Below are 139,051 nucleotides of genomic sequence, written 5' to 3'. Positions count from 1 at the left end.
GTTTCTTTGTTATTCACTGCCTGGTTTAGAGTCATACACTACAACGTTTCATTGTGATATACTCCCCTGTTTCATTGTTTTCCTCTGTCATGTTTCATTGCTATATACACTACCATGTTTCATTGTTTAACTCGGCAATATTTAATTGTTTTTCACTGTCATGTTTCCTTTTTATAAAATGTAATGATTATTTTTTTCCATGGCTATTTCTCGTTATTATTCATGACAATGTTTCATTTATATTCACGGCCATGTTTCATAGATATAGACTGTGATATTTAATTGTTATACACGGTCTAGTTTGATTGCTATACTCTGCCATGTTTAATTTTTATACTCAGTTATGTTTCATTGTCATATACCCTAATATATCATTGTTTAAGTCAGTAACGTTTCATTGTTATACACAGCACGGCCATGTTTCATTGTTATACACAGCACGGCCATGTTTCATTGTTATACATTGCTATGTTTCATTATTATGCACCGTTGTTTTTCATTGTTTTATTGTTTTACACAATAAAACATGTTTTACACGGTAATATTTATTTGTTTTATACTGCCATATTTAATTTTTTATACACGGAAATTTTTCTCTGATATACGCGGTCATATTTCATTGTTATACACGGTGATATTTCATTGAAATACATTACCATGTTTTTTGTTATACATGGTCATGTTTCATTGTTATACACTGCCATGTTTTATTGGTATACACTGCTATGTTTCATTGTTATACACTGCTATATTTCATTAGTATGCAAGACCATGTTTGTTTGTTATACAGAGACAATGTTTCACCGTTATACACTGCCATATATATTTGTTATAAACGGGCATTTTTCACTGTTATTCACAATCATTTTTCTTTGTTCACTGGCATATTTCATTTGGTATTCATTGCAGTGTTTCATTTGGTATTCATTGCAGTGTTTCATTGTTATTCACTGCTAAGTGTCATTGTCAAACACAGCCATGTTTCATTGTTATACACTGTTATGTTTCATTCTTATACATAGCGATGATTCATTGATATACACGGCCATGTTTCATTGTTATACATTGCTATGTTACATTATTATGCACCGTTATTTTTCATTGTTATACAATGCAATGATTCCTTGATATACACTGCCAAGTTTCATTTTTTTTCATTTTTTCATAGTTATACAGTTCCTGGTTTCATTATTATACACTGAGATGTTTCATTGCTTTGAACGGCTATATTTCATTGTTATACACAGTCATGTTTCATTGTTATACAGGGGTCATGTTTCGTTTTATACTTTGCCCTTTTTATTGTTATGCACTGTCATGTTTTATTGGTATACATCTCAATGTTTCATTATTATACAAGGCCATGTTTCATTATTATACAGTTTTTCATTGTTACACGTGGCCTTGTTTTCAATATTATACACTGCCATGTTTCTTTTTTATATATGGCTATGTTTCATTGTTATGCACGGCCATATTTCATTGATGAACATTGCCATGTTTCATTGATATACACTGCCCTTTTTTTTGTTATATATGTCAATTTTTCATTACTCTATACTGCTATGTTTCATAGTTATTCACTTCCTAGTTCATTGTTATTCACTGCAATTATTTTATACATGACTATTTTTCTTTATAATTCACGGCTATGTGTCATTGCTATACACGGTCCTTGTTTCATTGTTATACACGGCTATGTTTCATTGTTATATACGGCAATGTTTCTTTGTTATGGACAGCCATGTTCCATTGTTTTACACGGCCATGTTACATTGGTATATACTAACATGTTTCATTGTTATACATGGCTATGTATCAATTTGTATTCACTTTCATGTTGCATTGGTATAAACGTCCATGTTTCATTGTTGTAAATGTCCATATTTCGTTGTCATACAAGGCCATTTTTTATTGTTATACACGGCCGGATATATTTCACTGATATACACTACCAGGCTTTATAGTTGTACACGGTCATGTTTTTTTTTAAATACACAGCCCTATTTCAATGTTATACACGGAAATGTTTCATTGTTTTACACAATCTATGTTTCGTTGTTATACTCGGTCATGTTTGATTGGTTTTTACGGTCATAAGTCAGTGTTATACACTTTCTTGTTTCATTCTTATAGGTGGTAATATTTAATTACTATACCCTGTAATGTTTCATGGTTTTTCACAGTGATATATTATTGTTATACACGGCCATGTTTCCTTGTTGTACACGACTGTTTCATTGGTATTTACGGTCATGCTTGACTGTTATACTCCGCCATGTTTCATTGACACATGCTTTTCATTGTCACACACTGTGATGTTTCATAGTTATATATGTCCATGTTTCATTGTTATGCTCTGCAATGTTTCATTGTTATACACCACTCTGTTTAATTAAAATAAACGGCCAAGTTTCATTGTTCCCGAGTTCAAAGTTGCATATACACTGCCATGTTTCATCAATATACACCACAATGTTTCATTGTTATACGTAACCAGGCTTCATACACGCTAAATATTACACACTTTATATTAAAAAAAACGAAAGTTTGGTTTACACTGCTGTACACCTATATAGTCCAGCCATTACTGAAATGATTGTCACAAATACGTTGTTCCGAAATAAGTTTCCGTTTTGAAATAAATTTATATGACGTGAGTGTTGATCATTAATGCCTATGTGCTTAGAGGGAGGCGGGGAAACCTCTGCCAAGTTACATTGCTATACACGACCATGTTTCATTGTTAAACATGGCCATGTTTCATTTTTATACAGTGTTATGTTTCATTGTTATTCCAAATCATGTTTCTTTGTTATACAAAGCAATGTTTTGTTGTCATATACTGATACTTGTCAGTGTTATACATTGCATGTTTCATTGTTATACAGTGACATGTTTTCTTTTATACACTGCCACGTTTCGTTGCTATAAACGGCTATGTCTCATTATTATGTACGGCCATGTTTCATTGTTATATACTGCCATGTTTTATTGTTATGAATGTTCATGTTTCTCTGCATTGTTTCGTAGTTATATACGGCCAAGTTCCATTGTTATTCACTGCACTGTTTCATTATTATTCACGGCCTTTTTCCTTTCTTATGTACAGCTATATTTCATTGTTATACTGTCCGGTTTCATTGTTATACACGGCAATGTTTCATTGTTATTCATGGTTAAGCTTCATTGTTAAACACTACAATGTTTCATTCTTGTACTCAGCCATGTTGAATTAAAAAACACGGCCATTTGGTCGTTGTTATACACAGCTATGCTTCATTGTTACACACTACCGTGTTTAATAGTTTTATTTGGTTATGTTTCATTTCTATACACTACCATGTTTAATAGTTTTATTCGGTCATGTTTCATTACTATACACTTCTATGTTTCATTGCTATACACTTCTATGTTTCATTGTTATACACTGGCAATGTTACATTGTTACACACAGCCATGTTCCGTTGCTATACACGACTATGTTTAATTTTTTCAGGACCATGTTTCAATGTTATACACAGTATTGTTTCACTGTTATACACAATCATGTTTCATTGTTATACACAATCATGTAAATTTTTTCAGGACCATGTTTCATTGTTATACATGGTATTGTGTGATTGTTATACACAGTATTGTTTCATTGCTATACACAATCATGTTTCCTTGTTATACACAATCATGTGTCATTGTTATACACGGCCATGATTCATAGTCATACATAACCATGTTTCATAGTTATACACGTTCATGATCCATTGGTATACTCTGTTGTTCCGTTGTTCAGTTCTTATTCACGATCATGTTTCATTGTTATACACGTCCATGTTTCATTGATATATACTTCCATGTTTCATTTTTATACACGGCCATATTTAATTCTTATTCACGTCCATGTTTCATTGTCATACAATGTCATGTTTCATTGTTTTACACGTCCATATTTCATTGTTATACACGTCCATATTTCAATGATATACACTTCCATGTTTAATTTTTATACAAGGTCATTTTTAATTTTTATGCACGTCCATGTTTCAGTGTCATATAGTGTCATGTTTCGTAGTCATACAAGTCCATGTTTCATTGTTATTTACCGCCATGTTTCATTGGTATAGACGGCTATGTTTTATTGTTAAACACGGTCATGTTTCATTGTTATACTCCCTCATATTTCATTGTTATACACTTATATGTTTCATTCTTAAATAAGACAATCTTTCACTGGTATAAACGACCATGTTTCAATGTTTTACACGATCATATTTCATTGTTATACATGGCCATGGTTATTAATTAATAGACACACGACCATGTTTCATTGTTATCCAATGTCATGTTTCCTTCATACAAATTTCCAGGTGTCTTTGTAATACACAGCCATTTTTCATTGGTATGCAATGACATTTTTCACTGACATTTTCAGTTATACAAGTCCATGTTTCATTGTTATACAATGCCATGGTTCATTATTATATATGTCCATGTTGAATTGTTTTATACTGCAATGTTTCATTGTTATACATGTTCGTGTTTTTTAATACTTTGCATTGTTTCATAGTTATTCACGGCCAAGTTCCATTGTTATAAAGGGAAATATTTCATTGTTTTACAGGGAAATGTTTCATTGTTATACATGGCTCTGTTTCATTGTTATACACATCCATCTTTAATTGTTAAATAAGGTCATGTTTCATTGTTGTACACTTCCACGTTTCATTGTTAAATAAGGTCATGTTTCATTGTTATACACTTCCATGTTTCATTGATATATACGGCAATGTTTCATTGTTATATATGGTCATGTGTAATTATTATACCCTGTCAAGTGACATTGTTAAACACGGATATGTTTCATTGTTATACACTTCTATGTTTCATAGTTATAAACGGCCACGTTCCATAACTATACATTGGTATGTTTCTTTGTTATTCACGACAATATTTAATTGTTATACTTGTTTCACTGTCATTTTCTCTTATTTTCCATTGTTTCATGGAGATTTTTCATTGTTACACGGCAATATTTCATTGTTTTTCACTATCTTCTTATATTGTTTACTCAATAGTTTGTCATTATTATTCACTCTCATATGCAGGCGATGAGTCACAATAACGTGGCTGAAGTATGATGACCAGACCACACACTAGAAATTGAAGAGACGACGACGTTTCGGTCCGTCCTGGACCATTCTCAAGTCGATTGTGAAATATATTTTACACAATCGACTTGAGAATGGTCCAGGACGGACCGAAACGTCGTCGTCTCTTCAATTTCTAGTGTGTGGTCTGGTCATTCACTCTCATGTTTCATTTTTATACAATTCAATATTCCATTGACATACACTGCCCTGTTTCATTAGTAATACACGTCAATATTTCATTCTTATACACTGCCTTGTTTCATTGTTACACACGGCTATGTTTCATTGTTATTCACGGTCATGATTATTGTTATACACCGTCATGTTTCTTTGTTATACATGGGCATGTTTCATTGTTATACACAATCATGTTTCATTGTTATACTTAGCCATATTTTATTGTTATGCACGCTCATGTTTCATTGTTATTGACGGCCACGTTTCATTGTTATACACAACAATGTTTGTTTGTTATACACAATGTTTGTTCATTTGTATACAAAATCAATTTTCAGTAACATACACGGACATATTTCATTGTTATACAGTGTCATGCTACGTTCTTATACACTGCCATATTTCGTTGTTAAACACGGCAATGTCTCATTGTTATTCATGACCATATTTCATTGTTATTCACTGCTATGTATGATATTTATACACGTCCATGTTTCATTGTTATACACAGTCATGTTTCATGGTTATGGACGTCAATATTTCATTGTCATACACAGTAACGTCTCACAGTTTTACACGTCCATGTTTCCTTGTTATACACCTCATTGTTTCAGTGATATACAAGGCCATGTTAAATTATTATACACAGTCATGTTTCATTGTTATACAGTGTCATGTTTCATTGTTATACAGTGTCATGTTTCATTGATATAGTCTGAAATGCTTCATTTTATTATACTGTCATGTTTCTTTGTTGAACATGGCAATGTTTCATTGTTATACACTGCAATGTTTTATTTATATACAGTGCCGTTTTTCATTGTAATACACTACCATTTTTCATAATTATACATGCATATGTTTCAGGGTTATATTTGGCCATGTTCCATTTTTGTATATGGCCTTGTTTCATTGTTATACATGGCCTAGTTTCATTGTAATACAGTGTCTTGTTTCCTTGTTATTCACTGCCATTTTTCATTGTTATACACAGCCATTTTTCATTGTTATGCATGGTCATTTTTCATTGTTATATACGTCCAAGTTTCATTGATGTACACTTCCATGTTTCATTATTATACACGGCCATGTTTATTTGTTATATAAGGACATGTTTATTTGTATACTTGTCCATGTTTCTTGGTATACATTTCCATGTTTCACTGCTGTACAGTGCAATATTTCAATGTTATACTCTGCAATGTTTCATTGTTATACACTGCCAATTTTAATTGGTATATGAAGACATGTTTCATTGTTATACATGTTCATGTTTCACTGTTTTACAGTGTCATATTTAATATTTGTATTTGTGTTATACAAGGCCATATTTCAATGTTATACACAGTCAAAATTCATTGTATTCACGGTAATATTCATTGTAATACACGGTAAAATTTTATTGTTATACAACCACATGTTTCATTGTTCTATAATGACATGTTTCATTGTTATACACGATCTTGTTTAATTGTTATTCACTGCCGTATATCATTGTTATACACACCATGTTTCACTGCTATACGACGTCATCTTTCCTTTTTAAACAATGCCATGTTTCATTGTTATACAAGGCCATGTTTCATTATTATGCAAGGCAATATTTAAATGTTATACACTGCAATGTTTCATTGTCATGCACGGTAATGTTGCATTGTTATACACAGCCGTTTTAATTTTTAAATAATGACATGTTTTTTTTGTTAAATAATGACATGTTTTTTTGGTTAAATAATGACATGTTTTATATTTATTAATGTTCATATGTTATTGTTTTACAGTGCCATGTATAATTTTTAAACAAAATCATGTTTCATTGTTATACATGGTCATGTTTCGTTGTTATACACTTCCATGTTTCATTGTTATACACTGCAGTGTTTCTATGGTTTACATTGTCATGTTTAATATTTATACTCGGCTAATTTTTATTGTTGTACACTGCAATGTTTAATTGTTATTATGACCATGTTACTTTGCATACACTGCCATGTTTCGTTGTTATACACAGCTATGTTTCATTGGTATACAGGGCAATATTTTTGTTTTGTTTTACAGTATCATGTTTAATTGTTATACACGGTAATGTTTCTTTGTTATTCGAGCCCAATGTTTCGTTATTATACTCTGCCATATTCCATTGTTATAAAAGACCATGTTTCATTCTAATACACTGTAATGTTTCCTAATAATATACGGCCATGTTTCATTGTTATACACCGCTATGTTTCATTGTTATAAACGTCTTTGTTTCATTGTTATAAACGTCTTTGTTTCATTGTTATAAACGTCTATGTTTCATTGTTATTCCAGGTAATATTTCATTGCTTTGTTTTACACTGCATTGTTTCATTGTTTTACACTGAAGTTTCATTGTTATACATGGCAATATTTCGTTGTTATACACGGCAATATTTCGTTGTTATACACGGCAATATTTCGTTGTTTTACACGGGCACGTTTCGTTGTTATGCACTGCCAGACTTGAATGTTATACACAGTAAGGTTTCATTGTTATAATCGGTCATGTTTCATTGTTAAACACTGCCAACTTTCATTGTTATATACGGAATATTTTATTGTTTTACACTGCCATATTTCACCGTTATACACTGCCATGTTTCATTGATATACACAGGTATGTTTCTGTTACGAACCCGGATCCAGCGTCCGAGCCTGGAGCAGTGACAACCACGCCATCTGTGGGTCAGCTCCCGAAACCCCCGCCAAACGGACGACGACACCTGGTGAGGACAGCGTGTACTGGCCTCGAGGACCAGTTTCCAGTCTGGTTCCGCGCTCAACACCGCCGCTCCTGACCTCTGGTGAGGTGGTGCTCCGACGACAGCGCCATCTATGGGCTGGATACGTCAGGTGTTTGTGCCCGAGCCCGTAAGTGAGGTGTATTAGTGTCCCGTTTATTGATGACGTGTCTGCTTACAGAGCCGACCTGGGACCACTGTGATGGAAGTGGAGTCAGTCTACCCGAGGCAGCCAGTCTCCATACCTTGAACCTTGCTGCAGCTGTTGTGACGTCGTCCCCCCCGGAAGAACACTGTGGTGTGTTAGCCTGCCAGTGGAGTGGCAGTGAAAGGATTTACCCGGGACCGACTGTTGGAGACGATCATCCACTGGGGTATTGAAGACAGGAGAGTGACTGGTGTTGTCACACGAGGCTCCTGTCTAGGGCGTTCCCCTTTTATCTTTCGTGGGGTGGCCGTACCAGCCTTGTTGGCTCAGAACCTGCCAGCATACCAGCTGGACGTGTGGTTGACGGCCTCCACGGCGGTGCCCCCAGTGGACCTGTGTTTTGGCTGACCTGTGGCCCGGGTAGGCTCGGCATTCTCAGAGGACACGTCGTGAGGCCACGAAGAAAGCACCAAGGACTCAGCACCAAGAGTTGTAGCACCAGCGTCTTCAGCAGAAGACAACGATAATGGATTAATCCCCTTGTATAGTGTTAATACCCCCCCCCCCCTTGTGTAACCGTTTTATATATTATTTATTGGTGACGGACATTATATTATATTAAGTTTTTGCCTTTATTTCCCTTCCCCTTTAAGTTACTTGCGTCACGGATCGCATCCCTTGAAAGCCTCTGCTGGCTTGGGGTCGGATATAACTTCCTCTAACAACATCAGAGTAAGGACCCCGTTGCGTCCCGAGAGGGCCGTAACAGTTTCATTGTTGTGCACTGCCATTTTTTATTTTTTTTCATGGGTTTGCTTCATTGTTATACACGTCATTATTTCATTGTCATACAGTGCCATTTTTCCATAGTTATTCACGTCGTTGTTTCACTGTCCTACACCGCTATGTTTATTTGTTACACTCGGTCATTTTTCAATGTTATACAGATCCTATTTCATTGTTATACACGGTATTATGTCACTGTTGTATACTGCCATTTTAAATTATTATTCACAGCAATGTTTCATTGTTATTCTGAGCCATGTTTCATTGTTATACAGTGTATTTTCATTGTTATTCACTGACTTGTATCATTGGTATAAAAGACCTTTTTTCACTGTTATGCATGGCCATGCTTCATTGTTATACATGGCCCTATTTCATTATTATACACGGCCATATTTCATTGTTAATCAGTGCGATGTATCATTGTTATACACTTCGATATTTCATTGTTATACACTGCTGTGTTTCATAGTTATACACGTCCATCTTTCATTGTTATACACCGCCATGTTTCTTCCTTATACACGCCCATGTTTCATTGGAATTCACAGTCATTTTTGATTGTTATACACGGTCACGTTTCATTGTTATACTCTGTCATATTTCATTGTTATACCCCTGTCATGTTTCATTAGTATACTGACAATTGCTTATTTGTTATTCACGGTAATGTAATGTTTGTTATACCCGGTAATGTTTCATTGTTATACACTGTAAAGTTTCATTTTCATTCACGATGATGTTTCATTGCAATGCAAGACTGTTAAACACGACGATATTTCATTGTTGTACACAGCAATTTTTTCGTTGTTATATACGGATATATTTCTTTGTTAATCACTGTCAGTTTTCATTGGTATACATGACCGTAATTCATTGGTATACATGACCATAATTCATTGTTATATACGATCATTTTTCATTGGTAAACATGATAATGTTTTCGTATTATTAAAAGCCATGCTTCATTGTTACACTGTGTCATGTTCATTGTTACACCGTGTCATGTTCCTTGTTATACTGTGTCATGTTCCTTGTTATACTGTGTCATGTTCCTTGTTATACTGTGTCATGTTCCTTGTTATACTGTGTCATGTTCCTTGTTATACTGTGTCATGTTCCTTGTTATACTGTGTCATGTTCCTTGTTATACTGTGTCATGTTCCTTGTTATACTGTGTCATGTTCCTTGTTATACTGTGTCATGTTGCTTGTTATACTGTGTCATGTTGCTTGTTATACTGTGTCATGTTCCTTGTTATACTGTGTCATGTTCCTTGTTATACGCTGCTACGTTTCCTTGTTTTACACGGTTATGTGTCATGGTTATGTACGGCCATGATTCATTGTTATACACGACAATATTTCATTGTTGTACACTGCTATGTTTCATTTTTATACTCGGCAATGTTTAATTGTTATACTCTGTTTCTTTGTTATTCACTGCAATGTTTCATTGTTATACACGGCCATGTTTCTTTGGTATGTTCAGCCAGGTTTATTGGTATACATTTCCATTTTTCATTGATATATACTGCCATGTTTCGTTGTTTTACTCAGTCATGTTTCATTGTTATACAGTTACAAATTTAATTGTTATACAATGCAACGTTTCGTTCACGGCCCTTGTGGATTTTTTCATTGTTAAACATTTTGATGTTTCATTGTTATACACGGCCATGTTTCGTTGTTGTTCATGGCAATGTTGCATTGTTATTCAAGGCCATGTTTCATAATTTTTCACTGAGAGGTTTGATTGTTATTTACTGTCAGGTCTCATTGTTATACACGGTTGTGTTTCATTGGTACGCACTGTCATATTGTGTGGTTGAAATACATGCCAATGTTTCATTGTTATGTACGGCTATGTTTTTTGTTATACTCGGCCATGTTTCATTGTTAAAAACTACCCTGTTTCGTTGTTATTCACGACCATTGCACACAGAAATCACAATAGCGTGATGCATCAAATGAACAAATCCACAAGGGCCGTGACGAGGATTCGAACCTGTGTCCGAGAGCATCCCAGACGCTGTCTTAAGCTACTGCCTTAATCGACTGAGCTACTGTCGTAGCTCAGTCAATTAAGGCAGCGTCTGGGATGCTTTCGGAGATGCTCTCGGACGCAGGTTCGAATCCTCGTCACGGTCCTTGTGGATTTGTTCATTCACGACCATGTTCAATTGGTATATACTGACAAATTTCATTGTTATACACTGCCATGTTTCATTGTTATACACGGCTATGTTTAATTTTTATACATAACAATGTTTAATTTTTATACATAACAATGTTTCATTCTTATTCACTGCCATTATAATGTTTATACATGCCAAGGTTTCATTGTAATAAATGTTCATGTTTATTTGTTTTACACTGTCACTTTTAATATTTATTCACGGTCATGTTTCATTGTTGTAAATAGCTATGTTTCATTGCTATTTACTCCCATGTTTATTTGTTATACACTGTCATATTTCTTCGTTATTCGCGGGAATATTTCAATGTTTTACACAGCTATGTTTCATTGATATGCACGGCAATATTTCATTGTTTTACACTCCTACGTGTCATTGTTATACACTGTAATGTTTCATTGTTAAATACTGCCATGTTCGTTATTATGCACGGCAATGTTTCGTTTTTATACACGGCCATGTTTTATTGTTATACACTCTCAGGTTTCATTGTTATACTCTGTCATGTTTTATTGTTATAATCGGCCACGTTTCATTGATATACACTGAAATATTTCATTGTTTTACACTGACATGTTTCATTGTTATTCACTGCCATGTTTCATTGTTATTCACTGCCATGTTTCCTTGTTATACACTGCCAAGTTCCATATTGTACACGGTTATATTTACTTGTTATACGTCATTATTACATTGTCATTCACTACCATGTTTCATAGTTATACACCTCCATATTTCATTGTCATACACTGCTATATTTCTTGGTTATACACGGCAATATGTAAATGTTATACACGCTCCTATTTCATTGTTATTCACGATAATATTTCATTGTTATAAACTGTCATGTCTCATTGTTATGCACAGCAATGTTTCATTGTTATACTGAGCCATGTTTCATTGTCATATATGGACTTATTGTGATTTACGGTCATGTATCATTGTTATACACGACCTTGTTTCATTGTTATTCTTGGCCATGTTTCATTGTTATACATGGCTAGGTTTCATTATAAACGGACATGTTTCATTGATATACAGTGTCATGTTTCCTTATTATACACTGCCATGTTTCACTGTTATAAAATGCCCTGTTTCATAATTATTCACGGTCAAGTTTCATTTTTATACACGACTATGTTTCATTGTTACACACTGAAGTGTTTCATTATTATACACCGCCGTTTTTAATTGTTAAATAATGACATGTTTTATTGTTATACATATATTCATGTTTTACCGAGGTAAGTTTAATTATTGAACAGGGCCATGTTTCGTTGTTATACAAGGCCATGTTTCATTGTTATACAAGGCCATGTTTCATTGTTATCCACTGCACTATGTCATTGTTGAACACAGCAATGTTTTATAGTTATACTCGGCTAAGTTTCATTGGTATACACTGCAATGTTTTTAGTTTTTTTTACATTGTTTAAATTGTTTAATTGTTATACAGGGTACTGTAATGCTGTTATGTTTAATTGTTATACAGGGTAATTTTTCATTGTTATACCACTCTCATGTTTCGTTGTTATACATTGCCATGTTTCATAATTATACACGTCCGTCCATCTTTCATTGTTATACTCCGCTATGTTTCATTGTTATACACGGTTATTTTTCCATGTTATTCACGGTGTTCATTGTTATTCATGGACGTGATTCATTATTATAAAGGGCAATGTTTAATTGTTATAAAGTGTCATGTTTCCTTTTTATACACTGCCATGTTTCGTTGTTATACACGTCTATATTTCATTGTTATGCACAGCCAAATTGTATTGTCATACATAGCCATGTTTCATTGTTACACACTGCCATGTTTTTCTCGGCATTGTTTAATTAGAATACACTGCCATGTTTCATTGTTATTCATGGTAATGTTTTTTTATATACTGCCATGTTTTCTTGTTATATTGAGCCATGTTTCAATGTTTCATATGGTCATTGTTATACAGTGTCACGTTTTCTTGTTATACACCACCATATTCACGGAAGTGTTTGTTTGTTATATACTACAATGTTTCTTTGTTATACTCTGCAATATTTCATTCCTATACACGGCCTTGTTTAATTGTTATACACGACCATGTTTCATTGATATTCACTGTCAAGTTTCATTGTTATACACAGTCCTCTTTCATTGTTATACACGGCCATGTTTCATTGATATTCACGTTATCAATATGAAACTTATATATCAATATAACAATTTGTAATTGTTAAATAATGTTTTACTGTTATACATTTTCATGTTTTGTTGTTTAACAGTCCCACGTTTATTTACTAAACAGTTCCATGATTCATTATTATACAATGCTATGTTTCATTGTTATACACTGCCATGTTTTATTGTTATTCGTGGTCCTTTTTCATTATTATTCACGGCCATGTTTCACTGTCACACAGTGTCATGTTTATTACTAGTCATATTTTATACACGACCATATTTTTTAGTTATAAACGTCAATGCTTCATTGCTATACACTGTTGTGTTTCATTGGTATACAAAACCTTGTTTCATTGTTATTCAAGGTAATTTTTCACCGTTATACATGCCCATGGTTTCATTATTTTACTTTAACAAGTTTCATTGTTAAACACTGACATGCTTCTTTGTTATACACATGTTATATGTTTCATAAATGTTTCATTTATACATAGCTAAGTTTTATTTTTACTCATCTCATGTTTCATTGTTATACATAACAATGTTTCATTGTTATATTCTGTTATGTTTCATTGTTATTCACTGCTATTACATTTTTTTCTCTGACATGTTTCATTGTTATACACAGATAAGTTTCATTGATATATACGACCATATTTCATTGTAATCATGGCTAAGTTTCATTATTATTCATGGTCATGTTTCATTGTTAAACAGTGCCATGTTTTAATGTTATTCACTGCCATGTTTCATTGTTTTTCACGGCCATTATTTTATTGATAAGCACGGCAATAGTTTTATTGTTATATAAGACAATGTTTCATTGCTAAACACGATCATGTTTCATTTTTATACACCAACATGTTTAATTGTTATATAATGAATTTTTTTAATTTTTTTAATTGCCATGTTTCATAATTATACACGTCCATGTTTCATTGTTATTTTTGGCCATATTTCATTGTTATTTTTGGCCATATTTCATTGTTATTTTTGGCCATATTTCATTGTTATTTTTGGCCATGTGTTATTGTTATACACTGCTATGTTTCATTTTTATACAGTGATATGTTTCATTATTGTACTCTGCCATGTTTCATTGTTATAAACTGACATGTTTCATTGCTGTGCAATGCCGTGTGTCATTGTTGTACACTGCTATTTTTCATTGATATAACCCTGCCATTTTTCATGGTTTTATACTGTCACGTTTCATTGTTATACACGGCCATGTTTTATTGTGACACATTGATTTATAATTGAATTCAAAGCCCTCGTCCTATTTATACACGGTAATTTTGGTATGGTGATTCATATTCATATATCTTTTTTATACTTGACAGATATCATTGTCATATTCGGCCATAAATCACTATGAAACCTGTGAAATAAATCCTGAACTAATTTTAATCGTTACTTTGTGTTTTGACATTTACAGACTTTTCTGTGTTTACGTTATATCTTGCACATATGTCATTTACGGCCTTGTGTGTATGATAACATAATAACCTGTATCAGTTTTGCAAAGCGAAATTAGAACGATTATTCTTCCAATTGCCTTATTAAAATTTACAGTCAGCAAAAGTCCAGATATAATTATTGTTATTCATTCATATACTGATTGTATATGTTAACGTGTATATATATTTATGTCCTTGTGTGTGTGTGTGTGTGTGTGTGTGTGTGTGTGTGTGTGTGTGTACATAGCACAGTGAATGTGATTTTTTTTTTTTTAATAATATGAGTTCATATTTGTCCCAGCTTTTCTGAACTTATACTTCTCAGTATATTTCAACTACTTTTCTTCGGCAGCACGACTTGTTCTTGAGGGAGGAAGTAACGATTCATTAGCAGAATTGATCTCCAGTAAATTGTACAGAGATCACGGAAAATAACTGCACTCTTAATCTATTACGCACGCCAACATAATTTTTCGTGAGTTATATCTGAGACTTGTTTCTGATGAATTTAGGGTCGCTGAACTCAAGTAGTACATTGTTTTTTGCCTAGTACATAAAGTTTTTTATATTCATTATGACCTCCCTTTTCGTCCAATCGCCTTAAAAAAAAAAAAAGAGACCTGATTACAATGATTTTCACTGTCACCTTAATCCTTTTCTTGTCATCTTACATAGCATACCGTTCCAACAAACAATACCATGAATTAATTTTTAGATTATTAAATATATTGGTTAACTATAACATATCAGGATAAAAATAAAGATAAAAATACAAATTGAAGCAAAAATTAAAATAATTTTATTCAAAGATTGGCTCAAAGTACTCGAGAATAATCTTTTCATTTCATTTACAGCACATTAGGCACAAAACAATACCAAACATCGGTTTACTTACATTTTCTGATATAAGTAAATGACATATTCTTCCTTTATGGGTTAAATATTCGTTTGTAGGCTTTTCGGGAGAACTTCATTTCCACAGTCTGGATTAATACTCCAACAGCAGTCAGCCTTCACGTGAGTGCTCCGGTATCTTGGTGTCGCTCCTCCATATATTTTATATAATGATGGATCCTTTTACCTTGAACAAAACTTTCCTCACCTAAATTTTCAGGAAATTGATCAAGATGATTGTCGAGAAATGAAATTCTCATTTTACTCAGATTGCTCAAAATGCTAAGGTTGCAACCCAGACCATAAACATTCTTAAGCAAAGTTTGAATAAGATCTTTGAAATTTTCTGCCTTTTAATTTCTCATTAAATTATTATAACAACAATGAAAGGGTTCCATATTATTTTCTCCATATCATTCATTGAGATTGTGAAATGTTTGGCCTCTTATCTGCTTTTGATTTATGTTTCGTGAAGCACACCAGGTTTTGTTTGTTCATAACTGAGTCTAGGATATTTTGTGTATCTTGACTTAATGATCAGAGTTTAGTTTTAACATACTGCTTCATTGGACCAAGTTTGATGTGGAGAGGAGGAAAGATGATTTTTTTCCAGATCTACTTATGGTTCGGTTTTATATTTGATTCGACGAAATTTAAACATTTTCTAATCTATTAGCTCTTCCGAGTCAAATGATTTTTTCCCTAGCTCTATTTTTGCCCATTTTACCCTTTTTTGGCACAAAAATGTGGATATTACTTTAATCCTTCTTGTTGAGCAAATACAAAAATAGCCTTTTTTAAGATTCACTTATTTTCATCATATATGAATAACTCGATAACTTTTTTTTTGAGGTTTCCATATTCTTCTTTGAGATATAAAGAATGACCAATGGGAACTGAAATCTATAAATTTTCATTAAGGAGTAGAACACACTTTACGCATCTCTTTGACTTATCTAAAAACTCTCGCAACTAATTTGGGTCACATAGTTTAGCACCCGAAACATTTGACAACTCTGACCCAATGACTGTAAACTAAATCACTGTCACCTCAAAGGTATTTCTAAGATTTTTGTCACTAGTACTATAAAAGTTACCTTTGCACCATGCTGGAGTAAATTCTTTGCATTCTTTCTCAAAGTTAGCAGTTCTGATGCTTCCTTTAAAGGGCTATAATATCTTACTGTCATCCAATTCAGCCTGATTAAAGCATTGAGGCCACCAGTTCAGAAACTTGTTCGACCTTTTCACCGACCATATCCTCTTCGTCTTCAAGTGAAGGAATTTCTATGAAAACTGGCACAGGTACTTTACATTAAAAGGGCACTACGAAATCCGAACATGGTACTTTTTTTTCGATGGTAACCCAAAATCTTGACCAAGTAAAAATAACGAACAGTTTTTCGGCCTCTCCATAGCACCGGTAGGTAAAATTTCAGTTGTAACGCTTTCCCTTGGTCCTCTGTCGATAATGTTCACCACAGGGCTTGCCTACTTGATGTCCAACCCAAAACTTGTCCTGTCTTGAATGCTAATTTGAAATGATGCCAAGTACACATTCTTCACAAAATCACTAATATTCTTCCTTTGACTGAGTACAGTGAAACTTCCATACATAACAAAATGGACTTTCAGGTCTTTTCTGAACTTTCCAAACACTTTATTCTTGCAGCAGGAAATTTATGAAGTGACTATCAGGAAATTTATTTGGTGAAAGTTATTTTGTGTTTAAATTAATTATAACCTCTCTTTTTCATATTCAGATATGAGATATGAAACATGAAAAAGAGAGGTTATAATTAATTTAAACACAAAATAACTTTCACCAAATAGATTTCCTGATAGTCACTTCATAAATTTCCTGCGTGCATATTCATGCGATTGTTCAACTGCATACCTACCAGAATTGACTATACAGTAGAACAAATGCAACATGTTCTTGTGCCGCAGAACACATGCAATATGCTCTTGTGCATTAGAACAAATGCAACAGGCTCCTGATCAAAAACTTGAAAAATGCAAAATGCCATAAAACCAAAGCTTGACATGATAGGCAAAAAACAATATATATTTGTTTATATCAGTGATCCAAAATATGTTAAAAACAAGTGTCAGATCTTAGCAGAAAGTGAAAATATTTTGCCTAGTGTTATATATATTTATTTATGCTAAGTGCAGCTTAAGGGTTAAGTATATGAAGAAAATACTATTCTCTTTATTAGCACGACATGAAGGACTGCCTAGCGGGAATCTGGGTCCTCCGGCTCACTCTCCTGGTCTCACTTTTGGAGGCAGAGGTAGAATATCGTGCGGGAGGCGTTGACCTGGTGGGCAGGATGGTGGAGCAGGTATTGGGACAACACATGCTCCACTGCCACCTAGTGCTGATGGAGCAAACTCAGAAGAATTCTCTGTTACCTCAGATCGTCAGGTGAGACACTTAGTATTGTTATATACATGGAAAAAGTCTGTTAGATAGCGAAGATACTCGTAAATTGTTAATGAACATTCGCTAGCTATTGTGGATAGTTATCGTGATTCTGTGGTGGAGTTGACAGTGGTACTTGCCTAACGTTGACTACGGGAAAAAGAGATCAAGTTTTTTTTGTACCCGCCTTCCAGGCTTGTGTTATCTGTTGCGTTATAATTTATTATTCTACATGTTGAAATTCGTCGTCGAGTCTGGCCATCGTTATTTGGATGGAAATGGCTTCCAAACGTCTGCTGTCACTTTATTCTTCTTTTTGACCAATCGATCAAAGTGCAGCAGTGCATATCTTATATGTGCAGTGCTGAGACTCATAGTTTACACATACCACCTTCATCTTCTCCTACTTTCTCTCTATTTAATGATGCTGTCCTTATCTACATTATCTATTTATGTTTGTATCATGTATGTTGTGATTATATCCCTTTTGTTCTCCTCTCTAGGGTGACGATATTTAGCACTCTTAACCTGTTATCTTTCAATAATATTATTACAAACCTATTCACTTTTAACAAATAAATTGTGCTTCTCGAAGTGCGTATTGCAGGCTGTCGCTCTATATTCCAATATTTGTCTAATGTATTCTATAAAGATTGCTTTGAAAAAATTGTCATTTAAGTTATTAAATTACCTAAGGTTTTCCAGCCTCTCGCATATTGCCAAGTTTACCCTGTTTATTTGTGTCTCCGGAATTACTGATGGAATTAAATCAACTAGAAAATAGTTTTCTTGTTCTGAATCCTGTAGTTGTTTATCTCCTATCATAATGATATCTTTTGGTTTCTTTTACCCTTTCCCATTTAATTAGATTACATTTATTGTGAATGAATTCTAGCAACAATATGTTTACCCACTCTTGTATTAATATAACTTTCTGCAGTACACACAGAAATTACAAAAGCGTGATGCATCATATGAACAAATCCACAAGGGCCGTGATGAGGGTCCGAACCTACGTCCAGGATGATCCCAGATGCGCCTTAGTCGACTGCGCCACGACATGGTAAAAGAATTGCGATCTGGAGTGCTACTGCCCTACAGTATTCCAGGTTGCAATTATTTTACCATGTCGTGGAGCAGTCGACAAGGCATGTCTTGGATCATCCAGGACGTAGGTTCGAGCCCTCATCACTACCCTTGTTGATTTGTTCGTAACTTTCTGCAGTATTCTTTGGCTTATGCATTTCTCATTAGATTTCCATTGATGTCTACATTGTCATGCATGAGCTCACTCACTCGGATAGATAATGCATCGCGTTTATTTATGGTCTGACGCCTAGCTCACTCATTCGGTGTGAGTTTTTTTTCTTTGACAATTCAAAAGAATTAAGTCCTGTCGATGTTACGTTAATCGTAACTACCTCGCAAGAGAGGCAGACCTTAAACAGCAAGAGCTGTCAGTGGCAGATATTTAATCTTAAAGCCTAAGATCATAGGACCGCGGGAGCAAACCGCCAGGCGAAACCACACGGGTAACACCTGTCACTTAGGTCGCTGGCTCCTCCTAGTTGACAACTAATAAAGGGTAGCCGACGGATTCTCACTTCTTATTTATAGAAGTGTGGTGCTGTGCAATGGACTCGAGCTTTAGATACCGACTTAATATGAACATAAGCAGGCAAAGCGTTGCAGAACATGAAATGTGGGGCAGTAATATTGGAAGGTTTGACGTAAACGACCGTTTCTATAACAAAACAATTTATTCACAAAACAAGAACTAAAACTACTACACAGTGAATTTACGTTACTTTACTGTCACTCCAGTGGCACATTAAAGAGCAGCTAATCAACAGCCTGATGGACCCACGGTATCCTTATCCTGTCGTCGCTGACTGAACAATGACACTAACTGAACAAAGTGGTGCCCACTGGTGACGCAAGTTTGCAATCAATATTGTCACGGCTTCACGGTGACCAATACTATAATCACAAAACTTGACTGGCGCTCGCTGCCCACAACGAGGTACCAAGTAACAAGGCGGTTAATCCAAGAATGATAACCCCTTATAAAAATCTTACGTTAACACTTGTCTCTCAGGACAATCAACAACAAAAGTTACTCTAATTGAATTTAAACAATTACGTTAATACACACGTGTCACAACGACACTTAAATGGCAGCAATAACTCGTAAATCAATTAATTACATCAACTTGAAAGTCAAGTATTCGGTGAGTAATTCCCAATTAATTACTGAATACAACAGCCTATTAATTCAGACGAGTATTGACAAAGCCTACTGTCCCTCAACTGACAGTTCACTTCCGGTCTTACGACAAGATTACCTTAACGAGGGTAGACTACTCTACCACACACTATGTTCCAATACTCCGTGTAAACAACAACATCAACACCTGGTGAATTCACTAAGTGGCGGTTACTAATTATCTTTAATTAGCTACGAGTGCTTAATCACTCTGTCCGCCGAGAGAGCTGATCAGTCCAACGAATTACAGCAGCTTAATTACAGCGCAATTGACTCCGATCATAACAGACCGTCAACCCCTTACGTTAATCAATCAATTAACGACAGCTCGTTAAATCGTTAACACTATGTTAGTCTTCACTTGACAATTCCTCCACTGCGTGAACTTCACTGTGACTGTTGCCTTTACACGTCTCTACGTTAATCACAACAATGTTCAACGAACAAGTGACCTCGTTAAGTAAATCGTAACCCCCGGTGACGTTAACTGACTTTAATTCTCACGGAATCCTTCACAGTACACAACGCCTTCCACCAAGGACAAACTTGTCTACGGTTTACACACAATACAACACAGTACATCACAGTACATCCTTGCCACTCACGGCAAAACTTGTAAATGACTTTCCCCAGTAAATTATCCACCAATAATTCACACTTTACCACAACACAACAGTAAAATTTATAACCAAGGGAAACCTCCCTGTTACCACTTTCACTGCTGAAAAAGGAAATCAATTACAGCGAATTACATACACGGCACATAGAGAAAATAGCAGCAAATAACTCACTTTACTCTACCGTGTCTCTAGGTGTCCTCACACACGTCAAAAATCACAGTTGGGCCCAACCTCAACTTGATGACGGCAAACAGGGTAGACTCACACGTCTCCAATTCCCATTCACCTCACCAGGTGGTCCCAGGGACAGAGGACAGACGGAACACTGGGGGCGAACCCAGCTTCAGAGTTTTATTACCCAAAACGGAAACAGTGTACTTACATCAATCTCGCGGGCCCGCCACACACACACACACTCACATACACGTCAACCTCACACTCCCACTGCTGCTGCTGGATGATGACGTAGGCGTCCTCACTTCCTACACGTGGTCAGGTGGAGCACAGGTCCTAGACCACGGGGTTAGCTCCACACACAGAGACCAGGTGGCGCGGACACGCCGGCTTAGGCAGACCAGGGTGCGCGCACAACAGCAGGGATGCGGTACCACGCCCTTCCACTTGACACGGTACCCCATGATACGACGGTACACGGTGTTACACGGTACACGAGACCCGAGACGGAGTCCTCCACTGTTCTCTTGGTTTCCTCAGAATTAGGAACTTTAAGGTTTCTCTCATAACACTGAAACCTTCTCTAGCACGTCTCACTGCAGTACATTCAAGCACAGATACGAAAGACGGAGGATGTCACTTTCGTAGCCCGATAACTAACCGCCTCACTCAGTCCAGTTGCTCTAAGATGGCGTCCCACAATTATGCAGCTAGATGACAAGTTCACACTGTTCGGTACAAGCAACTTTCCGAACTACCAGATTCTTACGGACGGCACACGGAAAGATAGCAAGATGATAGGCGTGACTTTAGTAACGTTGCAGGCGGTATTTCCCGATGCTTGGCCTAGCTCGGAAAATTACGTCCTCTCATAGCAACGTTCTAGGTAAGAATGTTTTTTTCCCGCCAAGACTACGCCTGGGGTACCATGCGGTACCCCTCAGCGTCTTGACCAATCACGGTTCAGCATTCCTGAGGCCCAGGGGCCCTGGCCAATGGCGCACCTGCCCCATGACGCTACCCCCTCTCTCACGAGGTGGACACGTGATAGGGGGGGTGGTCTACAGCCGTTAACCCCCCATACCTCCCTCTCTACACTTGACTTGTACAAAAATTTCCCTGAAATCAACTCCCTGCTGTAATTTCCTTCACAGACCTGATACAGCGATCAGAATGACATCAATGGCTAGCAAATGTCATGGGCTGTCCAACGACACCCACCACGACTGTGGAAAAGTTATATTCAGAAAGTTGAATCACGGTGCACATCACTGGTGCACTATGCAATTTCGTACTTCATTCAGTGCACGAGAGAGCAGGAAAAATATGTCTCCTGACATTCGGAAAGATAATTTATATAAATTAGTAAATGATGTACTAGTCATAGGACCAATCCTTGAGTGACCCACCATTTATAATGCTTTCTTTCCTGCTAGAGCTCAGTTTATCAGTTCATTGTCTGTACAGGCATCCCAACATTCATGATGATGGTGAAGGCTGACCAGATGTGTGTTCCAGGGGCTTGTCTGGCGGTGTGGTGGTGGCGGACGCGCAGCAAGTGTTGTCTCAGGATCTGGCAGCAAGGGAGCAACTTCTACAGAGACTCTGGGGAGATTCAACCCGCAATTGTCGTGGCCTCCTCGTTTTTATTGACAGTTCTTTCAACCATACCAATATTGACAACTCTGCCAACCACACGCTTATTAATACCAGCATCAGTATGGCATTAAGGTATATTGTTTTCCTTTTGTTTTGATCATCAAGCATTTCAAAATATACATAATACAGTTATTAAAGAGTTTCAGGAAGATCTCTAATTATTAGTAAGTCTTCAAAAATACCTGTAGGAATGATTTATATTGACCATGTTTTTTCTGCAAAATTGCTATATACGCATTTTATATAATTATGGACATATATATAAATATATTGTTGAATATGATCGAAAGGGATTCTGAATCTGATCCTTGATTCTAATACAAAACTTGTCAATATTTCCTATTTTTTCCTTTAATGTCACGGGATGTTGAAAAATTTAATCTTTAAAGTTCATTTTCACACTTTATTACAGTCTGATGCCTAGGGATGCGTTTCGCATGGCACTCCTTACATTTTCAAAGACAAACTGACCTTGCTGTTTCTTTTTTGCTGTTTTAGATGTAGCAACTAATAACAAAAAGTTCCAAGTAGCATAGACAAGTAGCGTGAGCCAGTAATTGGAGGCTCTTTGCAGCAATTACCTGTATCAATAGCTGATACTACAGATCTGAGGAGGATGTGATGATGTGAAGAGATTATATATATAAATAAATATATATATATATATATATATATATATATATATATATATATATATATATATATATATATATAAATATATATATATATATATATATATATATATATATATATATATAAATATATATATATATATTAACCTATAAAGATAGGTTAAGTTAGGTTAGGTAGGGTTGGTTAGGTTCGGTCATATATCTACGTTAATTTTAACTCCAATAAAAAAAATGACCTCATACATAATGAAATGGGTAGATTTATAATTTCATAAGGATATATATATATATATATATATATATATATATATATATATATATATATATATATATATATATATATATATATATATAATCTTATAATTATAGGGAAGGGAGTACCACCTCTGGCTGGAAGAAGGGGGGCCCATAGCCTCGGAGGAAACCACACATAACGCATTGGAGGGAATGTAGGTCCCCTCCAATACAGTTTCTGTGTGCTTTTCTCCTACCACTTCCTTCCCTTTTTTTTTCCTTTACTGTGTATTTAAAGGTTACAAAACATACAAGACAAATGCCTAAAGGTTATGGATCTCTTGAAGCTCCTCCGCTTCTGGACAGGAACCGAGGACGCAGCAAGCATTTCCCCTCTGGATCGCTACTCTGAGACGCTGAAACAAAAAACTGGAAGCCCTTGGGTCTCTGGTGACGTCAATGAGCTTGGAACCCAATTCCTTGAGAAATCCCAAGGCACTCTTGCCCCAGGGGCCATGCGTCTCAGACGCTATGGGAACAAAGAGGTATTGACCTTCCAGTCGCCTGTACTTGAGTGATTTTGCTGTTTCCCTGTGGTTGGCCGCCCCACCTGCTTGATCAGCTCCGAAGTGTACATAGGTGTCAGCCAGGGTGGATACACATGTGTAGTCCCACACCGACTGTCTACCCTCCTTCCATGAGTATATGGTGATGCCATCAGGGCGAAGTGCGGGGAAATCCGGGTTTTGGACCCCTAGGATGCGAGGTTCTCTCTCCGCTGGGCACCTAGCTGAGACGAGGCTTCTCTTGATGATGTCATTGACCTCGTTGTGTCTTGCATGCCAGCCCTTTGTGCTTCCGCAATGCAACCCATGCAGTCCATATTGGTCTGCTTCCACCCTGTTGCAAATACACTTGTATTCAGTGTGAATTGGGGCACCAAGGCGGAGGGCCACTGCTACACGAAGGGATTCTGGATCTAGGCGCATGCCCATTGCAGACATGGGTACTGCCAGGAGGAAGTCTCCTGCATGGGAGGCACCCACTGCTCTGAGGCGGGCTTTCTCCTTGTCTGATGTTGCGACGCTGAGCATGGCATCAGCTACTTTTTCCACTAGAGGGTGGTCCCAGCCGGACTGTTTGTGTTGTTTTGTTGGCTCTATAATGGTTGCTGGGGCTGCAAGAACATTCCACTGATTTGAACATTCAGTGAAAGCAGGATCGTGTATTCCTGCTGAATCTCTCAGGGTTGCAGGTAAAATTTCTCTCTCTCTCTCTCTCTCTCTCTCTCTCTCTCTCTCTCTCTCTCTCTCTCTCTCTCTCTCTCTCTCTCTCTCTCTCTCTCTCTCTCTCTCTCTCTCTATCTATATATATATATATATATATATATATATATATATATATATATATATATATATATATATATATATATATATATATATATATATACATATATATATATATATATATATATATATATATATATATATATATATATATATATATATATATATATGTCGTACCTAGTAGCCAGAACGCACTTCTCAGCCTACTATGCAAGGCCCGATTTGCCTAATAAGCCAAGTTTTCATGAATTAAAGTTTTTTCGACTACCTAACCTACCTAACCTAACCTAACCTAACTGTTTTGGCTACCTAACCTAACCTATAAAGATAGGTTACGTTAGGTTAGGTAGGGTTGGTTAGGTTCGGTCATATATCTACGTTAATTTTAACTCCAATAAAAAAAAATTGACCTCATACATAATGAAATGGGTAGCTTTATCATTTCATAAGAAAAAAATTAGAGAAAATATAATAATTCAGGAAAACTTGGCTTATTAGGCAAATCGGGCCTTGCATAGTAGGCTGAGAAGTGCGTTCTGGCTACTAGGTACGACATATATATATATATATATATATATATATATATATATATATATATATATATATATATATATATATATATTAAATATGACCGAAAAAGTAAGATTAATAATTCAAACACGAATTTTCTCAATATTTCTTATGTTTCTTTTCACTGTCAATGGTAATTGAAAAATAAATTCTCCAAAATTCATTTTTTATTTCTAGTCTGACACGACACTTGAACGCGTTTCGTAATAACTTATTACATTTTCAAAGACTTTAGTTTACACACACACAACTATAACCTGAAAACACTAGGCAGAGTTCTACTATGCTATAATTTAAACGGCTTTCATTTTATATACCTGCATTTGGGTGAAGTAATATGTTACAACAGTTTTGGATGAGGTGAAAGCAAACTTTCAACACAAGACAGAACATGAAACAATGGGTATAACATTGGGTAAGTTAAAGGGAAGAATGGAAGTAACTGCAAAGGGCCTATTGGCAAATATTTCTTGATGCTTCTATATTGGTGCGAAGTCTTGAAGTGGGTAGAATATAGTTGTGCATTAATTGGCTGTTGATTGCTGGTGTTGACTTCTTGATGTGTAGTGCCTCGCAGATATCAAGCCGCCTGCTATCGCTGTATCTATCGATGATTTCTGGGTTTTTTGTTAAGACTTCTCTGGTGATGGTTTGGTTGTGGGAAAAGATTATATGTTCCTTAATGGAGCCCTGTTGCTTATGCATCGTTAATCGCCTGGAAGGAGATGTTGTTGTCTTATCTATATACTGAGTTCTTTGAGGCTTACAGTCCCCAAGTGGGCATTTGAAGGCATAGACGACATTGATCTCTTTTAAAGCGTTCTGCTTTGTGTCTGGAGAGTTTCTCATGAGTAGGTTGGCCGTTTTTTTGGTTTTATAGTAAATCGTCAATTGTATCTTCTGATTTTTGTCTGTAGGGATAACGTTCCTATTAACAATATCTTTCAGGACCCTTTCCTCCGTTTTATGAGCTGTGGAAAAGAAGTTCCTGTAAAATAGTCTAATAGGGGGGTATAAGTGTTGTGTTAGTTGTCTCTTCAGAGGTTGCATGGCGTTTCACCTTCCTTCTTATGATGTATTCAACGAAACCATTGGAGAAGCCGTTGTTGACTAGGACCTGCCTTACCCTACAGAGTTCTTCATCGACTTGCTTCCATCCTGAGCTGATGGAAGCATCCGAAATAATTGATAAATACAATGACAATAGATGATTAGACATCATTGAAGCAAGGCATATCATGAAATCTAGACCAGAAATTAATAACCAGCTAATACACAGTTACACTACCCACTTCAAGACCCCGGGCCAATGCAGAAACAGAACCGAATGACCCTGCAACAGGAACGGAAGCAACCAGAAAAACATGTCATGAATATCTAAATTGGGTTTTGAAATTGTCAAAAGATTGGCAGATGCAGTTTAATGCTGACCTATGTAAAGTTTTGAGGCTAGGTAATGATTATAGATCACAAGATACGAGCTAGATGGTGTTGAGATTGCGAAGTCGAATTGCAAAAAGGATCTGGGAGTTATCATTTGTAAGAATTTAAAACCAAAGGATCAATGCATGAATGCTCGTAATAAGGCAAATAGGACGCTGGGATTTATTAATCGAAGCGTTAGTAACAAGACACCTGGTGTGGTTCTTCAGATATATCTTGCTCTGATTAGTCCCCATTTAGATTACGCAATTGTTCTTGACAGTCAAATCTTGGTAGTCTCACGACTACCAAGATATTTGTACAGTCGTATGGTCCAGTGGTTAAGGCACCAGGTACGCCAAGGTGCATTGTGCTCCTGGCTGTCTGGGTTTGAATCCTTCCAGGGTGTGGAGCTTTCAGTTGCATATTTCCTTGGGAACCATCCAAAGTTGTTCACATTTGTGTTGCTCTCGTGGCCCCAAAAAGTGAGGTGATTCCATGAAATATCTATGCCCGAGTTGACTATCGAGTGCTGTCGGATCTTGAATGAAATAGTCTCAAGACTACCAAGATTTTTGTACAGTGATATTGTTTGGTGGTTAAGGTGCCGGGAATGCCAAGGTGCATAGCGCTCCTTGCTGTACGAGTTCGAATCCTTCTGGGGTATAGAGTTTTCAGTTGCATCTTGGTTTGGGGACCATTCAAGCTTTATCGCATATGTGTTGCTCACGTGGCCCCAAAAAATGAGGTTATTAGAGAAATATCTGTGCCCAAGCTTGCCACCAAGTGTTGTCGAAATGTTGGGGAAAATAGCCACGGTTACCAATGTCTTGTGAACAGTCACGGTGGTCGACTGGTTACTGCACCAAGTACGCCATTTGCATTGTGTTCCTGGCTGTCTGGGTTTGAATCCTTCTGGGGTGTGGAGTTTTCAGTTGCATATATGCTTGGGGACTATTCAAGCTTGTTTGCATCTATCTATCTATCTATCTATATATATATATATACATATATATATATATATATATATATATATATATATGTCGTACCTAATAGCCAGAACGCACTTCTCAGCCTACTATTCAAGGCCCGATTTGCCTAATAAGCCAAGTTTTCATGAATTAATGTTTTTTCGTCTACCTAACCTACCTAACCTAACCTAACCTAGCTTTTTTTTGGCTACCTAACCTAACCTTACCTATAAATATAGGTTAGGTTAGGTTTGGTTAGGTTCGGTCATATATCTACGTTAATTTTAACTCCAATAAAAAAAAATTTACCTCATACATAATGAAATGGGTAGCTTTATCATTTCATAAGAAAAAAATTAGAGAAAATATATTAATTCAGGAAAACTTGGCTTATTAGGCAAATCGGGCCTTGCATAGTAGGCTGAGAAGTACGTTCTGGCTATTAGGTACGACATATATATATATATATATATATATATATATATATATATATATATATATATATATATATATATATATGTATATATATATATATATATATATTGGTGTATACTGGCAGCAGGTTTTCTTTCAAACATGTTTCATTGAATATGACCGCATATTCTGTATTTATTATTTTCTGGTTTAGGGCTTCTATCCCTCTAACTATTTTCTTAGCATCAGGGCTTAATTGAAATAGGAGTTCTCCAAAACTCATTTTCGTACTTTTAAGGTGAAGAAAAGAAGTGATTTACTATAGAGTGTATTACACTTATTTGTATAATTTGCACGACGTTTCGAACCTCCATGGTTCATTCTCAAGTGAACAGATCTTACAATACTAGTTGATTTTATACCCGCATTAGGTCAGGTGATAATACAATGAAGGTGAAAACATGGGGGGATACATAAGGGATAAACATAGGGGCTGCAGAAGGCTTATTGGCCCATACGAGGCATCTCCTATCTAAACACAAAGATTAATCCAGTGTAATTGGCCTGTTATGTTGGACATTGTCTTCTGTGTTGGCATCGATATGTTCTTGTCTTGTCCTTACTCTCATGGTGGGTAGAGTAAATAGTTCCGTGATTTGGGTGTTCATGGTAGGTCGCTCTATTCTTATGTGAATTGCCTCAAGAATCAAAAATTTGTAATCTTCTTGAATCTTGGGTTTTGTCTATTTTGTCTAAAAGCACTACTCCTAACCAAAACATAAACCTGATAATATTCTACAAAACCAAGAAGACTTCCGAACTCCTTATCAAAAACAGCCCGAAGCCGACGGAGAACCCTCTACAGCAGTCAAGCGTTGTATACATGTACACTTGCCCCCACGAAGGATGTAACCTTCAATGTAAGTACATAGGTATGACGTCGACCAAGCTGACGAGGCGTTTGACATGCCATCTTCAATCTGGTGCCCCTAGGAATCACATGAGACAAGCCCATGACATTACTCTAACAAGAGAAATGTTGAACAAGAATACTTGCATAATAGACAAAACCCAAAATTCAAGAAGATTACAAATTCTTGAGGCAATTCACATAAGAATAGAGCGACCTACCATGAACACCCAAATCACGGAACTATTTACTCTACCCACCATGAGAGTAAGGACAAGACAAGAACATATCGATGCCAACACAGAAGACAATGTCCAACATAACAGGCCAATTACACTGGATTAATCTTTGTGTTTAGATAGGAGATGCCTCGTATGGGCCAATAAGCCTTCTGCAGCCCCTATGTTTATCCCTTATGTATCCCCCCATGTTTTCACCTTCATTGTATTATCACCTGACCTAATGCGGGTATAAAATCAACTAGTATTGTAAGATCTGTTCACTTGAGAATGAACCATGGAGGTTCGAAACGTCGTGCAAATTATACAAATAAGTGTAATACACTCTATAGTAAATCACTTCTTTTCTTCACCTTAAAAGTACGAAAATGAGTTTTGGAGAACTCCTATTTCAATTAAGCCCTGATGCTAAGAAAATAGTTAGAGGGATAGAAGCCCTAAACCAGAAAATAATAAATACAGAATATGCGGTCATATTCAATGAAACATATATATATATATATATATATATATATATATATATATATATATATATATATATATATATATATATATATATATATATGTATATATATACATTGTGATGGTAAAATGGCTAAGAGCAGTGGCTTAGGGCAGATAGAATGTAAGGCACATATAAAAAAGTAAAAACTAATTAAAATATCGCTGCTAAGTTGACTTCTTCACAGTGTGGTAAATACTGGAAATGAACAAATTTAAATACATTAGTATGAAAAATTAAAACTAAAATAGTTCTAAAAACTAAATTCTATAACTAAAAATAGTTCCAACAAGACTTGGCTTACTTACAAGGAGCAAAATATAAAAAAAAAAACAATCAAACAGACAAGTTAACGTTACGTTAGAGAACAGAAAATAAAAAGTGCTGAAAATACTTTAGTACAAAGGTTTAGATCTACCACCACACAGAGTAGTTTGAGCGCAGAGAACATTCTGACTGGAGGCAGGTGGCTGGCTTTTATATATACAGGATAGTGAACGTCCAGGTGGCGCTGTTGTAACGATAACTGGGAGCAGGCAACTAGAAACGAGCAAGGTGTTTGTTCACCAGCCACTTGCGTGATCGTGGTGACGCCAGGTATGCTGGGGGAAAGGGGAGGAAGAGGACTAGGGTTTAGAGAGTGATAGAATCTAGTCTAGATACACAATTGTTGTTGCCGTTGCTTGTTAATTCTCTATTCATGAACATGCAGACGTTCCATGGTTGAACAGGCGATGATGGAATAGGCTCAATATCCTTCTCAAGGGAGATCTCGTGACAACTCACCCCCGAAGCCTGTTCCTATTGCCTGTTCGAATGCAGTGGAGAGTTGAGTTGAAGTGGAAGAGTCCACCTCGTGGACTCGGGAAAGCGCGTCGGCGACGACGTTGTCTGAGTCCTTGATAAAAAATATGTTGATGTTGTAGTTCTGCAGATACAAGGCCCAGCGTAGTAGACGCTGGTTGGAGAACTGGGCCTGCTGCAGAAACCGGAGAGGATTATGGACCGTATAGATGTTGATGGGATTGTACATAGGGTTCATAATGTTTTATGCATAAGATGAATGCCAGTAACTCCTCAATGGTGCTGTAGTTCCTTTGATGAGGTTTCAGCTTGTAGCTGTAGTATCTGACAGGAAGGATTTCTTTGCCACACTGTTGCATGAGAACACCCTCAGTGCTGCTGGCGTCGACATTGAGGACGAAGGACTTCGTAACATCTGGCGAGGTGAGAATGGGATTAGTACATAGAGTCTTCAGTTGTTCAAAAACAATTGCCTGTGAAGTTGTCCAATGATATCATTGTTTAGGGCTGGTCAGCTTAATCAAAGATGTCGTTACTGTACTGAAGTTTTTGCAGAATCAACGATAGTATGACGCTAGACCTAGGAAGCGGATGAGCTGCTTCCTGGTGGCAGATTGAGGGTAATGCTGAATGACTTGTAGATGGACATTTAGTGGAGCTAGGCTCCCACTTCCTATAACATGACCAAGGTAGCGTACTTTACTTTTGGAGAAGGTGGACTTGCCCAAGTTAATGGTGAGGCCGGCTTTGAGGAGCTTGTTGAACAACCGTTGCAGCTGGAGCAGGTGATCGTTCCAGTTGTGGGTTGCCACAACGATGTCATCCAAGTAGGCGTAGGTGTTGTCAAGGCCCTGGATGACGGTGTTGACAGCTCTCTGAAAAGTGGCTGGGGCATTACACAGTCCAAAAAGAAATCGCTCATACCTAAACAGACCAAAGGGAGTGATAAAGGCAGAAATCTGCTTACCCTGCTCCGTTAGACTAATTTGGTAGTAGCCCTTCAACAAGTCAATCTGTGAAAGATAAGTGGCATTACCGATGGCGTCAAGGATATCATCAATTCGTGGCAGGGGAGAAGGAGTCCTTGATGGTGACAGCATTTAATTTGCGAAAATCAGTACACAACCTTACCTTGCCATGTGGCTTTGGTACCAAGATACAAGGTGAAGCCCGAGGGGACTCGCAAGGTGTCGCCAGCTCATGGTCGAGGAGGTACTGTACTTCAGCAAACATAGCTTCCTTCTTCTGCTGGCTAATGCGGTAAGATGGTTGGCGTATAGGCATCGTACTAGGAAGTAGCTTGATGTCTTGTTGTACTATCGTACACTCCTTTGGAACACCTTTGAACATCTCCAGGTGTTGGTCGAAGGCTTTGATGAGAGGAGCACTGTGTGGATCCTTAAAATAATGTGGAAGATCTTTTAGGATTTCCGAGTTAGAGGGCACGGAATCAATGTCCGTATTTTCGGGAGGACACGCAGGGTAGGTCTCACTGTGAAGATAAGTTTCCTTGAAGGTGGAGAGGGACATTAACACAGTGGGAGGTTTACCTTGGTACTGCTTCAAGAGGTTGATGTGGCACAGCTGGGTCTTCCACCGCCTATCTGGAGTCTCTAGAACATAGTTGTAATTATTCCGGCATTATTGACGCGGTAAGGCTCTGAGAATTTGCTTTGAAAAGGAGAAGCTGGGATAGGAAAATATGCTAGGATGAAGTCTCTTACATTAAACTTTCTTATTCTATTCATCAAAATGGGTCTTCATTTTAATCTGAGAATTGATTAAATTGCTACTGGCAAACTTGTGCACTCTTTCAAGAATGTGCCTCAAGTTTTGAAGAAACTGGGACACATTAAGTGAATCACTGAAGGTGTTAGAGAGAAGCGAGTCTTTAAAGGCTTTGAGGGGGGTACAACACTTACGGCCGTAGAGCATCTCATAAGGAGACACTCCTAGGGAGTGTCAATTGGAAGACTTCTGAAAATTCACATTATAAGATCAAGTTGTTTATCCCAGTCTTTCTCGGTGTCAATACAAAATCTCTTCAGGAGTGACTTTATAGTCTGATGACTACGTTCTAGGGATCCCTGTGAAGCAGGATGATAGGGGCTGGACAGTACCTGATTTATGTGAAATTCCTCCAACGTTTTCTTGAAGAAGTCACTGGTGAAGTTGGTGCCGCAATCACTATATTATCTTTGGAAATCCGTACTGGGTGAAGATCTTCAGGAGCTGTTTTACAACTGTAGCAGCCGTAATGTTCTTAACAGGAACTGCTATGGGGAACCTGGTAGTTGGACGTACGGTAGTGATGATATACATATTGCTGGAACGGGTCCTGGGTAAAGGACGAACAAAGTCAAATATAAGTTTACTGAAGGGTTCCGAAGGCACTGGGATAGGAATCAGAGGTGCCTTGGGAATAGGAATGTTCGGTTTTCCTGCCATCTGACACGTGTGGCAAGCATGCACAAAGGATTTAACATCTTGAACCATATCTGGCCAGTAGTAGTTCTGTTTTAAGGCGTTGCAGGTCTTGTTAAAGCCGTAGTGTGAAAGTGAGCCATGGGCCAGACGCAATATATCTGGTAGTAGGCTGGTGGGAACCACCAGTTGGTTGACATTAGCCCAATCGTCGTCCTCCTTCAATTTGCTGGGTCTGTATCTGCGGTAGAGTATTTTGTTCTCTACAAAGAACCCAGGGATACAGTCTGATTTTGTCTCTGTCTGAAGAATAAAGATTTTAAGGAGGGATTCTCTCTGTGCAACTTACGGAACTCCAGCATGGTGAGATTCGGTGGAAGGCTCTGAGAATCTTGAGGGACAGCTGCAGCAGCTGGTTCCGGGAGTGTGGCTTGTACGCGTGTCATCACCAGGACAGGATGGGAGACGTCCTCGGAATCATTAGTTGATGGGACCTCCTCTACGAAAAATTTCATGATCGTATTTTCCACAGATGAGTCACATAACTGGAGTTCTTCGGTGATGATGACGTTTGAAGGTTGTTGATCTTCTGCCAAGTCGTTGCCCAGGAGAAGTTGAACTCCTGGCACGGGGAAAGGCTTTTCCCCGGATAGCGACTTGGACTTCACCTTGAATGAACGAACAATCCAGGGGGACTTTTGCAAGGGGATAAGGGGTAGGTGCAGTGAGGTCGGTGATGAGGACGGTCTCTCCGGTGGTGACTTAAGAGGTATCGATTGTGGAGCAGCTGTTTCCCTTAAGATGTTCACTTTGAACCTTCCATCCGAAGCTTCACCGCTGGCAGAGACAGTTCCGGAGTACAGATGTGTTGAAGAGAGAGAGATCAGTGGTTGAAACATGAATATTCATAATAGGCTTACTGGTTCTCGGAGGCGTCTTGGGTTTAGGGGTTTCACTGGTGCCCTTGTTCTGGGACTTAGCACACTTTTCTATGGTATGTTCATAGATTCTGCAGTATTTGCAATACAACGAGTTCACATTGCTGATACTCACTTTTGCAGGACAAGACCAAGATGTCTTACTAGAAGGTGTGTCGGATGATACTTTGTGAATGAGACTTTAAGAGTCAGCCCAACTGAACACATCTAGTAAGGTCGGTTTCTTCCTTGTCCGCAAGGTAGAGACATACAGGAGTAGGTACACGACGAAGGAATCCTCCACCAAGATGAGGTTGAATTGTTCTATAAATGAGGAGACTTGTGCTGCTTCCAGCCACTTCATGAAATACCTTTTCTTATTATTAGCGAACTCTAGGCAAGTATTAGCACTGGTTTTAATGTAGTCTCTAAACTTACGTCTGTACTTCTCTATGGAGAGGAGATAGGCGTCAAGTACTGCCTATTTCAACATTTTGTAGTTGGTTTCTGAAGGAATAGTACTGAGGGTTAAGGTGAGATATCTGTCTCACAGATACCTATCTTACTCCTACCTGTCAAATGAGACTTTATAAGTACAGACCACTGGTCTTCAGGCCAGCTGAACTGGTTAGCAAAACCCTCAAATGAAGTAAAGAACGCATCTATCTCTGTCTCGTCAAAAGACGGCATCAGCTTTATTGCATGAGAAAGATTGAAATGTACCAGGAGGTTAGCTTCTGTTTCCTTGCGCCGATTGATGTGTGTGGTTTCCATGTCAAGCTCTTTACATCGTTGTTCTAGAGCGATGGCTGCTTGTTTTTCCGCAGCTTGTTTTTGAATTTCGGCTTGTTTCTTCTCATGTTCACGCTGGATTTCAAGTTCCCGTTCTCTTACCTGGAGAGATTCCTGTTCACGCTCACATTGGAGTTCAACTTGTTCCTTTTGGAGAGCAGCTTGCTCCCTCTCATGTTCACGCTGGAGTTTCATTTCACTTTCTCTCCTTTGGAGGGCTTCCTTCTCAAGGGCAGCTTGCTCCTTCAGACGTTCTAGAGTGGCGAGCTCTATCTTCATCTTCATGGCTGCCAAGGCGCTCTTATCTGCAATTAAGTGTTGTTCATGAGTCTCAGATGTAATATGATCATTGTCTAATAGATAGTCCAAAAAAAGATTATGAAGATCAGTTTTAGTGGCTTCATGTGGGGCAGTGATGCTGTACGTATTTACAAGAGCTAATAACTCCGCCTTGGTGGCACGAACTAGTGTGCCCACTTCATCTTCTGGAGTACGCCGGAACGCGGCTAGGCGAAACATGGTAAATGAAATGATAGCAAATAATATGCAAAGAAAATACCTCAGATGATGTACCAAAACTTGAGATGTCAGACTGACAGGATGACGTGGCAGCTGTAAACTATCTGGTTTAAACTTAATAGTCAAGATTACATCAATTAACTTTTAGTAATTGAATTGATTACTTAGATCAAAAGGTGAAACGAAGTGTTTCGAGGACGTAGGGAATCTTTTACCTGGTAAACTATATGGCGAGGAAAAGGGCAAGAGGGATTATACTTGAATTGTGAAACAAAATTGTTTCAAAAAGTAGTCCAAAAAATGTAGGGATTTCTTACCTGGTCTCTAAATGACGAGAAGAAAGGTTAGAGGTGTCCTACTAAAACTAGATAGTACTTACAGATTTATCTCGCTTTGTGTTCTGGAAAAGAATGGTAACTCCCTTCCTGTGCAAGTACCATATTCTCTGACCGACACGTAGGGGGTGCGGAAAGTGTCAATTAATGATGAGAACTACTTGTATGGGTCCCAACCGTACAGCGTAGTCCTGAATGCTAGAGGAACTATGGTCCCCGTGTCCTACGTTAGGGTTGCAAAGAAATAGGCGTATTAGCCCGGAGACAGACCAAAGTACCAGGGTACCAAAGGGAATGATCTGCCGTAGTGAGAAATTCTCCTGTAGGGACGAGAATAAGGTGGAAATCACAGGATATAACAAAGATTATTAGACAACCAATTAAGAGTATGAATGTGGCCACAAGACACCCACATAATCCAAAGTCAATCCAACAGTCATAAATTGTTACACTGCTTGTAAACAGCATTAGGCACCATTAAAAATACTCAAAATAGGAGTTCTGAAAAGTCAAAGACAAACCTGTATTAAAGTCAAATACAATTAACGACAACGTTAAGTAAAGAGTTTAGGAGCATACTTGGACACGACTCCTAGGACAGGCCCCCAAATTATATGTGATGGTAAAATGACTAAAAGCAGTGGCTTAGGGCAGATGGAAGGCATGGCACATAAAAAAACGTAAAGAAAATTAAAATAAAACTGCTAGGCTGACTTTTTTACAGTGTGATAAAAGGCAGGATAAAATACAGGAAATGGAAAAATTTAAATACTTTAATATGAAAAAAATAACTTTAACAAATAACAATATTAAAAATAGTTCCATCAAGACTTGGCTTACTTACAAGGTGCAAAATATAAAAAACAATCAAACAGACAAGTTGACGTTACGTTAGAGAACAAAAAATAAATGGTGCTGAAAATAACTCAAAGGCTTAGATCCACCACCACACAGGGTAGTGTGAGAGTAGAGGTAGCCGTATGAGCACAGAAAATATTTTGACTGGAGGTGGCTGGCTGGCTTCTATATATACAGGACTGCCCTCCCTGCTGTTCCTGGTGGTGTGGACGTAGCGCTTTTGTGATGGGCGGCCATCTTCCCCCTGTAGTGAGGGTCAACTCCACAGGTTTGAAGTTTACTGGCCGTGTAGGGTACCCTCTCGTGGAGTTGGTCATGAGTGACATGCTCAAGGTCCCGGTCATGGACGTCTACGGTGTTGAGCTGGTCACTGCTCGCCGTGTGATCATCAAGTTTGTGGGAGAGGCAGTGTACCGTGACTTTCTCTGACGGTACGAGGGGCGTACTTTGCAGCTGCAGGATGCAACGGGTCTGTTGCCATTTCGGACTGCAGCGGTGCAGTGACGTATGTGAGTGTCCATGGTGCCCCCATGGAATTTCCTGAGACCCTCCTCCGGCACTTCTTCCAGAGATATGGCCCCGTCGTCAGTGTCCGGATGCACTCACTATCTTCTGGGAAATATTCGGGTGTGAAGACCAACATTCGTACCCTCGGGGTGTGACTGAGGTCGGACATTCCATCCTTTTTTCGGATTTTTTGGGTACTATGTGCGGGTGTATGTACTCGATGCTCCCGTGGGCCTTCCCGGTGCTCCTTGTGGGGCGTCGCTGTCTTCTTCGTCTTCGGCTGATGCACCTGGCTCTGTGTCCTCGCCTCAGGTCCCAGATGTGCTTGGTGTTGGGGTGGCTGCGGAGCCTCCTGCTGTGTGTGGCCCGGTTCCCCCTGTGGTAGAGGCTGCTGCAGGTCTGCGTCGGGCGTCGGTTCGTCCAGCTGGTGGTGCCCGTGTTTCTGGATCAGCTTCCCGCTCTGACAATATCCGGCCGGAGCCCAAACATTCCCGGCTTTCGTCTTCTGCCTGGGCCGATGTTGGGGACTTCAGTGACTATGGAGTGTTGACGGTGTGGATCCGGATGCGTCGTTGTCTCCGCGGTTGGTGGTGGCGGAGGTCCATGTGCCTGCTGGTGCTGGTGCCCGTGTCTCGGGACTACCATCTGTTCCTTCACCGCCAGGGGTCTCTCCTCATTGGAGTGTGGTGTCTTCCGCTACCGGAGATAGTGTGGATGCTGGTGCTGGGCGTGGCCTGGTAGTGGCTTTGAGAAAGGATACACGCCGCCCTGGTTCCCTGCAGTCGTCTGGTGGTGTGCCCGTGGCCGCTGGTGCCCCTGTGGTGGTGCCCTATGTCCGGCCCCCTCCTGTGAGGATGCGAGTTGGGGACCTGGAGGATAAGTTGCCGGCATCTGTGATGCCGCCGGGTCACTGGGCATTGATTGCCGAGTTCATGCTGGCTGAAAGGCCGGAGAGCTTTCATGGTGGGCAGGTTCCATGCGTGTGGGATAGAGTGGCGGTTACTCGCCTCCGGAGTGATACCATCTGGGTCCCCTGTTTGCGGGTGTTGGCTGCCAGGATTCCGGATGAAATGGCGTCCCTGGTGGGTGGTCTTGACCCATGGAGGTGGCTGAGTTGGGTGGCGTTCAATATGCGGTTCCCCCGGGTCATGTTCCCTGGCAAATATGTCAGCTGATTTTCTGTTTTTTTGCTAAATGTAGTGTTGTGTGCCCCTATGGCGTTTTGTTTGCCCTAATGTATTATGTGCCCGTGCCTCTCCCTTATTTGTTGTGAGGCCGGTGTTTTGGTGGGAGTGTTTTTATTCCTGTATTTGCTTTTGTGTTGTTACTTTGCCCTGTGTGTTCCGAAACATTCATGCTTTGAGTGTTGGGATTGTTTGTTGTATGCTGTGCTTTCTTGTTGTATTTCGTGTTGTTCATATTGATGTACTTTGTTTATCGGTCCTTCAAGCCGGTGATTTTGTTTGTTTTATTCTATACTGGTATAATGTTTTATAACGTTATTATGTTTTATTGTTTTGTTTGCTTTGCTTGCATGTTTGTAATTGTTTTCTGTTTTGTGTCTTGATGTGTGTTTCTCATGTTTACTTTGTGCCCTTCTCATGTTTTGTTAATTGTTGTACTGGGCTGTCAGTCCTTCTGGCCGGCGGTTTCTTGTTCTGTTTTGTTATATTTCACTTGTTGTTTATTGTATTTATTGTCTTTCCTTTTCATGCTTGCACGTAAAATTAAAAAAAAATAAAAAATATATACAGGACAGTGAAGTTCCAGGTGGTGCTGTTGTAGCGATAACTGGGAGCTGCGAAGTAGATAAGAGCAAGGTGCTTGCTCACCAGCCACTTGCGTGATCGTGGCGACGCCAGGTGTGTTTGGAAGGGGTGGACCATAGATAACCATAGCCTGTGCTACTTGGAACTTGTTCAGAGTAGCTGCATATATAAAAACAACAACGTTAAATGTTTCATACACAGTGTATCAGGAGAACCATAAGTGTAGTTCATAAGTGTAAAGAAGTCTTTGAGAATGTAAGAAGCCCTAACGAAACGCTTCTAGGCGTCAGACCTTCAATCAAAATGAATTTTGGAGAATTGATATTTTCCTTACCACCGACAGTGAAGAAAAACATAAGAAATATTGAATAAATTTGTGTTAGATTTATTAATCTTACTTTTTCGCTCATAATCAACAACATATGCTTACAAGACTATATATATTATATATAGTCTTTATATATATATATATATGTCGTACCTAGTAGCCAGAACGCACTTCTCAGCCTACTATGCAAGGCCCGATTTGCCTAATAAGCCAAGTTTTCATGAATTAATTGTTTTTCGACTACCTAACCTACCTAACCTAACCTAACCTAACTTTTTCGGCTACCTAACCTAACCTAACCTACAAAGGTAGGTTAGGTTAGGTAGGGTTGGTTAGGTTCGGTCATATATCTACGTTAATTTTAACTCCAATAAAAAAAATGACCTCATACATAATGAACTGGGTAGCTTTATCATTTCATTAAAAAAAAATTAGAGAAAATATATTAATTCAGGAAAACTTGGCTTATTAGGCAAATCGGGCTTTGCATATCAGGCCGAGTACGACGTTCTGGCTACTAGGTACGACATATATATATATATATATATATATATATATATATATATATATATATATATATATATATATATATATATATACATATATATATATATATATATATATATATATATATATATATATATATATATATATATATATACATATATATATATATATATATGTCGTACCTAGTAGCCAGAACGCACTTCTCAGCCTACTATGCCAGGCCCGATTTGCCTAAAAAGCCAAGTTTTCATGAATTAATATATTTTCTCTATTTTTTTGTCATGAAATGATGAAGCTACCCATTTCATTATGTGTGAGGTCAATTTTTTTTATTGGAGTTAAAATTAACGTAGATATATGACCGAACCTAACCAACCCTACCTAACCTAACCAATCTTTATAGGTTATGTTAGGTTAGGTAGCCGGAAAAGTTAGGTTAGGTTAGGTTAGGTAGGTTAGGTAGTCGAAAAACAATTAATTCATGAAAACTTGGCTTATTAGGCAAATCGGGCCATGCATAGAAGGCTGAGAAGTGCGTTCTGGCTACTAGGTACGACATATAAATATATATATATATATATATATATATATATATATATATATATATGTCGTACCTAGTAGCCAGAACGCACTTCTCAGCCTACTATGCAAGGCCCGATTTGCCAAATAAGCCAAGTTTTCCTGAATTAATGTTTTTTCGACTACCTAACCTACCTAACCTAACCTAACCTAACGTTTTCGGCTACCTAACCTAACCTAACCTATAAAGATAGGTTAGGTTAGGTTAGGTAGGGTTGGTTAGGTTCGGTCATATATCTACGTTAATTTTAACTCCAATAAAAAAAAATTGACCTCATACGTAATGAAATGGGTAGCTTATCATTTCAAAAGAAAAAAATTTGAGAAAATATATATATTCAGTAAATCTTGGCTTATTAGGCAAATCGGGCCTTGCATAGTAGGCTGAGAAGTGAGTTCTGGCTATTAGGTACGACATATATATATATATATATATATATATATATATATATATATATATATATATATATATATATATATATATATATATTATTAAATATGACCGAAAAAGTTAGATTAATAATTCTAACACGAATTTTCTCGATCTTTCGAACATTTCTTTTCACTGTTGGTGGTAATTCAAAAATCAATTCTCCAAAATTCATTTTTATTTCTAGTCTGACGCGACACTTGAGCGCGTTTCGTAAAACTTATTACATTTTCAAAGACTTTAGTTTACACATACACAACTGAATAGAATTTACACATCTCCAATTTGTTTATATCTACATTTGAGTGAGGTGGATGGGGTGAGGTGCTATTAATAGGGTATTAATTTCATCAACACAAGACAGAACACGAAACAATGGGTATTGAATGGAAGTGATTGTAGAAAGCCTATTGGTCCATATTTCTTGATGCTTCTATATTGGAGCAGAGTCTTGAGGTGGGTAGAATATAGTTGTGCATTAATTGGCTGTTGATTGCTGGTGTTGACTTTTTAATGTGTAGTGCCTCGCAAACGTCAAGCCGCCTGCTATCGCTGTATCTATCGATGATTTCTGTGTTGTTTACTAGGATTTCTCTGGCGATGGTTTGGTTGTGGGAAGAGATTATATGTTCCTTAATGGAGCCCTGTTGCTTATGCATCGTTAAACGCCTAGAAAGAGATGTTGTTGTCTTGCCTATATACTGGGTTTTTTGGAGCTTACAGTCCCCTAGAGGGCATTTGAAGGCATAGACGACGTTGGTCTCTTTTAAAGCGTTCTGCTCTGTGTCTGGAGAGTTTCTCATGAGTAGGCTGGCCGTTTTTCTGGTTTTATAGTAAATCGTCAGTTGTATCCTCTGATTTTTGTCTGTAGGGATAACGTTTCTATTAACAATATCTTTCAGGACCCTTTCCTCCGTTTTATGAGCTGTGGAAAATAAGTTCCTCGAAAATAGTCTAATAGGGGGTATAGGTGTTGTGTTAGTTGTCTCTTCAGAGGTTGCATGGCGTTTCACTTTCCTTCTTATGATGTCTATTTCCTTCATATCATCATAACATCATAAGAAGGAAAGTGAAACGCCATGCAACCTCTGAAGAGACAACTAACACAACACCTATACCCCCTATTAGACTATTTTACAGGAACTTCTTTTCCACAGCTCATAAAACGGAGGAAAGGGTCCTGAAAGATATTGTTAATAGAAACGTTATCCCTACTGTCGGGGTTTATCGGTGAGTGACAGTATACTCAAGGTCACTCGCCGTAGCCCTGGGGGTCTTCACTCTATCCTCGCGGCGCCACTGTACGCCAGGAGAGTATCCCAGTCAATCCCAACCGGCCTCTGATCGAGAAGGAGTGGGAACACAACTTGTTCTCTTAACTGTTGTATTCCCGCCCCAGCATAGGGCTCTACTACTAACCACAAGGTCGCCAACTGGTGTTTTCGGTGTCCAGTAACACGTCAGTGGTTTTGTTGAATTGTGGTAACACTGGCAAGAGCACACTCAATATGTCTGATATCAGGCAGGTATTTACTTCTATCGCTCTCTGCTTTCAGGTATTATATAGCCACAAGAAATATGGAAGGAATGATATAAACACCAATGTACTTTGTATTTTACTTAAAACTCATTCAAAGACATCACAAGATTATATCAATAAGCAAACAGCTGTTTCAGGCAGAAGTCGCTCGTTCCCACATATAATCATGAACTCGCCAAGCCGGCAACGCTCCCCCTCACGTCACTGTCAAAATCAGCTGGGCGACTACCACCGCGCGAATGTTATTTTATCTGTTTGCTTGTGGCGTGACGCGCCAGTTTCTTTAAGTTCTCAAAGATCACTAGAAGTTCGAACACACAATATTTGTGACAATAGCACGTAAACACTTCGCTTCACTGATCTTGAGCTCAATCAAACATCTCTATATTAATAGACACAATAACTCACTATCATAGTATAACATACTGCCCTTCATTTAATGATAACGTATGCAAGTATATATCACTGGAGTTCTCAGTAATTCCTTCCGTGGGCGATAACACAATTAATCACTGCACACAGGAATGATTATTCAATACACAAGCATAGACATATATATATATATGGATGAGTCATAGACACCAATAATGGTAATAACATAGTTACTGGGCACATAGCCTAACTCCAAATACTGGCATATTTATATATATATACTCTCTCACTAACTGATCATATTAAAGTCTCAAGAAAGACATTATCAACACAGTAAATTCATCAATTACTCCGGATGCCTGCACACACCAATAATAATCATAAACTCCGTGGGTACTCTATGTAGTCCCACTCTGCACACTGGTGCCTTACTGTGACATAGGTGAGCCTTGCTCACGACATACAAAATACTCTGGCTAAATAATATAGCTGACTAAAGGGGAATTGGGAGGGAAACTAGAATCACCTACTTCCACCTATCCTCCGGCGAGAGTTGAGTTGTAGCTCCTGGTCCTGGCTCCTGCCTCGTGTAGGGAACACCCCCACACACACACTGTCGTGTCCTCCAGGAACTCAATCAACGTCCCACCGTAAGCGCGTCGTCTCTGTGCCTTTTCACTGCAGGTCCGTGCTCCTCCTCGACTTCTTGTAGGGTTGGAGTCGGTCTCCCGGCCGTCGACTTCTCCTCCCAGCTACGGCTGCCCGCCTACGTCTCGGCTGCAGTCGTTCGGATTCCCGAATAGTTTTCTTCTTCCACTGCTTCCCGGTGGCTCGGTCCAGCCACTACGCCATCACAAACGGGTGAACTGCCTCAGACGTCGCATACGTCACTGCACAGACTTCACTTCTTCTTGCACAGTACCTGTCCTGGAGCACTTGTTGCTCAATATCCCGTCGATTCCCTCTCTGGTCCAACACATGAACGAAGGAAGACCTCACAGAGTACTTGCAGACTTCGGGTGACGCGTAAAATCCACGGGAGCGGGAAACAACTGTCAAACTGACAGGACCAATCTTCGCACGTCCAACCACCTTGACGTGTCGTGTCAGTCTAATGGCGCCACCGTGGCGCTCTGACTGGACCCCCCTTCCTTCGTGACGTCACATTCGCCATGGGAGGTTTTCATTGGCTCCCTGTGCCACATCGCTGTCGATGACCAATCTGGTGTCACTGACATCACAGTTTTGACGGCAAAACAGAAGAGCCAGCGCCATATTGGCTTCCTAAAGGGCCTAAACCACAGGCCAAAATACTCTTCTTATACAAATTTCTCGCCACTTCGAGAACACTACATTCTCCTACACATATCAAACTGATGCCTGCGACGTAGAGAACGCTCGGGTAAAGTGGACATGACTTTTACTGCAGGCGTGGGAGAAATATAAGGGGGAGAACACCGTCACACACCCCTCCCCTTAAAATAAGAGTCATGTCGGGTTAGTGTATACAGGACAGGGCATCTGCTACTACGTTGTCTTTCCCTTGGATGAGTTTAATTTCCAACCAGTACTCCTGCCGCCAATGCGAAACGCTCCTTACGTATCCGTCGACCATTCCCACGGTCACTCCTGGTGTCCATTGTTCCTTCAGCATGGACAGAGGACTTTGCACCCCTTGTCCATACACCAGCTGGAAAGGTGAGAAACCTAACGATCCTACCACTGCGTTACGCATGGCAAACAACGCAAGACATACTGCTTCATCCCACTCAGTTCCCTGCTCTGTGCAGAACACTCTCATCAGCATGCCGTCCTGTACGTAACAATGAGTGGCCCTCTCAGGACCAACACGTCCTCCTTTGGCCTCATGAATCAATTTGGGGAACTCCATCTGCTGCAGCTCCCCAAGACGTGTGCAGTCCACTCCGAGAGAACTGGTGATGTTCACCTGTAACTCACCATCCGGGCTGCCTTCGCCCTCCATTCGTTCTCTGGGCCCCATGAAGAGGTGATCGATTTCCAGACTGTCGGACGTCTCCTCGTCAGCCCCATCAGATTCACACCCTCCGTGTCCGTTGCACTGCCTCGGAATCACAGCACAAACCGGGAACGCCGCCGTGGCGATTCCTTTCTCGTCCCCACAGGCGTCTAACACTCCGCCTGTCTCCTCATAGTGCTCTATGCACTCCTCGCCCTTCGCGAGATTCGGGAGGACATATCCTCCACATGCGTCATTTCCCAAGATGACTTGTGCCTCCATCTTGGGCATCGATGCACAGACCCCCACCACTAGGGTCTGGCAGCCACAATCAGAATTCAGAGTCACCTGGTGTAGGGGCATCCTCACTGGGCCTCCCACAGTGGTCACACTTGCCACCCCCACACTGGTACTCTCGTAACCCTCGGGGAACAGGGTTTCGCTCACCAGGGTAAAATCTGCCCCAGTGTCTCTTAATATCTTCACCGGGATGGGGTCTGCGTCCCCCATCCTTACGGTTCCCTCACACACGAATGGGTGAACTCTTTTCTTGCCACTCAGTACGGGTTCATCCCGCACCCACTCGGCCATCTGGTCCTCGACCCTCATGAAAGCAACGTTCCCCCGCTGTTTAGGGCGTTTGCATTCCCGCACGACGTGTCCGAATAATCTACAGTTGTAGCAGCGGATCTTCCTCGTCGGAGACCATCCACCACTGATCGCCCTGGCACCGCCTCCAGAGGCCGTCGCTCCGTGTGTCTTCCTCGCACCATCCATCGACTCCTTCGTCGCAGCAACAGCTCCTGAGCTCTCAGCTTGGGACTTCTTTACCGTCTCCACAGCACTCTTCGAGCCTCTGTTGTCGCCCCTCGAGAGGTGGGACTTGGGAGAACTCGCTCCTGTCCTCCATCCGTCCGTCCTCCTATAATTTCTACCATTTCCGGAGTATACGGGCGGTCGGTGCTGTCCCTCTCTGCGTGGGCGTAAGGCTTCTTCCAGCATGTCGGCTCTGTCGGCTGCGGCCCTCAGGTCCTTTATGTCTGCCTCCTTTACTCTCACCCTGATCTCAGGAGAGAGCACGGACATAAACTTCTCCATGACCATAAGCCTCTTGACCTCCTCAGCCGACCTCGCTCCTTCAGAGTCCAGCCACTTAAGGAACTTCCTCTCCATGTCCCTCGCCGTCTCCGCATAAGATTTTCCTGGCGAACGGGTACATTCCCTGAATCTCTTCCTGTAACATTCCGGCGTGAGCTTGAAAGAATGGAGCACAGCTCTCTTTACAGCATCGTAGTTGGTGCACTCTTGGAGGTCGAGCATATTGTAGGCTTCACGAGCTTCACCGGTGAGCCTACCCTGAACCAGCTCCGCCCACTCCGCCCTCGGCCACTTCTTCAGAGTAGCGACCCTTTCGAAATGGTCGAAGAAACCTTCAGCTTCATTTGGTACAAAGACCGGCAAATCTCGCTCCCTCACTCGGCGGTCCTCCTGCTGTGGCGGAGCAGGGGGAGCTAGCCCTAGCTCAGCTCGCTTCAGCTCCACATCCTTGTTAGCCTCTATCTCCTGCTGTTTCAGTCTAGCTTCTAGCTCGTCTTTGCGCTGCTGTGCCTCTCGCTCTTCCTTGCGCTGCTGTGCTTCTGCTTCTCGCTCTTCTTTGCGCTGCTGTGCTTCTGCTTCTCGCTCTTCTTTGCGCTGCTGTGCTTCCGCTTCTCGCTCTTCTTTGCGCTGCTGTGCTTCCGCTTCTCGCTCTTCTCTGCGCTGCTGTGCTTCTGCTTCTCGCTCTTCTCTGCGCTGCTGTGCTTCCGCTTCTCGCTCTTCTCTGCGCTGCTGTGCCTCTCGCTCCTCACGCTTCAGCTGTGCTTCTCGCTCCTCACGCATCAGCTGTGCTTCCAGCTGCAGCTTCATTATCTCCAGCTTAACGCTGCGCCTGCTGCCGCTGGATCCCCTGCTGCTTCCACCAATGCTCAGGTGTTCTCCCATACTGGCAGGTGTTTGTGGCCGTTCCTCCCCTAAAGCTTCGTTTCGTGCTCTGAGCTGTACCATGATCTCCAGTCTTCTCTCTCCCACTCTGGAAGATCTCAGCTTTATCCCAAAATGGTCTGCTATTGACTGTAACTGTGCCTTGGTGCACTCCTCCAGCACCTGCTCATCTCTAGTGTCAATGAACCTTGTTACTAAATCATCCTCCATCTTGTGCTATGAGTGATAACCTGCACCTGATACCTAATACCACTGCCAAGTACTATAACTGTAACCTTTATCTTGATCGTGATCCTGGCAAGGTCGCCAATGTCGGGGTTTATCGGTGAGCAACAGTATACTCAAGGTCACTCACCGTAGCCCTGCAGGTCTTCACTCTATCCTCGCGGCGCCACTGTACGCCAGGAGTGTATCCCAGTCAATCCCAACCAGCCTCTGATCGAGAAGGAGTGGGAACACGACTTGTTCTCTTAACTGTTGTATGCCCGCCCCAGCATAGGGCTCTACTACTAACCACAAGGTCACCAACTGGTGTTTTCGGTGTCCAGTAACACGTCAGTGGTTTTGTTGAATTGTGGTAACAGTGGCAAGAGCACACTCAATATGTCTGATATCAGGCAGGTATTTACTTCTATCGCTCTCTGCTTTCAGGTATTATATAGCCACAAGAAATATGGAGGGGATGATATAAACACCAATGTACTTTGTATTTTACTTAAAACTCATTCAAAGACATCACAAGATTATATCAATAAGCAAACAACTGTTTCAGGCAGAAGTTGCTCGTTCCCACATATAATCATGAACTCGCCAAGCCGGCAACGCTCCCCCTCACGTCAATGTCAAAATCAGCTGGGCGACTACCACCGCGCAAATGTTATTTTATCTGTTTGCTTGTGGCGTGACGCGCCAGTTTTTTTAAGTTCTCAAAGATCACTAGAAGTTCGAACACACAATATTTGCGACAATAGCACGTAAACACTTCGCTGCACTGATCTTGAGCTCAATCAAACATCTCTATATTAATAGACACAATAACTCACTATCATAGTATAACATACTGCCCTTCATTTAATGATAACGTATGCAAGTATATATCACTGGAGTTCTCAGAAATTCCTTCCGTGGGCGATAACACAATTAATCACTGCACACAGGAATGATTATTCAATACACAGGCATAGACATATATATATATATGGATGAGTCATAGACACCAATAAAGGTAATAACATAGTTACTGGGCACATAGCCTAACTCCAAATACTGGCATATTTATATATATATACTCTCTCACTAACTGATCATATTAAAGTCTCATGAAAGACATTATCAACACAGTAAATTCATCAATTACTCCGGGTGCCTGCACACACCAATAATAATCATAAACTCCGTGGGTACTCTTTATAGTCCCACTCTTCACACTGGTGCCTTACTGTGACATAGGTGAGCCTTGCTCACGACATACGAAATACTCTGGCTAAATAATATAGCTGACTAAAGGGGAATTGGGAGGGAAACTAGAATCACCTACTTCCACCTATCCTCCGGCGAGAGTTGAGTTGTAGCTCCTGGTCCTGGCTCCTGCCTCGTGTAGGGAACACCCCCACACACACACTGTCGTGTCCTCCAGGAACTCAATCAACGTCCCACCGTAAGCGCGTCGTCTCCGTGCCTTTTCACTGCAGGTCCGTGCTCCTCCTCGACTTCTTGTAGGGTTGGAGTCGATCTCCCGGCCGTCGACTTCTCCTCCCAGCTACGGCTGCCTGCCTACGTCTCGGCAGCAGTCATTCAGATTCCCAAATAGTTTTCTTCTTCCACTGCTTCCCGGTGGCTCGGTCCAGCCACTACGCCGTCACAAACGGGTGAACTGCTTCAGACGTCGCATACGTCACTGCACAGACTTCACTTCTTCTTGCACAGTACCTGTCCTGGAGCACTTGTTGCTCAATATCCTGTCGATTCCCTCTCTGGTCCAACACATGAACGAAGGAAGACCTCACAGAGTACATGCAGACTTCGGGTGACGCGTAAAATCCACGGGAGCCGGAAACAACTGTCAAACTGACAGGACCAATCTTCGCACGTCCAACCACCTTGACGTGTCGTGTCAGACTGATGGCGCCGCCGTGGCGCTCTGACTGGACCCCCCTTCCTTCGTGACTTCACATTCGCCATGAGAGGTTTTCATTGGCTCCCTGTGCCACATCGCTGTCGGTGACCAATCTGGTGTCACTGACGTCACACAGTTTTGGCGGCAAAACAGAAGAGCCAATGACTCTTACTGCAGGCGTGGGAGAAATATAAGGGGGGGAACACCGTCACACTACAGACAAAAATCAGAGGATACAACTGACGATTTACTATAAAACCAGAAAAACGGCCAGCCTACTCATGAGAAACTCTCCAGACACAAAGCAGAACGCTTTAAAAGAGACCAACGTCGTCTATGCCTTCAAATGCCCTCTTGAGGACTGTAAGCTCCAAAAATCCCAGTATATAGGCAAGACAACAACATCTCTTTCTAGGCGTTTAACGATGCATAAGCAACAGGGCTCCATTAAGGAACATATAATCTCTTCCCACAACCAAACATCGCCAGAGAAATCCTAGTAAACAACACAGAAATCATCGATAGATACAGCGATAGCAGGCGGCTTGACGTTTGCGAGGCACTACACATTAAAAAGTCAACACCAGCAATCAACAGCCAATTAATGCACAACTATATTCTACCCACCACAAGACTCCGCTCCAATATAGAAGCATCAAGAAATATGGACCAATAGGCTTTCTACAATCACTTCCATTCAATACCCATTGTTTCGTGTTCTGTCTTGTGTTGATGAAATTAATACCCTATTAATACCACCTCACCCCATTCACCTCACTCAAATGTAGATATAAACAAATTGGAGATGTGTAAGTTCTATTTAGTTGTGTATGTGTAAACTAAAGTGTTTGAAAATGTAATAAGTTTTACGAAACGCGCTCAAGTGTCGCGTCAGACTAGAAATAAAAATGAATTTTGGAGAATTGATTTTTGAATTACCACCAACAGTGAAAAGAAATGTTCGAAAGATCGAGAAAATTCGTGTTAGAATTATTAATCTTACTTTTTCGGTCATATTTAATAATATATGTCTACAGGAAAGACTGCTACCAAAATATACTAATATATATATATATACATGTCTCATTGAATATGATAGCATATTCTGTAATTACTATTTTCTGGTTTAGGGCTTCTATCCCTCTAACTATTTTCTTAGCATCAGGGCTTAGCTGAAATAGGAGTTCTCCAAAACTCATTTTCGTAATTTTAAGGTGAAGAAAAGAAGTGAATTACTATAGAATGTATTACACTTATTTATACAATTTGCACAACGTTTCGAACCCTCCATGGTTCATTCTCAAGTGAAAAGAAATTTCAGGTTTGGTTGATTTTATACCCTCACTGGGTCAGGTGATAAGACAATAAAGGTGAAAACATGGGGGGATACATAAGAACATAAGAGTAGAGGTAACTGCGGAAGGCCTATTGGCCCATACGAGGCAGCTACTATCTATATACAAAGATTAATCAAGTGTAATTGGCCTGTTATGTTGAACGGTGTCTTCTGTGTTGGCATCGTTATGTTCTGGTCTTGTCCTTACTCTCATGGTGGGTAGAGTTAATAGTTCCGTTATTTGGGTGTTCATGGTAGGTTGTTCTATTCTTATGTGAATTGCTTCAAGAATTTGTAATCTTCTTGCATCTTGGGTTTTGTCTATTATACAGGTATTTTTGTTCAACATTTCTCTTGTTAGGGTGATGTCATGGGCTTGTCTCATGTGATTCCTGGGGGCACCGGATTGAAGATGGCATGTCAAACGCCTCGTCAGCTTGGTCGACGTCATACCTATGTACTTAGATTGAAGGTTATCACCAAACATTAGTTGTGGGAGATTCCCAGATAAGGTATTTGGATAGAACGTTTTGTGCTAGAGATAGGGGGAACAGGTTAAGGGTTTGCTATCCCGGAGCTGGCATTGGTGATATTATAAACAACATGAATGATATTATGGCTGGTAATGGGAACAATCCCATTATTTGCATTAGCGTGGGAGGAAATGATGTTGGTCGAGTCAGGAGTGAGGAACTGATTCAGAGGTATAAAACAGCCATAGAGTTAGTTAGGAGCAAGGGAGGAATCCCGATCATATGTGGCATTCTTCCAAGAAAGGGAGTGGGAAATGAATGGATATCGAGGGCACTTGGTGTCAATTGCCGGCTGGAAAGATATTGCAAATCAAATGCAATATATTTCATAGACAACTGGAAACACTTCTATGGAAGAAATGAAATGTATGCTCGTGATGGGGTGCATCTATCGAGAGCTGGGGTTGTTGCTGTTGCGAACTCGCTAGAAGAAGTGGTTAGAGGTGTTTGTTTGGGTTTAAACTGTTAGTAGATAGAGGTATGGGAATTGATTTGGAGGAAGGAGGTAATAAAAGTATGTGTTTGTGGGAGAAAGGAATTGGCAAAACGATCAGGGAAAGAGAAGGTCCGCAAAATAACAATTCACTTAGGGTATATTACACTAACAGTAGAAGTCTAAGAAATAAAATTAACGAATTAAATGCTCTTGTCTGCACAGAAAAAATAGATATTATTGCACTTACCGAAACGTGGATGAATGTAGAAAATAGAGAACTATTAGCTGAATATCAAATATATGGATTTAAACTATTTCACACAGATAGATATATTAGACGAGGAGGTGGAGTAGCCATATATGTTAGGGACAATTTGAAATGTAGTCTCAAAGAGGGAATCAAAACAGAGCCACACACAGAAACTATTTGGATTGAATTAAACGAAAAAGCTAATAATATTATAATAGGAGTAATATATAGGCCACCAAATTTAGACAGAATGGAAGCAAAGCATCTATGGGATGAAATATCTAGAGCATCTAGATCTAACAGTATTTATGTCATGGGTGACTTTAATTTTAGCGGAATAAACTGGTTGAACAAAACAGGGAATAGTGAAGCAGAAGATTTTCTAGAATTAATTGACGATTGCTTTCTTACGCAACACATTAAGGAACCAACACGGGAAAATAATATTTTAGATTTAGTGTTAACTAACAGGGAAACGCAAATTAATGACATCGAAATAGGGAGTGAGCTAGGGAGCAGTGATCACAAAGAAATCAGATTTAGCATAGAATGGAATAGACCAGTAGGAGAAAATTCTGTTAAAGTGCCAGATTTTCGAAAAGCTGATTTTAATAGCCTAAGAAATTTTTTGGGTCAAATTGATTGGAAAGGCTTGGGTATGGGGTGTGGGCCGGTCTTGGAGCGAGACATGAACCCAGCGTTAGGTGACTTAAATGGGGATTTCGATGTGGATTCAATATATAACTTATTTAAGAATATTCTAAACAAAGCACAGGAACGTAGTATACCATACAAATTGAATAGATCGTATACTAATGACCCAAAGTGGATAACAAAGAATTTGAAGAACCTTATAGGTAAAAAGAGAGCTTGGTACAAAAGGATTAAAAATGGGGAGGTCACTTTAGAACAGGAATTCGTACAACTGGTTAGAAATGTTAAAAAAGAGATAAGGAAAGCAAAAAGGAACTATGAAGTTCGCATAGCAGGGCAAGCAAAGACAAATCCTAAAGGGTTTTTTCAGTTATATCGTACTAAGACTAGGGAAAGGATAGGTCCATTAAAAACTGAGACAGGTCAAATAACAGATAGTGATGAAGAGATGAGTAGTATTTTTAATAAATATTTTGTATCTGTATTTACTAAAGAGGAACTTAACAATATGCCTTCAGCCGAACAAGTCTATGTGGGTGGGGACGAGGACAGGTTGAAGAGTTTAGCAGTTACCAGGGAGGATGTTCTTAAACAAATAGTAAAACTCAAACCAAACAAATCCCCAGGGCCGGATGAAGTGTTTGCTAGGGTGCTTAAAGAATGCAAAGAGGAGCTTTGTGACCCACTGTCAACCATATTTAATAAATCAATAGAGTCAGGCAGAGTGCCAGAGTTTTGGAAAGTTGCTAATGTGATACCAGTTTTTAAGAAAGGAGATAGATCACTTGCGTCTAACTATCGACCAATTAGCCTAACGTCTATTGTGGGAAAGTTACTCGAATCTATAATAGCAAATAAAATTCGTCTTCATCTTGAAAAACATAAATTAATAATTGAGTCGCAACATGGTTTTATAAATGGCCGTTCATGTTTAACAAATTTGTTATCTTTTTATTCTAGCATTGTTGAGGCAGTTGATAGTGGTAAGGATTGCGATGTTGTATACCTTGACTTTAGCAAAGCTTTTGATACAGTGCCACATGAAAGACTGATTAAAAAAATAGAGTCTCATGGTATTGGGGGTGCTATATTAAGCTGGATTAGGGCATGGCTATACCAAAGGAAACAGAGAGTTAGTATAAATGGAATCAAGTCAGAGTGGGAAAATGTTGTAAGTGGAGTGCCTCAAGGCTCTGTCCTGGGACCTCTGTTGTTTATAATATATATAAATGATTTAGATTCAGGTTTGAGTAGCAACATTTGCAAATTTGCCGATGATACGAAAATCGGTAGGGAAATTAATTCGGAGGAGGACTCACTATCACTTCAAGTTGATCTAGATAGGGTTTTGAAATGGTCAAAGGATTGGCAGATGCAGTTTAATGCTGATAAATGTAAAGTTCTGAGGTTAGGTAATGATGATAGAGTTACAAGATACGAGCTAGATGGTGTTGTGATTGCGAAGTCGGATTGCGAAAGGGATCTGGGAGTTATGATTAGTAAGAATTTAAAACAAAAGGATCAATGCATAAATGTTCGTAATAAGGCAAATCGGACACTTGGATTTATTAATCGCAGCGTTAGTAACAAGACACCTGGTGTGGTTCTCAAGCTATATCTTGCTCTAGTTAGGCCCCATTTAGATTATGCAGTTCAGTTTTGGTCGCCATATTATAGAATGGATATAAATTCACTTGAACGTGTCCAGCGTAGGATGACTAAGTTAATTCCCCAAATTAGAAATCTTTCATATGAAGAAAGATTAACAAAGCTTAAGTTGCATTCACTGGAAAGGCGAAGAGTTAGGGGTGACATGATAGAGGTTTACAAGTGGATGAATGGACATAACCGGGGGGATATTAATAGGGTATTAAAAGTATCAACACAGGACAGAACACGAAACAATGGATATAAATTGGATAAGTTTAGATTTAGGAAAGACTTGGGTAAATACTGGTTCAGTAACAGGGTTGTTGATTTGTGGAACCAATTGCCGCGTAACATTGTGGAGGTGGGGTCCCTCGATTGTTTCAAGCACGGGTTGGACAAGTATATGAGTGGGATTGGGTGGTTATAGAATAGGAGCTGCCTCGTATGGGCCAATAGGCCTTCTGCAGTTACCTTTGTTCTTATGTTCTTATGTTCTTATGTTACATCCTTCGTGGGGGCAAGTGTACATGTATACAACGCTTGACTGCTGTAGAGGGTTCTCCGTCGGCTTCGGGCGGTTTTTGATAAGGAGTTCGGAAGTCTTCTTGGTTTTGTAGAATATTATCAGGTTTGTGTTTTGGTTAGGAGTAATACTTTTTACTCCTTTACGGATTATTTCTCTCATTATTCTTTCCTCTTTTATATGTTCACTGTGAATGGTTGATTTGTAATATAATTTTATTGGGGGTATTGTGGTTTCTGTTCTAGGTTCAGGATTATACCAACAGTCCAAGTGTCTTCTTATAGCAGCGTTTATTTCCGCGTTGCTATATCCGTTGTTCACCAATACCTGAGTTACTCTTTCAAACTCTCTACTCACGTTGCTCCATTCAGAGCAGTGGGTAAGCGCTCGACGAATATAAGCATTGAGAACACTGGCTTTGTATCATTGGGGGCACTCACTTCTACCGTTCAGGCATAATCCTATGTTGGTGGGCTTAGTATATACGTTGGTGCTTAAAGAGGTTCCTGTTTTTGTTAATAGTACATCCAAGAATGGCAGACTGTTATTTTCACTATTTTCATGCGTAAATCGGAGTACTGACTCTTTAGAGAGAGAGTCATCGATAGATACATCGCTGTATCTATCGATGATTTCCGTGTTTTTTGTTAAGACTTCTCTGGTGATGATCTGGTTGTGGGAAGAGATTATATGTTCCTTAATGGAGCCCTGTTGCTTCCATTCTTCCCTTTAACTTATATATATATATATATATATATATATATATATATATATATATATATAATGTCGTACCTAGTAGCCAGAACGCACTTCTCGGCCAACTATGCAAGACCCGATTTGCCTAATAGGCCGAGTGATATTCTTTATTTTAAATAAATTGTTTCCATTTATTTTATATGAATTATTATTATTGTATTATATTAAGAACATAATTTATTGACTTAGTTGTGGTTGTTTAGGTTGGGTTAAGATAGGTTAGGTTAGGTTAGGTTTGGTTGGTTAGGTCCGGTCATATATCTATGTTAGTTTTAACTCAAATTTAAACAAAATAACTAATACATAATGAAATGGACAGATTTATCATTTAATAAGAAAAAAATTAGAAAATTATATAAATTCAGGAAAACTTGGCTTATTAGGCAAATCGGGTCTTGCATAAGTGTGTGTACTCACCTAGTTGTGTTTGCGGGGGTTGAGCTCTGGCTCTTTGTTCGGCTTTGTGTGTTTGTGTGTGTACTCACCTAATTGTGCTTGCGGGGGTTGAGCTTTGGCTCTTTGGTCCCGCCTCTCAACTGTCAATCAACTGGTGTACAGATTCCTGAGCTTATTGGGCTCTGTCATATCTACATTTGAAACTGTGTATGGAGTCAGCCTCCACCACATCACTTAATAGTGCATTTCATTTACTAATTACTCTGACACTGAAAAAGTTTTTTCTAATGTCTCTGTGGCTCATTTGGGTACTCAGCTTCCACCTATGTCCCCTTGTTCGCGTCCCTCCAGTGTTGAATAATTCATCCTTGTTTACCCGGTCGATTCCCCTGAGGATTTTGTAGGTTGTGATCATGTTCCCCCTTACTCTTCTGTCTTCCAGTGTCGTAAGGTGCATTTCCCGCAGCTTTTCCTCATAACTTAGGCCTCTTGGTTCTGGGACTAGTCTAGTAGCATACCTTTGGACCTTTTCCAGCTTCGTCTTGTGTGTGTGTGTGTGTGTGTGTGTGTGTGTGTGTGTGTGTGTGTGTGTGTGTGTGTGTGTGTGTGTGTGTGTGTGTACTCACCTAATTGTGCTTGCGGGGGTTGAGCTCTGGCTCTTTGGTCCCGCCTCTCAACCGTCAATCAACGGGTGTACAGATTCCTGAGCCTATCGGGCTCTATCATATCTACACTTGAAACTGTGTATGGAGTCAGCCTCCACCACATCTCTTCCTAATGCATTCCATTTGTCCACCACTCTGACACTAAAAAAGTTCTTTCTAATATCTCTGTGGCTCATTTGGGCACTCAGTTTCCACCTGTGTCCCCTTGTACGTGTTCCCCTTGTGTTAAATAGACTGTATTTATCTACCTTATCAATTCCCTTCAGAATCTTGAATGTGGTGATCATGTCCCCCCTAAGTCTTCTGTCTTCCAGCGAAGTGAGGTTTAATTCCCGTAGTCTCTCCTCGTAGCTCATATCTCTCAGCTCGGGTACTAGTCTGGTGGCAAACCTTTGAACCTTTTCCAGTTTAGTCTTATCCTTGACTAGATATGGACTCCATGCTGGGGCTGCATACTCCAGGATTGGCCTGACATATGTGGTATACAAAGTTCTGAATGATTCTTTACACAAGTTTCTAAATGCCATTCGTATGTTGGCCAGCCTGGCATATGCCGCTGATGTTATCCGCTTGATATGTGCTGCAGGAGACAGGTCTGGCGTGATATCAACCCCCAAGTCTTTTTCCTTCTCCTGGCTCCTGTGTGTGTGTGTGTGTGTCTGTGTGTGTGTGTGTGTCTGTGTGTGTGTGTGTGTGTGTGTGTGTGTGTGTGTGTGTGTGTGTGTGTGTGTGTGTGTGTGTGTGTGTGTTTACTAGTTGTGTTTTTGCGGGGGTTGAGCTTTGCTCTTTCGGCCAGCCTCTCAACTGTCAATCAACTGTTTACTAACTACTTTTTTTTTTTTTTTTTTTTTTCCCACACCACACACACACACCCCAGGAAGCAGCCTGAGTGTGTGTGTGTATGTCTGTGTCTGTGTTAATCACGAAAAATTAACACGTGATGAAAAATGTGACTAAGATTAGACTAATGATTAATGATTCTAACACGAATTTTCTCAATATTTCTTACATTTTCTTCACTGACAAAGGGTTATTAAAAAATTAACTCTCCAAAGCTCATTTTCACATTTTTATTTCTGGTCTGACATCTAGAAATGTTTCGTAAGAGACTTCTCACATTCTCAAAGACAAATTTTTATGAACTCCGTTTCATGTTTATATTTGTTTTTGGGTGAGGTGATATGACAAAAATGTTTTTGGGTGAGGTGATAAAACAGGAACCAATGGGTAATCATGGGGTAAATATAATTTTACGCAGTCAGAACACAAATTAATGCATATTTTGCTTCTTCTTGCTTCTGTATTGGTTCGGGGTCCTAAAGTGGGTAGAATGTAATCATGAGTTAATTGGCTGGTGTTGACTTTTTGGTGTGTTAGGCCTTGTTGATGTCGAGCCTCCCGCTGTCGCTGTATTTATCGATAAATTCTGTGTTGCTTGTTAAGATTTCTCTGGTGATGGTCTAGCTGTGTGGGGAGATTACATACTCCTTGATGGAGCCCTGTTGTTTGTACAAACATAAGCTCTCTCTCTGGCAAGTGCTCGAACTTAAAGAAAAATAACTGTGAGACACGGCGATAGTGTTCTCACTACTCAATCAGGACTTTCTTATTCACGAAATTCTTCTCTAATTCATTTCCACATTGTCCTTTTCATGATACTTTTACGTTTCAAAGATAGTCATGAACCAGGAGATATCCCATACAGGTTCTTGGAGTGGTGTGGGTTGTGGCAGTACCCGGAGACACGTGTAGTGGTGGTTGGTGGGAGAGCAGACGTGGGAACTGTGCTCCTCCACCATAGTCTTCGTAACACCCTTCATGCACTATATATCGCTCTTGAAGACGACATACTCCACGAGATTCGCCAGGGGTCGTTACCAAACACCTGGCTCAAGGACGGTTCAAGTAGAGGTGAGATGGAAACAGATAGTGCACTCTTGTGATACCTTAATGTTCCTCAGGGTTTTTCAAATATATTTTCCGTGATGTATGTAAGATAAAATCTTGGAACAGGACGGGGATCGAACCTGCGTCCTGAGTAGCCTAAGACACCCAGGGACCACGACATGTTGAAGATTGTGTAAATTATGTAAACTGAGATTCGTCCGGATTCGCTAGGAGTCTGGACTCCGAGATGGAAGCCAATCCAAGTTTTACATATAATTTGTATACACTCTGGAGGGCGTATTAGAGTTCTCTCCCAAACGTGTCCTTCAGGTACTCAAGGAAATCGCAGTAATGTGATATATCTATTTTAACATTGATTTAGGAAAGACTCCTGTTTTCCTGATTATAATTGCACTGTCACCAATCTGCACATGGTCATCGGATCCCGCAAGACATCACGATCTATAACTTCCAGAACACGGTATAAGACCTGAGGTACACAAGCTGGACAAGACGTACCAACCACAATGCCACGTACCACCAGACGAGGGCATTCACAGGCTCGAGATTCACTTTGAACGTGGGAATCCCTAAGTACTCATTAGTAAGAGGATTCCCTAGGTTTCTGCACCCAGCCTATCCTCCTGCTTTAGTATTACTTACAGTAACGCTGAAGGGGAGGGAAATATCAGGGCAAAACTCTAAGCCATTATGACTATATAGCACCTGGAAGGGGTCAGGATAAGGATTTCGAATAGGATGGATAGTATAGTATAGTATATACACTATATCAGTATATATTTATTATATCATGATAGTAAATATACTATATCAGGATAGTATATATACTATATTAGGATAGTACATATACCACAGAATATATTCTATGGTATACTATGGTACAATAACCATAGTATATTTACCGACGTTCAACGAAATTAGAAAGTAGAAATTTTAACTATGGAGTTGGACAAACCGGAAAACTATTTTTTACTTGTGTTGCTTTGACAAAATAACGTAACCTAACCTTCCTAGGCCTAATACACAATATCTGAGGCCTAATATAGTACATATGTGTGCTATAATATTCCTAGGTATATTTAGGTTTGTTTTTTTAGCTTCATTTATTTTAAACGAATTCTTTACTAGTCAGTATACTACTTTCTAAAAGCCAAGTACGTACGAATTCGTGACTTTTGACGACCGTTACACTAGGTATTATCTAAGCAGGAGGATGGCTTGCTGCACCACATTTATATCCACTGGTAATAATAGTTTTTATTATGTTGAAGACACAAGGAGGCGAGTGGGACGACGCTTATACAAGTTGGGTTTCAGGAAATCACACAGGTAACAATTTATGTCCGGTGTATTCATTAACTTACTCGTTAATACAGTGGCGGAATTACGTTTGACCGGGGTGGCACAAAGGTCATACTGCATCAGAGACAAGTTGGCTAGGTTCCCCTGGAACAAACCATGTTTTAACACTTTCCTTGAATCACTACATGGTATTCAAAATGGGACATAGTAGCTTATGAAGATGCTTGGGTTCATCACAGTGTCATGCAAATAATCTATGCAACATGCACAATAATCCACAATAATCAATAACACATATGATGGTCACTGAATGTGTGATGTATCACATCCACTAAACGCTATAATGAGCGATACTCGGGGTCAGGTGGAACGCAGTTCTGCCACTCAGGACAGATGCATGTCTACCAATGGTCCTTGTATCTTTGCTTTCACCTGTTGCAGGTTATTGCTAGATACCACCACTCCTGGTTCACTCAGAATGAATGTGCTGAAATACAATAACACCAACGGGACCTGCAATTCTTAATCAAAATGTTTGTACTTACTCAGGTGTGCCCTCGTACATTCACATATAGCATACACAACAGTATACTTGCATAAGGTGTGGGAGGAACTTCACATGCGGTCAACTCATACCACTATGTGTGGAGTTACTGGAGTGTGTTGTTTCGCGACAATTACCTCATGAGGCAACATCCGAGAACTTCTCTAGTGTGGTAATGGTTTCCTGCACTTTCCACACAAGGAAATCAAGTGACAGAAATTTAAGCATTCTTGGAACTATACGAGGCATACGCAAGTTTATGAATGACGGATGACGTCATGCAATGGCAGGTCGCACGGATTGGCGGCCACATGTTGTGCCGTCAACACAATGAGCGCAGGTCGGCCACATGTTGTGGCGTCAACACAATGAGCGCAGGGCGGCCACATGTTGTGCCGTCAACACAATGAGCGCAGGTCGGCCACATGTTGTGGCGTCAACACAATGAGCGCAGGTCGGCCACATGTTGTGGCGTCAACACAATGAGCGCAGGTCGGCCACATGTTGTGGCGTCAACACAATAAGCGCAGGTCGGCCACATGTTGTGGCGTCAACACAATGAGCGCAGGTCGGCCACATGTTGTGCCGTCAACACAATAAGCGCAGGTCGGCCACATGTTGTGCCGTCAACACAATGAGCGCAAAATGAAGTCAATGGGAATAACCGGTAAAGTAGGACGCTGGATACTCAGTTTTCTGTCAAACAGGACTCAGCGAGTAACTGTCAACCATATAAAATCTAGTCCAAGTGCAGTGAAAAGCTCTGTACCTCAGGGTACAGTCCTTGCACCGCTGCTTTTCCTAATTCTCATATCAGATATAGACAAAAATACAAGTCACAGCTTCGTATCATCCTTTGCAGATGACACAAAAATCAGTATGAAAATTACCTCGGCTGAGGACATTGAAAAACTTCAAGCTGATATTAATAAAGTTTTCGACTGGGCATCAGAAAATAACATGATGTTTAACAGTGATAAATTCCAGGTACTCAGGTACGGTAAAAATGAGGACCTTAAACATAATACAGAGTACAAAACACAATCAAATGGGCCCATAGTAGGAAAACAGCATGTAAAGGATTTGGGAATAATAATGTCTGACGACCTAACGTTTAAGGAGCATAACCATGCAAATATTGCGACAGCCAGAAAAATGATAGGATGCATTACGAGAACTTTCAAATCCAGGGATCCCATCAAAATGGTTGTACTCTTCAAGTCACTTGTGTTGTCCCGTCTTGAGTACTGCTCAGTACTCACTTCCCCCTTCAGAGCAGGAGAGATTGCTGAAATAGAGGGAATACAGAGAACATATACAGCACGCATAGACGCAATAAAGCACCTAAATTATTGGGATCGTCTCAAAGCCCTCCAAATGTACTCACTAGAAAGAAGACGAGAGAGATATCAAATAATATACACCTGGAAGATACTGGAGGGCCAAGTACCAAATCTACACAGTAAAATAACAACGTACTGGAGTAAACGATATGGAAGAAAATGTAGAATAGAACCAGTGAAGAGCAGAGGTGCCATAGGCACAATCAGAGAACACTGTATAAACATCAGAGGTCCGCGGTTGTTCAACGTCCTCCCAGCAAGCATAAGAAATATTGCCGGAACAACAGTGGACATTTTCAAGAGGAAACTAGATTTATTCCTCCAAGGAGTACCGGACCAACCGGGCTGTGGTGGGTATGTGGGCCTGCGGGCCGCTCCAAGCAACAGCCTGGTGGACCAAACTCTCACAAGTCAAGCCTGGCCTCGGGCCGGGCTTGGGGAGTAGAAGAACTCCCAGAACCCCATCAACCAGGTATCAACCAGGTTAGCGCTGGTCGACCACATGTTGTGCCGTCAACACAATGAGCTCAGGTCGACCACATGTTGTGGCGTCAAAACAATAAGCGTAGGTCGGCCACATGTTGTGTCGTCAACACAATCAGCGCAGGTTGAAACAGAGTTCAGTTTGCCAAGAAACTTGGCATCGCGTGGAAACTTAACTGATACATTACACGCAGTATTTCCTGGTATGATTCAAATGTTCTCTGAATCTATTCCTAACAATTAAGGACACTGATGACAAGATTGTATTGGGATAACTTTCACACTTAATTTGCATTATTTCCTGGTGTGTATGATTCTGCTCTAACTTCACTTAGTAACAATATAACTTCTCACACTGATTCTTGGGGTGCAGTCAATTACGGCAGAACGTATCTCGTTATTTTAACTTAAAGGTGTTTTTGACCTTGTCAATATTTATCATCTGTTGACTGGGCAGATGTAAATTAACAAATCTATCTGCGTCTGTTCTTACGACAAAAATGATTACTGGCTTACATGGACACAAACATCTTTAAAGCTTAATTGGCCAATCAAGTACAGCCTGTACCGCTGGCGTCTAGACTGTCTAAGCTGTTAGGCTCATCAAAGGTGACGTGAATCGTGACGTCATTGAGCACTGGTAGACGATTGGCGAAGAACTGAACAGCTAATTTCTCGCTATTGCCTGATGCAGAATTTACCAGTCTTTAGCGTCATAAGATGGCTACAAAACTCCCTCACTTTTCTACCATGTAATTTTACATGATAAGACTGTCCTTCTTAATCGACTAATGGACGCACGATGACCTTCGTGTTATAATCCCTTTCTACTCAATCAGGGCTCCTCATGGAGACTAAACTTGAAAAGTCTTTCCACATTACTAACGAAACTAATCTTTATATGCACTGGTGGACGAAGTTTGTTTCACGTGATCAATTTGTTTGTACCCCAGGTCGGCGATCCCGACCTGGGGTACTGCCATGTACGCGACCAGTCAACCGGGAAAAAGCCAATCTCTCATGCCAAATTTATCAAACTTAACTTTAACTTAACAACTAAACCTCTCCTAACTAAACATAACCAGTACCAAGCATCACATAATTTAAACTTTACCTAACCAGTCATTGCCTATTTTTACGTAAACCGAATCTCACCTAACCTAACTTAACCATAAATCAAACAAACATTCAGACTTTAACGTCTGAATATGTTTGTTTAGTTTATATATTATATCTGTTCTCACCTAACAATATCATAGTACACTATACACAAAGAGTTTATGTTCAGGGAAGATATATAACATACTTGTGAAATATTGTTTAAATAATCAATAAAGCTTCCTTTCCACTGTAAATAGGGCACTTTTGCCTAAGAACGACCTGTAGAGTACAGACACCTATAGAGCGCTAAAGGTTGTGGAGCAGATGTGGCTGTGAAACACTGTGACCTATAGAACCAGGGAAGGGGGCCAGCCCTTCAGGCCACGTTTCAAAGGAATCTTGCAGAGGAATCTTACATCAAAGGAATCTTGCAGAGATGTAGCCCCTGTGAACATACGCCTATATACCTTGGTGGCCCTGTAGAGCATGCGGGCCTGTTAAGCACGCAGGAATGTAGAGCACACGAGCCTTTAGAGCACGCGGCCAGTAGAGCACGCAGGCCTATAGAGCACGCGGGCCTGTAAAGCACACGAGCCTTTAGAGCACGCGGGCCTGTAGAGTACCTCAATGGGCAGATGGTTCCACTCAGCATGTTTTGCTTGGGTGGCATGAAGAGTATGTGGTCCTGTAAATCAAGCGGCATTTGCATGTACGTGATCCTTTAAGTTACGGTAACATGTACGGGACATGGTCTTGTAAAGCACAGCGGGGAGTAGAGCCAGCGTATAGTAGAGCAGCGGGCAAGTAGAACCCGCGGCCGTGTTGGGCACGCGGGCATGTAGAGCACTGGAGCGTGTAGGTCATGGGGACATGTGGCGCACGTTGTCCTGTAGGGCACGGGTGACTGTAGAGCACGGTGTCATATAGGGCACGGGAGACTGTAGAGCACGGTGTCATATAGGGCACGGGAGACTGTAGAGCACGGTGGCATATAGGGCACGGGTGACTGTAGAGCACGGTGTCATATAGGGCACGGGTGACTGTAGAGCACGGTGTCATATATGGCACGGGAGACTGTAGAGCACGGTGTCATATAGGGCACGGGTGACTGTAGAGCACGGTGTCATATAGGGCACGGGAGACTGTAGAGCACGGTGTCATATAGGGCACGGGAGACTGTAGAGCACGGTGTCATATACGGCACGGGTGACTGTAGAGCACGGTGTCATATAGGGCACGGGAGACTGTAGAGCACGGTGTCATATACGGCACGGGTGACTGTAGAGCACGGTGTCATATAGGGCACGGGTGACTGTAGAGCACGGTGTCATATACGGCACGGGTGACTGTAGAGCACGGTGTCATATATGGCACGGGAGACTGTAGAGCACGGTGTCATATATGGCACGGGAGACTGTACAGCACGGTGTCATATAGGGCACGGGAGACTGTAGAGCACGGTGGCATATAGGGCACGGGAGACTGTAGAGCACGGTGGCATATATGGCACGGGAGACTGTACAGCACGGGAGACTGTAGAGCACGGTGGCATATAGGGCACGGGAGACTGTAGAGCACGGTGGCATATAGGGCACGGGAGACTGTAGAGCACGGTGGCATATAGGGCACGGGAGACTGTAGAGCACGGTGTCATACAGAACACGGGAGACTGTAGAGCACGGTGTCATATAGGGCACGGGAGACTGTAGAGCACGGTGGCATACAGAACACGGGAGACTGTAGAGCACGGTGGCATATAGGGCACGGGAGACTGTAGAGCACGGTGTCATACAGAACACGGGAGACTGTAGAGCACGGTGTCATATAGGGCACGGGAGACTGTAGAGCACGGTGGCATACAGAACACGGGAGACTGTAGAGCACGGTGTCATATAGGGCACGGGAGACTGTAGAGCACGGTGGCATATAGGGCACGGGTGACTGTAGAGCACGGTGGCATACAGAACACGGGTGACTGTAGAGCACGGTGGCATGTAGGGCACGGGAGACTGTAGAGCACGGTGTCATATAGGGCACGGGTGACTGTAGAGCACGGTGGCATACAGAACACGGGTGACTGTAGAGCACGGTGGCATACAGAACACGGGAGACTGTAGAGCACGGTGTCATATAGGGCACGGGAGACTGTAGAGCACGGTGTCATATAGGGCACGGGTGACTGTAGAGCACGGTGGCATACAGAACACGGGTGACTGTAGAGCACGGTGGCATGTAGGGCACGGGAGACTGTACAGCACGGTGTCATATAGGGCACGGGTGACTGTAGAGCACGGTGTCATATAGGGCACGGGTGACTGTAGAGCACGGTGTCATATAGGGCACGGGAGACTGTAGAGCACGGTGTCATATAGGGCACGGGTGACTGTAGAGCACGGTGGCATATAGGGCACGTGAACATGAAGGGCACTGTAGCCTATAGAGTAATTGGTCCTGTACGGCATTGGATCCATTGGAATATATGGTCCTGCACGGCACGGTAACTGTACAGCACGGTAAATGTAGAGTATCGTTAATGTAGAGCACGGGTACTGTAGAGAACGGGAACTGTAGAGAACGGCAACTGTTGAGCACGGGAATTGTAGAGCCCGGGGACAGTAGAGCACAGAGACTGTTAAGCATGGAGACTGTAGAGCACGGGAACTGTAAGGCACGGGAACTGTTGAGCACGAGGACTGCAGAGCACGGGAACTGTAGAGCACGGGAACTGTAGAGCACGGGAACTGTAGAGCACGGGAACTGTAGAGCACGGGGACTGTAGAGCACGGGGACTGTAGAGCAAAGGAATTGCAGAGCACGAGAACTGTAAAGCACGGGGATTGTAGAGCACGGGAACAGTAGAGCACTGGGACTGTAGAGCACGGGGACTGTAGAACACGGGAACTGTAGAGCACGGGGACTGTAGAGTACGGGAACTGTAGAGCACCGGGGACTGTAGAGCACTGTTTTAGCACATGTGTTCAGTTGAGCACGGGAACTGTAGAGCACGAGAACTGTAGAGCATGGGGACTGTAGAGTACGGGGACTGTACAACACGAGTACTGTGGAACACGTGGACTGTAGAGCACGGGGACTGTAGATCACGGAAACTGTAGAGCACGGGGACTGTAGAGCATGGGAACTGTACAGCAAGGGGACTCTATAGCATGGGGACTGTAGAGCATGGAAACTGTAGAACACGAAGACTGTAGAGCACGGGCACTGTAGAAGTCGTGGGCTGTAGAGCACGGGGACTGTAGAACACTGGGTCTGTAGGGCATGTGTACAGTTGAGCACGGGAACTGTAGAGCACATGAACTGTACAGCAAGGGGACTGTAGAGCACGGGAACTGTAGAGCACGGGAACTGTACAGCACATGGGCTGTAGAGTACGGGAACTGTAGAGCATGGGGACTGTAGAGCACGGGAACTGTATGTGGGAACCGACCTGTGAGATTTATATTTATTTAATTTATATGAATTTATATTTACGTTAATTTATATACTTCGATAGCAATTTGTATAATGATAAGTGGACTGTATTTCTGCAATAATCTCATAATCTCACAAATCGATCCTCTACACATTAGGGGGGGGTTATATTAATTTAATTTATATATATGCAGCCAATCAAACTACAGTATTAGACTACATACATTGAAAAGGTTCCTTATCTTATAGTACAGCAGGTCTTAGTCCACCAGGTATAACTAGGGTGTAGACACCACATTTTCCCTCTTTGAGGTAGCTTCCATCACCCTGGTAACTGATGCACAAAGCATGCTTCCTCGTCTTAACCTGTTAAAAGGGCGCTAGCTGTAAAGCCAGAATCCTATATATGACAAGTATATCAGAGAAACACTGTACATGGAACAATGAAGACCTGGCTTAATTACCTTTAGTATGAGGCTATGTCGTGCTCTAACCGGGTCACCCTATATAATGACATTAATGGCCATAAATGAAAGTTAAACGGGTTTCGGAAAGAACACTTAACTTGATTTGTTGACAGCGTGTTGATAATGGTACACCTTTGGTTTCCATAACACTACGTCCAAGTAAAATTAACAGGAGCCGTATTTGCTCCCGTGAGCCTCTCTGGTCTTAGTATAAACAATGGCTGCCCCTCCTTCCTCACTCCTGACGCCTGGCTTACATTTTCCAGATGACAGAAAGTGATAGAAGGGTCACATTTACTCTACTTTAATATTGATAATTAAGTTAATTTATATGAGATGTTTTTATGATGGTAAAGTCCAAAGACTAATGTATTTAAGAATAATTCCCACCATAATAGGTGGAGAATTTATAATAGTATGTGGTGATGATATCCTGTTTTCTATAGACGGTAATTCCACTACAAGTTACGTTTTCTATGGGTTAACTTGTTTATACAATACAGCAATTATTATCTGTCTGTATGTTATATTAAATGGTGTCGGATTTTCCGACATAATTCCCCAGGGGCTGCTCACGGGTCGAAGTCCTAATTAGAACAGACGAACACCGATACTCCTCCTTCGAATTATTAGATTATTTTGATGTTAGTAGTTAGTAATCACACATTTGTGCGTCTGTTCGTACAGGACGGATGTCCCGTACTAGAGTTGCAGGGGTTAGAAGTCATTTCCCTGTCAACTCTTGAAAGGCTAATATTCAAGCCTAATTACATATTATTTAACCCAGAAGACTGGATGTGATCAAGTACTACAGTCAAGTATGATTCAGGGACTGCAGTGAGATCAGTGACATTAGATATAACTTGAAGTTTGTTCAGGTAACTGGTCACTGATATATAAACACTGAGGCCCATGGAATACATCTTGATTAAATAATAAATGTATCAAATCAGTCATCAGATTTATTGGGGTTTAATTTAGTTAATTGATTCAGAAGATTGAATAGCTCATCATTAAAGTAAAGTATGGTTCTGAGACTGCAGTGGGTTCAGTGACATTGGTCGCAGTGACTTGTAGCTGTTTTAGGCTACTGTTCACTGATTTGCCACTGAGGCCTCATGAACTCGTCTTCAGCTTCAAATGATGATACTAACATCAACCTCTGTTGGTATAGTCAGCTGTAATCACCTTAGTATAATGCTACTGGAGAAATATAATCAGCTGACAAATTTAGATTTCTATTGGTATTGTTTATCTGCAGGCATAGGTCTCCTCAGGCTTGATACTGGGCCTGAGAGTAATTTACCTCCTGCAGAGTTTAACATGGTTATGCCCTGATATTTAGTAGGGCTACCGATGAATCGATGACAATAGTCTGTCCCTACAAGGAGACCGAAGTCGGTGAGGTGATCAGACTTAATATTATCTGCCAATTTTATTCCTCTATTTCTCAGGAATTTGGCTGTTGCTCTCAGACCTTGAACTTGTAGGTCTACTGGTATTTTGTCCACCACAATGGCTTGTACTCGACAGACGTACCTGCCTAAACGTACTGATGGTTGTACCACCTGGTAGACTTGAGGTCCTGCATCTGTTACAAACCCTGAGATATTGAATGACATCTGGGCTACAGGCCTTAATTGTAATTCATCTGCCAACTTTTTAGTGACATATGTTCTCTGGGATCCTTGGTCAAACAACCCACGGGTATGGACCTTGGCCCTCTTATTCAGGATGGTAATTTGGGCAGTAGACAAAGTCGTATTACCTTTAGACTTTGCCGATTGGGCACTCTTTGTTGGTTGTACCTTGCAATACTGTACTGAGGTGGGAATGCTATCTTCCACCTTGGGTCTTGAATACGTTAATTTCGTATATTTGCACAGTGCTGCATGGTGTCTACCTCTTCTACACCTGTTGCAGGTGTTGAATTGGGTATCACAATAGTCTATGTTGTGTGACTTGAGACACCTTGCACATCTCCCTAATTCCTGGAGTCGCTCAATACGAGTGTCTCTGGTTGGATAATTAGCACAACAGTATGTTGAATGTTTCTTTTTGCAGAACATACATGTCCCCCAGCCTACTGCACGTTTGGAAGTTACCGGTTTGGGTGAACTAGTAAGAGTAGGCTTGGAGGATTCTGCTGCATTGTCAGATTTTCTGCAACTTGATGTTTGAGTAATTGTTTGATGTTTATTTGGGGTAGTTGTTTTACCCTTTAATTGACTCTTATTTTCTATTTCTGAAGGCTTGTAAGAGGCTTTAACTTCCTCATTTGCTCGTCGTTTGTTTATGATGGAATGTAAATCTTCAGTGATGTCCTGTACTGTCAGGATGGTGTTATGTTGATGTGTGTATAATTCATCTAGTATAACGCTGGACAATTTTCGTTGAAGGACTACTTTGGTCATCCATTCACTAGTAGTTATATCAACCTTAAGACTGAATGTTCTTAGTAGTGACTCAAACTCCATGCTGAAGGATTGTAATGAGTCAGCAGTCTGATCAGGTTGAGGTAAATCCAGCAATTGTAGTACTAGATGTATGACAGTTTTCTCATTGCCAGCATTATTCCTAGGAAGCTGGACTGGGAAATTAGTGCTGTCGCTATTTTCATTTACATTTTCTACTACTGGTTCAGCTTCACCTCTAGTTTGGAGGCATGTTAACTTAGTAGCCTCAGGTATTGGGTTTTCAGAATCCACAGAGACTGTGGATAAATTGTCTGAGAACTGCTTAATTTCTGGTGGTATAATATTGGGTGAAGCTGTAGTGGGTGAAGCTTTACTGGGTGAAGCTTTATCCTTGTTGATTAAAGGATCTAATCTAGCTTGACATTTATTCTCAAAAAGATCCAGATCATCCATAACATTATCTACTTTATTTGATGTACTTGCTATTTGTTCTGATTCAATTATCCTGTGTAAATGTTCCAACCTGCCTTGAGTTTCTTCTTCATATTGTGCTAGGTCAGACAGGAATGGTTCCACGTCTTCAACTACTACGTCGTCGTGGACTTGATTTTGGTAAGATTTCCTATTTGCTTTCAATATATGCAATTGGGTTTGAATCTGTAACAGTGGTATTTTCAACCGATGATAATTAATTACAGGCTCATATAACAACTGTTCATATTGGTCGAGATCTCTTGTCAGTTGACGTTTGCTTGCTACTAAAGCACGCTTTGCTTTCTGTGGATTAGTCATGGTGACTTGTTAATTGGGCACCACTGGCTCATAAATTGTGAGCAAGTACTAATGGTAGCCTAGGGTAAAATTCTGCACTCACTAGGCAATAATCCTACCTCTACTAGAGGTTAGCACTTAAAATTAATACACATTATATATATATACAATCATACACACTAATGATTTGAGTGATAAACCAGTGTCACTGGAAGTACCTTTAGGTTAGCTCTTCTATATCACCCTAGGATGGTAGAGACACTAATTAATCACTCAAAGGTGTAATGATCATAAGTAAATTATTATATATACACAACTCAACTCGAGTTGATAAAAATTACACCCAAAATAGGGTCTGGACCATTCATTAATGGTGTGTTAATATCCTACCCTGTTGTGGGTTGGCAATTAGTAAATATTATACTGTGATCACTAGTGCAATATATATTAAATGATTCTCTATTTTGGAGAAATAATATACACAATTATTGATAATAGCCTCTTAATTAGCCTCTATGAAACTTCTAATATTATCAAGAAGTATTAAGTATTATTAGTGACCTCGCGAAATAAAGTCCACAAAATCGTAGATAATCTCTTGCGAAATTTAACACCACGAAATCCGTGAACAATCTTGCGAAACCACAGCCACTACTTTGGCTGGCTTCAATATTAGCGCTGTCATTTCACAGAATAACACGCCACCAAATATCTGTGGGTGTGCATGAAACCGCTGACTAAGGCTGATCTGAACTGAGCGGGGCTCGTGAACTGGCTTGAGACAACACTGCTGTCTTTGACTGGCTGGCCTTGTTTAAATCACACTGCACTAGTATATTTAATGAATCCACTGGTTAACTAGTTCATCCGGTACTAAGATGACCAAATGTGGGTTCAAAGGACCGAATAATCCGGTTCCGAAGGTCCAAATAATGTGGGAACCGACCTGTGAGATTTATATTTATTTAATTTATATGAATTTATACTTACGTTAATTTATATACTTCGATAGCAATTTGTATAATGATAAGTGGACTGTATTTCTGCAATAATCTCATAATCTCACAAATCGATCCTCTACACATTAGGGGGGTTTATATTAATTTAATTTATATATATGCAGCCAATCAAACTACAGTATTAGGCTACATACATTGAAAAGGTTCCTTATCTTATAGTACAGCAGGTCTTAGTCCACCAGGTATAACTAGGGTGTAGACACCACATTTTCCCTCTTTGAGGTAGCTTCCATCACCCTGGTAACTGATGCACAAAGCATGCTTCCTCGTCTTGACCTGTTAAAAGGGCGCTAGCTGTAAAGCCAGAATCCTATATATGACAAGTATATCAGAGAAACACTGTACATGGAACAATGAAGACCTGGCTTAATTACCTTTAGTATGAGGCTATGTCGTGCTCTAACCGGGTCACCCTATATAATGACATTAATGGCCATAAATGAAAGTTAAACGGATTTCGGAAAGAACACTTAACTTGATTTGTTGACAGCGTGTTGATAATGGTACACCTTTGGTTTCCATAACACTACGTCCAAGTAAAATTAACAGGAGCCGTATTTGCTCCCGTGAGCCTCTCTGGTCTTAGTATAAACAATGGCTGCCCCTCCTTCCTCACTCCTGACGCCTGGCTTACATTGTCCAGATGACAGAAAGTGATAGAAGGGTCACATTTACTCTACTTTAATATTGATAATTAAGTTAATTTATATGAGATGTTTTTATGATGGTAAAGTCCAAAGACTAATGTATTTAAGAATAATTCCCACCATAATAGGTGGAGAATTTATAATAGTATGTGGTGATGATATCCCGTTTTCTATAGACGGTAATTCCACTACAAGTTACGTTTTCTATGGGTTAACTTGTTTATACAATACAGCAATTATTATCTGTCTGTATGTTATATTAAATGGTGTCGGATTTTCCGACACTGTACAGCACGGGGGTTAGAGCATGGGGACTGTAGAGCATGGGGACTGTAGAGCACGGGAACTGTAGAGCACGGGGACTGTAGAACACGGGGACTGTAGAGCACGGGGACTGTAGAGCATGAGGACTGTAGAGTACAAGAACTGTAGAGCATGGGCACTTTAGAACACGGAGACTGTAGAGCACGAGAACTGTAGAGCACGGGGACCGTAGAACACGGGGACTGTAGAGAACGGGGACTGTAGAACACGGGGACTGTAGAGCATTGGAACTGTAGAGCATGGGGACTGTAGAGCATTGGAACTGTAGAGCATGGGAACTGTAGAACACGTGGGCTGTAGAGCACGGGGACTGTAGAACACTGGGTCTGCAGAGCATGTGTACAGTTTAGCACGGGAACTGTAGAGCACGGGAACTGTACAGCAAGGGGACTGTAGAGTATGGGGACTGTAGAGTACGGGAACTCTACAGCACGAGGACCGTAGAGCATGGGGACTGTAGAGCACGATGACTGTAGAGCACGGGGACTGTAGAGCACGGGGACGGTAGAGCACGGGGACTGTAGAGCATGGGGACTGTAGAGCAAGGGGACTGTAGAGCACGGGGACTGTAAAACACGGGGACTGTAGAGCACGGGAACTGTAGAGCACGGGGACTGTAGAGCACGGGGACTGTAAAACACGGGTACTGTAAAGCATGGGAACTGTAGAGGACGTGAACTGTAGATCACGGGAACTGTAGAGGACGGGGATTTTGGAGCGCGGAGACAGTAGAGCACGGGCACTTTAGAGCACGGGGACTGTAGAACACAAGAACTGTAGAGCACGGGAACCGTAGAACACGGGGACTGTATAGAACGGGGACTGTTGAACACGGGGATTGTAGAGCACGGGGACTGTAGAACACGGTTACTGTAGAGCACAGGTACTTTAGAACTTGGGGACTGTAGAGCGTGGCGACTAGAGCACAGGCACTATAGAACACGGAAACTATTGAGCACGGGGACTGTAGAGCGAGGGGACTGTAAAGCACAGGAACTGTAGAGCATAGAAACTGTAGAGCACTGAGACTGTAGAACACGGGTACTGTAGAACACGGGGACTGTAGAACACGGGGACTGTAGAGCACTGGGACTGTAGAGCACGGGGACATGTTTAAGAATGTGGTTCAGTAAGGCACGGATAGGCATCTAGGGCATGTGCTGATGGGCACGAGGTCCAGTAGAACTTGTGGTTCTATAGAGCATTGGGACCTGTAGAGTGTTACCTATCGTACGTTACGGCTCGTGATCCTACAGCAGCCAACTTTAATTACGTCTAGGGATACGACACAACTGCTGTTCTCAATAGCGAATCACCAGTATAACCCCTTGATAAGTAATGAGCACAAAAATAAAATCTTCCTTAGGACTGAAGAATAGAGACAATATCATATCTATATATATTAAATCTCAATAGCAAACAGATGATTATATGGTCACAATATATCACATTAAAAATATCACTGTATCTTCCAGACATTAAATTAAAATTATAATATGTATGGCTATGACAGAACAAAAATGTATAACTTAACTCCAACTAGATGTTATCTCCCTGGTTCCCGATCAGCTACTGAATAACATAACGCGGGAATCAAAACAGATTGCCTTGCCCCGCGAATAAATTGCCAAAGTTACAATATTTATTATTTCAACAATGGAGCAATACATTGTGACAAGAGTAATCTTAAACTAACTTAATGAATAATTAATACATATTGATATACAAACATAAGGTAATAACTTCTTTACATAGTAATTAAAATATGCATACAGAAAGGAATAATGGCATGCACACCCAGCAACGGACGATCCCACGACAATTTGCCAGATACAGTTCACTCAATTATTATTCACCTCTGTTACCCACTTATGATCACATATAAATCATTAGTTCCCGTGGGAAAACTGAGCACACAAAGAAATAAAACAATCATTCCCACGATACGTTGGGCCTAACGCCAACACTGTAACATGAATGTACGTTTGCATAGAACATATAAGTATATCAATATACATGCTTGTAATTTACACACAATTATAAATGTACATAGTAATTTATTTTCTTACGTATCTTATAGGAGTACGTAACACTTCCACCTCCAAGAAAAAAAATGCAATGGATTGAAGATCAATGGCATTTTTTCCGAAGTAAAAATGTTAAGGGAAAAGAAACATTTCATTTATGGTACATCAAAACTTCTTGACAAAGCATCAGCAATAACATTTTGCCTGCCTGGAATATGTTTGATTTCTACATTAAATTCCTGCAAAAACAATGACCAGCGCAGAATTCGTTGGTTCTTGACTTTCATCATATTTATAAAGATAAGGGGGTTGTGGTCTGTAAATACTAACACTTTATTTCCTGATAAGTAAATCTCAAACTTCTTAATTGACAATATAAGACCCAACGCCTCCTTTTCTACCACGGAATAATTTCTCTGAGCTGCATTAAATTTCCTAGAGTAATAATACACAGGATGCTCAATCTGGTCTAAACCAACTTGAATAAGCACAGCACCTATTCCAACATCTGACGCATCAATGTGTAATATAAATGGTTTATCAAATTGGGGACTAGCAAGAATAGGTGAGGTGGACAATATGCCCTTTAGGTTCTGAAAAGCATTCTGACAATCTTGTGTCCACTGAAACTTTACTTGCATGTGTAACAAATTAGTCTAAGGAGCAGCTACTGTTGAAAAATTTCTACAATAACGCCTATAGTATGCACACATACCAATAAACCGTTGGACTCCTTTCTTATTGGTTAACACTGGGTAGTCCACAATGGCTTGAATCTTATCTTGTAAGGGGATAATCTTACCTTGTCCTACCTCGTGTCCAAGATAAGTTATCGTACCTTTTGCCCAACTACACTTATTCATGTTTATGGTTAACTTTGCGTTTTTCAACACTGTAAACAAGTTCTTAAGGCCTAAGAGATGATCTGCCCAATTCTTACTGTACAAAACAATGTCATCAAGGTAGGCCCTACAATCTGGCACATCCTTGAGTAAGAAATTCATGAATCTTTGAAAAGTAGCCGGTGCATTTCTCAAACCGAATGGCATGACATTAAATTCATACGCACCATCAGGTGTAACAAAAGCAGTAACCTCTCTAGCATACTCTGTTAATGGAATTTGGTAATACCCTTTTGACAAATCAAGCTTACTTACATATTCGGCATGACCTATGGACTCTATACATTCTTCCAACAAGGGTAAAGGAAAAACGTCCACTGTAGTGTTCTTGTTCAGTTTCCTGTAATCCACGCACAATCTCCAGGTTCCATCTGGTTTTGGCACTAACAAACACGGAGAGCTCCAAGTACTTTGACTTGGCCGAACGAAATCATGCTGGAGCAGATATTCCACTTCTGCTTGTATAATTTTCCTCTTTTCGGGATTCACTCGGTACGGATGTTGTCGAATGGGGGTGCTGTCCAGGAGCTGAATGTCGTGTGTGATGAGGTGGGTCTGGGTAGGAACCTCCCCAAACAGAGATGTATGGTGGTCCAGCAGAGCCTGGAACTCATCACGTTGTTCCTCCTGTAAATGACATAGCATCTCCCTGCCATTGGAACTGGAACTGAGAAGTTGGATATTAACATCATGTCTCTCACTACAATTATCCTCAGGTGGTAACTCTTTCCGACTAAAACAAGCTACTACACCAGGTCCAACATAAGCTTTTAATCTGTTAATGTGCACAGTCATTTGGGGTTCTGAAAGATTAGGGCTAATTAGTTTATAGGTTAGGTCTCCCACCTTGTCTACCACTTGGTAGGGTCCGGCGAACTTATGGGACATGGAAGTCCCCATACGAGGTTTCAACACCAACACCAAATCTCCGACAGCAAAAGACCTGAGCTTAGCTTTGAACTTCTTGTCATATCTTACTTTCATGGCTTGTTGAGTCCTTCCCAGATGTTCTTTCGCCAACTCACGAGCCCGACACAACTTAGCCTTGACCTCACTCAAGTACAATCCGCTCTGATGAACAGAGACATCTCCCAACAACTTTTCTTGTAGCATTTTAAAAGGACCTCTTACTTGGTGACCAAACACTAGTTCAAAGGGTGAACAGCCCAATGACTCTTGTAGCCCTTCTCTAGCAGCAAACAACACAAAGGGGAGATTCTCATCCCAATTACGTGGATGAGTTTCTCCGGTTGTCTTCAGCATTTGTTTCAAAGTCTGGTGGAAACGTTCAAGCCCACCTTGGCTTTGGGGATGATATGGACTGGATAATTTGTGCCGAATCCCTCGGGATTCGCAAAAAGTTCTGAAAACTTTAGAAACAAAATTTCCCCCATTATCACTCTGAATAACTCTAGGCATTCCAAACAACGAAAAGAATCTTTCAAGACACTTGATGAGATTATGAGCCTTGGTATTCCGTAGAGCATAAGCTTCAGGAAATCTAGTAGTCATACACATGAGAGTGAACAAAAACATGTTACCCGTTTTAGTCTTAGGTAAAGGACCCACACAATCAATTACAACATGAGTAAATGGTTCATCAGGAACTACAATAGGTTGCAATGGTGCTCTAGGTACAGATTGATTTGGTTTACCCACAATTTGACAGGGTATACAGTTATGACAATATCTGACCACGTCTTTCTTTAACTTTGGCCAGAAAAAATATTTACTTATCTTATGGTACATATTCGTGATACCTTGATGACCTCCCATGGGATCATCATGTGCAGCCTGCAGGACCTGCCTACGATAATCATTGGGGACAACGAGTTGGGTTCTAATCTCACAATCATCTGAAGAGGGAGTTCCCTTGGGTCTCCACCTTCTCATCAGAAGTCGATCCTTGAAGAAGAAACCCGTCCCTTCCTCCAATGCATCAATATTATCAGGAGCCTCAGAAATACACTTACTTAAACTAGGATCAGTAGTCTGTACAACACTTAAGGGCAATGACTCAGACTCAGCAGCGAGCGGGCAAGAACCTAGTAGCTTGATCTCTTTTCCCGATTGATCAGAATAAAATGGAGTCATAGCTACTTCGGCCTCACTCTCGACAACTGGCGCACTGGAGACAAGCGGGCAAGGTACAGATAGTTCAGCCTCCTCACCTTCACTTTCCTTGTGATTTAGGTTCGGCGGGGCTTCTACTACGGCCTCACTCTCATCATCCAGTCGAGTCATAAAGGAATCCTCAAGATCCACCTCCCACTCCTTTACTGAAGGGGTCCTGGTCTTGGGAACAGCAACCTCAGTGAAGACAGGATTACTCTCACCTGTTTGTCCCATTGATCTAGTTACAACACAAGCAGGGTAAATAATATCATCATCTGCTACTGGTTGAGCTAATACATTATGGGGTTTAGTTAACATGATGGGAAACTTGGGCCCTACAACCATTTGGTTGCCAAAATCATTACCTAGAATAAGGTCTACCCCAGGAATGGGCAGTTGTTTACTTACACCAACATTACACCATCCTGAAGTATATTTAGAATCAAGGTTAACTTGCAATAAGGACACTGGTTGCACACTACCGGCAATACCTTGGAGAAGCACAACTTCACCCAGATCTCGGGTGTCAACATCATCAAGTACCTTCTGGGTAATAAGAGACTGTGAAGCTCCAGTATCACGGAGTAATTGAACAGTCTTATGTCTACCATTATTACATAATAAGGTACCTGTGGAAATATAGGGTTTGAATTCAGCCATCCAATTGGGACTGACTGTAATACATGAAGAATTAATAGGTTGCAATCCTTTACTCATAATAAGACCAGTTGGTCGTAGTTCAGGATGCAAACTAAAACATGAAGAAATCACATGCCCCCTTCTCTTACAATGGGTACAATGTTTGACAGTGGACACCCTGGTAGAACCAACTGCCGGTTTAGAATTAGCATTACTAGGCTTAGATGATCCTGGCAATGGAGTAACCATCTTAGGGTTAGTAAGAGAAGAGTTCACGGGAGTAACTGTCGCACCAGGAGAAGACTTATACTGATAAGGAGTTCGGTGAGCATTGAAATTTACTCTACGACTAGACTTAGGTGAAGTGGCCGTAAACGGGGCCTTAGTCAGCAACTCATGCTCATCCGCGAGCTTTGACAGCTCATAAATATCTGTTACATTCTTTTGTTCTGCCATAAAAGTAGACAACTGGTCTGGGAGACATGACAATACTTCTTCCATTATAAGAAGATTCTTTAGAGCATCAAAATCAGTGACTGCAAGTGACTTTAACCATCTGTTGCAAAAATTCGTCTTCTGACGAGTAAAATCTGCTATTGTCTGATCCCTTATCCTCCTTAGGTTTCTGAACTTTTGCCTGTGTGCCTCTGGATTTAACTGGTACGCATTTAGGATGCTTTTCTTTACAAATTCATAATCAAAACTATGAGCGTCAGGTAGGGATGTAAAAACCTCCTGACTACGCCCCTTAAATTGAGACTGCATAATGGCTACCCACTGATCCCTTGGCCAGTTCATACTGATGGCAATTTTATAAAAATGTGCAAAGAAAACCTCAGGATCCTCCTCATTGAACTTGGGCAACTCTATATACTTATTCATCCTGATGGGATTATTATCACTTTGTTGAAACATTACTAGTATTTCCATGCCCAGCTGCCATACGCTGTGCTTCAAGCCTGAAGTTAGTGTTAGCCATTTGTTGTTGAATCTCTAATTGTTGCTTCTTTGTGGCTTCTATTTGCAACTGTGCCGCAATTTCTAAACGCCTAGTCTCCAGCTCCCTTTTCTGAGCTTCCGCCTCTAATATTTTCTGTTCCTTTTGAGCTTCAAGCTTAGCATGCTATTTGCGCTTCTAACTCAAGACGCTTTAACGTCATCTGATCACTCGACTCCTCTCTTAACTCCTCTAGAATTTCTTCTTCTAACTCCCCATTCTCAACAAAATGCGTCACAATGACTTTCAATATTTGGGCTTTAAACCATTCTATTGCTGGCGGTCAAATCCAACTGATTTGCCATTTGTATTAACTCAGTCTTTTTAAGGTTCTGAATCCCTTCAAAGTCTGGGTGAGCCACCAACGCTGCAACTTTCTCCTCCATCGTTACTAACACTTGGCACTGGATTCACAAAAATAATTAAAACAATGGCACTGCACTACACTTCACTGTAAAATTGTCACCACACTGAAAATTCGCTTGGCCTCACTGCACAAACAAAATATATAGGATGACTTACCTCAAAATCGTGAAACGTTGTTACTTGACACACAGGAAGGCTTGCTTGGCACATGGAATAGTTCTTAAGAAACACACAGACACTTGACACACTGGTACCTAGGAAGGCAAGGTTAGATTAGCATAATTAAGGTTAAGTGGGAACGATATTTCCCGGCACAGGCCCCCATAACTCTTTGTTACCTATCGTACGTTACGGCTCGTGATCCTACAGCAGCCAACTTTAATTACGTCTAGGGATACGACACAACTGCTGTTCTCAATAGCGAATCACCAGTATAACCCCTTGATAAGTAATGAGCACAAAAATAAAATCTTCCTTAGGACTGAAGAATAGAGACAATATCTTATCTGTATATATTAAATAAATCTCAATAGCAAACAGATGATTATATGGTCACAATATATCACATTAAAAATATCACTGTATCTTCCAGACATTAAATTAAAATTATAATATGTATGGCTATGACAGAACAAAAATGTATAACTTAACTCCAACTAGATGTTATCTCCCTGGTTCCCGATCAGCTACTGAATAACATAACGCGGGAATCAAAACAGATTGCCTTGCCCCGCGAATAAATTGCCAAAGTTACAATATTTATTATTTCAACAATGGAGCAATACATTGTGACAAGAGTAATCTTAAACTAACTTAATGAATAATTAATACATATTGATATACAAACATAAGGTAATAACTTCTTTACATAGTAATTAAAATATGCATACAGAAAGGAATAATGGCATGCACACCCAGCAACGGACGATCCCACGACAATTTGCCAGATACAGTTCACTCAATTATTATTCACCTCTGTTACCCACTTATGATCACATATAAATCATTAGTTCCCGTGGGAAAACTGAGCACACAAAGAAATAAAACAATCATTCCCACGATACGTTGGGCCTAACGCCAACACTGTAACATGAATGTACGTTTGCATAGAACATATAAGTATATCAATATACATGCTTGTAATTTACACACAATTATAAATGTACATAGTAATTTATTTTCTTACGTATCTTATAGGAGTACGTAACATAGAGCATGTGGTCCTCTAGGGGCACGTGAACCAGTAGAGCACGTTGAGTCTAGTTTGGAAGGGGGCCGTAGACCACGGGTCAACCTGAGCAGTAAGGAGAGGCTTAAGAGCAAAGGGACAACTGAAAGTTGGGAGTGATCAGGGGTTAGCTCCAAGCCATAACGAATATATAGTACTTGAAAGGGGTCAGAATAAAGATTTGTGGTGGAATGGGGGAAAGGAATGGTGCCCAACCACTTGGACTGTCGAGGCTTGAACGTCGACCTGCATGGGGAACGGGTATGAGCAGCCAGGCCTCTTGAACAGTACATAGCTTTTTGACCAATAAATCCCCGAATGCCAACACTGGTGTATTAACATAATGGCGGCTCGCAAAATTGTCGTGACTGCTCTTTTTCTATTGGTAGGTCCTCCCTACGGTTAGGTTCGGCCCCCTTTAGTACGTCAGTTTGTTAACGTTGGGGAAGCCCAAGATGACGGGCTAGTCTAGCAATGGGACCTGTAAAGCACAGGTTGTGCAAAGTACGAGGGAGGGTCTTTTAGAGCTAGTAGGACCCGTAGAGCTTGGAGAACCTGTAGAGCGCGAGTATGTCTGTAGCACTGGGAGTAACCGTTTTAGCTCGGAGGATCTGAAGAGCATAGGGTACCTGTTGAGCATTAGACATCCTGTAGAACAGGGGGGCTAGGTAGTACATGCATAGGGTGTGTAGGGCCTTTTAGAGCACGGCGAACTATAGAGCATGGGTGCCCTGTAGAGCTTGGTGGTCTCTAGAGCACGGGAGATCTGTAAGGCATGGAAGTCATGTAAGGCATAAAGAGCATGCAGAGCACGTGGGGCCTGTAGAGCATGGTTGCCCCGTAGATCATAGAGGACGAGGGGGCTATAGAGATTGGGTGCCTTACAGAGCACGGGGGGTCTGTAGAGCATGGGTGCCCCGTTGATCATCGAGGACGAGGGGACTATAGAGATTGGGTGCCTTACAGAGCGCGGGGGGGGTCTGTAGAGCATGGTTGCCCCGTAGATCATAGAGGACGAGGGGGCTATAGAGATTGGGTGCCTTACAGAGCACGGGGGGTCTGTAGAGCATGGTTGCCCCGTAGATCATAGAGGACGAGGGGGCTATAGAGATTGGGTGCCTTACAGAGCACGTGGGGTCTGTAGAGCATGGGTGCCCTGAAGAGCAAAGGACCCTGCAGAACACATGGTGCCTGTATAGCATGCAGGGCTTGCAGAACACTGGGGTTCCAGTATATCACATATCAATATGTGATATACAATGATCACTTATGTGATCAATATCACATAACTACCTTCACTTGTGTAATTTAATATATTTGCTGATGTCAACTTTTTGACATATAAGGATAAATTAACTTTCGCTCACACTTGATGTTATAATTGCATTAGTGAAGCATAATAATGTTGTTTATTAGCGTGTGAATGCTTTTGTTAAGCTTGGAACTGAAGTGATGTTGTTGTGTGTTGTGGGTGCAGGTGAGGGAGACCAGGTGAGCGTGTTCCGGCGGTGTCTATACTGTGACCACGGCGAGGCCGGCCTCCAGCTCCTCCAGCAGGACTTCCTCACCTCCGGCCTCCTGCAAAGAGAGGGTTTGTTCATTGGTTTTTGTCACGTGCTATATTAGATGGATATTTTACTGAGCTGTATTTCTTACCTATCTTAGCGAGTTATCCTAGAATGTTATTTTATTAAGATACATTTTAGGAGATACTTCTGGGAGTTAGAAAGTTATTTTAGGAAAGTTGTCTTTTGAAGTAACCTGAGTGTGTTTTCATAGGGGATCTTAACGGGTCAGCTAATAGAGTTATCTTAATAATGCATAGTGCTTAGTAGAGACGTGTTGCGAGTTATTAACGAGCAGGAATTATTAATGAGGAATATAGGGATGTGCTGGTTTGGAAGCGTGGTTTAGGACATACGAGGCTCCCACCAAGTACTATGAAACAAACTGTCTCAAATGAACAAATCCACAAGAGCCGTTACGAGGATTCGAACCTACGTCCAAAAGCATCGCAGATGCTGCCTTAATCGACTGAGCTACGACATGGTATAAGAATTGCAACCAGACATTCTACTGAATTTACTTGGATCCTGCAGCCTCTCCGAGACACAAACCAGGATTTTACACAATTCCCCCATACACTCGAGCTATGTCAATAGGCCGTTCTACCTCTTCACCCTTACTTCATTACACACAGAAATCACAATAGCGTGATGTATCAAATGAACGAATCCAAAAGGGTCGTGACGAGGATTGGGACCTGCGTATATATTAATATACGAAAGTACTTAAGGAAATTCCTTAAGTACTTAAGAATTCAAAATGTTTCAATTCTTCCTCCGTGGTCTGACACTGCCATATATATATATATATATATATATATATATATATATATATATATATATATATATATATATATATATATATATATATATTATATATATATATATATATATATATATATATATATATATATATATATATATATATATATATATATTATATATATATATATATATTAGTTAAGGAAATACTTCCGGAACACCTAAGAGACTCCATTGGGATTCATGACCCCAAATTCGCGGAAGGAGCCGGTCAGTGGGACACTCTCGTCAACTCTCATCCTCGACCGACTTTCCAAATGACTGCAAACAGTCCAAATGGGATAGCCCCATAGTGGAGAACATCGCCACATCATTGCTGGAGGCAGCTTCCAGGAAGGACAAAGCGCGTCTTCTAGCTGTGCAAGCGCCCCATGCCGGGGACTTCCTGTTGGCAGTCCCTAATTCCGCCTTGGGCACCCGCCTGGACCATCGGACCCTAAGTATTGGTGTTGCTCTGCGCCTTGCCGCCCCTATCTCCACCGAGCACCGGTGTATATGCGGCCATGCACGGGCAGACCAATACGGCAGCCATGGTCTCATCTGTCGTAAGACACAGGGAAAGATTGCCAGACATGAAGCAGTCAATGACATCATCAAGAGAAGTTTGGCTACAGCTGGGTGTCCAGCACAAAGGGAACCTCAGTTGTGCAGACCTGACTACAGCCAAAAACGCCCAGATGGAGTCACCCTGCAGCCGTGGAGGGAAGGTAAACAGGTCGTGTGGGACTACACATGTGCATCCACATTGGCTGATACCTATCTACCTTACAGCGCAGCTGAGGGAGGCGGGGCGGCCACCTTCAGGGAGACCCAGAAAACTAACAAGTACAGGGACCTAGAACGTTGTTACAGGTTCGTGCTAATAGGCTCTGAGACTCTGGGCGCCTGGGGTAAATGTGCACTTAAGTTCCTGAAGGAGCTGGGCGAGGAACTCATTGGGAAGACTAGAGACCCAAGAGCGGCCAGTTTTATGTTCCAGCGCCTCAGTGTCGCTGTTCAGAGGGGAAATGCGTGCTGTATCTTGGGTACGCACCCCACCCCCGAGGAGCTGGACGAAGTCTTCGAACACTGATTGGTATATTGTTATATAAGTGTGTGTTTTCTGTAAACTGTAGCATTGCAATAAAATCAAATAAAAAAAAATAATAGGGGTGGTAGGAGAGGAAAAGATTAAAGTATTCAGTGAGAATCCACAAGGTCTTCTCTGAACACTATTTATTTTCTTCTTCGAGGAGGTGGGTCCCTTTAATTAAACCAGTGGTGGTACCCCTAAATAAATATATATATATTCAATATTATCAATATTAATATATATATATATATATATATATATATATATATATATATATATATATATTGAATATATATATTCAATATTATCAATATTAATATATATATATATATATATATATATATATATATATATATATATATATATATAATTGAAAAATCAATTCTCAAAAATTCATTTTTATTTCTAGTCTGACGCGATATTTGAATGCGTTTCGTAATACCTTATTACATTTTCCATAGACTTTAGTTTACACACACACAACTATAACCTGCAAACACTAAACAATGTTCTACTATGCTATAATTTAAACAGCTTTCATTTTATATGCTGCATTTGGGTGAGGTGATATGTTACAACAGTTTTGGATGAGGTGAAAATATACTTTCAACACAAGACAGAACACGAAACAATGGGTATAATATTGGGTAAGTTAAAGGGAAGAAAGGAAGTAACTGCAGAGGGCCTATTGGCCCATATTTCTTGATGCTTCTATATTGGTGTGGAGTCTTGAAGTGGGTAGAATATAGTTGTGTATTAATTGGCTGTTGATTGCTGGTGTTGACTTCTTAATGTGTAGTGCCTTGCAGATATCAAGCCGCCTGCTATCGCTGTATCTATCGATGATTTCTGTGTTTTTTGTTAAGACTTCTCTGGTGATGGTCTGGTTGTGGGAAGAGATTATATGTTCCTTAATGGAGCCCTGTTGCCTATGCATCGTTAATCACCTGGAAAGAGATGTTGTTGTCTTGCCTATATACTGAGTTCTTTGAGGCTTACAGTCCCCAAGTGGGCATTTGAAGGAATAGACGACATGGTCTCTTTTAAAGCGTTCTGCTTTGTGTATGGAGAGTTTCTCATGAGTAGGTTGGCCGTTCTTTTTTAGTTTTATAGTAAATCGTCAATTGTATCTTCTGATTTTGTCTGTAGGGATAACGTTCCTATTAACAATATCTTTCAGGTCCCTTTCCTCCGTTTTATGAGCTGTGGAAAAGAATTTCCTGTAAAATAGTCTAATAGGTGGTGAAGGTGTTGTGTTAGTTGTCTCTTCAAAGGTTGCATGGCGTTTCACCTTCCTTCTTATGATGTCTTCAACGAAATTGGAGAAGCCGTTGTTGACTAGGACCTACCTTACCTTACAAAGTTCTTCATCGACTTGCTTCCATCCTGAGCTGTGGCTGAGAGCACGGTCGACATAAGCGTTAACGACACTCCTCTTGTACCGGTCTGGGCAGTCACCGTTGGCATTGAGGCACATTCCTATGTTTGTTTCCTTAGTGTAGACTGCAGTGTGGAAACCTCCGCTCCTTTCCATGACTGTTACATCTAGAAAGGGCAGGTTCCTATCCTTCTCCATCTCGTATGTGAAGCACAACACATAATTCTGCTCAAATGCCTCCTTCAGCTCCTGTAGATGTCTAACATCAGGTACCTGTGTAAAAATGTCGTCAACATACCTGCAGTTCCAGTTTAGTTTGAATGTTCCATTAAAAATAAAATAATTGTCTTTTATTCACAATTTGGTAAGTTCCAATACTTTGTTGGTCTACAAGATCAAATTATATTTGGGCAGTTCCTCACGTAGAAATTGTAACAGATGCCAGTTGATGATCTGTCCAAAATCTTCTTAATGTGTCCAAATCTTCTTAATGTTAGTATTGGTATGTACAAACTTGATCCATTTTTAAGTTATAATATTGCACAACAATTTAAGAAAAAACTCTCATAGAAAAGCTTACAATGTCTCATTTCAATTTTATATTCATACATTGTGTGTTCATGAGGCTGTTCTTTCATCCTTATATATATATATATATATATATATATATATATATATATATATATGATATATATATATATATATATATATATAGGCAATTGACGACCACAAAACACAGATCATTTTATGCGGAAAATCCACACAGAAATATGAAAGAAAATGAACGTTTCAGCCTGTTAAAACCTTTGTTTAGGTTTTAACGGGAAATTGTAGGAGTGTAGATGTTCAGCAGTCCTCCAATGGCAGGTGTCAATGCCTAGTCACATTTACAAAAAAAAGATAAGACTGCTTGCCTGTTTATCTGTGGTAAAGTAAGGGAAGACACGCAAAACACATAGTATGAACAATGAAACTTTAATTAATATAGAAAACAAATTATAAACAAAGACAATCCCTTGGCTATGTACAGTGCAAACAAACAAGTCAAAAACAATATAATATAAATGAACATTAAGGATGAAGTTATTCTACCATAATATAAATACACAGTGAAAAATAACCAGGTGCTGAGAATATGGCGCTAGCTGAAAACATCCACCTGATACACAGCGTATATCAGTTAGTTGTTCACTGCTTGAGAGCACAAGGATATTCTGACTTCAATGGCTGGTTCAAGCCCAGACATCGACTCAGGTAGAGGGCGCTGAGGTGCAGAAGTGCAGGTGTGCAGTCGGCGAGTCACCAATCAGGAGCAGGCATGCTAGGAAGGGTAGTTGGCTGGTTAATGACCAGCCGGCGTGGAGGGAGTGTGGAGTAGGGGGTGAGTCTTAGGTACGTTTGCCTCCTGGTCAAAACGTTTTGTGCTGCTGGTAGACGTATCTTAAAGGTAGCATCTTATTCTTGTATAATATATGTAACTTGATGTAGAGAAGAGCAGGCTCAATCTCTCTTGAAAGAGATTATCGTCACAAGTCTCACCCGAAGCCTGCACTTACGGGTGAAGTTACGTCTTCAGGTGGTAGAGTGGTAGGTGGAGCTGTCTCTACCTCATAGACTCTGGAGAGGGCGTCTCCTATGATGTTGTCAGAACCTTTGATGTAGAAGTTCTCCAGGTTGAATTATGCAGATATAAAGCCCATCGTAGAAGTCGTTGATTGTTGAATTGGGCTTGCTGCAAGAAGCGTAGGGGATTGTGGTCCGTGTAGATGGTGGTAGACCGAGCACCTTGCAGGTATGATTCAAAGTGCTGCAAGTTCAGGACGATGGAGAGTAGCTCCTTTTCGATCGTGCTGTAATTTTTCTGGTGTGGTTTTAACTTGTAGCTGTAGTAGCTAACAGGTAGAACCTTCTCGCCTCGCTGTTGCATCAGGACACCCCCGATGCCGGTACCACTGGCGTCGACATGGAGGATGAACGTGATATGCGTGATATCTGGCGAGGCGAGAATAGGATTAGAACAGAGCAGGAATTAAGTTGTTCAAAAGCAATGGTCTGCTGAATGGTCCAATTATACCGTTGCTTGGGGATGGTTAAAGTGATCAATGGTGTCGCCACCGTACTAAAATTCTTCACAAACCTACGGTAGTAGGAGGCAAGACCAAGGAAGCGCAGGAGCTGCTTCCTGGTGGTAGGCTGTGGGTAATGCTGGATGGCTTGGGTATGTATGTTTAACGGAGCTATGCTGCCACTACCCTATTACATGACCAAGATAACGCCCTTTACCTTTAGCAAGGTGGACTTGCCCAAGTTGATGGTGAGGCCGGCTGTCAGGAGCTTGGCAAACAATCGTTGCAGCTGGAGCAGATGTTCGCTCCAGGTGTTGGTTGCCACAACGATGTCATCCAAGTAGGTGTAGGTGTTATCTAAGCCCTGGATGACGCGGTTGACAGCTCGCTGGAAGGTGGCCGATGCATTACATTGTCCAAATGGAAGGCGTTCGTATCTGTAAAGGCCAAAAGGAGTGGTAAAGGCAGATATTTCCTTAGCTCGCTCTGTCAAACACACTTGGTAGTATCCCTTGAGTAAGTCTAACTTTGATAGATACCGAGCATTACCAATGGCGTCAGGATGTCATCTATTCTATGTAATGGGTAAGCATCCTTGATAGTCACAAGATTCAATTTCCGGTAATCGGTACACAACCTCACTTTACCTTGCGGTTTCGGCACCAGGATGCAGGGTGAGGCCCAAGGGGACTCACAAGGGGTGGCCAGCCCATGATCCAGGAGGTACTGCACCTCAGCACGCATTACTTCCTTTTTACTCGGGCTGATTCTGTAGATAGGTTGACGAATTGGCCGGGTGTCGGGGAGTAGCTGGATGTCGTGCTGAACCACATTACACTCCGGTGGATCATCGCTGAACAACTTCTGATGTTCCTTGAAGATTCTGATGAGAGGAGCACTATTACTGTCCTGCAAATAGGTATAAAGATCATTAAGGATTTCCGAGTTGGAAGGCACTGACTCAGTGTTAGTGCTTCGGGAGGAGAAGCAGGGAAGGTCTCACTGTATGGACCTTTAAAGGTGGATAATGATACCAACACAGTAGGGGGAGTACCTTGATACTGCTTAAGGAGGTTGACGTGGCACAGCTGGGTCTTCCGTCGCCTATCTGGAATCTCAAGAACGTAGTTGTTGTTGTTTCTGCACTCCTTGATGCGGTAAGGTCCTGAAAACTGGTTTTGCAATGGAGTACCTGGGATAGGAAAATATGCAAACACGAAGTCTCCTGGTTTAAAATTTCCTTAGTTTGCTGCGTTGGTCAAAATGAGTCTTCATCCTCTCCTGAGCTTTCAATAGATTGTCATTAGCAAATTTACGTACTCTCTCTAGAATGTGTTTTAAGTTTTGAAGAAACTGGGGCACATTTTGAGGGTCACTGAAGGTGGCATTACGTAGAAAGTCTTTGAAAGCTTGGAGAGGAGTACGGCACTTACGTCCGTAAAGCATCTCATAAGGAGATACTCCTAGAGACTCATTGGGGAGACTTCTGAAAATGCACATAATGAGGTCAAGTTGTTTATCCCAGTCCTTCAAGTTTTCATTGCAAAATTTCTTTAGGAGTGCTTTAATAGTCTGATGACTACGTTCAAGAGAACCCTGTGAAACAGGATGATAGGGGCTGGAACAGTACCTGTGTGATGTTGAACTCTTCCAGTGTCTTCTTGAAGAGATCACTGGTGAAGTTGGTGCCACAGTCACTTTGAACCTCTCTTGGAAATCCATACTGGGTGAAGATCTTCAATAGTTGTTTCACCACAGTAGCAGCCGTAATGTTCTTTACTGGAACTGCTATGGGGAATCTGGTGGTAGGGACACAGGATAGTTAGTATATAGGCGTTGCCAGAACTGGTCCGGGGTAAAGGACCAACACAGTCAATGATGAGTCTGTGGAAAGGTTCCGCAGGCACCTGGATAGGAGTCAATGGGGCCTGGGAATAGAGATATTAGGTTTACCTGCCAACTGACATGTATGACACTGTTGCACGTAACTTTTGACGTCTTTAACCACACCTGGCCAGTAGTAGTCTTGTCTGATTCCGTGGTAGGTTTTGTTAAAACCATAGTGAGAAAGAGCTCCGTGAGCCAGGTGTAGAATATCGGGCTGTAGGCTGGTGGGAACCACTAGTTGTTCGACATTTGCCCAATCGCCGTCCTCCTTCAGCTTACTGGGTCTGTACCTGCGGTAGAGCAACTGATTCTCTAGGAAGAACCCAGGGATACTGTCAGGTTGAGCCTCAGCCGGGAAGAATAATGGTGTTAATGATAGATCTTCCCTCTGTAACTTACGGAACTCCAAACTAGTAAGATTCGGTGGTAGATTCTGAGGGTCTTGAGGGACAGCGGTAGCAGTAGAGTCAGCTGGTTGCGGGCGTGCAGCTTGTGCACGGGTGGTCACCAAAACCGGAGGAGAAACTTCATCACTTTCTTGGACCTCTGCTGAAACATACTCAAAGATGGGATTGTCCACTAGAGTTACACACCTGGGGTTTGTCCATGATGATCAGGTTGGACGGTTGCAGATCTTCTGCCAAGTCGTTGCCCAGGAGAAGTTGCACTTCAGACATGGGAAAAGGCTTTTCCCTGATGCCCCTGTGAAGTCGATTCACAGGGGCAAAATGTATTGTTAAAAGTAAGGATTTTGTTGAACGAAACCGGATCGAGTCTGCTCTGATCTAACATTGTAACAACAGCCTTAATGTGAGCCCCGGTATGTACAAGTTGGATCCCTATTTAAGCCTCAATATAGCACGTCAAAACAATATAGCAATCATTTAACACGTATGGCACTTGGAGATATTAATAGGAGCTGCCTCGTATGGGTCAATAGGCCTTCTGCAGTTACCTTCTTTCTTATAATTCCTTTCCTCCACTTATTTTGGTGGTCAGGTGATCTGCCCAGGCGGATATAAAGGTCTGATCAGCAATCTTATCTTCATTCTACTTTGCTCTGATGAAGGCGAATTAGCCGAAAACGCGTTAAGCATTTTCTATTTTTCACATGTGGTTATTCTGCATATATATATATATATATATATATATATATATATATATATATATATATATATATATATATATATATATATATATATATATATATATATATATATATATATATATATATATATATATATATATATATATATATATATATATATATATTATATATATATATATATTATATATATATATATATATATATATATATATATATATATATATATATATATATATATATATATATAATTAGGTAGAGAATGTAATTATTACTGCAGAAATCTTAAATAACTATGCACTTTACATTCCAATAAAGAGCGGAATAAATTTGAAGATTCAACGTACTGGATTTTGTTGTTAATCACACAGCCTTACGACAACTAGTCAAAATATAAACATGTGCACAATATTATAGTTTAGAAAATTATTAGTTGCTGGGCCGAGTGTCCACTGATGTAGGAACGACTCCAGATCCCTTGTCCTCAGCTGCCGTGATAAGATGTTACTTGTGGGTTGAAGTAATTAATAGTTCCTAGGACCCTGCTGAGATGTGCCAAGTAACGTGGCACCGCTCTGCTGGTCGTGGGAACGAAATACAAACTGTTAGCAAGATCGAAACATAGATCTCTGTTGCTCGTTGCTAATGGCGTCCGAGTCACGTGGTGGCAGGCGACGTTCTCGCGTCTTCTTCCTCTTCCTGATTGCGCATGCGCGGCTCTCGATAGACATCTCGAGCGTAAATGGATTTATATATATATCGGAGGTAACTACGGAAAGAAGAGATGGTGATGAGTATTGATGTCACATTTAATTCTTCTGTGTTAAAATATAACTTCGCGTAACATAAATTGGGTTTATTAAAGTCACGCAGATAATCGAGGAAATCAAAGTGAAGTTATTTACATTAAAACAATTTCCTCTAGAATGTTTAATATCAACTAAATAAAGGAGTTCTAGTAAGCAGTAGTATGCTACGAAATTTAACTTATTAGTAACTATTTTTAGTATAAGAAAAGATAAACTGGACTCTTATAAATTCAACTAAATGTGGAAAGAATTCATATTTCTTCCTGTCGTTCCTCGCGTTGTCACTCTGACTAGGAAGAATCTGGCAATATGGTTATTATAAATCATGATGATTAACTCTACAAGTTAGTGATTTCAGTAACTAATTGTGGTTAATACAAAGGTTGTATAAAATACAAAAGATGTATGAAACTGTTGGTTATTTCCAACATAACTCCGGAGGGAGAAAACTCGGGTCGTAGTTCAGGTCTTAGTACTAACGTACAACTGTTTCTCTATCCTGAAGTTATATTTATGGGTTATTAGGTTAGTACGCACCTAACGAATGTCCCGAATATGTGGTAGATGACTCAAAGTCAACATAGGGACGTAAATAAACATTGAAATTTATTGAATAATTATCTTGTAAGAAACAAAATGATATTATCAAAACTAAATTATGAATAATTTAAGATCAACGAGACCTCAACAATACAGTGAGGCTACTGTCCAGGGTCACTATGACTCGTAACTATCTAGTTACTGGCGATCAACTCACCACTGCATCAGCATGGTCACCTCAAGTTTAAATGATAAGTTATCTACACTTAAATAGAATGAAAATATTGTTTAAGTTTCTGTTTGCAATTCTGAGCAGCGACTCTAGATGGCCTTGTGTTCGGTTGAGTAGAATCATTGTTCTCTGAAACTTGGGTTACAGGTATATCTGTAGAACACTCATGTTCTACTAACTCTAAAGGTACTAATTTTTCTAGTGTTTTCAAGGTAGTAGTGCCTCCACACTGAACTTTAACAATTCGTAAAATACAATGGCAGTCAGGATGGATGTCAAAAATGTTACCTATAGGCCAATCTGACCTGGGTCCATCACTGTCTAATAGGACAAGATCACCTGGTTTGAATTGAGCTTTGTTGTATGGGCTTGCAGCTCCATAATGATATTCTCTTAAAGCAGTTAAATATTCACGTGTCCAGACCTCATTCCATTTCTTTATTACTCTTGAAAGGTGTCTATAACTCTCCACCAAGTCACTCACCTTGACACATGAAGGGTCAGCTGGATCCTCGTCTCCTACAGATATAAGAGGGCTCAGAAGACCACCATGAAACAAATGAGAGGGGCTCAGGGGTTCTCTTTGAGAGAAATCTTCGGATAAGTAGGTTAAAGGACTGTTGTTGACTCGTGCTTAAAATTTTCACGACAAGGGTCTGTAATTCAGTGAGATTAATTTTCTGCCGGTGTAAGGCTTTTCTTAGGCATTTCTTAACAGTTCCCACAATTCTTTCGTAAAAACCACCTTGCCATGGTGCTCTTGGAGGGATAATTTTCCAGTAGCATTGTCTCTGAGCACAGAGTGTACTTCTGGATTGTTCCATATTTCTTGTAAGCAAGCCTCTCCTGCCACGAAGTTTGATCCATTATCTGAGATCATTAATTTTGGGCAAGATCTTCGTGCAGCAAATCTGCGAAAAGCTTGCAGAAAGGCTTCTGCACTCATGTCAGAAGTGACTTCTAAATGTACTCCACGTGTGGTAGCACACGTGAAGAGGCAAATGTAGGCTTGTCCGGTGTGCCTGTTAAAATTAGTGCTCCTGTGTAGTCGACATCTGTGGTTTCAAAGGGACGAAGGTGAACGACTCGCTCCTTAGGTAGGGGCGGTGGACCTGGATAAGGACACACTCGAGCATCATATCTCTTGCAGATTACACAAGACTTTATTAAGCATTTGATAGTTTGGCGACCTTGGGGAAGCCAAAAACGTTATCTGAGTTCAGTAAGAGTATCTAATACTCCACCATGCAGTGTATTATGCTCATGGTAATGTAGAACTATGAGTTTAGTAATGATGTGGTGACGTGATAGAAGTATAGGATTCTTCGTATCTAAATTTATTTCTGCATGAAACAGACGTCCGCCGCATCTCAAAATGTTATAGTTGTCTGAGTCAAGCCAGATACCCAGAGACTTACTCAACTTATCTGGGAGACGTTCATATTCCTTACCATAAGTCTCTTGTTGAGCTTGTTTAGTGAAAGGGCCTATTGAACCATATTTCTTTGCAGTTACTTCCATTCTTCCCTTTAACTTACAAAATATTATACCCATTGTTTCGTGTTCTGTTTGAAAACAATGTCACACAAGCAAGCACAGTAACACGAGCGCACTAAATTTTGAAAAAGAAATTGAAAACATGCCCATGCACTCGGCCCCAGGTCCAGACTCATGGAATTCAATATTTATAAAGAAATGCAAAGTGCCGGTAGCACAGGCACTCAGTATAGTGTGGAGGAAGAGCTTGGACACGGGGGAGATACCAGATGCACTTAAAGTAGCAGACATAGCCCCTCTACACAAGGGAGGGAGCAAAGCATTGGCAAAAAATTATTTAAATTCCAGGTACTCAGGTACGGTAAAAATGAGGACCTTAAACATAATACAGAGTACAAAACACAATCAAATGTACCCATAGTAGGAAAACAGCATGTAAAGGATTTGGGAATAATAATGTCTGACGACCTAACGTTTAAGGAGCATAACCAAGCAAATATTGCGACAGCCAGAAAAATAATAGGATGGATTACGAGAACTTTCAAATCCAGGGATCCCATCACAATGGTTGTAATCTTCAAGTAGCTTGTGTTGTCCCGTCTTGAGTACTGCTCAGTACTCACGTCCCCCTTCAGAGCAGGAGAGATTGCTGAAATAGAGGGAATACAGAGAACATATACGGCACGCATAGACGCAATAAAGCACCTAAATTATTGGGATCGTCTTAAAGCCCTCCAAATGTACTCACTAGAAAGAAGACGAGAGAGATATCAAATAATATACACCTGGAAGATACTGGAGGGCCAAGTACCAAATCTACACAGTAAAATAACAACGTACTGGAGTGAACGATATGGAAGAAAATGTAGAATAGAACCAGTGAAGAGCAGAGGTGCCATTGGCACACTCAGAGAACACTGTATAAACATCAGAGGTCCGCGGTTGTTCAACGTCCTCCCAGCAAGCATAAGAAATATTGCCGGAACAACCGTGGACATTTTCAAGAGGAAACTAGATTTATTCCTCCAAAGAGTGCCGGACCAACCGGGCTGTGGTGGGTATGTGGGCCTGCGGGCCGCTTCAAGCAACAGCCTGGTGGACCAAACTCTCACAAGTCAAGCCTGGCCTCGGGCCGGGCTTGGGCAGTAGAAGAACTCCCAGAACCCCATCAACCAGGTATCAACCAGGTAACATTACAAAACAAAACAGTATGAAACAAAACAAACATCAAGATGTATAACATGAAACATAACAAGAAAATCACAATAAACAACAAACAAAACAAAAATAACAAACAAGCACAACATGTAATGCAATAATAAAACACCAGTGCAAGGCACATAACAGAAATAAGACATGAATAAAAACACTCACACCAAACCAAGCGCCTCGCAACAAACAAAGGGAGAGGCCAAAATATACAATAATAATAAACAAGCAATCCATGCAATCAAGAAAACAAAACATAGTAACATACACAACAACAAACAATCACCGGCCTGAAGGATCGAGAACAAAACACATCATAAAGGACATCATGCAATAGAACAGGAAAATTGCACAGCACACTACAGGCCAAAATAAAAAAAAAAAAAAAAAAAAAAAAAAAAAAAAAAAAATAAAATACAAAAAAAAAAAAAACAACACAGTCTAGCAATGCATAAGTAGAACACACATGGCAAAATAACCACACAAAAGCAAATACAGGAATAAAAACACCCTCACCAAAACACCGGCCTCACAACAAAGAAGGTAGAGGCACGGGCACAGAATACAATAGGGCAAACAAAAGACCATAGGGGCACACAACACTACAGGAACAGGAAATCAGCTAACATATTTGCCCGGGAACAAGACCCCGGGGGAACCGTACATGGAACGCCTCCCAAAGCAGCCACCTCCCCCAAGAGGCTTGACCCTCCACCGGGGATGCCATGTTATCCGAAACCCTGGCAACAAACACCTGCAAACAGGGAACCCAGGTGGTGTCACTCCGGAGGCGAGTAACCGCCACCCTACTCCATACACCGGGAACCTGTCCATCATGAAAGTCCTCCGGCCTTTCAGACAGCAGGATCCCGGCAACTGTGGCCTCCAGAGCCTCAAGTCGCAACCCCGCAGGAGAGAGCTGGACAGGGGCACCAGCGGTCACGGGCACACCACCAGACGACTGCAGGGAACCAGGGCGGCGTGCATCCTTTCGTAAAGTCACTACCAGGCCACGCCCAGCACCAGCATCCATACTATCCCTGGCAGCGGAAGCCACCACACCTCACTGCAGAGAGCCACCTGGCGGGGAAGGAACAGAAGGCACACCCGAGACACGGCCATCAGCACCTGCAGGCACATGAACCTCCACCACCACAAACCGCGGAGACAACGACGCATCCGGATCCACGCCGGCAACACCCGAAGACCCACAGTTACTGAAGTCCCCAACATCGGCCCAGGCAGTAGACGAACGCCTGGAGTGTTTGGGCTCCGGCCAGAGCCGGAAGCAGATCCAGAAACACGGGCACCACTAGCCGGACGAACCGACGCCCGACGCAGAACGGCAGCAGCCTCTACCACAGGGGGGAACTGGACCACACACAGCAGGAGGCTCCGCAGCCACCCCAGCACCCAGCACAGTAGAGACCCGTGGTGAGGATGCAGGGCCGGGGTCAGCAGCCGAAGACGAGGGAGCAGACGGCGACGCCTCACAGAGAGTACCAGGAAGGCCCACGGGAGCGGCAGGGCCAGAGACAGGATCAGGAGTAACATCCGACGGCACCGCAACATCCGGAGGAGGGACTGCGACAACCGGGGGAACGTCGGACGACGCTGGGGGAGCCTCAGCAGCGAACGGGACGCTCCCATCCTCACCCCCAGAGTCCTCCTCCAGAGGGAGCGGCGGGAAATCCTCTTCACGGAACAAATTCACGGGAGCAACCGGATCAGCAGTGCACCCGGCAGCCTGATACCCAAACAAGCCACACCGGAAACAAGTACGGGGTTGCCGGGCATAAAACACCCGCACATAGTACCCTAACAGCCGGACGGAGGACGGAATGTCCGACCTCAGTCGCATCCCGAGGGTACGAATGTTGGTCTTCACACCCGAATACTTCCTAGATGACAGCGAATTCATCCACACACTGATGACGGAAGTTTTGGGAACCTCTCTGGAAAAAACGCTGGAGGAGGGTCTCAGGAAACTCCATGGGGGCGCCATGGACACTTACATATGTCAAAGCACCACTGCGGTCCGAAATGGTCACAGACCCGTTGCCGTCCTGCAGCAGCAAAGTACGCCCCTCGTACCTCCGGAGAAAATCACGGTACACTGCCTCACCCACAAATTTTATAATCACACGGCGCAGCAGTGACCAGCTCGACACCGTAGACGTCCTGGACCGGGACCCTGAGCATGTCACTCAAGACCAAGTCTACAAGAGGGTAACCTGCACGGCTGGTTTAACTCCAAACCTATGGAGTTCACCCTCACGACAGCTGGAAGATGGCCGCCCATCGTAAAAATGCCACGTCCACTCCACCAGGAACAGCAGGGAGGGTAGAGACACCCCAACCCGTTCTCGCAAATTCGTAAAGTCAATATTGACTTATTAACTACGTGCTTAGGTGATATACTAAACATAATAGATACCAATAAAAAGATTCATAGAAAACACCGACCTTACCTAACCTTGTTAGTATCTTAAGATAAGCATCTTATTGCTTCGTAATTACAATTATTACTTAACCTATACCTATTATAGGTTAGGTAATAATTGTAATTACGAAGCAATAAGATGCTTATTTTAAGATACTAACAAGGTTAGGTAAGGTCGGTGTTTTCTATGAATCTTTTTAAGGGTATCTATTATGTTAAGTATGTCACCTATGCACATATTTAATAAGTCAATATTGACGTATTAAATTTGCGAGAACGGGTTGGACACCCACACCCCCTGCCGGCGAAAACGGCAGCTACCCTAAACTGCCAGAACGGTCAGGCGACACGTCCTCACTCAACGGCAGCTCAGGTTGGACTCTCTACAATGTGTGTATATATAGTGTAATAACAGGAAAACACTGTTTGATTGATCGTAGAATATAATATATATGCCACATATATGGGGCCCGTAATTTTGAGCATAGTGATGTTCCACACATTAAACTATAGAAATTCCACAAATTACTCATTTTTGAATAATTGTAAAGCAAAAACCCGAGAAGAGAAGAAACAAATGAAACATTATAATAATTGTGCAATATTATATTCACGCCAACTTCCGCCCACGGGGTAGTGGGGTTGAGTGACCCCGCCACCCTGAGCGCTCCATCACTCAGAGACCATAAGTTACTCAACTTCCCAGCTCCATCTCAGCTAAAGTATGTCACATACAATATTTTTGTTTGGTTTCCCGTGATCAGATACTGCATTTTTACAATATAGGAAGATAAAAATTTTTTGAAAAGAATTTATTTGCGGTGTACTACGGGTGAGTCATATTTTAATGCAGTGCAGTGATTATACACAAGGTATGAGCAATCACATTAAACACAAGGTGAGAACTCTCACTTTAAACGTAAGATTTGAGCTATCACATTAAATACAAGCCGTGGTGTATTACATTAAACACAAAGCATAAACTGTCACATTAAACACAATGCGTGACCTTTCACATTAAACTCAAGGTGTGAACTATCACATTAAACTCAAGGTGTGAGCTACCACATTAAACTCAAGGTGTGAGCTATCACATTGAACACAAGGTGTGAACTATCACATTGAACACAAGGTGTGAACTATCACATTGAACACAAGGTGTGACCTATCACATTAATCTCAAGGTGTGAACTATCACATTAAACTCAAGGTGTGAGCTATCACATTAAACTCAAGGTGTGAACTATCACATTGAACACAAGTGTGACCTATCACATTAATCTCAAGGTGTGACCTATCACATTAAACTCAAGGTGTGAGCTATCACATTAATCTCAAGGTGTGACCTATCACATTAAACTCAAGGTGTGACCTATCACATTAAACTCAAGGTGTGAGCTATCACATTAAACTCAAGGTGTGAACTATCACAATGAACACAAGGTGTGAACTATCACATTGAACACAAGGTGTGAACTATCACATTGAACACAAGGTGTGAACTATCACATTGAACACAAAGTGTGAACTATCAAATTAAACACAATTCATGAAGTATCACGTTTACACATAATGGACTTAACAATAACCAAAGGTAAAGTTAAGAAGTCGGGGATAATTACTATGCTTAATCTGGTTTATATGTGTCAATTTAACACAATTTTATATTTTAATGATATAAAAATTTTATATATTTTTTTCATAATGGGTTAAGTGAAAATATGTAAATTTTTATAGTTCAAATCAAATCTACAAAGTGAAAATGTTCAGGTTTTAAAATAATCTGAACATTTTCGTTATGAAGATGCTGTTTTAAGCTGCAAAGTAGTTGTGTGGTGATTATATGGTGATGAAAGTTCACAATTTGAAACTTTCGTTCTTGGTAGATTTTGTTGGTACATGGAGATCGTCAGATGTTGGAGAGTGTATCATATTGTAGAGGATTTAAAGTAGTGAAACATTTATTTTGTGTCTCTTGAATGTCTAGGGACACATGTTTTGTCCTTCACACTGTCTCACTATTTTCTAATACTATAGAAAATTTCAAATATATTCCTCTTATATGTGAGACCTTTAATACTACATTGCTTTCCTTATCTGAGTGGCAGTGAAAAAAGTTGTCTAGATGTTCTGTCAAAATTGCTAGAAAATATAGGCTGTAATGTGATAGAATTGTGAGTAATGTTGACAAGATGTTGTGTTAGCATTGTGAGTAACGTTGTCATGATGTTGTGTTAGCATTGTGAGTAGTTTTCTCAAGATGATGTGTTAGCATTGTGAGTTATATTGTCAAGATGTTGTGTTAGCATTGTGAGTAATGTTGCCAAGATGATGTGTTAGCATTGTGAGTTATGTTGTCAAGATCTTGTGGCAGTTTTATGAGTAATGTTCTAAAAATGTTGTGTGTATTAGAATTACAAGTAATGTTGTCAAGATGTGTGTGTGTTAGCATTGTGACTAACATTGTAATGATTTTATGGCAGCATTGTGAGTAAAATTTTCAAGATGTTGTGTCAGCATTGTGACTAATGTCAAAATGTTTTGTGTTAGCACTAAGTAAAATTGTCAAGATGTTGTGAGTAATGCTGTACAAGTATTGTTCGTTAGCATTGTGAGTAAAGATGTCATATCAGCATTGTGAGTAAATATGTCAAGATGTCATGTCAGCATTGTGAGTAATGTTGTAAAAATGTTGTGTTAGCAGACCAGTTTACAGACATGAGAGGCACCCAGATCCAGGTGCTAGTGTTGGCGCACTTTCCTTATATCGACTACCAGCAGCATAGCAGTGACAGCACAGCTGTCAGCCTTCGTGACTCTCTGGATACTCGCATGATCAGCACCATCGCTAAACACCTCAACTTTACGTAAGTGGCCAACCCCGAGGAAGAAGATGCATACACAGCCCTCATTTAGTGTACTGACATATGAATGACCACTGTTTAGTATGTTAAATTTGGCTATTTATTATCCTGTCAGGTATATTAGTTTTCCTTATTATTTCATATGTTTTCTTATGTCTAAGTTATCCTTATGTATTCAACTTCGTAAAAAATTACAAAATTCAACTTATCCATGATAATTATAGATTTAACTAGATAACAACAATCCCGGGAATCAGCATTAATTCAGATAAAACATATATTGACAGTAATTGAAAGTAGTAATATTCAGTGTCCCATCATAAAACCATATTAGGGAAACTGATTTTTTGCTATTATGATTAAGTGCCTCACCTCAGAAAAGCCTTCCAAGCCAGTGTGCCATTTCGGATGCCTCCCCAGGTACGAGACGCGAATGCCTGAGGACGGGGTATGGGGCGTGCCCAGTGATTCCCACAACTGGTCAGGAATTGTTGGGGAGCTACAGCACCAGCTAGCAGACCAGTCCCTGATGCTAATGCATTCTCTGGGCAGGAGTAGAGTCGTCCAGTTTTCTAGACTCTACACCCACGATCCAGTTGTCATTGTCTCTCTCAAACCACAGCCGCTGCCTCACCACCTCTCAATCATCAGGCCGTTTCCAGGTACGTGTGATGGGATTCATTACTCACAGACTGTTCTATTCAACTGCTTCTTTGTGACGCCAACCACTACGAACCCAAGCAGTGGCTGAATAATCCAGCCGGATGCACTGCCCCACTGAAATCTAAATATCAATTTATAAATCAATATAAATAAAAATGAAAATGTTCGTTTGTTCAAAATCGATAATCTCCGAAAGTTCTTCACCGATTGCTTTGAAATTTTCACACAACGTTCCATTCGCATCCGAGCAGGTTTTTATATACATACTATATAGATGCCACGTCTGTGACGGTACAAAACATGCTTTTTCATGTGTTTTCCATGTGAGGGAAATCTTCGAAATCTCTTTACCGAATGCTTTCAAATTTTGACACAACGTTGCATTCGAATAGGCGCGTCTTTTTATATATGTACTATATACATGCCCCACCTGTGACAGGAAAAAAACATGTTTTTTTTTTAAAAACAGCGCCATCTGTTGGACGTAAGAGCAACGAACGCTGTAATCTCCGCAAGTTCTTCACCGATTGCTTTGAAATTTTCACACAACGTTGCATTCGAATAGGCGCGTCTTTATATATGCCTATTATATAGATGCCACCCCTCTGATAGGTAAAAACATGCGTTTTTGAAAAATAGTGCCATCTGTTGCACATAATAGCAACATGCACGCTATACTAAATATGTCACGAATTCTATTTCAATGTTTCCGATTGTATTGATAAATTTTATTTTTATAGATTTCGACTTATTTTATTTTTATTGAAGTATTTTGTGTGACATTGTGGTGGAACTGAGTTGTGTTGTTTACCATACCGTTCATTTCGTAAGTATAAGTATCGATGCCACACCTGTGACAGGTAAAACTATGCTTTTCTTGAAAAACAGCGCCATCTGTTGCATGTAAGAGCAACACACATAATATAATAAATATGTTATAATTCCATTTCAATGTTTCCGATTGAATTGATAAATTGAATTTTCTTAGATTTTGATTGATTTCATTTTTATTTAATTATTATATGTGAGTTGCATTGTAATTGAGCTGTGTTTTTAACCATACTGTTCATTTCGTGAGTATAGTTTATTTTTTATTTTTTCATAGTCATTTCATTTCTTAACTGTTTTTCATATATATCAGTGATGGGAACATCAGATCACTTGATGTTCCCAATTTTCTGATGGGAACATCAGACCATTTGGGAAGGTATCGGAGGAGAGAGTCAGGAATGGTGGGGATGCCGAGGGGACGGAAGTGAGAGATGGTGGGGAAGGACGAGGGGACCAGGGAGGGGGGTAATGGTGGGGAAGGACGAGGAAACAAGGGAGTTTGGGATGGTGGGGACGAGGGGATTGCGGGAATAGAGAATGGTGGGGAGGACAAAGGGACAGTGTAGTGGGGATTGGTGGTAAGGAAGAGGGGGACGGTAGAGTGGGGAATGGTGGGGAGGACAAGGAGACAGGTGAGGGAGGAATGGGTGGGAGGACTGGGGGACAGGGAAGGTTGTTGTTGCTCAACATGTGCAGCAACGCGTGGCCGGGTACTGCTAGTATTACAGTATTATTAATAATAATAAAACAACAACAATACAAATCAAAACATATAATAAATGATAAAATAAGTACAGAAATAAAAATAATTAAATATTAATAATGATATATAATAATAATAATAATAATAATTGTCATTATTATTATTATTATTATTATTATTATTATTATTATTAATTATTATTATTATTATTATTATCACACAGAAATCACATTAATATGAAATATATCAATGAGAAAATCCACTAGGGCTGTTAGGTGGCCACATCACAGCCTCAGTGAATTTTTTCACTGATATACATCGCATTAATGTACTTTCTGTGTGTTTCTGAAGTTGGGATATTAGGTGTGAGACCACTTTGCCCTTCCACTCAAATACTTGTGGGTCATACGTAAATCTTGTGACTAGTTTCAGTAGGGACCTACAGACTTCTGTGAATTCAGTAGAAACCCATTTGGATGACTTTTATAAGTCAGCGATGATCTAGTAGAAGAGTGTGCAGCTGACAATGGTGTTAGGTTCGCGCCACCTCACAGCCCTAGTGGAGTAATAATAATAAAAATATATGAATAATTATAATATTATTAATAATAATGACAATATTATTAATAATAACATTTATAATGAGAAACTCCACTAGGACTCTGGGGTGACTCAAACCCGTGACCAAGCTACTACCAGCCGCATAATTTACCACTGCACCACCACAACTTCTTAAATTATACAACCGGATTTATACTGAAACCACAGGAAGTCTGGAGGCCCTTACTGAAGCCGGTTCAAGTTTTGCGTATGATCCTCAAGCACTTGGGTGCAAGCAAAGTAGTTCAACTCTATACACCCCAACTATAGATACACAAAGAAAATCTCACTAATTTGATATATATCAAAGAAAAAATCCACTGGCGTTCTTAGGTAACTCGAACCTTCAATCAAGGCAGAGCCAGCCGCATACTGTATCACTGTTCAAATAATGACTTGATAAACGTTTGCAGTAGGGACAGAGTATGTGACTGGCAGTGTCTTAGACACGAGTTCGAGTCACTTCACACCCCAGGTGAACTTTCCTATTGATATATATCACGTTAGTGTGATTTTCTGTGTGCATCTGAGGTTGAGGCATACAGTGTTTAACTTCTTTGCCTGCACCCGAGTGCTTGGAGGTCATCTGGGAATCCTGTGGATTTCGTAGAAATCTCCAAGTCAGGGTGGTTCAATGGTTATCGACAGATGCTGGGATTCTCTCAGTTGCGTGTTCGAGTCACCTCAAAATCCAGTTGATTTTCTCATTGATATATATTACGTTAGTGTTGTTTCTGTGTATGTGTTGTTGGAGCGTCCGGTGGATGATTTACGTTGCATGTGCCCACAGGTACTTGGGTGTCATATGTTAAACTTAGACTAGCTTCAGGAGGTGCCTCCAGACTTCTCGTGATTTCAGTAGAAATCCGGTTGAATGGTTTCTCTAAGTCTGGGTGGTCCAGTTGTTATCAGCAGCGGGTGGGATTCTCATGGTCACAAGTTCGAATCACCGTAGGGCTCCATATGGTTTGGTCAATAATAATAATAATCACTACAGTATATGAAATAAGTGAGATTTTCTCAATATATTTACCTAATTGTGCTTGCATGGATATGCTCTTTGTCTACGGTCCTGTCATTCAACATTTAATCAGCTGGTGAATAAGATGCTGAGCCGTTTGTTTTTCAATCATATCTATTAGAAACTATGTAATCTGACACTGAAAATTCTTTCAAATGTTTCTATGCTTCACATCGGTACCCAGTTTCCCTCTGTGTCCTCTAGTTCAAGTATCACACACACGTTGACTCTGTGCAGTATGAATTCTTATATGGCAATCATACCATCCCCCATTTATTCTGTCTTCCAGTGACATGAGGTTTAATGCCAATAGCATTTCCCTTTTAATTCATACCTAATAGTTCTGTAACGAGCCTGGACGCATAACTATTAACTTTATCAAAATTGGTCTTGTGTTTGACTAGATAAAAACTCAAAGGTGGAGTTGCATCTTCCACTAATTCTTTACCTTTTTCAGACCAATACTTTTTTCATATTCTTTCTAAATCTGAACTTCGCAGATTATAAACTTCGTTGCAGGGTTTTCGACGTCTGATATTTTTGAGGCCATTCCCATATCTTTCCTCTTTATAGCCCTTATCAATTTGAAAACCTTGATCGTATTTTACTACATGGAACTCTTATCCTGATAGAGATGGAGGTCGAGTCCATACAACCTCTCCTCTTATAGTATGTTTCAAATATCAGGGATCAGTATGCTTACAATAAGATGGATTTCTCGAGGAAACTGATGTCATTACGATGATCAGAATTATGCGGTGTATCCTAAGTGAGGCTTAATTCGGAAAGAGATTCATTAAGCGTCATGTATTTCTTCTTAAAGAGATTTGTCACGAAGGCTTCTAAAGAACTCTGAGATTTTTTTTTTGCAGGGATATTCCTGCACGAGCTCTAAGCCTCTGGCTGGCCCACTAAGTGCTGCTTGTTTCTGTTTTACTTGGGCGGAGTATGAGTATTTATGACTCGTATGGTCGCTTCAGTAAGATTTTGCAATATGTGTTTAACAACTTCTGCTCTGTTGAATCTAAGTTGAAATCTTAATGGGTTTGTAACTGTGTTAGATAATGTTCCAGTGATCTGTCTGGCATTTCTCCACAGTGCCTCTTTGAGAAGACTCAACATGCAAGTTTCACCAAGATCTTCATGCAGAGTTATTTGTGATTTTGTTCTGGTTTACCTGATTCTCGACAGAGATTACTACTACTTTTCGTTTAACCGATCTTAGTGAAAGTAACATATTTTTCTTAGCCAATCAATTAACCAGCTAGTTAATTGATGTTAGTTTTATATCAGTTGATATAGTACATGTGTGTGCTATACTAGGCTAAGGAATATGAAGATTTGTTTCTTAGCTTCATTTTTTGGATTCTCTAAAGTTTGTACAAAATTCTACTATCTATACTATCTAATTGCTTTGTACGTCAATGTTTGTACTATGGTGCACATAGCTATAATAAGTGTTATATAAACTGGAGGATGGGTTGTTTTAAAGTATGATAACATCTTAAATACGGCCAATAATCCTGAATTCTCAAATAACTTAGGTAAGATAATTGGGTAAAATGTAACATAAATCTAACAGTGAGTTTGACAGCATGTGATGCATCTAGCAAGTCCTCCCACACGTTGGGTGCTGAGCAGCCATATTGTCACCCAAATGTCCAGGTCTGCGAGCTGTCCTAGCCAGCTAAGCTCCTGAATTATAAGTAACTATCCTAGATAGTCCAGTGATTATTAATAAATATAAAAATATAACTAGAAACATGATATATAGATTAAAGAGAATCTATGTTCAATAATGCAGAGGGTGATCCAAATCTAATTAATACGAAAATTTAATTAACCTGTGGGGTTGTGTGGGACCTACATGCTACTGATGATATAGTACTTCCACTCACTAAAAAATAAATGACCATATTATTATCACCACAATCCTACTCCTACTCCCACCGTGGCAGTACCACACTCTGAGAATTATTTTTGTTTGTCGTGTCAGCACCTGGAGCACTGATCGGCTTGTTTCTGATATTATTGCCAGCATCAACTTCCAAAATCCGACGTTGACTGCGGTGTCTGCCAAATTCATTTGGATAGACGACAATCAAAGCCCGATTATGAAGTTAGGCTGTAACTTTTCTAGTGAGGTTACCCATGCTGTAGACAATGGATTCAGATGTTTCGGTATCACCTCCACACCTCATCATATCACCAAGGAGAAGCATTTGCCACTATAGCAATGCCACAAATGATTCTAGTACAGCCTACTATGCATGGCCCGATTTGCCTAATAAGCCAAGTTTTCCTGAATTAATATATTTTCTCTAATTTTTTTCTTATGAAATGATAAAGCTACCCATTTCATTATGTATGAGGTCAATTTTTTTATTGGAGTTAAAATTAACGTAGATATATGACCGAATTTAAGCAACCCTAGCTAACCTAACCTATCTTTATAGGTTAGGTAGCCGAAAAAGTTAGGTTAGGTTGTCGAAAAAATATTAATTCATGAAAACTTTGCTTATTAGGCAAACTGGGCCTTGCATAGTAGGCTGTACTAGAATCATTTGTGGCATTGCTATAGTGGCAAATGCTTCTCCTTGGTGATATGATGAGGTGTGGAGGTGATACCGAAACATCTGAATCCATTGTCTACAGCATGGGTAACCTCACTAGAAAAGTTACAGCCTAACTTCATAATCGGGCTTTGATTGTCGTCTATCCAAATGAATTTGGCAGACACCGCAGTCAACGTCGGATTTTGGAAGTTGATGCTGGCAATAATATCAGAAACAAGCCGATCAGTGCTCCAGGTGCTGACACGACAAACAAAAATAATTCTCAGAGTGTGGTACTGCCACGGTGGGAGTAGGAGTAGGATTGTGGTGATAATAATATGGTCATTTATTTTTTAGTGAGTGGAAGTACTATATCATCAGTAGCATGTAGGTCCCACACAACCCCACAGGTTAATTAAATTTTCGTATTAATTAGATTTGGATCACCCACTGCATTATTGAACATAGATTCTCTTTAATCTATATATCATGTTTCTAGTTATATTTTTATATTTATTAATAATCACTGGACTATCTAGGATAGTTACTTATAATTCAGGAGCTTAGCTGGCTAGGACAGCTCGCAGACCTGGACATTTGGGTGACAATATGGCTGCTCAGCACCCAACGTGTGGGAGGACTTGCTAGATGCATCACATGCTGTCAAACTCACTGTTAGATTTATGTTACATTTTACCCAATTATCTTACCTAAGTTATTTGAGAATTCAGGATTATTGGCCGTATTTAAGATGTTATCATACTTTAAAACAACCCATCCTCCAGTTTATATAACACTTATTATAGCTATGTGCACCATAGTACAAACATTGACGTACAAAGCAATTAGATAGTATAGATAGTAGAATTTTGTACAAACTTTAGAGAATCCAAAAAATGAAGCTAAGAAACAAATCTTCATATTCCTTAGCCTAGTATAGCACACACATGTACTATATCAACTGATATAAAACTAACATCAATTAACTAGCTGGTTAATTGATTGGCTAAGAAAAATATGTTACTTTCACTAAGATCGGTTAAACGAAAAGTAGTAGTAATCTCTGTCGAGAATCAGGTAAACCAGAACAAAATCACAAATAACTCTGCATGAAGATCTTGGTGAAACTTGCATGTTGAGTCTTCTCAAAGAGGCACTGTGGAGAAATGCCAGACAGATCACTGGAACATTATCTAACACAGTTACAAACCCATTAAGATTTCAACTTAGATTCAACAGAGCAGAAGTTGTTAAACACATATTGCAAAATCTTACTGAAGCGACCATACGAGTCATAAATACTCATACTCCGCCCAAGTAAAACAGAAACAAGCAGCACTTAGTGGGCCAGCCAGAGGCTTAGAGCTCGTGCAGGAATATCCCTGCAAAAAAAAAATCTCAGAGTTCTTTAGAAGCCTTCGTGACAAATCTCTTTAAGAAGAAATACATGACGCTTAATGAATCTCTTTCCGAATTAAGCCTCACTTAGGATACACCGCATAATTCTGATCATCGTAATGACATCAGTTTCCTCGAGAAATCCATCTTATTGTAAGCATACTGATCCCTGATATTTGAAACATACTATAAGAGGAGAGGTTGTATGGACTCGACCTCCATCTCTATCAGGATAAGAGTTCCATGTAGTAAAATACGATCAAGGTTTTCAAATTGATAAGGGCTATAAAGAGGAAAGATATGGGAATGGCCTCAAAAATATCAGACGTCGAAAACCCTGCAACGAAGTTTATAATCTGCGAAGTTCAGATTTAGAAAGAATATGAAAAAAGTATTGGTCTGAAAAAGGTAAAGAATTAGTGGAAGATGCAACTCCACCTTTGAGTTTTTATCTAGTCAAACACAAGACCAATTTTGATAAAGTTAATAGTTATGCGTCCAGGCTCGTTACAGAACTATTAGGTATGAATTAAAAGGGAAATGCTATTGGCATTAAACCTCATGTCACTGGAAGACAGAATAAATGGGGGATGGTATGATTGCCATATAAGAATTCATACTGCACAGAGTCAACGTGTGTGTGATACTTGAACTAGAGGACACAGAGGGAAACTGGGTACCGATGTGAAGCATAGAAACATTTGAAAGAATTTTCAGTGTCAGATTACATAGTTTCTAATAGATATGATTGAAAAACAAACGGCTCAGCATCTTATTCACCAGCTGATTAAATGTTGAATGACAGGACCGTAGACAAAGAGCATATCCATGCAAGCACAATTAGGTAAATATATTGAGAAAATCTCACTTATTTCATATACTGTAGTGATTATTATTATTATTGACCAAACCATATGGAGCCCTACGGTGATTCGAACTTGTGACCATGAGAATCCCACCCGCTGCTGATAACAACTGGACCACCCAGACTTAGAGAAACCATTCAACCGGATTTCTACTGAAATCACGAGAAGTCTGGAGGCACCTCCTGAAGCTAGTCTAAGTTTAACATATGACACCCAAGTACCTGTGGGCACATGCAACGTAAATCATCCACCGGACGCTCCAACAACACATACACAGAAACAACACTAACGTAATATATATCAATGAGAAAATCAACTGGATTTTGAGGTGACTCGAACACGCAACTGAGAGAATCCCAGCATCTGTCGATAACCATTGAACCACCCTGACTTGGAGATTTCTACGAAATCCACAGGATTCCCAGATGACCTCCAAGCACTCGGGTGCAGGCAAAGAAGTTAAACACTGTATGCCTCAACCTCAGATGCACACAGAAAATCACACTAACGTGATATATATCAATAGGAAAGTTCACCTGGGGTGTGAAGTGACTCGAACTCGTGTCTAAGACACTGCCAGTCACATACTCTGTCCCTACTGCAAACGTTTATCAAGTCATTATTTGAACAGTGATACAGTATGCGGCTGGCTCTGCCTTGATTGAAGGTTCGAGTTACCTAAGAACGCCAGTGGATTTTTTCTTTGATATATATCAAATTAGTGAGATTTTCTTTGTGTATCTATAGTTGGGGTGTATAGAGTTGAACTACTTTGCTTGCACCCAAGTGCTTGAGGATCATACGCAAAACTTGAACCGGCTTCAGTAAGGGCCTCCAGACTTCCTGTGGTTTCAGTATAAATCCGGTTGTATAATTTAAGAAGTTGTGGTGGTGCAGTGGTAAATTATGCGGCTGGTAGTAGCTTGGTCACGGGTTTGAGTCACCCCAGAGTCCTAGTGGAGTTTCTCATTATAAATGTTATTATTAATAATATTGTCATTATTATTAATAATATTATAATTATTCATATATTTTTATTATTATTACTCCACTAGGGCTGTGAGGTGGCGCGAACCTAACACCATTGTCAGCTGCACACTCTTCTACTAGATCATCGCTGACTTATAAAAGTCATCCAAATGGGTTTCTACTGAATTCACAGAAGTCTGTAGGTCCCTACTGAAACTAGTCACAAGATTTACGTATGACCCACAAGTATTTGAGTGGAAGGGCAAAGTGGTCTCACACCTAATATCCCAACTTCAGAAACACACAGAAAGTACATTAATGCGATGTATATCAGTGAAAAAATTCACTGAGGCTGTGATGTGGCCACCTAACAGCCCTAGTGGATTTTCTCATTGATATATTTCATATTAATGTGATTTCTGTGTGATAATATATAATAATAATAATTAATAATAATAAATAATAATAATAATAATAATAATAATAATGACAATTATTATTATTATTATTATTATATATCATTATTAATATTTAATTATTTTTATTTCTGTACTTATTTTATCATTTATTATATGTTTTGATTTGTATTGTTGTTGTTTTATTATTATTAATAATACTGTAATACTAGCAGTACCCGGCCACGCGTTGCTGCACATGTTGAGCAACAACAACCTTCCCTGTCCCCCAGTCCTCCCACCCATTCCTCCCTCACCTGTCTCCTTGTCCTCCCCACCATTCCCCACTCTACCGTCCCCCTCTTCCTTACCACCAATCCCCACTACACTGTCCCTTTGTCCTCCCCACCATTCTCTATTCCCGCAATCCCCTCGTCCCCACCATCCCAAACTCCCTTGTTTCCTCGTCCTTCCCCACCATTACCCCCCTCCCTGGTCCCCTCGTCCTTCCCCACCATCTCTCACTTCCGTCCCCTCGGCATCCCCACCATTCCTGACTCTCTCCTCCGATACCTTCCCAAATGGTCTGATGTTCCCATCAGAAAATTGGGAACATCAAGTGATCTGATGTTCCCATCACTGATATATATGAAAAACAGTTAAGAAATGAAATGACTATGAAAAAATAAAAAAATAAACTATACTCACGAAATGAACAGTATGGTTAAAAACACAGCTCAATTACAATGCAACTCACATATAATAATTAAATAAAAATGAAATCAATCAAAATCTAAGAAAATTCAATTTATCAATTCAATCGGAAACATTGAAATGGAATTATAACATATTTATTATATTATGTGTGTTGCTCTTACATGCAACAGATGGCGCTGTTTTTCAAGAAAAGCATAGTTTTACCTGTCACAGGTGTGGCATCGATATACTTACGAAATGAACGGTATGGTAAACAACACAACTCAGTTCCACCACAATGTCACACAAAATACTTCAATAAAAATAAAATAAGTCGAAATCTATAAAAATAAAATTTATCAATACAATCGGAAACATTGAAATAGAATTCGTGACATATTTAGTATAGCGTGCATGTTGCTATTATGTGCAACAGATGGCACTATTTTTCAAAAACGCATGTTTTTACCTATCAGAGGGGTGGCATCTATATAATAGGCATATATAAAGACGCGCCTATTCGAATGCAACGTTGTGTGAAAATTTCAAAGCAATCGGTGAAGAACTTGCGGAGATTACAGCGTTCGTTGCTCTTACGTCCAACAGATGGCGCTGTTTTTAAAAAAAAAACATGTTTTTTTCCTGTCACAGGTGGGGCATGTATATAGTACATATATAAAAAGACGCGCCTATTCGAATGCAACGTTGTGTCAAAATTTGAAAGCATTCGGTAAAGAGATTTCGAAGATTTCCCTCACATGGAAAACACATGAAAAAGCATGTTTTGTACCGTCACAGACGTGGCATCTATATAGTATGTATATAAAAACCTGCTCGGATGCGAATGGAACGTTGTGTGAAAATTTCAAAGCAATCGGTGAAGAACTTTCGGAGATTATCGATTTTGAACAAACGAACATTTTCATTTTTATTTATATTGATTTATAAATTGATATTTAGATTTCAGTGGGGCAGTGCATCCGGCTGGATTATTCAGCCACTGCTTGGGTTCGTAGTGGTTGGCGTCACAAAGAAGCAGTTGAATAGAACAGTCTGTGAGTAATGAATCCCATCACACGTACCTGGAAACGGCCTGATGATTGAGAGGTGGTGAGGCAGCGGCTGTGGTTTGAGAGAGACAATGACAACTGGATCGTGGGTGTAGAGTCTAGAAAACTGGACGACTCTACTCCTGCCCAGAGAATGCATTAGCATCAGGGACTGGTCTGCTAGCTGGTGCTGTAGCTCCCCAACAATTCCTGACCAGTTGTGGGAATCACTGGGCACGCCCCATACCCCGTCCTCAGGCATTCGCGTCTCGTACCTGGGGAGGCATCCGAAATGGCACACTGGCTTGGAAGGCTTTTCTGAGGTGAGGCACTTAATCATAATAGCAAAAAATCAGTTTCCCTAATATGGTTTTATGATGGGACACTGAATATTACTACTTTCAATTACTGTCAATATATGTTTTATCTGAATTAATGCTGATTCCCGGGATTGTTGTTATCTAGTTAAATCTATAATTATCATGGATAAGTTGAATTTTGTAATTTTTTACGAAGTTGAATACATAAGGATAACTTAGACATAAGAAAACATATGAAATAATAAGGAAAACTAATATACCTGACAGGATAATAAATAGCCAAATTTAACATACTAAACAGTGGTCATTCATATGTCAGTACACTAAATGAGGGCTGTGTATGCATCTTCTTCCTCGGGGTTGGCCACTTACGTAAAGTTGAGGTGTTTAGCGATGGTGCTGATCATGCGAGTATCCAGAGAGTCACGAAGGCTGACAGCTGTGCTGTCACTGCTATGCTGCTGGTAGTCGATATAAGGAAAGTGCGCCAACACTAGCACCTGGATCTGGGTGCCTCTCATGTCTGTAAACTGGTCTGCTAACACAACATTTTTACAACATTACTCACAATGCTGACATGACATCTTGACATATTTACTCACAATGCTGATATGACATCTTTACTCACAATGCTAACGAACAATACTTGTACAGCATTACTCACAACATCTTGACAATTTTACTTAGTGCTAACACAAAACATTTTGACATTAGTCACAATGCTGACACAACATCTTGAAAATTTTACTCACAATGCTGCCATAAAATCATTACAATGTTAGTCACAATGCTAACACACACACATCTTGACAACATTACTTGTAATTCTAATACACACAACATTTTTAGAACATTACTCATAAAACTGCCACAAGATCTTGACAACATAACTCACAATGCTAACACATCATCTTGGCAACATTACTCACAATGCTAACACAACATCTTGACAATATAACTCACAATGCTAACACATCATCTTGAGAAAACTACTCACAATGCTAACACAACATCATGACAACGTTACTCACAATGCTAACACAACATCTTGTCAACATTACTCACAATTCTATCACATTACAGCCTATATTTTCTAGCAATTTTGACAGAACATCTAGACAACTTTTTTCACTGCCACTCAGATAAGGAAAGCAATGTAGTATTAAAGGTCTCACATATAAGAGGAATATATTTGAAATTTTCTATAGTATTAGAAAATAGTGAGACAGTGTGAAGGACAAAACATGTGTCCCTAGACATTCAAGAGACACAAAATAAATGTTTCACTACTTTAAATCCTCTACAATATGATACACTCTCCAACATCTGACGATCTCCATGTACCAACAAAATCTACCAAGAACGAAAGTTTCAAATTGTGAACTTTCATCACCATATAATCACCACACAACTACTTTGCAGCTTAAAACAGCATCTTCATAACGAAAATGTTCAGATTATTTTAAAACCTGAACATTTTCACTTTGTAGATTTGATTTGAACTATAAAAATTTACATATTTTCACTTAACCCATTATGAAAAAAATATATAAAATTTTTATATCATTAAAATATAAAATTGTGTTAAATTGACACATATAAACCAGATTAAGCATAGTAATTATCCCCGACTTCTTAACTTTACCTTTGGTTATTGTTAAGTCCATTATGTGTAAACGTGATACTTCATGAATTGTGTTTAATTTGATAGTTCACACTTTGTGTTCAATGTGATAGTTCACACCTTGTGTTCAATGTGATAGTTCACACCTTGTGTTCAATGTGATAGTTCACACCTTGTGTTCATTGTGATAGTTCACACCTTGAGTTTAATGTGATAGCTCACACCTTGAGTTTAATGTGATAGGTCACACCTTGAGTTTAATGTGATAGGTCACACCTTGAGATTAATGTGATAGCTCACACCTTGAGTTTAATGTGATAGGTCACACCTTGAGATTAATGTGATAGGTCACACCTTGTGTTCAATGTGATAGTTCACACCTTGAGTTTAATGTGATAGCTCACACCTTGAGTTTAATGTGATAGTTCACACCTTGAGATTAATGTGATAGGTCACACCTTGTGTTCAATGTGATAGTTCACACCTTGTGTTCAATGTGATAGTTCACACCTTGTGTTCAATGTGATAGCTCACACCTTGAGTTTAATGTGGTAGCTCACACCTTGAGTTTAATGTGATAGTTCACACCTTGAGTTTAATGTGAAAGGTCACGCATTGTGTTAATGTGACAGTTTATGCTTTGTGTTTAATGTAATACACCACGGCTTGTATTTAATGTGATAGCTCAAATCTTACGTTTAAAGTGAGAGTTCTCACCTTGTGTTTAATGTGATTGCTCATACCTTGTGTATAATCACTGCACTGCATTAAAATATGACTCACCCGTAGTACACCGCAAATAAATTCTTTTCAAAAAATTATTTTATCTTCCTATATTGTAAAAATGCAGTATCTGATCACGGGAAACCAAACAAAAATATTGTATGTGACATACTTTAGCTGAGATGGAGCTGGGAAGTTGAGTAACTTATGGTCTCTGAGTGATGGAGCGCTCAGGGTGGCGGGGTCACTCAACCCCACTACCCCGTGGGCGGAAGTTGGCGTGAATATAATATTGCACAATTATTATAATGTTTCATTTGTTTCTTCTCTTCTCGGGTTTTTGCTTTACAATTATTCAAAAATGAGTAATTTGTGGAATTTCTATAGTTTAATGTGTGGAACATCACTATGCTCAAAATTACGGGCCCCATATATGTGGCATATATATTATATTCTACGATCAATCAAACAGTGTTTTTCCTGTTATTACACTATATATACACACATTGTAGAGAGTCCAACCTGAGCTGCCGTTGAGTGAGGACGTGTCGCCTGACCGTTCTGGCAGTTTAGGGTAGCTGCCGTTTTCGCCGGCAGGGGGTGTGGGTGTCCAACCCGTTCTCGCAAATTTAATACGTCAATATTGACTTATTAAATATGTGCATAGGTGACATACTTAACATAATAGATACCCTTAAAAAGATTCATAGAAAACACCGACCTTACCTAACCTTGTTAGTATCTTAAAATAAGCATCTTATTGCTTCGTAATTACAATTATTACCTAACCTATAATAGGTATAGGTTAAGTAATAATTGTAATTACGAAGCAATAAGATGCTTATCTTAAGATACTAACAAGGTTAGGTAAGGTCGGTGTTTTCTATGAATCTTTTTATTGGTATCTATTATGTTTAGTATATCACCTAAGCACGTAGTTAATAAGTCAATATTGACTTTACGAATTTGCGAGAACGGGTTGGGGTGTCTCTACCCTCCCTGCTGTTCCTGGTGGAGTGGACGTGGCATTTTTACGATGGGCGGCCATCTTCCAGCTGTCGTGAGGGTGAACTCCATAGGTTTGGAGTTAAACCAGCCGTGCAGGTTACCCTCTTGTAGACTTGGTCTTGAGTGACATGCTCAGGGTCCCGGTCCAGGACGTCTACGGTGTCGAGCTGGTCACTGCTTGCCGTGTGATTATAAAATTTGTGGGTGAGGCAGTGTACCGTGATTTTCTCCGGAGGTACGAGGGGCGTACTTTGCTGCTGCAGGACGGCAACGGGTCTGTGACCATTTCGGACCGCAGTGGTGCTTTGACATATGTAAGTGTCCATGGCGCCCCCATGGAGTTTCCTGAGACCCTCCTCCAGCGTTTTTTCCAGAGAGGTTCCCAAAACTTCCGTCATCAGTGTGTGGATGAATTCGCTGTCATCTAGGAAGTATTCGGGTGTGAAGACCAACATTCGTACCCTCGGGATGCGACTGAGGTCGGACATTCCGTCCTCCGTCCGGCTGTTAGGGTACTATGTGCGGGTGTTTTATGCCCGGCAACCCCGTACTTGTTTCCGGTGTGGCTTGTTTGGGTATCAGGCTGCCGGGTGCACTGCTGATCCGGTTGCTCCCGTGAATTTGTTCCGTGAAGAGGATTTCCCGCCGCTCCCTCTGGAGGAGGACTCTGGGGGTGAGGATGGGAGCGTCCCGTTCGCTGCTGAGGCTCCCCCAGCGTCGTCCGACGTTCCCCCGGTTGTCGCAGTCCCTCCTCCGGATGTTGCGGTGCCGTCGGATGTTACTCCTGATCCTGTCTCTGGCCCTGCCGCTCCCGTGGGCCTTCCTGGTACTCTCTGTGAGGCGTCGCCGTCTGCTCCCTCGTCTTCGGCTGCTGACCCCGGCCCTGCATCCTCACCACGGGTCTCTACTGTGCTGGGTGCTGGGGTGGCTGCGGAGCCTCCTGCTGTGTGTGGTCCAGTTCCCCCCTGTGGTAGAGGCTGCTGCCGTTCTGCGTCGGGCGTCGGTTCGTCCGGCTAGTGGTGCCCGTGTTTCTGGATCTGCTTCCGGCTCTGGCCGGAGCCCAAACACTCCAGGCGTTCGTCTACTGCCTGGGCCGATGTTGGGGACTTCAGTAACTGTGGGTCTTCGGGTGTTGCCGGCGTGGATCCGGATGCGTCGTTGTCTCCGCGGTTTGTGGTGGTGGAGGTTCATGTGCCTGCAGGTGCTGATGGCCGTGTCTCGGGTGTGCCTTCTGTTCCTTCCCCGCCAGGTGGCTCTCTGCAGTGAGGTGTGGTGGCTTCCGCTGCCAGGGATAGTATGGATGCTGGTGCTGGGCGTGGCCTGGTAGTGACTTTACGAAAGGATGCACGCCGCCCTGGTTCCCTGCAGTCGTCTGGTGGTGTGCCCGTGACCGCTGGTGCCCCTGTCCAGCTCTCTCCTGCGGGGTTGCGACTTGAGGCTCTGGAGGCCACAGTTGCCGGGATCCTGCTGTCTGAAAGGCCGGAGGACTTTCATGATGGACAGGTTCCCGGTGTATGGAGTAGGGTGGCGGTTACTCGCCTCCGGAGTGACACCACCTGGGTTCCCTGTTTGCAGGTGTTTGTTGCCAGGGTTTCGGATAACATGGCATCCCCGGTGGAGGGTCAAGCCTCTTGGGGGAGGTGGCTGCTTTGGGAGGCGTTCCATGTACGGTTCCCCCGGGGTCTTGTTCCCGGGCAAATATGTTAGCTGATTTCCTGTTCCTGTAGTGTTGTGTGCCCCTATGGTCTTTTGTTTGCCCTATTGTATTCTGTGCCCGTGCCTCTACCTTCTTTGTTGTGAGGCCGGTGTTTTGGTGAGGGTGTTTTTATTCCTGTATTTGCTTTTGTGTGGTTATTTTGCCATGTGTGTTCTACTTATGCATTGCTAGACTGTGTTGTTTTTTTTTTTTTTGTATTTTTATTTTTTTTTTTTTTTTTTTTTTTTTTTTTTTTTTTATTTTGGCCTGTAGTGTGCTGTGCAATTTTCCTGTTCTATTGCATGATGTCCTTTATGATGTGTTTTGTTCTCGATCCTTCAGGCCGGTGATTGTTTGTTGTTGTGTATGTTACTATGTTTTGTTTTCTTGATTGCATGGATTGCTTGTTTATTATTATTGTATATTTTGGCCTCTCCCTTTGTTTGTTGCGAGGCGCTTGGTTTGGTGTGAGTGTTTTTATTCATGTCTTATTTCTGTTATGTGCCTTGCACTGGTGTTTTATTATTGCATTACATGTTGTGCTTGTTTGTTATTTTTGTTTTGTTTGTTGTTTATTGTGATTTTCTTGTTATGTTTCATGTTATACATCTTGATGTTTGTTTTGTTTCATACTGTTTTGTTTTGTAATGTTACCTGGTTGATACCTGGTTGATGGGGTTCTGGGAGTTCTTCTACTGCCCAAGCCCGGCCCGAGGCCAGGCTTGACTTGTGAGAGTTTGGTCCACCAGGCTGTTGCTTGAAGCGGCCCGCAGGCCCACATACCCACCACAGCCCGGTTGGTCCGGCACTCTTTGGAGGAATAAATCTAGTTTCCTCTTGAAAATGTCCACGGTTGTTCCGGCAATATTTCTTATGCTTGCTGGGAGGACGTTGAACAACCGCGGACCTCTGATGTTTATACAGTGTTCTCTGAGTGTGCCAATGGCACCTCTGCTCTTCACTGGTTCTATTCTACATTTTCTTCCATATCGTTCACTCCAGTACGTTGTTATTTTACTGTGTAGATTTGGTACTTGGCCCTCCAGTATCTTCCAGGTGTATATTATTTGATATCTCTCTCGTCTTCTTTCTAGTGAGTACATTTGGAGGGCTTTAAGACGATCCCAATAATTTAGGTGCTTTATTGCGTCTATGCGTGCCGTATATGTTCTCTGTATTCCCTCTATTTCAGCAATCTCTCCTGCTCTGAAGGGGGACGTGAGTACTGAGCAGTACTCAAGACGGGACAACACAAGCTACTTGAAGATTACAACCATTGTGATGGGATCCCTGGATTTGAAAGTTCTCGTAATCCATCCTATTATTTTTCTGGCTGTCGCAATATTTGCTTGGTTATGCTCCTTAAACGTTAGGTCGTCAGACATTATTATTCCCAAATCCTTTACATGCTGTTTTCCTACTATGGGTACATTTGATTGTGTTTTGTACTCTGTATTATGTTTAAGGTCCTCATTTTTACCGTACCTGAGTACCTGGAATTTAAATAATTTTTTGCCAATGCTTTGCTCCCTCCCTTGTGTAGAGGGGCTATGTCTGCTACTTTAAGTGCATCTGGTATCTCCCCCGTGTCCAAGCTCTTCCTCCACACTATACTGAGTGCCTGTGCTACCGGCACTTTGCATTTCTTTATAAATATTGAATTCCATGAGTCTGGACCTGGGGCCGAGTGCATGGGCATGTTTTCAATTTCTTTTTCAAAATTTAGTGCGCTCGTGTTACTGTGCTTGCTTGTGTGACATTGTTTTCAAACAGAACACGAAACAATGGGTATAATATTTTGTAAGTTAAAGGGAAGAATGGAAGTAACTGCAAAGAAATATGGTTCAATAGGCCCTTTCACTAAACAAGCTCAACAAGAGACTTATGGTAAGGAATATGAACGTCTCCCAGATAAGTTGAGTAAGTCTCTGGGTATCTGGCTTGACTCAGACAACTATAACATTTTGAGATGCGGCGGACGTCTGTTTCATGCAGAAATAAATTTAGATACGAAGAATCCTATACTTCTATCACGTCACCACATCATTACTAAACTCATAGTTCTACATTACCATGAGCATAATACACTGCATGGTGGAGTATTAGATACTCTTACTGAACTCAGATAACGTTTTTGGCTTCCCCAAGGTCGCCAAACTATCAAATGCTTAATAAAGTCTTGTGTAATCTGCAAGAGATATGATGCTCGAGTGTGTCCTTATCCAGGTCCACCGCCCCTACCTAAGGAGCGAGTCGTTCACCTTCGTCCCTTTGAAACCACAGATGTCGACTACACAGGAGCACTAATTTTAACAGGCACACCGGACAAGCCTACATTTGCCTCTTCACGTGTGCTACCACACGTGGAGTACATTTAGAAGTCACTTCTGACATGAGTGCAGAAGCCTTTCTGCAAGCTTTTCGCAGATTTGCTGCACGAAGATCTTGCCCAAAATTAATGATCTCAGATAATGGATCAAACTTCGTGGCAGGAGAGGCTTGCTTACAAGAAATATGGAACAATCCAGAAGTACACTCTGTGCTCAGAGACAATGCTACTGGAAAATTATCCCTCCAAGAGCACCATGGCAAGGTGGTTTTTACGAAAGAATTGTGGGAACTGTTAAGAAATGCCTAAGAAAAGCCTTACACCGGCAGAAAATTAATCTCACTGAATTACAGACCCTTGTCGTGAAAATTTTAAGCACGAGTCAACAACAGTCCTTTAACCTACTTATCCGAAGATTTCTCTCAAAGAGAACCCCTGAGCCCCTCTCATTTGTTTCATGGTGGTCTTCTGAGCCCTCTTATATCTGTAGGAGACGAGGATCCAGCTGACCCTTCATGTGTCAAGGTGAGTGACTTGGTGGAGAGTTATAGACACCTTTCAAGAGTAATAAAGAAATGGAATGAGGTCTGGACACGTGAATATTTAACTGCTTTAAGAGAATATCATTATGGAGCTGCAAGCCCATACAACAAAGCTCAATTCAAACCAGGTGATCTTGTCCTATTAGACAGTGATGGACCCAGGTCAGATTGGCCTATAGGTAACATTTTTGACATCCATCCTGACTGCCATTGTATTTTACGAATTGTTAAAGTTCAGTGTGGAGGCACTACTACCTTGAAAACACTAGAAAAATTAGTACCTTTAGAGTTAGTAGAACATGAGTGTTCTACAGATATACCTGTAACCCAAGTTTCAGAGAACAATGATTCTACTCAACCGAACACAAGGCCATCTAGAGTCGCTGCTCAGAATTGCAAACAGAAACTTAAACAATATTTTCATTCTATTTAAGTGTAGATAACTTATCATTTAAACTTGAGGTGACCATGCTGATGCAGTGGTGAGTTGATCGCCAGTAACTAGATAGTTACGAGTCATAGTGACCCTGGACAGTAGCCTCACTGTATTGTTGAGGTCTCGTTGATCTTAAATTATTCATAATTTAGTTTTGATAATATCATTTTGTTTCTTACAAGATAATTATTCAATAAATTTCAATGTTTATTTACGTCCCTATGTTGACTTTGAGTCATCTACCACATATTCGGGACATTCGTTAGGTGCGTACTAACCTAATAACCCATAAATATAACTTCAGGATAGAGAAACAGTTGTACGTTAGTACTAAGACCTGAACTACGACCCGAGTTTTCTCCCTCCGGAGTTATGTTGGAAATAACCAACAGTTTCATACATCTTTTGTATTTTATACAACCTTTGTATTAACCACAATTAGTTACTGAAATCACTAACTTGTAGAGTTAATCATCATGATTTATAATAACCATATTGCCAGATTCTTCCTAGTCAGAGTGACAACGCGAGGAACGACAGGAAGAAATATGAATTCTTTCCACATTTAGTTGAATTTATAAGAGTCCAGTTTATCTTTTCTTATACTAAAAATAGTTACTAATAAGTTAAATTTCGTAGCATACTACTGCTTACTAGAACTCCTTTATTTAGTTGATATTAAACATTCTAGAGGAAATTGTTTTAATGTAAATAACTTCACTTTGATTTCCTCGATTATCTGCGTGACTTTAATAAACCCAATTTATGTTACGCGAAGTTATATTTTAACACAGAAGAATTAAATGTGACATCAATACTCATCACCATCTCTTCTTTCCGTAGTTACCTCCGATATATATATAAATCCATTTACGCTCGAGATGTCTATCGAGAGCCGCGCATGCGCAATCAGGAAGAGGAAGAAGACGCGAGAACGTCGCCTGCCACCACGTGACTCGGACGCCATTAGCAACGAGCAACAGAGATCTATGTTTCGATCTTGCTAACAGTTTGTATTTCGTTCCCACGACCAGCAGAGCGGTGCCACGTTACTTGGCACATCTCAGCAGGGTCCTAGGAACTATTAATTACTTCAACCCACAAGTAACATCTTATCACGGCAGCTGAGGACAAGGGATCTGGAGTCGTTCCTACATCAGTGGACACTCGGCCCAGCAACTAATAATTTTCTAAACTATAATATTGTGCACATGTTTATATTTTGACTAGTTGTCGTAAGGCTGTGTGATTAACAACAAAATCCAGTACGTTGAATCTTCAAATTTATTCCGCTCTTTATTGGAATGTAAAGTGCATAGTTATTTAAGATTTCTGCAGTAATAATTACATTCTCTACCTAATTATATATATATATATATATATATATATATATATATATATATATATATATATATATATTATATATATATAATATATATATATATATAATAATATAATATATATATATATATATATATATATATATATATATATTATATATAATTATATATATATATATATATATATATATATATATATATTATATATATATTATATATATATATATATATATATATATATATATGCAGAATAACCACATGTGAAAAATAGAAAATGCTTAACGCGTTTTCGGCTAATTCGCCTTCATCAGAGCAAAGTAGAATGAAGATAAGATTGCTGATCAGACCTTTATATCCGCCTGGGCAGATCACCTGACCACCAAAATAAGTGGAGGAAAGGAATTATAAGAAAGAAGGTAACTGCAGAAGGCCTATTGACCCATACGAGGCAGCTCCTATTAATATCTCCAAGTGCCATACGTGTTAAATGATTGCTATATTGTTTTGACGTGCTATATTGAGGCTTAAATAGGGATCCAACTTGTACATACCGGGGCTCACATTAAGGCTGTTGTTACAATGTTAGATCAGAGCAGACTCGATCCGGTTTCGTTCAACAAAATCCTTACTTTTAACAATACATTTTGCCCCTGTGAATCGACTTCACAGGGGCATCAGGGAAAAGCCTTTTCCCATGTCTGAAGTGCAACTTCTCCTGGGCAACGACTTGGCAGAAGATCTGCAACCGTCCAACCTGATCATCATGGACAAACCCCAGGTGTGTAACTCTAGTGGACAATCCCATCTTTGAGTATGTTTCAGCAGAGGTCCAAGAAAGTGATGAAGTTTCTCCTCCGGTTTTGGTGACCACCCGTGCACAAGCTGCACGCCCGCAACCAGCTGACTCTACTGCTACCGCTGTCCCTCAAGACCCTCAGAATCTACCACCGAATCTTACTAGTTTGGAGTTCCGTAAGTTACAGAGGGAAGATCTATCATTAACACCATTATTCTTCCCGGCTGAGGCTCAACCTGACAGTATCCCTGGGTTCTTCCTAGAGAATCAGTTGCTCTACCGCAGGTACAGACCCAGTAAGCTGAAGGAGGACGGCGATTGGGCAAATGTCGAACAACTAGTGGTTCCCACCAGCCTACAGCCCGATATTCTACACCTGGCTCACGGAGCTCTTTCTCACTATGGTTTTAACAAAACCTACCACGGAATCAGACAAGACTACTACTGGCCAGGTGTGGTTAAAGACGTCAAAAGTTACGTGCAACAGTGTCATACATGTCAGTTGGCAGGTAAACCTAATATCTCTATTCCCAGGCCCCATTGACTCCTATCCAGGTGCCTGCGGAACCTTTCCACAGACTCATCATTGACTGTGTTGGTCCTTTACCCCGGACCAGTTCTGGCAACGCCTATATACTAACTATCCTGTGTCCTACCACCAGATTCCCCATAGCAGTTCCAGTAAAGAACATTACGGCTGCTACTGTGGTGAAACAACTATTGAAGATCTTCACCCAGTATGGATTTCCAAGAGAGGTTCAAAGTGACTGTGGCACCAACTTCACCAGTGATCTCTTCAAGAAGACACTGGAAGAGTTCAACATCACACAGGTACTGTCCAGCCCCTATCATCCTGTTTCACAGGGTTCTCTTGAACGTAGTCATCAGACTATTAAAGCACTCCTAAAGAAATTTTGCAATGAAAACTTGAAGGACTGGGATAAACAACTTGACCTCATTATGTGCATTTTCAGAAGTCTCCCCAATGAGTCTCTAGGAGTATCTCCTTATGAGATGCTTTACGGACGTAAGTGCCGTACTCCTCTCCAAGCTTTCAAAGACTTTCTACGTAATGCCACCTTCAGTGACCCTCAAAATGTGCCCCAGTTTCTTCAAAACTTAAAACACATTCTAGAGAGAGTACGTAAATTTGCTAATGACAATCTATTGAAAGCTCAGGAGAGGATGAAGACTCATTTTGACCAACGCAGCAAACTAAGGAAATTTAAACCAGGAGACTTCGTGTTTGCATATTTTCCTATCCCAGGTACTCCATTGCAAAACAAGTTTTCAGGACCTTACCGCATCAAGGAGTGCAGAAACAACAACAACTACGTTCTTGAGATTCCAGATAGGCGACGGAAGACCCAGCTGTGCCACGTCAACCTCCTTAAGCAGTATCAAGGTACTCCCCCTACTGTGTTGGTATCATTATCCACCTTTAAAGGTCCATACAGTGAGACCTTCCCTGCTTCTCCTCCCGAAAGCACTAACACTGAGTCAGTGCCTTCCAACTCGGAAATCCTTAATGATCTTTATACCTATTTGCAGGACAGTAATAGTGCTCCTCTCATCAGAATCTTCAAGGAACATCAGAAGTTGTTCAGCGATGATCCACCGGAGTGTAATGTGGTTCAGCACGACATCCAGCTACTCCCCGACACCCGGCCAATTCGTCAACCTATCTACAGAATCAGCCCGAGTAAAAAGGAAGTAATGCGTGCTGAGGTGCAGTACCTCCTGGATCATGGGCTGGCCACCCCTTGTGAGTCCCCTTGGGCCTCACCCTGCATCCTGGTGCCGAAACCGCAAGGTAAAGTGAGGTTGTGTACCGATTACCGGAAATTGAATCTTGTGACTATCAAGGATGCTTACCCATTACATAGAATAGATGACATCCTTGACGCCATTGGTAATGCTCGGTATCTATCAAAGTTAGACTTACTCAAGGGATACTACCAAGTGTGTTTGACAGAGCGAGCTAAGGAAATATCTGCCTTTACCACTCCTTTTGGCCTTTACAGATACGAACGCCTTCCATTTGGACAATGTAATGCCTCGGCCACCTTCCAGCGAGCTGTCAACCGCGTCATCCAGGGCTTAGATAACACCTACACCTACTTGGATGACATCGTTGTGGCAACCAACACCTGGAGCGAACATCTGCTCCAGCTGCAACGATTGTTTGCCAAGCTCCTGACAGCCGGCCTCACCATCAACTTGGGCAAGTCCACCTTTGCTAAAGGTAAAGGGCGTTATCTTGGTCATGTAATAGGGAGTGGCAGCATAGCTCCGTTAAACATACATACCCAAGCCATCCAGCATTACCCACAGCCTACCACCAGGAAGCAGCTCCTGCGCTTCCTTGGTCTTGCCTCCTACTACCGTAGGTTTGTGAAGAATTTTAGTACGGTGGCGACACCATTGATCACTTTAACCATCCCCAAGCAACGGTATAATTGGACCATTCAGCAGACCATTGCTTTTGAACAACTTAAATTCCTGCTCTGTTCTAATCCTATTCTCGCCTCGCCAGATATCACGATATCACGTTCATCCTCCATGTCGACGCCAGTGGTACCGGCATCGGGGGTGTCCTGATGCAACAGCGAGGCGAGAAGGTTCTACCTGTTAGCTACTACAGCTACAAGTTAAAACCACACCAGAAAAATTACAGCACGATCGAAAAGGAGCTACTCTCCATCGTCCTGAACTTGCAGCACTTTGAATCATACCTGCAAGGTGCTCGGTCTACCACCATCTACACGGACCACAATCCCCTACGCTTCTTGCAGCAAGCCCAATTCAACAATCAACGACTTCTACGATGGGCTTTATATCTGCATAATTCAACCTGGAGAACTTCTACATCAAAGGTTCTGACAACATCATAGGAGACGCCCTCTCCAGAGTCTATGAGGTAGAGACAGCTCCACCTACCACTCTACCACCTGAAGACGTAACTTCACCCGTAAGTGCAGGCTTCGGGTGAGACTTGTGACGATAATCTCTTTCAAGAGAGATTGAGCCTGCTCTTCTCTACATCAAGTTACATATATTATACAAGAATAAGATGCTACCTTTAAGATACGTCTACCAGCAGCACAAAACGTTTTGACCAGGAGGCAAACGTACCTAAGACTCACCCCCTACTCCACACTCCCTCCACGCCGGCTGGTCATTAACCAGCCAACTACCCTTCCTAGCATGCCTGCTCCTGATTGGTGACTCGCCGACTGCACACCTGCACTTCTGCACCTCAGCGCCCTCTACCTGAGTCGATGTCTGGGCTTGAACCAGCCATTGAAGTCAGAATATCCTTGTGCTCTCAAGCAGTGAACAACTAACTGATATACGCTGTGTATCAGGTGGATGTTTCTCAGCTAGCGCCATATTCTCAGCACCTGGTTATTTTTCACTGTGTATTTATATTATGGTAGAATAACTTCATCCTTAATGTTCATTTATATTATATTGTTTTTGACTTGTTTGTTTGCACTGTACATAGCCAAGGGATTGTCTTTGTTTATAATTTGTTTTCTATATTAATTAAAGTTTCATTGTTCATACTATGTGTTTTGCGTGTCTTCCCTTACTTTACCACAGATAAACAGGCAAGCAGTCTTATCTTTTTTTTTGTAAATGTGACTAGGCATTGACACCTGCCATTGGAGGACTGCTGAACATCTACACTCCTACAATTTCCCGTTAAAACCTAAACAAAGGTTTTAACAGGCTGAAACGTTCATTTTCTTTCATATTTCTGTGTGGATTTTCCGCATAAAATGATCTGTGTTTTGTGGTCGTCAATTGCCTATATATATATATAATATATATATAATATATATATATATATATATATATATATATATATATTATATATATAAGGATGAAAGAACAGCCTCATGAACACACAATGTATGAATATAAAATTGAAATGAGACATTGTAAGCTTTTCTATGAGAGTTTTTTCTTAAATTGTTGTGCAATATTATAACTTAAAAATGGATCAAGTTTGTACATACCAATACTAACATTAAGAAGATTTGGACACATTAAGAAGATTTTGGACAGATCATCAACTGGCATCTGTTACAATTTCTACGTGAGGAACTGCCCAAATATAATTTGATCTTGTAGACCAACAAAGTATTGGAACTTACCAAATTGTGAATAAAAGACAATTATTTTATTTTTAATGGAACATTCAAACTAAACTGGAACTGCAGGTATGTTGACGACATTTTTACACAGGTACCTGATGTTAGACATCTACAGGAGCTGAAGGAGGCATTTGAGCAGAATTATGTGTTGTGCTTCACATACGAGATGGAGAAGGATAGGAACCTGCCCTTTCTAGATGTAACAGTCATGGAAAGGAGCGGAGGTTTCCACACTGCAGTCTACACTAAGGAAACAAACATAGGAATGTGCCTCAATGCCAACGGTGACTGCCCAGACCGGTACAAGAGGAGTGTCGTTAACGCTTATGTCGACCGTGCTCTCAGCCACAGCTCAGGATGGAAGCAAGTCGATGAAGAACTTTGTAAGGTAAGGTAGGTCCTAGTCAACAACGGCTTCTCCAATTTCGTTGAAGACATCATAAGAAGGAAGGTGAAACGCCATGCAACCTTTGAAGAGACAACTAACACAACACCTTCACCACCTATTAGACTATTTTACAGGAAATTCTTTTCCACAGCTCATAAAACGGAGGAAAGGGACCTGAAAGATATTGTTAATAGGAACGTTATCCCTACAGACAAAAATCAGAAGATACAATTGACGATTTACTATAAAACTAAAAAAGAACGGCCAACCTACTCATGAGAAACTCTCCATACACAAAGCAGAACGCTTTAAAAGAGACCATGTCGTCTATTCCTTCAAATGCCCACTTGGGGACTGTAAGCCTCAAAGAACTCAGTATATAGGCAAGACAACAACATCTCTTTCCAGGTGATTAACGATGCATAGGCAACAGGGCTCCATTAAGGAACATATAATCTCTTCCCACAACCAGACCATCACCAGAGAAGTCTTAACAAAAAACACAGAAATCATCGATAGATACAGCGATAGCAGGCGGCTTGATATCTGCAAGGCACTACACATTAAGAAGTCAACACCAGCAATCAACAGCCAATTAATACACAACTATATTCTACCCACTTCAAGACTCCACACCAATATAGAAGCATCAAGAAATATGGGCCAATAGGCCCTCTGCAGTTACTTCCTTTCTTCCCTTTAACTTACCCAATATTATACCCATTGTTTCGTGTTCTGTCTTGTGTTGAAAGTATATTTTCACCTCATCCAAAACTGTTGTAACATATCACCTCACCCAAATGCAGCATATAAAATGAAAGCTGTTTAAATTATAGCATAGTAGAACATTGTTTAGTGTTTGCAGGTTATAGTTGTGTGTGTGTAAACTAAAGTCTATGGAAAATGTAATAAGGTATTACGAAACGCATTCAAATATCGCGTCAGACTAGAAATAAAAATGAATTTTTGAGAATTGATTTTTCAATTATATATATATATATATATTATATATATATATATATATATATATATATTAATATTGATAATATTGATATATATATTCAATATATATATTATATATTATATATATATATATATATATATATATATATTAATATTGATAATATTGAATATATATATATTTATTTAGGGGTACCACCACTGGTTTAATTAAAGGGACCCACCTCCTCGAAGAAGAAAATAAATAGTGTTCAGAGAAGACCTTGTGGATTCTCACTGAATACTTTAATCTTTTCCTCTCCTACCACCCCTATTATTTTTTTTTATTTGATTTTATTGCAATGCTACAGTTTACAGAAAACACACACTTATATAACAATATACCAATCAGTGTTCGAAGACTTCGTCCAGCTCCTCGGGGGTGGGGTGCGTACCCAAGATACAGCACGCATTTCCCCTCTGAACAGCGACACTGAGGCGCTGGAACATAAAACTGGCCGCTCTTGGGTCTCTAGTCTTCCCAATGAGTTCCTCGCCCAGCTCCTTCAGGAACTTAAGTGCACATTTACCCCAGGCGCCCAGAGTCTCAGAGCCTATTAGCACGAACCTGTAACAACGTTCTAGGTCCCTGTACTTGTTAGTTTTCTGGGTCTCCCTGAAGGTGGCCGCCCCGCCTCCCTCAGCTGCGCTGTAAGGTAGATAGGTATCAGCCAATGTGGATGCACATGTGTAGTCCCACACGACCTGTTTACCTTCCCTCCACGGCTGCAGGGTGACTCCATCTGGGCGTTTTTGGCTGTAGTCAGGTCTGCACAACTGAGGTTCCCTTTGTGCTGGACACCCAGCTGTAGCCAAACTTCTCTTGATGATGTCATTGACTGCTTCATGTCTGGCAATCTTTCCCTGTGTCTTACGACAGATGAGACCATGGCTGCCGTATTGGTCTGCCCGTGCATGGCCGCATATACACCGGTGCTCGGTGGAGATAGGGGCGGCAAGGCGCAGAGCAACACCAATACTTAGGGTCCGATGGTCCAGGCGGGTGCCCAAGGCGGAATTAGGGACTGCCAACAGGAAGTCCCCGGCATGGGGCGCTTGCACAGCTAGAAGACGCGCTTTGTCCTTCCTGGAAGCTGCCTCCAGCAATGATGTGGCGATGTTCTCCACTATGGGGCTATCCCATTTGGACTGTTTGCAGTCATTTGGAAAAGTCGGTCGAGGATGAGAGTTGACGAGAGTGTCCCACTGACCGGCTCCTTCCGCGAATTTGGGGTCATGAATCCCAATGGAGTCTCTTAGGTGTTCCGGAAGTATTTCCTTAACTAATATATATATATATATATAATATATATATATATATATATATATATATATATATATATATATATATATATATATATATATAATATATATATATATATATATATATATATATATATATATATATATATATATATATATATATATATATATATGGCAGTGTCAGACCACGGAGGAAGAATTGAAACATTTTGAATTCTTAAGTACTTAAGGAATTTCCTTAAGTACTTTCGTATATTAATATATACGCAGGTCCCAATCCTCGTCACGACCCTTTTGGATTCGTTCATTTGATACATCACGCTATTGTGATTTCTGTGTGTAATGAAGTAAGGGTGAAGAGGTAGAACGGCCTATTGACATAGCTCGAGTGTATGGGGGAATTGTGTAAAATCCTGGTTTGTGTCTCGGAGAGGCTGCAGGATCCAAGTAAATTCAGTAGAATGTCTGGTTGCAATTCTTATACCATGTCGTAGCTCAGTCGATTAAGGCAGCATCTGCGATGCTTTTGGACGTAGGTTCGAATCCTCGTAACGGCTCTTGTGGATTTGTTCATTTGAGACAGTTTGTTTCATAGTACTTGGTGGGAGCCTCGTATGTCCTAAACCACGCTTCCAAACCAGCACATCCCTATATTCCTCATTAATAATTCCTGCTCGTTAATAACTCGCAACACGTCTCTACTAAGCACTATGCATTATTAAGATAACTCTATTAGCTGACCCGTTAAGATCCCCTATGAAAACACACTCAGGTTACTTCAAAAGACAACTTTCCTAAAATAACTTTCTAACTCCCAGAAGTATCTCCTAAAATGTATCTTAATAAAATAACATTCTAGGATAACTCGCTAAGATAGGTAAGAAATACAGCTCAGTAAAATATCCATCTAATATAGCACGTGACAAAAACCAATGAACAAACCCTCTCTTTGCAGGAGGCCGGAGGTGAGGAAGTCCTGCTGGAGGAGCTGGAGGCCGGCCTCGCCGTGGTCACAGTATAGACACCGCCGGAACACGCTCACCTGGTCTCCCTCACCTGCACCCACAACACACAACAACATCACTTCAGTTCCAAGCTTAACAAAAGCATTCACACGCTAATAAACAACATTATTATGCTTCACTAATGCAATTATAACATCAAGTGTGAGCGAAAGTTAATTTATCCTTATATGTCAAAAAGTTGACATCAGCAAATATATTAAATTACACAAGTGAAGGTAGTTATGTGATATTGATCACATAAGTGATCATTGTATATCACATATTGATATGTGATATACTGGAACCCCAGTGTTCTGCAAGCCCTGCATGCTATACAGGCACCATGTGTTCTGCAGGGTCCTTTGCTCTTCAGGGCACCCATGCTCTACAGACCCCACGTGCTCTGTAAGGCACCCAATCTCTATAGCCCCCTCGTCCTCTATGATCTACGGGGCAACCATGCTCTACAGACCCCCCGTGCTCTGTAAGGCACCCAATCTCTATAGCCCCCTCGTCCTCTATGATCTACGGGGCAACCATGCTCTACAGACCCCCCCCGCGCTCTGTAAGGCACCCAATCTCTATAGTCCCCTCGTCCTCGATGATCAACGGGGCACCCATGCTCTACAGACCCCCCGTGCTCTGTAAGGCACCCAATCTCTATAGCCCCCTCGTCCTCTATGATCTACGGGGCAACCATGCTCTACAGGCCCCACGTGCTCTGCATGCTCTTTATGCCTTACATGACTTCCATGCCTTACAGATCTCCCGTGCTCTAGAGACCACCAAGCTCTACAGGGCACCCATGCTCTATAGTTCGCCGTGCTCTAAAAGGCCCTACACACCCTATGCATGTACTACCTAGCCCCCCTGTTCTACAGGATGTCTAATGCTCAACAGGTACCCTATGCTCTTCAGATCCTCCGAGCTAAAACGGTTACTCCCAGTGCTACAGACATACTCGCGCTCTACAGGTTCTCCAAGCTCTACGGGTCCTACTAGCTCTAAAAGACCCTCCCTCGTACTTTGCACAACCTGTGCTTTACAGGTCCCATTGCTAGACTAGCCCGTCATCTTGGGCTTCCCCAACGTTAACAAACTGACGTACTAAAGGGGGCCGAACCTAACCGTAGGGAGGACCTACCAATAGAAAAAGAGCAGTCACGACAATTTTGCGAGCCGCCATTATGTTAATACACCAGTGTTGGCATTCGGGGATTTATTGGTCAAAAAGCTATGTACTGTTCAAGAGGCCTGGCTGCTCATACCCGTTCCCCATGCAGGTCGACGTTCAAGCCTCGACAGTCCAAGTGGTTGGGCACCATTCCTTTCCCCCATTCCACCACAAATCTTTATTCTGACCCCTTTCAAGTACTATATATTCGTTATGGCTTGGAGCTAACCCCTGATCACTCCCAACTTTCAGTTGTCCCTTTGCTCTTAAGCCTCTCCTTACTGCTCAGGTTGACCCGTGGTCTACGGCCCCCTTCCAAACTAGACTCAACGTGCTCTACTGGTTCACGTGCCCCTAGAGGACCACATGCTCTATGTTACGTACTCCTATAAGATACGTAAGAAAATAAATTACTATGTACATTTATAATTGTGTGTAAATTACAAGCATGTATATTGATATACTTATATGTTCTATGCAAACGTACATTCATGTTACAGTGTTGGCGTTAGGCCCAACGTATCGTGGGAATGATTGTTTTATTTCTTTGTGTGCTCAGTTTTCCCACGGGAACTAATGATTTATATGTGATCATAAGTGGGTAACAGAGGTGAATAATAATTGAGTGAACTGTATCTGGCAAATTGTCGTGGGATCGTCCGTTGCTGGGTGTGCATGCCATTATTCCTTTCTGTATGCATATTTTAATTACTATGTAAAGAAGTTTTACCTTATGTTTGTATATCAATATGTATTAATTATTCATTAAGTTAGTTTAAGATTACTCTTGTCACAATGTATTGCTCCATTGTTGAAATAATAAATATTGTAACTTTGGCAATTTATTCGCGGGGCAAGGCAATCTGTTTTGATTCCCGCGTTATGTTATTCAGTAGCTGATCGGGAACCAGGGAGATAACATCTAGTTGGAGTTAAGTTATACATTTTTGTTCTGTCATAGCCATACATATTATAATTTTAATTTAATGTCTGGAAGATACAGTGATATTTTTAATGTGATATATTGTGACCATATAATCATCTGTTTGCTATTGAGATTTATTTAATATATACAGATAAGATATTGTCTCTATTCTTCAGTCCTAAGGAAGATTTTATTTTTGTGCTCATTACTTATCAAGGGGTTATACTGGTGATTCGCTATTGAGAACAGCAGTTGTGTCGTATCCCTAGACGTAATTAAAGTTGGCTGCTGTAGGATCACGAGCCGTAACGTACGATAGGTAACAAAGAGTTATGGGGGCCTGTGCCGGGAAATATCGTTCCCACTTAACTTAATTATGCTAATCTAACCTTGCCTTCCTAGGTACCAGTGTGTCAAGTGTCTGTGTGTTTCTTAAGAACTATTCCATGTGCCAAGCAAGCCTTCCTGTGTGTCAAGTAACAACGTTTCACGATTTTGAGGTAAGTCATCCTATATATTTTGTTTGTGCAGTGAGGCCAAGCGAATTTTCAGTGTGGTGACAATTTTACAGTGAAGTGTAGTGCAGTGCCATTGTTTTAATTATTTTTGTGAATCAAGTGCCAAGTGTTAGTAACGATGGAGGAGAAAGTTGCAGCGTTGGTGGCTCACCCAGACTTTGAAGGGATTCAGAACCTTAAAAAGACTGAGTTAATACAAATGGCAAATCAGTTGGATTTGACCGCCAGCAATAGAATGGTTAAAGCCCAAATATTGAAAGTCATTGTGACGCATTTTGTTGAGAATGGGGAGTTAGAAGAGAAATTCTAGAGGAGTTAAGAGAGGAGTCGAGTGATCAGATGACGTTAAAGCGTCTTGAGTTAGAAGCGCAAATAGCATGCTAAGCTTGAAGCTCAAAAGGAACAGAAAATATTAGAGGCGGAAGCTCAGAAAGGGAGCTGGAGACTAGGCGTTTAGAAATTGCGGCACAGTTGCAAATAGAAGCCACAAAGAAGCAACAATTAGAGATTCAACAACAAATGGCTAACTAACTTCAGGCTTGAATCACAGCGTATGGCAGCTGGGCATGGAAATACTAGTAATGTTTCAACAAAGTGATAATAATCCCATCAGGATGAATAAGTATATAGAGTTGCCCAAGTTCAATGAGGAGGATCCTGAGGTTTTCTTTGCACATTTTTATAAAATTGCCATCAGTATGAACTGGCCAAGGGATCAGTGGGTAGCCATTATGCAGTCTCAATTTAAGGGGCGTAGTCAGGAGGTTTTTACATCCCTACCTGACGCTCATAGTTTTGATTATGAATTTGTAAAGAAAAGCATCCTAAATGCGTACCAGTTAAATCCAGAGGCACACAGGCAAAAGTTCAGAAACCTAAGGAGATAAGGGATCAGACAATAGCAGATTTTACTCGTCAGAAGACGAATTTTTGCAACAGATGGTTAAAGTCACTTGCAGTCACTGATTTTGATGCTCTAAAGAATCTTCTTATAATGGAAGAAGTATTGTCATGTCTCCCAGACCAGTTGTCTACTTTTATGGCAGAACAAAAGAATGTAACAGATATTTATGAGCTGTCAAAGCTCGCGGATGAGCATGAGTTGCTGACTAAGGCCCCGTTTACGGCCACTTCACCTAAGTCTAGTCGTAGAGTAAATTTCAATGCTCACCGAACTCCTTATCAGTATAAGTCTCTCCTGGTGCGACAGTTACTCCCGTGAACTCTTCTCTTACTAACCCTAAGATGGTTACTCCATTGCCAGGATCATCTAAGCCTAGTAATGCTAATTCTAAACCGGCAGTTGGTTCTACCAGGTGTCCACTGTCAAACATTGTACCCATTGTAAGAGAAGGGGGCATGTGATTTCTTCATGTTTTAGTTTGCATCCTGAACTACGACCAACTGGTCTTATTATGAGTAAAGGATTGCAACCTATTAATTCTTCATGTATTACAGTCAGTCCCAATTGGATGGCTGAATTCAAACCCTATATTTCCACAGGTACCTTATTATGTAATAATGGTAGACATAAGACTGTTCAATTACTCCGTGATACTGGAGCTTCACAGTCTCTTATTACCCAGAAGGTACTTGATGATGTTGACACCCGAGATCTGGGTGAAGTTGTGCTTCTCCAAGGTATTGCCGGTAGTGTGCAACCAGTGTCCTTATTGCAAGTTAACCTTGATTCTAAATATACTTCAGGATGGTGTAATGTTGGTGTAAGTAAACAACTGCCCATTCCTGGGGTAGACATTATTCTAGGTAATGATTTTGGCAACCAAATGGTTGTAGGGCCCAAGTTCCCATCATGTTAACTAAACCCCATAATGTATTAGCTCAACCAGTAGCAGATGATGATATTATTTACCCTGCTTGTGTTGTAACTAGATCAATGGGACAAACAGGTGAGAGTAATCCTGTCTTCACTGAGGTTGCTGTTCCCAAGACCAGGACCCCTTCAGTAAAGGAGTGGGAGGTGGATCTTGAGGATTCCTTTATGACTCGACTGGATGATGAGAGTGAGGCCGTAGTAGAAGCCCCGCCGAACCTAAATCACAAGGAAAGTGAAGGTGAGGAGGCTGAACTATCTGTACCTTGCCCGCTTGTCTCCAGTGCGCCAGTTGTCGAGAGTGAGGCCGAAGTAGCTATGACTCCATTTTATTCTGATCAATCGGGAAAAGAGATCAAGCTACTAGGTTCTTGCCCGCTCGCTGCTGAGTCTGAGTCATTGCCCTTAAGTGTTGTACAGACTACTGATCCTAGTTTAAGTAAGTGTATTTCTGAGGCTCCTGATAATATTGATGCATTGGAGGAAGGGACGGGTTTCTTCTTCAAGGATCGACTTCTGATGAGAAGGTGGAGACCCAAGGGAACTCCCTCTTCAGATGATTGTGAGATTAGAACCCAACTCGTTGTCCCCAATGATTATCGTAGGCAGGTCCTGCAGGCTGCACATGATGACCCATGGGAGGTCATCAAGGTATCACGAATATGTACCATAAGATAAGTAAATATTTTTTCTGGCCAAAGTTAAAGAAAGACGTGGTCAGATATTGTCATAACTGTATACCCTGTCAAATTGTGGTAAACCAAATCAATCTGTACCTAGAGCACCATTGCAACCTATTGTAGTTCCTGATGAACCATTTACTCATGTTGTAATTGATTGTGTGGGTCCTTTACCTAAGACTAAACGGGTAACATGTTTTTGTTCACTCTCATGTGTATGACTACTAGATTTCCTGAAGCTTATGCTCTACGGAATACCAAGGCTCATAATCTCATCAAGTGTCTTGAAAGATTCTTTTCGTTGTTTGGAATGCCTAGAGTTATTCAGAGTGATAATGGGGGAAATTTTGTTTCTAAAGTTTTCAGAACTTTTTGCGAATCCCGAGGGATTCGGCACAAATTATCCAGTCCATATCATCCCAAAGCCAAGGTGGGCTTGAACGTTTCCACCAGACTTTGAAACAAATGCTGAAGACAACCGGAGAAACTCATCCACGTAATTGGGATGAGAATCTCCCCTTTGTGTTGTTTGCTGCTAGAGAAGGGCTACAAGAGTCATTGGGCTGTTCACCCTTTGAACTAGTGTTTGGTCACCAAGTAAGAGGTCCTTTAAAATGCTACAAGAAAAGTTGTTGGGAGATGTCTCTGTTCATCAGAGCGGATTGTACTTGAGTGAGGTCAAGGCTAAGTTGTGTCGGGCTCGTGAGTTGGCGAAAGAACATCTGGGAAGGACTCAACAAGCCATGAAAGTAAGATATGACAAGAAGTTCAAAGCTAAGCTCAGGTCTTTTGCTGTCGGAGATTTGGTGTTGGTGTTGAAACCTCGTATGGGGACTTCCATGTCCCATAAGTTCGCCGGACCCTACCAAGTGGTAGACAAGGTGGGAGACCTAACTATAAACTAATTAGCCCTAATCTTTCAGAACCCCAAATGACTGTGCACATTAACAGATTAAAAGCTTATGTTGGACCTGGTGTAGTAGCTTGTTTTAGTCGGAAGAGTTACCACCTGAGGATAATTGTAGTGAGAGACATGATGTTAATATCCAACTTCTCAGTTCCAGTTCCAATGGCAGGGAGATGCTATGTCATTTACAGGAGGAACAACGTGATGAGTTCCAGGCTCTGCTGGACACCATACATCTCTGTTTGGGGAGGTTCCTACCCAGACCCACCTCATCACACACGACATTCAGCTCCTGGACAGCACCCCCATTCGACAACATCCGTACCGAGTGAATCCCGAAAAGAGGAAAATTATACAAGCAGAAGTGGAATATCTGCTCCAGCATGATTTCATTCGGCCAAGTCAAAGTACTTGGAGCTCTCCGTGTTTGTTAGTGCCAAAACCAGATGGAACCTGGAGATTGTGCGTGGATTACAGGAAACTGAACAAGAACACTACAGTGGACGTTTTTCCTTTACCCTTGTTGGAAGAATGTATAGAGTCCATAGGTCATGCCGAATATGTAAGTAAGCTTGATTTGTCAAAAGGGTATTACCAAATTCCATTAACAGAGTATGCTAGAGAGGTTACTGCTTTTGTTACACCTGATGGTGCGTATGAATTTAATGTCATGCCATTCGGTTTGAGAAATGCACCTGCTACTTTTCAAAGATTCATGAATTTCTTACTCAAGGATGTGCCAGATTGTAGGGCCTACCTTGATGACATTGTTTTGTACAGTAAGAATTGGGCAGATCATCTCTTAGGCCTTAAGAACTTGTTTACAGTGTTGAAAAACGCAAAGTTAACCATAAACATGAATAAGTGTAGTTGGGCAAAAGGTACGATAACTTATCTTGGACACGAGGTAGGACAAGGTAAGATTATCCCCTTACAAGATAAGATTCAAGCCATTGTGGACTACCCAGTGTTAACCAATAAGAAAGGAGTCCAACGGTTTATTGGTATGTGTGCATACTATAGGCGTTATTGTAGAAATTTTTCAACAGTAGCTGCTCCTTTGACTAATTTGTTACACAAGCAAGTAAAGTTTCAGTGGACACAAGATTGTCAGAATGCTTTTCAGAACCTAAAGGGCATATTGTCCACCTCACCTATTCTTGCTAGTCCCCAATTTGATAAACCATTTATATTACACATTGATGCGTCAGATGTTGGAATAGGTGCTGTGCTTATTCAAGTTGGTTTAGACCAGATTGAGCATCCTGTGTATTATTACTCTAGAAATTTAATGCAGCTCAGAGAAATTATTCCGTGGTAGAAAAGGAGGCGTTGGGTCTTATATTGTCAATTAAGAAGTTTGAGATTTACTTATCAGGAAATAAAGTGTTAGTATTTACAGACCACAACCCCCTTATCTTTATAAATATGATGAAAGTCAAGAACCAACGAATTCTGCGCTGGTCATTGTTTTTGCAGGAATTTAATGTAGAAATCAAACATATTCCAGGCAGGCAAAATGTTATTGCTGATGCTTTGTCAAGAAGTTTTGATGTACCATAAATGAAATGTTTCTTTTCCTTAACATTTTTACTTCGGAAAAAATGCCATTGATCTTCAATCCATTGCATTTTTTTTCTTGGAGGTGGAAGTGTTACGTACTCCTATAAGATACGTAAGAAAATAAATTACTATGTACATTTATAATTGTGTGTAAATTACAAGCATGTATATTGATATACTTATATGTTCTATGCAAACGTACATTCATGTTACAGTGTTGGCGTTAGGCCCAACGTATCGTGGGAATGATTGTTTTATTTCTTTGTGTGCTCAGTTTTCCCACGGGAACTAATGATTTATATGTGATCATAAGTGGGTAACAGAGGTGAATAATAATTGAGTGAACTGTATCTGGCAAATTGTCGTGGGATCGTCCGTTGCTGGGTGTGCATGCCATTATTCCTTTCTGTATGCATATTTTAATTACTATGTAAAGAAGTTATTACCTTATGTTTGTATATCAATATGTATTAATTATTCATTAAGTTAGTTTAAGATTACTCTTGTCACAATGTATTGCTCCATTGTTGAAATAATAAATATTGTAACTTTGGCAATTTATTCGCGGGGCAAGGCAATCTGTTTTGATTCCCGCGTTATGTTATTCAGTAGCTGATCGGGAACCAGGGAGATAACATCTAGTTGGAGTTAAGTTATACATTTTTGTTCTGTCATAGCCATACATATTATAATTTTAATTTAATGTCTGGAAGATACAGTGATATTTTTAATGTGATATATTGTGACCATATAATCATCTGTTTGCTATTGAGATTTAATATATATAGATATGATATTGTCTCTATTCTTCAGTCCTAAGGAAGATTTTATTTTTGTGCTCATTACTTATCAAGGGGTTATACTGGTGATTCGCTATTGAGAACAGCAGTTGTGTCGTATCCCTAGACGTAATTAAAGTTGGCTGCTGTAGGATCACGAGCCGTAACGTACGATAGGTAACACTCTACAGGTCCCAATGCTCTATAGAACCACAAGTTCTACTGGACCTCGTGCCCATCAGCACATGCCCTAGATGCCTATCCGTGCCTTACTGAACCACATTCTTAAACATGTCCCCGTGCTCTACAGTCCCAGTGCTCTACAGTCCCCGTGTTCTACAGTCCCCGTGTTCTACAGTACCCGTGTTCTACAGTCTCAGTGCTCTACAGTTTCTATGCTCTACAGTTCCTGTGCTTTACAGTCCCCTCGCTCTACAGTCCCCGTGCTCAATAGTTTCCGTGTTCTATAGTGCCTGTGCTCTAGTCGCCACGCTCTACAGTCCCCAAGTTCTAAAGTACCTGTGCTCTACAGTAACCGTGTTCTACAGTCCCCGTGCTCTACAATCCCCGTGTTCAACAGTCCCCGTTCTATACAGTCCCCGTGTTCTACGGTTCCCGTGCTCTACAGTTCTTGTGTTCTACAGTCCCCGTGCTCTAAAGTGCCCGTGCTCTACTGTCTCCGCGCTCCAAAATC

General features: G+C 40.6%; 2 protein-coding genes across 2 annotated transcripts; both read left to right on the top strand.

The window, feature by feature from the left end:
- The first annotated feature begins 17,977 nt into the window (after nucleotides 1-17,977).
- LOC138358852 (uncharacterized) lies at nucleotides 17,978-82,173 on the top strand. The gene is made up of 4 exons (XM_069317202.1): nucleotides 17,978-18,172; nucleotides 22,748-22,960; nucleotides 57,788-57,993; nucleotides 81,589-82,173. The coding sequence occupies exons 1-4, from the start codon at nucleotides 18,078-18,080 to the stop codon at nucleotides 81,735-81,737; spliced, it is 663 nt and encodes a 220-aa protein (XP_069173303.1). The 5' UTR covers nucleotides 17,978-18,077; the 3' UTR covers nucleotides 81,738-82,173.
- Nucleotides 82,174-115,489: 33,316 nt separating this feature from the next.
- LOC138358867 (uncharacterized) lies at nucleotides 115,490-116,038 on the top strand. Its single transcript, XM_069317216.1, has one exon. The coding sequence runs from the start codon at nucleotides 115,490-115,492 to the stop codon at nucleotides 116,036-116,038; it is 549 nt and encodes a 182-aa protein (XP_069173317.1).
- The last annotated feature ends 23,013 nt before the right edge of the window (nucleotides 116,039-139,051 follow it).

This window comes from Procambarus clarkii, chromosome 87 (assembly GCF_040958095.1).
Source record: "Procambarus clarkii isolate CNS0578487 chromosome 87, FALCON_Pclarkii_2.0, whole genome shotgun sequence".
In the NCBI taxonomy this organism is placed as follows: Eukaryota; Metazoa; Arthropoda; class Malacostraca; order Decapoda; family Cambaridae; genus Procambarus; species Procambarus clarkii.
Note: the sequence above shows the minus strand (reverse complement) of the source record. Positions and strands in the feature narration are given on the sequence as shown.

Bases quoted from the DNA above. Each gene is read 5' to 3' on its own strand.
- LOC138358852 (XM_069317202.1), top strand. From the start codon at position 18,078: ATGGTGGAGCAGGTATTGGGACAACACATGCTCCACTGCCACCTAGTG. The intron at 22,961-57,787 runs GTATATTGTTTT...TATCCCATACAG, and splicing joins AGCATCAGTATGGCATTAAG to GTTCTTGGAGTGGTGTGGGT. The intron at 57,994-81,588 runs GTGAGATGGAAA...TTGTGGGTGCAG, and splicing joins CAAGGACGGTTCAAGTAGAG to GTGAGGGAGACCAGGTGAGC.
- LOC138358867 (XM_069317216.1), top strand. From the start codon at position 115,490: ATGCGACTGAGGTCGGACATTCCGTCCTCCGTCCGGCTGTTAGGGTAC.